The sequence below is a fragment of the Ptychodera flava genome, chromosome 1 (assembly GCF_041260155.1).
Source record: "Ptychodera flava strain L36383 chromosome 1, AS_Pfla_20210202, whole genome shotgun sequence".
Lineage (NCBI taxonomy): Eukaryota > Metazoa > Hemichordata > Enteropneusta > Ptychoderidae > Ptychodera > Ptychodera flava.
In genome coordinates, this window is record NC_091928.1 from 17,963,040 (window position 1) to 18,075,840 (window position 112,801).

General features: G+C 36.2%; 5 protein-coding genes across 7 annotated transcripts; 1 reads left to right on the forward strand and 4 right to left on the reverse strand.

Moving 5' to 3' along the window:
• Nucleotides 1-1,964: 1,964 nt before the first annotated feature.
• On the forward strand, nucleotides 1,965-11,933 carry LOC139131861 (transmembrane protein 41B-like). Its single transcript, XM_070698156.1, has 7 exons — nucleotides 1,965-2,161; nucleotides 2,601-2,733; nucleotides 5,045-5,173; nucleotides 5,789-5,882; nucleotides 6,394-6,498; nucleotides 7,345-7,483; nucleotides 9,199-11,933. The coding sequence occupies exons 1-7, from the start codon at nucleotides 1,981-1,983 to the stop codon at nucleotides 9,366-9,368; spliced, it is 951 nt and encodes a 316-aa protein (XP_070554257.1). The 5' UTR covers nucleotides 1,965-1,980; the 3' UTR covers nucleotides 9,369-11,933.
• Nucleotides 11,934-15,408: 3,475 nt separating this feature from the next.
• LOC139131841 (1-aminocyclopropane-1-carboxylate synthase-like protein 1) lies at nucleotides 15,409-35,495 on the reverse strand. 3 transcript variants are annotated; one of them, XM_070698138.1, is made up of 13 exons: nucleotides 35,254-35,495; nucleotides 32,602-32,753; nucleotides 27,395-27,454; nucleotides 26,384-26,527; nucleotides 25,862-25,928; nucleotides 24,567-24,664; nucleotides 23,744-23,821; nucleotides 23,073-23,173; nucleotides 22,538-22,673; nucleotides 21,938-22,079; nucleotides 21,190-21,336; nucleotides 17,629-17,778; nucleotides 15,409-16,374 (listed from the first exon to the last, which is right to left on the reverse strand). In XM_070698138.1, exons 2-13 carry the CDS (start codon nucleotides 32,704-32,706, stop codon nucleotides 16,283-16,285), a joined length of 1,320 nt encoding a protein of 439 aa, XP_070554239.1. In that variant the 5' UTR covers nucleotides 32,707-32,753; nucleotides 35,254-35,495; the 3' UTR covers nucleotides 15,409-16,282. The 3 variants fall into 3 exon arrangements, with proteins under 3 accessions (XP_070554239.1, XP_070554246.1, XP_070554232.1); XM_070698131.1 differs by having other exon boundaries at nucleotides 16,217-16,374; nucleotides 17,629-17,818; nucleotides 21,194-21,336; nucleotides 35,254-35,446; XM_070698145.1 differs by lacking the exon at nucleotides 26,384-26,527 and having other exon boundaries at nucleotides 16,214-16,374; nucleotides 17,629-17,818; nucleotides 21,194-21,336; nucleotides 35,254-35,472.
• Nucleotides 35,496-37,011: 1,516 nt separating this feature from the next.
• LOC139131870 (1-aminocyclopropane-1-carboxylate synthase-like protein 1) lies at nucleotides 37,012-55,657 on the reverse strand. Its single transcript, XM_070698167.1, has 13 exons — nucleotides 55,575-55,657; nucleotides 53,137-53,272; nucleotides 52,183-52,242; nucleotides 49,342-49,485; nucleotides 48,411-48,477; nucleotides 47,241-47,338; nucleotides 45,255-45,332; nucleotides 44,451-44,551; nucleotides 43,419-43,554; nucleotides 42,772-42,913; nucleotides 41,618-41,760; nucleotides 39,475-39,628; nucleotides 37,012-37,553 (listed from the first exon to the last, which is right to left on the reverse strand). Exons 2-13 carry the CDS (start codon nucleotides 53,230-53,232, stop codon nucleotides 37,507-37,509), a joined length of 1,266 nt encoding a protein of 421 aa, XP_070554268.1. The 5' UTR covers nucleotides 53,233-53,272; nucleotides 55,575-55,657; the 3' UTR covers nucleotides 37,012-37,506.
• A 2,349-nt stretch (nucleotides 55,658-58,006) lies between these two features.
• On the reverse strand, nucleotides 58,007-76,265 carry LOC139131889 (probable inactive 1-aminocyclopropane-1-carboxylate synthase-like protein 2). Its single transcript, XM_070698195.1, has 12 exons — nucleotides 76,118-76,265; nucleotides 73,828-73,887; nucleotides 72,244-72,387; nucleotides 69,282-69,348; nucleotides 67,606-67,703; nucleotides 67,059-67,136; nucleotides 65,996-66,096; nucleotides 65,222-65,357; nucleotides 62,844-62,985; nucleotides 61,705-61,847; nucleotides 60,680-60,833; nucleotides 58,007-58,317 (listed from the first exon to the last, which is right to left on the reverse strand). The coding sequence occupies exons 1-12, from the start codon at nucleotides 76,214-76,216 to the stop codon at nucleotides 58,271-58,273; spliced, it is 1,269 nt and encodes a 422-aa protein (XP_070554296.1). The 5' UTR covers nucleotides 76,217-76,265; the 3' UTR covers nucleotides 58,007-58,270.
• A 14,599-nt stretch (nucleotides 76,266-90,864) lies between these two features.
• LOC139131896 (1-aminocyclopropane-1-carboxylate synthase-like protein 1) lies at nucleotides 90,865-111,444 on the reverse strand. The gene is made up of 12 exons (XM_070698208.1): nucleotides 111,368-111,444; nucleotides 110,704-110,755; nucleotides 108,090-108,228; nucleotides 107,408-107,467; nucleotides 106,245-106,388; nucleotides 103,714-103,780; nucleotides 102,143-102,240; nucleotides 101,493-101,570; nucleotides 100,668-100,768; nucleotides 99,905-100,039; nucleotides 92,250-92,391; nucleotides 90,865-91,001 (listed from the first exon to the last, which is right to left on the reverse strand). The coding sequence occupies exons 3-10, from the start codon at nucleotides 108,186-108,188 to the stop codon at nucleotides 99,961-99,963; spliced, it is 726 nt and encodes a 241-aa protein (XP_070554309.1). The 5' UTR covers nucleotides 108,189-108,228; nucleotides 110,704-110,755; nucleotides 111,368-111,444; the 3' UTR covers nucleotides 90,865-91,001; nucleotides 92,250-92,391; nucleotides 99,905-99,960.
• Nucleotides 111,445-112,801: the final 1,357 nt, after the last annotated feature.

The following is a 112,801-nucleotide window of genomic DNA, read 5'->3' on the forward strand; positions in this document are numbered from 1 at the left end:
ACAGAACATATACTTGGTATATTCGCTCTGGAGTACTCCAGCTCCAGTACCAATAAGTGATGCCCCATTTCAAGTACAAACTGTACGGTAGAAACCCATGTCATACGTCTATGGTCATCTTGTGGAACTTAATGTTGCTTGGGTGAAACTTTGCCCTAGGTCGTCAAGGCGTAGCCTTAATAACGCAATACATGTAAGTGCGCCATGTGATTAAATCAAACACGCACGGTTGTTCTGTGAAAATCATTACGGCTAGTGGATGTATTTGGAATTTTGATAGATAGCTTGAAGACGTTCGCTCGACATGTTTACTGTTTTTTAGATTTGTCTTATTTGCCACTTGTAAGAAATTTATATTTTTCAAAAGAAAGCAAGGAAGAACTGTGACTACAGTAGATAGTTCTTCGGGGACGACATTGTTACTTTGATGACAATAATATTGCCCTTCTACCTAAATGATGTTACTTCATTCTGTAAAGTAAATTAAACTTTAGTTTTTTCAGTTAAATTCACTTTCGAGTGCATAATATCATCCATTACAATTTTTTTACCTCAGGTGACTTTACTAGTATATTTCCGTCTGCTACCGTAAAGTTACTACATGTGGTTTTAATGTATACGATGAACTAGATGTGGGACTTGGCAAGGGGCGGTTTGATCTACAGTCATTTGGCCCAAATTGTCCAAAATGTCTCGACAATGGGATATTTCAATTAAAAACACGACACAGTGTGTGTGCGTTTTTGGTGCTACAGTACTTATCAAAACTTGAGTTCAAACAAAGGCGAACCTTGGGCGTTGACAGACCGGGCGAACCCGAAAATGTTTGATTCTTTCGTACCAAAGTTAAATGAGTTCGTAGATGTGGCTAAAATCAGTCCAACCACAGTGTAGATGCAACAACTCGAAGGAGACATGGACTTGAAGTAATTAGAGAGTTTGAAGAAAAGAGCAAGTCGCTCTGTCTACGGTTAAAAACTTTATTTTACCGTTTCGACCATACACAGGTCTTCTTAAGGGTCTAAAATGTGAAAACGAGATGATAAAAACACAGTGTAAATTGATGTAAAAACTAGAAACAATGTGTAAAAAACGAAGAGGACTTTGTAAATCTAATTGGCGTAAGATAAAATGCCTGGTTAAAATGAAAAAAAAAAAACAACAACAAAAAGCAAAAACAAAAAACAAACAAACAACAAACCTAAATGGAATAATGCTGGATACAGTGCGTAAAAATAAGGGGACAAAATGTAAATCTATTAAAGTTGAGTGAAAACGTATAAGATAAGACGGATGCTCTGTAACACTGATAAAAATAAAAGGAACATTGCCAAAAAACTTGCTTAAAATCAAGTAAAATAATATAACATGAGGAGGAACAGAATAAAACTTACAAAAATTGACGGGTCACTGAGAAGAAGTATTTTCGATGTGGGTCCAGAGAGCGCGAAGTGACAATAAAACCGAGGACTCCCAAGGTGAGTCGGAATTTTCCCCAAAAAACTTTCCAAGCTCCTCCCCGGATAACAAATGATCCATCACTGAGAAGCTGTACCACAGCACGTAATATTCAAAACGGAAAATGCATGGTGCTGAAATTACATGAAAAACATTATAAGTTTTTTCCCCCGTTTGAATGAAATGATAAAAAGTGGATTAACGAATTTTGTTACGCCCCTTATTATGATGCCAATAGCTGAATAGAAAACAGCAACAGCAGCAATGAGTGTCGTTTTAAATACAGTCTGTGTAGTCGTCCGACACTGATGCGGCCCTTCTGATACACTTAATACCCTGAATTATAACGAGGCACAGTTTTAATTTTCAAACATGTTTTAGAATAACTTTGATCTTTTCATGGTATTTACTACCGTAGCATGCAGTAGAGTATTAGTACAAAAGCACCGAAATGCGGAAGCAGGGTTTTACGAATAAACAGCTATGAATAAAGTAATACACCGGCTAGTGCGACACCTTTCAATGGCTATTGTGACCGCTGAACTCAAATACACGTCAGTAGATAGTAGTCACTGTAATTTTGTTTCAAGATCGAGTATACACCATTTGAAACGGCCACCATTACCTTCCTGGCAACGACGAATGGCGGACACCGATAATGTGTTACGGGAGCGAATCGGACGTAGTGACCAGCAAATCCGTGGTAAGTCGAGGTGGAATCCAATCGTACGATCGAACAGTGTCATCACCGCGTCAATGTACATCCGCCGCCGGCAGCTGCATTATGTACGGTCGTACCGAAGGATTTGTATTCTGTCGTCCTTTGAAAGAGACAAGCCAGATGGTAGTTGCCATCAGTGGAATTCCCAGTAAATATGACGCGACCGAAATCCAATGCTGAGTTTGGAAAGACCATGGAACACGAGTAGAAGTTCAATGACCAGTACACTATGTACTTGTGCGGGTTAGATCGTAGGAAGCGGCAAATGGCGATGATGGACATGGTTTACGGATTTACAGTGTAGATAGTCTTGTATTTACAAATCCACAGTCCCTCCCTTGACTGTGATGAATCCAACTTTCTTCATTTCACACTCAGGTTTACATGAAGTATATTGACAGTCGCTCTTTTTTTCCTTCAGAAGGACAAACTGCATCCAAGGATGACGACACAGACGAAGGGTCCACAAGGTCATTTATTATACTGGCACTGATATTTATATCATCTTTATTGGTGATGGGTGGCGTGTATTGGACATTTCCCAAGTTAGAGCCGTGAGTACATATGATGTCATAAAATAAAGTGGCATCTCTTTTCAAATTGTCCATTGTAGTTGATAATTACAAGGATATTTCCATGATATTGCTAAAAATAGATATATGTGGCATGTTATTAACAATATGGACATGTTATTTATAGTCTTTACATTCGTGACGAACCAGTTGTTTCCTCCCTTACCACCTGTAAAAGCTAACAGTTCAGTGCTTAATATGAAAACGGTACGGCTTACCTTTTGGGTGGCAAATATACTTAATGTTACATTACAAATGTTAATTGTCATGCCCCAAAATTTGACCCCATGGCTGTTCCTTGTACACCAGCAATGAGATTATTCGAGTTCAACCAGGTTGAATCAAAATGTATTTAAATGTTTATATTTAGACACCATAGCATCAGATAGTACGGTAATATAATCTAGTAATATAGAAGTTCAAATTACCTCTTTTGACCTTTTTGACCTGGCAAATTCGTAGTGGGATTTGTCATCTGTGTAGAAGTTTGATTTTTTTTTGCTTTGTGTGTCAATTGCAAGTTCTTGCTTTACTCCCAACTTTGTTGAAACGCCTATTATTTGTGTAAGTTGTCAACACAGTACAAGGTAAATTGCATTTTTATGGTTTTCGTTTGAAATTCTTTTCCTGACCGCAATTCACCTGTCAACAATATCACTGCAGTAGTACATGTGTAAATAGGCTGAATTGGCAAGCTGAATACTGTGCATCTCAACATGGCTAGTGGAGTAGAGCAAGAAACTCTAGTTAATGTTGAAACAAACAGTGAAAAAAAATCATCAGAAGTCACAGCTACTGGCTGAGTAACGATCAAGTTATCAGGTCTTCAGTGTCATAGAAGAAAGATGTTTAGTTGTAGCTATATTTCATACTTCCAGATCCATGATTTACACATGTTGTCATGACAATATGAAATATTGCAATGTTTCTGTGTCAGTATTAATCTGAATCTCTTACTCAGTCTGAGATATAATAATGAGCGCACAGTATTCACTGCACAGAAACAAGACCCACTTTTGTATCATATGACCTTTGATCCTTGAACTCTGGACAAAGGGCTTGCAGAGAGCCAGAGAATGCATCATGCAAAATTGTAATGATATCGTCTTTGATAAACTTTGACACTGATGATAGAGTGATGGAAAGCTGTCATCCCAATTTCCCTGTTTGATGGTTTACATGCAACCCTGCTGAAACGAGGGGATGGGGATACATGTAGCTACTTATTCATATTGTTACAAGCTTGTAACTAGACAATACAAATGTTTGTTTTATTGGAATAGATTTTTATTATTTGTTTATGTTAGTTTTTGTCATATAATTCATCATCTGTTTTCTTTTTGCCAGTAACATGACTTGGTGTTAAATTGAAAGACTCAGACTTCATGATAAAAGATAGATTTTGGATTGAGAATGATCTCTCCTTTACTAACATACTTAACCATCAATGAACTGTACCATTACAAAAGTCCACATGCATGATATTTAACTAAAGGATTAACAACCCCTTTAGAGCTGTGATTAATCCCATCAAAATTTTAGTGCAACATTTTTCTAATTTTATTAATTTTTCTGTAATTTTTTAAGAGGATTTGAGACTAAATAATCACAGCTTTTTATTTGGTAGAGTTTTTGATTAAAATATTTTGGGAAAATCTGAAAAAATTGTCTGGATCTAAAAAAAAATTTGTGCATTATATTTTGTAAAGGTGACAAAAATGACTTTGGCAGTCAAAGGGTTCACTGTACTTTTTTATGCATTTTTTGGTGTTACCATTGCCTGTGTAAACTCAATTTCTTGTTCTACTTTCGAAATCATTGTTTAACCCAGTTTGTATGTACAATGTCAGAAGTGTTTAATATCATTGTTTTCTGACAATTTCAGTCCAGACTTTACATATCATACCGTACACAGTGCTTTGCGTACTCAATCCCTCAAGCACTGTAATTTTTCTGGCCAAAATTTTAGTGCAACATTTTACAAATTTTTGTAAATTTTTTGGTAATTTTTTTGGATAATATTCAACCAAATGGACATAACATTTCAGTGACTACATTTTTAAAATCAAAATTTAGCAAAGATCTGAAAAATTGCCGTGGTTATATTTTATAAAGGTGGCAAAAATTGACTTTGGCGTTCAAAGGGTTAAGGCTATCATTTTTGTACTTAAAAAATAACTAGGGAAATATATGAAAATGAAATTGATTTGTAGAACAAAAAGTGAAAATGCTATCAAAAATTACAGCCATGGTACCTTTTTAACATCTTTCTTTAATGACTTTTTTCTTTCAGTGAAGAAGCAGAAATGATAAAACTTCCCAAAAATATAGACGATGCAAAGGACCTTGGGAAAGTTTTGTCACGGTATAAAGATATGTACTACTTTACAGTGTTGGGTGGCTATTTTATAACCTATATATTGTATCCTTTATGCTAAAATCTCATCTATGCAAACATTCTCAGTGATTTTTGCTGAGCACTTTATCAGTGGAAATATAATATTTCTTCGTCGAGAGTTCTTACCAAACATTGATGTAGTTCATCTGAAGTATAGGGTGCCAGTAGTCACAACCCACAAGATAATATTCGTTTTCAACGAGTTGAATTGTTTGGAAAGTCAGTTTTCTGCCATTGCATCTTGAAATATCAACTCAACAAACAATGTATGCATGATTTTTCCAAAAAAATCATCCATGTTTATTAGCATGACCAATCATATTGTCAGCTGTGTAAGATTGCTGGACATGCAAGGTCATTGCCATTATAACTTGCTTACTATACTTACTCTCCGAAGAATTCGACCTTGGAGAAGTGAACTGTAAAACCTAAGAAAAATTTTCTATCACTGGTAACTATTTCTGACCAAATGAATATTGAGAAGTATATAACTTGGATACAAGAAACAACAAATTTGGTCTCTTATAATAATGATTATTTGACAATTGGTATTTGATATTTGTCAGCCCAGGAATAATGCAGATGTTGACATTGTATTTTGTACCATTTAAGTGATTTTTACCTTAACTTCACAATCAGCTTACAAACATTTGCAATACCTGGTTCAATATTTCTGAGTATATTATCAGGTTTCCTCTTTCCCTTTCCATTAGCTTTGTTTCTAGTCTGTTTGGTAAGTACCGATGTCACTCAGATACTTTAATGCCAAATATTTTGATGCATTTCATATTGTCGGAGGAATAGATAAGAAATTCAAATGTGCTGTTATCAAATACATAAGATGTGATTCAAATATTGTATTTCATCTCTCTGTCTCTATCACTCTCTCGGTAATATGATACGAATAACCTGCTCTTTGAAGACCAAGATATAATACATCTACTGTATTGATGTACAGTAGTAACAGTCACACCAATCTTTGGTTGAACATTTCTTTAATGTCAAGAAAGGTTTTGAATTGAGGGAATGGAACCACGTAAAAGAATAGTACCTCCGGCAGTCAGGAACTGTATGAAAGTAATAATTCATTACTACAGCATAATATTGTTTTTGGAATTACTGCATAATATATCTTTTTGGAATTACTAACAATCAGGCTTTCAGTCTTTCAGATTGAATCAGTTTTCTTCACAGAAAATATGAGAAAAACTGGCATGTTAAATATTTATATAATTTTATTACAGTGTTCAGGAATAGGTGCAACTAACTGCTATCTACTGTCATACCTGGTTGGCAGAAGACTAGTGCAAAAATACATCCCAGACAGAGTAGCTGAATGGGCAGCAACAGTGAGTTTGTCTTTGTTTATTTGCTTGTTTTACTTTGTTGCTTTCAGTAATAAGAAGTGTCAGAATATGATTGCTACCAAATGATATATAATGTTGACCTTAAGAGGTAAATACAATAGGACACACATTCACACACACACACACACATACATACATACATACATACATACATACATACATATATACATATATATATATATATATATATATATATATATATATATAGATATATATACATATACACACATACATACATACATGCATACATACTGTATATATATGTATATATATATGTATGTATATATGTATATATATATATATATATATATATATATATATATATAATATATGTATGTATATATATATATATATATATATATACAACATAAATTACTTTATGTGCAAAATATATCTGTTTCATACATCTAGCAATATTCTGACTGAAGATTGCCCAGGTACATTTATAATTACTTTTTACTTGAAGTAATTCATTTTATTATTTATAATGCTCTTCTTTTAGCATCAAGCACTGTGTAACTTTTCACAAGGTCATCTGAATACTTTGAAAGAGAGAGAGAGACACACACATCTCTCTGTCTCTGTCTCTCTCTCCTCTGCCTCCCTCTCTCTCTCTCTCTCTCTCTCTCAGAGTTCAAACCATGTAAATGAGAGTGTAGAACTAAGGATATTTTCAGTTCTGACTGTCTGTCTGAAGATTGCAGAATGCATGAAACTTAAGTAACAGATGCAGAATGCATGAAACTTAAGTAACAGATATTACTTTGTAGCTGATATATTTGGAAAATGTTCTTCACATTGAAATAAGTGTCTTTCTTTGTCTTGCAGGTAAACAGACACCGGGAACATTTGTTAAATTACATTTTGTTTTTAAGAATTACACCGTTTCTGCCAAATTGGTTCATTAATATAGCTTCACCTGTCATTGATGTGCCACTAACTCCATTTTTCGTGGGAACATTTTTTGGTAAGTGGTGGAGTTTCGTTGTCAGGCTTTTCTGTTGTTGCAATGTCACTGTGGCAGAGAAGAAAGCAGCTAACTATTATACTGTAATAGAGAACTTGAAATTCTCTGATTTAACTTGCACATGGTGAATTCTTAGTCACACTTTCATATACTGCCACTTTAACAAAATGATAGTATTCAAGCAACTTTCTCTAAGTGCATATTGAACAAGAAAAAGCATGGAAGAGGGTATTTGCAGCTGTGTGTTTGATTGTAAAGATAAATTCTGTAGAATATCATACCAGTATATTGATGGTGCAAATACAGCAATCTGGTTGGTTGTAAAGTGAAAAGAAGCATGGTATATTTGCGATATACCACAGCTGGCATACATGCTAGCTTTTGGCAGTTTCAATATACTGTTATGATATAATAGCAATAAATCACACCCAGTGACGGTATACCACTCAGTTTTGACCACTTCACATCATATATGCACTCGCTAATACTCTTGCATATGTCGTGAACTAGTCAAAATCTCATGCTGTACCGTCGCTGGGTGTGCTTTATTACTTAAATATTTCATCGTTTATGCTGGCTTATCAAAGTCAGGTACGACTCACATAACTTGAACAATTTGCTATACATTCAATTGTGAAGGGAAGCTTAATGGTTTGTTATCTCAGGTATACTAAAATGTCATTGAATCCGAGGGACATCAGATGTCAAAATGTATCAGAAATGGTGAGATACTTTGAATCTAAGGATTACAACCATGAGCTTTTATGATAAAATAGCATATTATCATATACCTTGTGCAATATTCCCATGTAATGGTATGGGGTAAAAGCATCCTCAGTTTGTGCAGTAAGTTGCTGTATCATGATTCAACACACTTTATCCGAATGTGAATCCAAACCATGTCTCACTGTTCTGGCTTCATATCAGCAGCATGTCGCCACTGTTCACATACATTGCTGTATTTGACATAATTTTTACCGGTATATCAATCTGTGACAAGATGCATCAATTCTGTCAACAACCAAAGCAAATGGCAATAAAATTTTGATATTGTGAATATTTTTACGTTCAAAACTCTGCATAATTTTATTTTTATAACCTTAACAAACTAAACTTTATGGTCCCTGATACAGATTTATTGACCTCATTCTTGTGACATATGACCCTCCTCAGACTGGGTCCGTGTGTCCGTAAAACCTTGGTCTTCAAAATCCAGATCAGGGATGAAAAGGTCATTTTCTGTAACGATGATCTATCCAAATCTGTCTTCATATTGTAACCTTTGACCTCTGCCAGCCAGCTGACAGTATAGCAACTCTGTGTTTTTGACTGTGTGTGAGATGTAATCCTTTCCCCATGAGTTGCTGTCTTGATTTAATGGTATTTTGGATTTTATACCCCATGCTGAGAGTCAGAATCTCCATTTGGAACCCTCCTAAAGTTATAAATAAACTTAATGGACACCATTTGTTTGTTTATATATTGACCCTTAGAAAATTATGCTATAGAAATCTGATAGGTCGAGGGCCCCTTTGATGTCTCCTAGATTTTTGTGTTAGTTCTGAACATTGTCCATTGGGCTGTCATGTAGAAATTCCATGGGCATTGTTTGTGACAGGTTTTAGGCCCGTGATGAACCCATTGAATTTGTACGATACAATGTTGTGAAAAGTGTAGATATCACGTGTTACTTTTCCTGTGTTCTGTCTCCCCAGGTGTAGCACCATTGTCTTTCATTGCAATCCAGGCTGGAACAACTCTATACCAGTTGATGAATGCAAGCGATGCTGTCTCCATGAGATCCATCATTGTCTTGGGAGTCCTCGCCGTCCTTTCGTTGCTGCCGGTATTCTTCAAGCAAAAACTCAAGAAAAAATTTGAGTAATCTGTTGTTTGCCTGTTTCTTTTTATACTTTTCACGTTTTTATCACTAAGTTTATTGCTATCACTTTCTTATACCCACTACATAATTCCTAAGTTTTAGCATACTGTGAACTCTATTTTGGCTGTGTAGGAAAGATTTATTTCTGTTTGAAAAGTTAAAATTTCTTCATGAAATGAAACCTTGATTGTTGCTATCTCTGCCACCAGTACGACAATTCATGGCAATATAACTGTAATATAGTGTTCATCAAAGTAGCCTGTAGAGCGCCCTCAGTGGTTGTGATTGCCACAAGGGGGAAAGTACTCTTTCAACCATCTGCAGTGACTACACTCACGAAAATCTGTGAGGTGAAAGTAAGGAAATTCTCAGTCTTGTGTTGACTCAATCTTTTGAAAGATGGGTATGTATGCAGTTACAGAACGTTTTTCACAATATTCAACACAAAATCAATGTGCCTTTATTTGGCAGTTTTCTAACACAAGCACGTTCCCTGTAACTATACATGTATGCTTCTATTGGTTACTGTTTCACATCACCACTCTGTAATATGACTGTTCTGAGGAAGAGTTTTGTCGCAAGTTAAATATCATGGCTTAGTTTTGTGACAGAATATTGCCAAGGATGGAAAATTCTGCAAGAAAGGTTTTCGGCTTTTTTCCCCCAGTTGATACAAAACCAAGAATTTCTAACTTTGGCCGTATTTGCCGAATTTCCTCTTGCTGAATTACAACTTAGAAACTTACCAAAGCTTATGGATGATTTCCATTCTAAATCTTCATTCAAGCATGTTGCTTATCCTTTTAATTTTTCGCATGCCAATTAACTTCATTTGCATATCTGCCTTTTCGAACTTCAAGCTACCCTGGTAAAAGTCCAAGTTTGCACCACCACATGTTTTTTTCACATGGACAAGATGCACAGCAGAGCTACCTCATTTAATATTGCATCAACTGGAATCACAACAGTCATCCGCTGGGACACAGATAACAAACATAATTTAATCGATATATTTATTGTCCACGCTCGGGTATATCCACAGAAATGTGACTCAACTCAATTCTACTAGTACTTTCTGATCGAAACATCAACATTGTAAAAGTTAAGTTCAAAGGAATGGTAGCTTTAAATTTGGGTATTTTGTTGGAACATTTGTGACGTGTAGTGACCTAAATACATCATTTTGTCAAGCTTGATAAACCATCAAAATAAATCTTTTGTTAGGATTTGCATTCATTCTCTATGATAACGTTGACCATAATGTATAAATGTTTCGTTTACAAGTTTGACTTCACTAATGTGTTTACGAGCTTTATAAATTAATAAACTGTCATGATTAAAAGTCACTGTAATACTACACAAATAACTCTGTTTAAAATTTTATAATAAACAGAGTTCTCCGTTCACAAGTTTATACTGAGCACACTATGCTGTTTACAAGATGATAATGAACACCTTACTCAGTTTTTACAAGGTTAAGTCCACCACAGTGTTACAAGCTTATACACTGAAGATCACTAGGATAAGAAATCAAAGAGTGAAGCTACTGTTCCTTGAAGAACTAGACCAGTGTGGATGTGAAACATCCGTGTTTCATATAGCCTTCATGACTCTGTATTTACTGCTAAAAAACTCAGGTCTTTCATGATGAAGTTTTTGCTATGCCAAGGTCAAGTGTAATAGCATTGCCAATTTGAACAATTTGAACGTGTTATACTGTAGTGGTGTAACCACATTGTTTTTATCCAGTTGAAATTGAAAGGGTAGACCTAGGTCAAAAAGGTCAATGACCTGACCTGATCAGGGTATTGAACTCTACACAATGCCACACTGATAAGTGGTGGGACTTGATTGTTGTGTTGTAAATGTTGTGAACCCTGCAAATTATGTTGGATTCACCATTAGAATAGTGTTAGGTGTTGACGAAATTTAACATACAGAGAAATGGACAGGACATTGTGTGATACACATTTTACCCATGTTTTCATTGTTTTGAGCAAGCATTGAGATAAGTGAATCCATAATAAAGTGTTCGCTGAGTGCCACTAATTAAAGGTGTTAATTTCAGGAGTAGGTCTGCAACTCTGAAATTGACAGACATATTCATAACAGTTTATGGGTTCTAGCTGGTCCACCATTTGCACTTTTTGTTGTCTCTCATTCTTTTTAACTGACTTTATGAAATTGTTGTAAAGATGTGATTTTATTGGCTGATATACTCATGTACATTTACATATTAATTAATGTTTTAATGTGAAAATTTGAATAATTTATGTGAACAGTAGTAGTGTATGCTTGCCTTCCTTCGTGACCAGGCTGATGCATTGAACAGGAAGGTGTACAAGCTGCAGTATCTATGTCATAAAATATATAAATCCAATTTCAGAATGTATATCATAAATCCTGTAAATTAAATTGGCACCAGGATTCTTGTATGTTCTAACATGTATGTTCTGACAGTATGTGAATTCTGTCATAAATAAAAGATACACACATGTATAAGTGGTTAGAGAATATTAAGATTATTTCATTCTGTGGCATTTTATTGATTTTACCATTCCTGTCACTGTATAAAAATGTCTGGATATTTCTTGTTTTGAATGTTTTGATAGTTTGGAGTCGGCACTTTTTACCTTGTGATTTATTTTGATCATGACAGATTTTATTAATATTTTGAGTTTGAATGACCATTGCAGAGTAACAGTTGAAGTAAATGCAAATTCAGTGCTTTAAACTTTCCAATCTTTGGCACATGCAGTAAGATTTGTCCGCGAGGCTTGAAATACAGCACCATCACAAAAGAATTAGCCATTGAGAAACTTGATAGTCACTGTGGGCAACCGTTTCCAGGCATTTTGTCACATTCATGGCAGTCTCCCTGTAACCCTTTAAAGGTAACAAATACCCACTAAAAATAGGTTGAACTTGTTTGGTGGATTTTGTAATCAACATTTGACAATATTTTTGAATAGTGGAATTGTTGAATTTTTCAAGTAGTGATTACCGCTGCCTCCAGCAATTTATAGCAGTAACCATTACATTATAATAGCATTGGCTGTGAGTTCAAACTTGTGTCAGATACAAGTTATGAGGATGTTCAGGGTTCTAAGATTAAACACTATTTTGAAGTCTATTTTGAAAGCAATCTCATACTGTATGGTACTTGTCTTGACTTAAAATTCAAAGCTTAGAGGTTCATAAGCTGTAACATTTCATGTATTGTCCAGTATTTTTATTGTGCAATACAATTTCTTCCTCTACTTCCTAGATGATGTCAAAATGCTGAGTGCTTCACATGTTGATACAGCCTCTGTGCAGGTGTTGTTCATTGCTGTCATTGACATGTGATTTTCAGTCCGGAGTAGAATTAATTTGTCATAAATGACATTTCATGTTGTGTATCATGCATTGTGTTGGCAATGCTTTATAAACACACTTTGGAAGAAGAAGAAAATGTATGTTTTTTCTTGCAGAATAGAAACAATGAAAATGCTTTCAAAAGTTCCAGCTTAGTGTCCCTGTCATAGATGCAACATTGAAACTCTCCAAGCCTTCACTATTCTGCCATTTTTTGTCTTCCATAATGCAAGATGTATTGACACTAGGACAGCACTTTACAGGCATGGTAGAATCTATTTACACTCATTATCCCCTTAAGGTTACATACACTTCAAGACAGACTGGTGATGTGCAGCATCTCAAAAGCTTGTAGAACATTGGTTGGTTTAAAATCATTGTTACTATTGAATACTTTCCAAACAGCCAACCAGTTTCTCATAGCTATAGTTTAAGAACCTAAATTGCTGTGAATTATTGTAACCTACTTGTATTGATCAACTGCAACATTCTGAGCTGGTGCACATTTGTCCAATAACACAGACAGAATTTAATCTGCTGCAACTGGCTCGGAAGGTTATAGCTGATTGGTCAATTGTCACTATTCACAGCAACTTAGGGAGTCTTTTGTGTATTATTCAATACTAATGGTAAGATTCAGCCAACCAATTGGATAACAGCTTCGGAGATGCTGCACATTAGCCCAATTTAATCAGCCAGACTGGTAATCAGTGGACAAGCTGCAATATATTCATTTTGATGTGTATTTATACTGTCTGCAATGTACTCTCCTTGAACTCAAGTGTTCAAGAAGAATTCAACTCAGCCCGTAATTCTCCACCATGTCACTTTAAAATATACTTTTATTGTGAATATTTAAATTCTGGTAACTTAAACCAGGAGGTTGTGAGACTTTATTGAACACCAACTTTCTATTTTCTCTTTCACAAATAAAGGGCAGATACTCTGAGGTAAAAGAATTGCTGTAAACATAACATGTATGCATGATGTTTTCATAAACTCATGAAACATGACTAGAATAGTATTTTTTTTGGAATTATTTGGTTATGAAGTCTACATGAAACAACATACAAGCAATGATGTTAACTAGATTTCTAAAAAGACTGACATTTTCATAGAGGCAAAAAACAATGGTGAGTGATGGGACACTTTCGTGTACATGTTGGTGTCTATGTAACGAACACAACAGAGTAAGAAGCTTTGAAGACGTTATTATCGGTCTCCTAGAGTCATTTGAAGAAGGGCATTACTGTAGTCTATGAAGAACCTGATTGCTGCTTTGGTCTTGTAACTTTACGTAGGTGCTGTGGGTAATTTAAAAAAATTGCCGAACAAAACCTAATGCAATTTAATACATCTCATAATGTATTTTTATTATTTTGCACAAATTCACAGCAACTTTGTGCCATGGTTACTCCATGAGAACTGTATTCAAATGCAACAGTCAATCACTGCCCAGATTCTGTTGTGAAATGTTTCTTATTAAAGAACCTGCTTTAGCAAATTATTGTGTCTGTGGAAAGTTTAAATACAGGTTTGTCCTCAAATTTGACACTTCATTTGGTGGGGCGGAGGGTAGAAGGTCAATGCAATGATTTCCACCTTCATGCATATGATTTATTTTTCCCCTGTCCCTTAGTAGTAGTCGGAGTGGTATTCAGAGCCAGTGCGACATTCAACATACAGGCATCAGAGAATCCACCAATCAAAATCACCGTACAATAATGCCACACTACTGGTTACAAACAAATAAAAGAGGGGAAGGGACTGTAGACAGCACAGCAATACAGTGAATACCAGCAGATTAGCTGAAACAAACTCTCTGAAACCCTGATAAAAAACGTCATTTACTCAAAATCCTGTCACCATGGCATCTACGCTATTAGCTACACACGTATTGTATTGTGCCTGCTTCACTGTATTTTTTTGAAGTATGCCAATAGTTCTTGGAAGGCATCATTAACATAATTTATATGTAGATTTTAGATATCAACTTTGACTGACGAAGCAGCTGATATGTAATAATTAAACCTCTTGGCATGGATCATTCTGATGTGTATGTGTATTGTATTGTATAGTTCTACATAGAGCAAATAAAAAATGGAAATCAGATTTTTTTCGTTGGTATATTCAGTCTTTCCTGAAGATTTGATGTCAGATTAATTTGGCAAGTGTCAGAATTTATGATTCGGTACACTATCATGTAACTCAGAAGTGAAATTGAAAACAAAACGAGAGTTGTTGTCGGATCACAGACTTTTCAAGGGTACTTTTTTAGAGTGACTGTGTTTTAACCAAAGCAAAGTAGAAATAAAAAATTGAAACATCTGGAAAATGTAGGAAACTGGCAATGATACATCAGAACTGGATGTGTATTCTGATGAAGAGGACAAGAAATGTGAGGATATTGTCATCCAGGAAATTAGCAGTACGGGTGAAAATGAAGAGGAGCTTGAGCTTTCCTCATTGATTACCATACTGTGTTAACAAGATCTAGAAGAGTAGCAGGTACTAAGAACCAAGCACTTTTCAGCCGATGACTGAAATGACCTGGATGAAGGGAGGGAGGGGGGGGGGGGATTCATCGATTTTTTCCATCTCTGCAAGGAGAGAGTCGTCAATTTTTTTTGACATCATAGGGGTTCATCAATTTTAATAGAGACATAATAGAAATCCCCCCCCACCATAATAACTGAACACTCCCTTAGATCAGTAGAATGACAACTCTTGCCAATGACAATGTGAATGAGATAAAATGTCCAAAGGAGTGTTAAATAACTATGTTTTTCTCCTAGCATATTAGCCTGTTGTGTGGTACAATAATACTGTACATTGACTTTTGAACACTAAACACTGAATCAACCAGGGATGTGATGAATGTCTGTAGAACAATAAAGCAAAATCCGTTAACTAGCAACCATTGGTATGTCTTTATTGTTTTAATTAGGAAACATGGACTCATATCAAGGAAAACTTGCTAAAATGGTCATGTGTGTCTTACCACATGCATAAATGTGCTATTAATTGCTGCATTATATACTGTTTTCCTAGAAATACAAATAATAATAATTTTATTACACATAGTTGGATGTCCTCTTCACATTTATCGATGCTTATTTTTAAAATAAGACACTTTTGTATGATAAATATCCCATATGTGTAGATACAGGGACACAAAAAGTTTGTAAATTACATGAGAAGTCTAAATCATTGACTCTTTTACACAGTCTCATGTGTAATGTTTTTTTTACCTAGTTTGGAATATTTATTGACAGTTATATAATTCCTGTTATTTTCTCATCGTATGCAGTATGTGGAGATGCATGCTGCACTTTGATCATAACGATTGCAGTGATCGCAGGTAAGTGATTAGTTCTTGACATATCAATTAAACATTAAAATCATAAAAATAAATCTTTCATGAAATTTGTTAAATTGAAATAGCAAATAGCTTTCAATATGTTAAAATAGTTTGAAAGGAATTCCCTAGTATTGAATATTTTTTATCTGTATAATTTTACCACAATATTTGTTTTCTTCGTTCACATTTCTTGAACAGATCATTTTGTCAGCAATGAGTTGCACATGATTTCTTTGGGCTTCATTGATTTCTTTCTTTTCATTTCAATCACTGTACCAATTCTGTGAAGAACTGTTCAGAAAAAAAGATACCATGGTTACAATAGAAATACATGGAAAGGAACCGCATTTCAAAAATTAATGTTAAAGAAAAAAAAAGGCTATATTATTAGAGATTATTATATACAAGTTGCGACAGGCAGAGTTGAGAAAGTCATATGAAACATTGCGTACATCATTGGTTTTGAATATAATGATTGTTGCACAGTGAAACCACGGCTGTTTATTTTATAAAACGCTTAATTCATATATCAATAAGTTAGCAAAGATGCCAGCATGTAATAACTCGTGCAGCGAGCCGCCGCTGATACGCATGCGTCAGTACACCTCAATAAGCTTTAAATTCTCAGCAGTATCACAGCACAACTCAGATGTACATTCATCATTGAATTGTAATATTATTATGATTAAGGGTAATAAAGATTATTATTATTATTATTATTATTAGTTGTCAGCAACGCTCGCGGCAGGTCTCTTTGTCTCGCGAACTGCCTTTATTCTTCGCTCAGTGAGCTTGCCTCGCGCTGGCTACCAGGCTATCAATAATACCCGTGATGAAGAGGAGTATCTAAAAATATCTTTATCCAAAACAACTCCTACGAACGGTCACTTTATTGAAATTACATAGGCTCAACCGTAGTGTGATATTATCATGGGGTCATAGGGTCATCATCCCAAATAGCTTCAGTGAGTCAAATGACAAAAGCATCGCATTGCTAAAGTATATCTAAGACAAGACCATTTCAAAAACTGTAAGTCTGTAGCTATATACATATTAATATGGGAACAATCAAGTCCTCATATTTTTTAATAATCTGTACAAACCTAAGTGAAAACATATCTAGGAATGTGCAAAACATGGAAAATGCCCGGCACATTGGTGGATAATGAAAGAAAGTTTCAGACACTCAAAAAATCCATGAGTTTTTAAATAACATAAAAAAGCAAGATTAGAGCATATTCTCTGAAATCTATTCATCAAAATGCCAATAAAGGTAAGTTGATAAGAGTTGTAAGAATTATCGATGGCGGAAAGTGATTTTCATCATAGGATGATGGCCTACGGTGATTGCAAGTTTCTTATATTAAATGTGCTGTACATATTTGTCATATTTTAGCATGACTGTGTTCAGGCCTGTGGTTGTCTCATAGAGTTTTTTTTTCTTTGTTGTTTCTTTGTTATTATGTCCATGTAACTGTTTCCTTGCCGGTAACACGGCTAAAAGCTCAAGGTTAGGGAATGTCAGAGATGAAAAGGGTCACTAACCTTGATCTTGTACGTCTCTTGGAAGAGCGAAGACAATCCTGAACCAGCCTGGTTCCTTGCAGTAGAACCCTTGCCCTGGTGTAATGTAGACACCAGCATCGATGAGCTCATAAAACATCTCCATCTCCGCTTCATATACACCCGTGGCCACTTTAGTGTTGATTAAGCCTGTCTGCAGCAAGCAGAAATTCTGTTTGTATAAACGAAACAAAGTGGTGGTCGGTGTAATAAATGTAAGGTTCACTATCGGCACCCCACTGTTAGGATTGAGATAACGTTCTACTAAAATGTCACGCCTGCCCAATTCAACTCGATCACAACACTGCACTGTAGACACGCTGTAAGTCTGCACTCCGACAATGAACATCAATAACAACGGTCGCGAATATCATACGGGAAAATCCTTCAGTAAGGACGTTGGCAGCTTGATTGTTCAAAATATAAGACAATGTGGTGGCAATTTGGCATCTAGCGAGGTACCACGAGGAGCTACAAAAAAAACAAGCAAGCGACCGTTTTAAGATAAGCGTGGAGGGAGCCAGAAAAGTTTGGAAGAGATATACATGTATCAGGACAGGTTCCCTTCAACCGGGATGAGAAAAATGTCGTTCATGGTTACACACATGTGAATACATGTACATGTAAAACGCTACCCCGACTGTACTTTACTCTTACCTTTCCGTACCAAGTGAAATTGGAGTAAGTTTATTCACGGTTTGTAGGAAAGAAACATGGCTTAGTGCAAGTGAATGTTTATTTCGAAAGTTTTGCAGTCAAGACGGGCGATGTCTGTAATTTAATTGCTAACATTTTCAAAGTGGCATTTTCTCAATTCCCGCGTCTGAACAAAGTCTGAACACGACACTTACGATACACGCTATAGTGTCGTTGGTATTCATTCACTGCAATATTGAAATCGGCACAAAATGTGTGATGTTCTGTAACACTGACTGCATTTGAAACACATTAGTTTTACCTAAAACTAAATACTGATAGGGCAAATGCTGTGGTCAACATCATTTGTATACAGTGTATTTTATAATCACTCCGTAATTTCAGGCTAATCGGCGTGTCCACGGGGTACCGATAGTAGGATCGTTATCACCACTGACACAGGGTAAAGTAACCGTTTTATCACCCTTCTGCAGACAGAATTTCTGCTTGCACCAGACAGGCTTGATCAACACTAAAGTGGCCACGGGTGTATCAGTGAAGACATAACCTGACAAAGGAATGTGTCCACTTGTCAATGAACTTGATACTGCTTGCCTTTATAATGCATCATGTGAAGGACAATTGGCAGTGACAGTATACGAACATTCTGATAAAAACATCAGGAATTTGCTGAATGTTACATCTTAGGGTTGCTGTAGTGCGGTCTGCGTCTGTTCTAAATACACTGCTTATGATGTCATTATTTAAAAAAAAACATTAACAGACCACTTGCTCTCTTCCTTGTAGATTGATCAGAGAAGATGTGGGTCAGAATTTAATAGGCTGTGGGCTAGAAAAGGGGGGGGGGGGTCTACGTGCACCCCTGCAGAATAACAAACCTATCTTTTTCAGAAGCCTTTGGATCCCCAGAATACAAAGTGTAATTTTAACAGAAAAAATATAACGACTCAATAGCTGTTACGGACATGTTTTGAAGGGAACTGCAAAATCACGATTTTGCGACTCAGATGCATTTTTGTCAAACCCCTCTTCTTGTAAGTCATCTGCTGAGCTTAATTTTAAACATAACCTGGTTTGTTGGATATCATTATAAAAGCAATGTATTTCTCTTTAAAATGATATATTGTAGTATGCAATATCTTCCATAGTTTTCATGACATAAGACCAAAACTTACTCAATACCCCAAAGTTTATGTCGCAAATTACAGCTAATCTCAAATTCTACCAGTTGTTTGCCTAGACATAATACAAAGGCAATATTTTGTATCAACTTATTTTATTTGCTACAGGGACATGTCAGAAATATGAAATAGACATTTAACAGAAAAAATATTGAGTCACTGTAGCTGTAACCGTCACATTTTGAAGGGTACCGCAAAATCACAGTATTGCCGACTCGCTAGAATTGTTGATATACCAGTCTTCTTAAGCGCCAGTCGGCAATATTGTGATTTTGCTGTACCCTTCAAAATATGACCGTTACAGCTATAGCATCCCAATATTTTTTCTGTTAAAAGTATATTTTATATTTCTCACATGTCCCTATAGAAAATAAAATAGATTCACACAAAGTTTTGCCTTTTGTATTAAGTCTAGGGTATTATATAGGGTTTTGTATTAAGTAGGTAAACAAATGCATATGGTAGAATTTGAGATTATATTTACAGTAATTTGCGATATAAACTTTGGGGTATGGGGAAAGCTTCCACCCTTTCTCATAAAAACTAAAGAAGATATTGCATGTTTGAACATGTCATCTTAAAGAAAAATATATTGCTTTTCAATTGATACCCTATAAGCCAGGTTATATTAAAAAAAATAAGTTCAGAATAAAACTTACAAGATGACACATTTAACAAAAACACATGCGATTCAGCAATACTGTGATTTTTTTGTGATACCTTTCAAATTATGACAGTAACAGCCATTCCACCTCAATAATTTTTCTGTTAAAAGTCTATTTCATATTTCTGACATGTCGCTGTAGCGAATAAAACAAACTAAATACAAAGTATTGCCTTTTGTATTAATGATGTCAAGGTGAAAATAGACAGAATTTGAAATTAGACAGAAATTTGCGAAATAAACTTTGGAGTATGAGGTAAGCTTTGGTCCTATTTCATGAAAACTGTAGAAGATATTACATATTACAATATGTAACTTTAAAGAGGAATCAATTGCCATTGTAATGATACCCCACAAACTAGATTATGTTAAAATATAAGCTCAGTCACGTGGCTCAGCAGATTACTTACTAGAAGATAGGTTTGACAAAAATGCATGTGGGTCGTAAAATCATGATTTTGCGGTACCCTTCAAAACATGACCGTAAAAGCTGATGAGTCCCCACATTGTTTTTGATAAAATTCCATTTTGTATTCTAGGGATCCCAAGGCTTCTGAAAAATATAGGTTTGTTATCCTGGGAGGAGGGGGGGGGTAGACCCAAATCTCCATACAGAGATTGGCGGTGTGGCAGCAGTGCGGCGTAGATAATTCTAACAAAGCTAGAGGGTGACTACTGCTGAGAATTCCTAGGTAGATTATAATTATCCACGCCGCGCACAATTCTGTACGGAGATTGCGTTGACCCCTCTAGCCCACGGCCTATAACCTGCTGTTATGATTTTGCGTGCAAGTTCATATATTTCTTTCATTAATGCCATTCCCAGATTGCCCTACAATGTGTAAGCCGAATTAGAATTTAACACTGTTTTCATCTTCTCTTTTTAACCTTCAATGAGATAATGGTTTATCTCATACATTCTTTAGGAATTTTTTATTATAAACAATGAAGATTGCTCTGATCTAGAGAGATTAAAAATCGATAGTATGACAATATGGCAAACATAAATGTTCAAACTTAATTATGACAGCTAACAGAAACTCACCTTTCTAAAGTCTGCCCAGATGTAGAGACCTGCTGATCTTGCAAGGTGTGGTATCCCTAGCCTTGTCAATCCTTTAGACATTATTTCATGAGCATTCCTAAGTCTCTTACGATTTGTTGGTAAATACGTTTGCGCTACCCATTCTGCAAAAATCAAAGTTCATGTCGCCTCACATACCGGTATACTACATGTGAAGTGACATAATAGTTGCATTTTACTTTGCATTGACACGACGAAAGTGAAGATTAAACCCCTTTCATCTCGATAATTGTCATTTCTCTTTTTCTATATGTAATTATTAAATACTTTATGTGTGAAATTATCAATTGATTGCTCAGTGATTGACAGCATATAGAGCAAGAATGCTATCTTACATGAAAGCTACATCATATATTTTGTAACCATAAATGAGTCAACTGTTTAGCTTTTTTATGATATATGATGAATATGTAGTAAAGTAAGCCTTAAGGTCTATTTAGAAAAACACATTTATTGCACTACATTCAGGTGCAGTGCCAATATAAATTTCAACAACATAGCCAAACGTAAGCTGAACGGTGTTGATTTGTTTACTAAAATAAGATGTTCTTATAACAGAATGATTGGCAACAAACTAGCCTCAAACTAAGCCCCAGGCTGATTTCACGTCCACTGAACTCAACAGCGCATGCTTATAGTAGCAGACTATACTTAGATGCAGCAAATACTTTTTTGTGCCTAAAATATGGTACTGGGAAGATTAACCTTCGTCACAAAGCATGCTGTTGAGTGTAACTTGCACGACAGTTGGTAAAGCAAACCAGTAAGCCACTCCTGCAACAGCCGATAAAATCTCTTTATTCCAGCTGTAAATTACACCGCAGCGTAGACCAGATATGGAGAAATCCTGCAAGAGAAACTTCACGTTATGGTCGGAACAATACTCGTATACGTGAGGTATATGCTTGAATCCCACTGCTGCCACCAATGTAATGGCGTAAGTTGACCCTTGCTGCAGGTATGTATTTAGTGATGAAATCATATATATCACTTCATGCTGTTACAACAGCAATATGCTTGTATCTACAACAAACATTGTAGAAAGAATTTCGAACAGATTAACAAGGGTATGGTGGCCATTTTGAAATTTATTTATCAGTAAATTGAAGGTAATGTATTTCTCTGATGCAACACTTGGTAACCTTGCTTGTGATTTTTATCCTTGATTTTTAGCAGATGGTCGAAAGTTTCCATTTGGTTATTTTGAGTGAACACACAAAACCTGTTTCTAGGCAACTGCTACCTTAATTGTAGTCTTGTTTAGAATCAATACATTTCAGGAATACGACATTGCGCTGTCCCTACCTTCGAAAATGACCAAGTGAAGTGAGTTCTGTCAGGATCTGGCAAATCTTCCAGACTTAGCACACTGGTGAACTCTGCTTCTTCATCAAACACAGAAAGCATGTAGATCTCATCCACTATGACATGTAGTCCATGTCTGTAGTTATGGGAACAAACAAACAAACAAACACAATAAATAAATCTTTTTATTTCTACAAAGTGGATACATATATATGGACAGACTAGTACCGGACACTCTAACAAATAATTTGGACTAGAAGGCACAAATGTCTATACAAATTGTATAAACATCACATGAATAAATGATAAATGTTATTTTAAGTATTATAAATGATGGGCAAAAGTGTCAGCCTTGAATAACATCATATCATGAGGTGATTATGAATATTATTGATTAACTTTTTCACCATCATGGTTGTTACTGGTGAGAGCAGACCTACTTACGGGGAGCTTGGGTTTAACGGTTGAGTTCAGTGAAGTATGCATGAACTGACATTAGGACTAATTTGTTTTTGGGTGTCCTTTATAGACTCACCTTTTAGCAAAATGCAAACAATCCATCAAGAGTTGCTTGGAATAGATATCACCCAGTGGGTTGTGTGGATTTATAAGAAATAAGCCTCGAATATTAATGTCCTGTGACAAAACAAATCTTAGTAGTCGTTGAGTTGTAAAGCTTATGAAATTATAAACTTCTGAAAACTATAATCTTCCTTAATAAAATCAAATCATTTACATGATAAAAATATTAACGTCAAAGTATCTGGTCAAGCGGTCTTAGTTCGTAACACTCTAGCTTTAGACTTTGGTCAAAAAGTGGTTCCTTTGCATCCCTTTTCTACTCCAGGAGGTTTACTTGGATCGATTTTGTCGAACCTTCGATATCCCGAAATTATCCCTCTAAGCCATCGAAGAAACTCTATTGCTTAAAAAAGAACCCCTTTACAGTCATTCACATTAATATGAAATATTAGAATGACACACCAGGACTGAATGGTATTTATTAAAAAAACAACCTGGAAAGATTACGCGGGAGCACATCACATTAGACTTCTCTCGAATTTGATTGCCATACTGATCATGAATTACACTATGCAACTTGGCTGCATGCAGTTTTCAAAAAGTAAGGTCTGGCACAATCTTATAGCAGTATTTCTCAAAGTCTTTTTCCTTTGGGTTCAACAGATAGGTCTAAGTGAAATATACCTTTTGTGTCGCTTGTCCAAGTGCATCTTCCAACATATCAACTGTCAGTTGGAATGGTTTTCCATTCTCCCCAGATGTCTGTCAAATTATGCGACAGTTAGAGTTTATCGGATGATTTGGAATAAGCTCCTGTATTAGTAATTAATGTATAAATGTAGCTCGGTGCTTGCTGATGCAATGACTCCTCCATATATTAAACCGGCAAATTACTTCTCATTCAACTGACAGCGAAAAAAGCGCACGCATGTCTCCAATGTTCCTCACAATAAACAAGATGAATGAAATCTGGCGGCGTGAAATAAATGAGTAGTAAAAGCTCTGTTACGGTAGAATGCGCCTCGGGGACATATATTTAGACCCTCAAAATTTTTCAAATCTTCTCTGGCCTATCACTTATGATGGTTCATTTTAAAGCTCTTGGTGTAAGATAACTTTTCTCTCTTAGTTTTTGCAAAATCGAAAATTTTATTTTTCTCTATACAGTTAACACAGCGATGGCAGCCATTTTGAATTTCAAACATCGGTAAATCATGAATTTGCAGGACAAAAATTTTAACCGTGACCCTCTATTTTATTAATTCTTGATTTTAAAAGAGAATTGTTTGAAGATCCCTTGAGGAAAGTGTGAGCAAAAGTTTAAGTCTTTCACTTTCGAGGCGCATACTACCTCAAAGTATTATTATTCTGGAACTCATTATTTCTGTTTCGGACTTAAAGTTTATGCAAACTGTCAATGCTGTGCGTAAACCAGCTTTCGAGGAAACGAAGGAAGGCTTACAGCTAGCTAAACCCTTTCAGAACAATACAATAGGAAGTACTAAACCTGACTGCAAAGGTCACCATAAAATATATCTGTCAGAGGTATTCCTTCAACGCTTTCCTTGACAACAGGGGAATATGGAGTCATCGTCAACCATTCATCTACAATAAAATAGTATGCATAATTTTTTCCTTAAAAAGAGCGACCGACTTTGCTTTAATACTCGATATATTTAGAGTCCACCAATGCACCAGTGTCTCTTCACTAGTGTCTCTATATACATGCCGATATACCACAAACGTTGTCAGTAAGAACTAATGAAGTTGTTTTCTTGAACGATCTCCCACAATTGCAAAATAATTACTAGCAACGTCTTTGCCCCTTCAATATTGACATAGGGGTCATATTCATAAACAGATTCACCTCTCTCTCTCTCTCTCTCTCTCCTCTCTCTCTCTCTCTCTCTCCTCTCTCTCTCTCTCTCTCTCTCCTCTCGCTCTGAATAATTGACCGCCAACAAAGAAATGGCAGGAGAACCGCTTTATCTCGTATAGATGTAAATTTGTAATGCGTGAATTACAGCTTTAGTCACAAATGGTCAGTCGAAAACTGCAGGTGTGGCATCCTGACTGCCGTTCAATGAAAATTAATGATATATTTTCCGACTATCCGACACAGTTTTCAGTGTGTGTGTGTGTGTGTGTGGGGGGGGGGAGGGGGTGTCTGTAGCTTTAAACTTATAACAACAAATCAACATACCATATACTGGCCATGGTAACCGTTACATTTCATTTGATGGACATTACGTTTAAGGTACCCCGAAACACAATCAACAGTATAAATAAAGTATTAAATCAGAGGAAGAATTTCAAGCTTTATCAGATCCCAATTATGTCTTAATCTGTGTTGTAAATTTGGTGGTTTGTGAACAGTGCAAGCTTGAGAATGAACATGAAACAGAACGAGCTATCCGAACGTTGTATGAAAATTTAGGATGTAAGGTCACAGATTTCATAAACAAGAATATTAACCTAACTAACAATCGTTTCATCCCATTATACAGTGCTTCAATGCCCACTACCGTCTTATATGGCCACCCGTTAAAGGTATACTGTCACCTGTTCCAATTTTGCCACAGTTACCATGGAAAGAGAAAATCTAACCAAAAACAGATTTTAAGCGGGTGGCCGCTTTTTAAAAACAGCGCCCTCATATGGGCATTTCGAATACCAAGGAACACCCCTTTGACCATATATGGGCATATTTAGATTACAGGTGACTGTATACCTTTAATGCCACGATCTTTCAACGCCAACATAATTCCTACAGGGTGAATCCATAACTCCATGACTACTCACCTCCTGGGTCACTGAGTACCAGTGACAATGCAGCGAGGCATGAACCACACCCATTCAGAACAACAAGCTGAAATAGAAATAAAGCATATATAACATGGTAGTTTTGGGGTGTGTTATATCCACTCCCAAGACGTAAAACTTCCGAGTTTAGCTTTAATAGCATGTACGAACATCAATTGGCTATGGTTAGATGAGAGGATGCACACACTCCTCTCTCTCTCTCTCTCTCTCTCTCTCTCTCTCTCTCTCTCTCTCAAAACACGCACACATACACAAAATATACATATATGTATGTATGAATGTATGTATGTATGTATGTATGTATGTATGTATGTATGTATGTATGTATGTATGTATGTATGTATGTATGTATGTATGTATGTATGTATCTATGTATGTATCTATGTATGTATCTATGTATTCTACTACTATATTTAACCATGTTTTATGGAAATGCAATGGCACAACTACTTTTGTTTTCAATTATATAACTACACAAGAGAGAGCCAAACGAAATCTTACGTTATTTTGATCAAGCTGTTTATGTGCTTTGGCGTGCTTAGTCAGGAAAGTGCACAACGTATTCTTAAACGACGTCAGTCCAGTGTAATCATGGTATCTCAATATGTCAACGTCTTTATTAAAGAGTGGCTCCACTTGGGACAGCTAAACAAAAAAGCAACGGAATAGGTAATGAATTAATGTACCGACCTGTTCAGTAGCTGTAAAATAATTTTAAAGGAATCACTTTGTTTTCGCAGTGACTAAGTCACCCGATTGTGCAAATAACCTGGTAGGTAGGACTCGGGTCAAAGTTTTAGCCATGAATTACTCAGATAAAACTACCTTTGCGATGCTCTACACAAAGAACCCGTAGCTATAGTTGACATCGGGGTTTTTCTCTCGGGACAGAGCTGACATGCGTGTGTTGTCGGAGAGTTTACCGTTTTCAGCTCGTCTTTCAAAATCAGCATAAAAACAAAAGAATCAGGACACCTGAATCGGAGCAATCCACTGTAACCAAGGGTAAACATCGGGTGGTACTGAGCATAGTAACTCGTGCAAGATACTGCAAAGACAGATCTATTGTTCATACGAAGGAAAGTATTTTGAATTATGTCATTCCAGTATTGATGACGCCAATACAGCGATCTGATTGGTCGAGACATGAAAATGACCGTAATATTGGCGATATACCACGGCTGGCACATGCGCGAGTTCTCGGCAGCACCAAAAATCCCCTGTTTTACGTCCCATGACATAATTTCAACATACTGTTATGTATGTTAAACTTATAGCAATAAACCACACACAGCGACGGCAACCATGAGATTTTGACCAGTTCACATGCATCATATATGCACGAACTATCGCTCGCTTAAATGTGTCATAAAAATGTACGTAAAATCGCGAGGCGAAGTAAAATTTAGGGTTCAAACTTCTGTGGCAGTTGTTAATAGCTAGGATACGGCATACGTTCATTTAAATTGATTCCAGTCCCTCAGTGGTAACTTCATTAGATACCTCACCTACCTTTTCAGCGACTATGTCACAAGAAATAGTGTTTTCAGACGTTCCAGCATTGATGATGCCCTGCAAAGAGATACATAGCCATCAGCATCGAATCCTCAATGTGCCCTTTGGCTAGTCCATAAACATGCTGGTGGTTGGGCGAACGGTACGTTATAACATTTCACCCGGCAGGGAGGTTTCATAAAGCGTCATGCTGGCGGTATTGAACGTGTGCATGGTTAAATAAAGAAGCACATTTAAATTCTTGGAGAAGCTACGCAAAATTTGGTAATGTTACGAGAGAAACGACTACTCTAAGGAGTTCGATATTTCTGCAATAGGAGCCAGTATGAACCTAGTATTGGATATGTATCTCGGAGTTATCACGATTACTCTGCCGCCCCCCTATCGGTGAGGATGGACTCGTACCCTGTAAACATACTGCGCATGAAGCGGATAGCAGAGAGTTGTGGTCATACGTCAATAACATAATAACGCTGCAGTCAAAATAGGGTTAGACCCACCACAAATTGCAACAGAATTTTTTCTTCAGAATGCATTTCAGAGAGGTACCCAGAACAACATATTAAAAGTTTACTCGAATCCACCTTGGGGAAATATGTCTAATTTGCATAAATCAAATATGGCGGCCAACCATCCAACAAAATAACATAATTTGCTATATATCACATGTTAAACAAGCTATTTCAGTGATTTCAAAGTCTGACACTAGTAATTTGGCCCAGGGAATCATTTTGGAGGTATAACGTTCCTTATAGGTACTCCATTAATTTGCATAATTCCAATATGGCGGCCAACATTCCTACAAAAGACATTTTCGGCCGTATACCAAGTATTAAACAAACTATTTCAGTGATTTTAAAGTTAAAAGTACATTTCTTTTGCATGGAAAAACGATTTTTAAAATGCTATGATTTGCATAGGTAATTTGTTAATTTGCATAAATTCAATATGGTGGCCAACATTCCTACAAAGGACATTGTCGGTCATATACCACGCATTAAACAAGCTATTTCTTTGATTTTAAAGTTTTAATATTTTTCTTGGGTATGAAGAAACACTTTTAGTGGCTCAATTTTTACAAAGGCCCTTTGATAATTTGCATAAATTAAATATGGCTGCCATATTAATGCGTCATGGCTTAATAGCTTCTAATATATATAACGGTTTTGGTATAGTTTTTAGCACTAGGAAACTATCAAGAAGAAACTGTTAAGTCCTTGGACATTCATTTTTTAATTTTTTTTATTTTTCTGTATATGACGACTGTTAATGAATGTTAGTCTTCTGAATGATATATTCTCTTTCTAAATATAACATTGAATTCATCTGTGCGCGGCATTTTCGTAATTTGTAAGGGTGTTTAACATTCTACAGTGACAAAGCATGTAATCTGTAATGTTTACTGTTAAAAAAGACGTGTTCAAAATCTTTAGTTTTTAATTTAGACTGAACCCCCTTCTTATGGATGGGTGCATCTTTATAAGATCCCTTAAATGATAGGCAAGAAGTCATCATACATAACAGCAAAATACAATAAACACAACAAAGCTAAAAAAACAGAAAAAATGATATGACCGAGCTGTTACTTTTATTGAACATTTAAATTTACTGTTTTTATTTGTCACTTTTTTCTTTGTTTTTTAATGTAAAGCGCATTGAGATATTTAAATATGTAATGCGCTATATAAGAAATAAAGATTATGATTATGATTATAAAAAATGTCGTAATACACACAAATTGAAACTTAGCACTATTGCAAACAATGTCAGATTCATAACAACTTTATGGACACACAAACTCAAAAAAATCTGAAAACTGCATGCTTTAGCAAAGACTTACAATTAATCCAAACACAGAATCCAACTATTACACAATGCAAAGAAGTACATCTTGAGTCATTTTTCCAAGTGTCATTTTTCAAATGTACATGTTTGTATCGTGTAACAGTTGGATTCTGTTGGGCTAATGAGTTGTTTGAATTAATTTTAAGTCTTTGCTAAGCATGCAATTTTCAATTTTTGTGAGTTTGTGTGTTGATCAACTTTTTAAGAGTGTGACATTGTTTGCATCAGCGCTAAGTTTTAATTTGTCTTTATTGTGGCATGTGTTATTTTTGGTCACATTATTTTATTTTTTGCATTTTTATTAGCTTTGTTGTGTTTATTGTATTTTTGCTGTTATATGTGATGACTTCTTGCCTATCGTCTAGGGGAATGTACCAAAGATGCACTCGTCCATAAGGAAGGGTTTCAGTCTAAATTAGAAACTAAAGATTTTGTCCACGACTTTTTTAAAACAGTAAACATTAAAGATTACATGTTTTAACACTGTAGAGTATAAAGCACCTATAAAATCACAAATAATGCCAGACACAGATGAATCCAATGTTATATTCAGAAAGAGATTATTATTAGATGACTAACAATCATTAACGATTGTCATATTTAGAAAAATCACAATTAATTAAAATTGCATGACTTTCTTACATCTCATTAATAAACGCACATCAACATATACATATTTTAATCCTTTAGGAAGTCATATATGTAAGTCTACCAAATTTGCTTTAACATTCTTTTCAAAATACAATATATTTATAGGGTATTTTAACGAATTCAGGTATCACAGACACCTATTAAAATAAACATTTATTCGTCAATGGATCGTTATTGTAAGTAAATTTATTGTACAGTTTCCACATTTTAAAAAATAAATGTTCAAGGACTTAATGTGGAGCTGCATGTTGCCAACACAGTTTTTTTTCGAAGGAATATTTCTCATCTAAGATGACAAGGAAACCCGTACAAACTATTTTGTGAAATGTAATATTTCATTTGAAACAAGAGTATATCCTCATTCTAAAATCTTGAAATTCGGATAAAAGGGAAGCAGGAATTCGGGTGATTTGCATACATTTGCATACATTGACCCTTCTATATCATGCAACTTACGACTGCTTGCCAAGCTAAAAGGTGAACCTAACCAATTTTTAATCTTGGGCTAACAAATTAATAAAAATTGGAAGAATATTTGCAAAATATATGTTGAGCAAAATACAGTGCGTTGGGTGCAGTGCCCTCTTTACAGTTTTTTCTTGATATTCCTATTCCTAAAAACTCTACCATAATCTTATCTATATTAGAAGCTATTTGGGAATTAATTTGGCAGCCATATTTAATTTCTGAAAATCATCAAAGTGTCTTTTAAAAGCATTGAACCACAAAAGGTTTTTCTTCATGCTCAAGAAATATAATTAAATTTCAACATGGCTGAAATAGATTGTTCAATACATTTTATGACAGAAAATTTCTTTTATATTGGATTTATGCAAATTAACGAAGTGCCAAGGCAAATCATTGCACCTCAAAAATCATTTGTCCATGCCAAAGAAATATACTTTTAACTTTGAAATCACAGAAATAGCTTGTTCAACCCTTTGACTGCTGTAATTTTTTACACAAAAATTTTAATGCAATATTTTACCAATTTCTGTGAACTTTTCTGTACGGTTTTTTCATAATTTTGGACCAAATGGATATCGTATTTCAGCAGTTTAATCAAAATGTTGGCGAAAAGCAGAAAAATTGACTATGGTACATATTATAAAGTTGACAAAATAGACTTTGGCGCCCAAAGGGTTAATACATGGTATATGACAGAAAATGTCTTTTGTAGGTGTGTTGGCAACCCTATTGGATTTATGCAAATTAACGAAGTACCTATGCAAATCATGGCATCTTGAAAATTGTTTGTCCATGCCAAAGATATACACTTTTAACTTTGAAATCACAGAAATGGATTGTTTACCCTTTGACTGCTGTAATTTTTTACACCAAAATTTTAATGCAATATTTTACCAATTTCTGTGAACTTTTCTGTACGGTTTTTTCATAATTTTGGACCAAATGGATACATTTTTCAGCAGCTACATATGTTTATCAAAATTTTGGCAAAAGCAGAAAATTGACTGTGGTACATATTATAAGTTGACAAAAATAGACTTTGGCGCCCAAAGGGTTAATACGTGGTATATAACAGAAAATGTCTTTTGTGGGTATGTTGGCCACCATATTGGAATTATGCAAATTACAAATTACCTATGCAAATCATAGCATCTCGAAATCGTTTGTCCATGCCTAAAATATACTTTTAACTTTAAAATCACTGAAATAGCGTGTTTAATACGTGGTATATGACCGAAAATGTCCTTTGTAGGAATGTTGGCCGCCATATTGGAATTATGCAAATTAATGGAGTACCTATATGAAACATTATACCTACAAAATGATTCCCTGAGCCAAATAACTAGTGTCAGACTTTGAAATCACTGAAATAGCTTGTTTAACATGTGATATATAGCCAATTATGTTATTTTGTTGGATGGTTGGCCGCCATATTTGATTTATGCAAATTAGACATATTTCCCCAAGGCGGATTCGAGTAAACTTTTAAAATGTTGTTTTGGGTACTCATTAAAATGCATTCTGAAGAAAAAAATTCTGTTGCAATTTGTGGTGGGTTAGGTGCCAAAATCTCGTAGATTGACTGGACAATAACGCTGAACGCAAATGATGCACAAATAATTTGTCCGCATTTTCAGCATCAACTATACGAACATTTAACCTGCTAGTGTTACAATTGCTACTAGAGTCACACTTATTCAAATGAATTTATGGCTCAGACTACAAACTACAACAACAGTCGTGCATACAACAAATTTGTCCGAATTTTAGGCACCGTTGTCCGAAGTCGCGAGCATGCAGCTATATTTAGTAACAAACCTGAAATCGCGATCAACTCTGTTGAGTAATCCAATTTTATACAATAGCTACCCCTTACAGCCGCAGTGCCATCAATTTAGAATAAGGGGAGTGAACCGAACAACATCTCATTTTGAATATCACAAATGCTAGTTTACACTGGGCAAGAAATGTGATGTGCTTTGTGTCTGTTTATCGCCCAGTGGGTCCTACTGAACATGGAACTGTTATCAAGAACTATCACTGAAGCTGGTCGAAGAAAACAACAAACAAACTCGATAATATACATTTCCTGGCACACATCATGCCTTTACAGTGTTATTACTTCAAAAATTACATTTTGAGAAACATACGCTTATGTTACTTCAAGGCAATTTGTAATCTAAAATATTATGTAAAGTTAACACTGAACAGATAGAGATGCAGCCGATATGTGAACGTACATTTGGATTGGACTCTGCATTATAGGGATCTGCTAAGCACTTTGCAAACCCTATATCAGTGACTTTCGTTGCATTCTGTATATCAACTCCTCTCTTAGACAACATTTTATGGTCTTCACAATGCAGGTCACACTTTCCACAAATATATTACCCTGAGAACAGAAGAGGAGAAAAAATATTATGTGATGTGAAGCGCTGCACCTAAAACAATGTATTTTGATCCACAATCACATTTCTGCAAATATTCATTCAATTTTAATTAATTTGTTGACCCTAGATTAAAATATTTGTTGGGAGTATCTTTTAGCTTGTGAAGCAGTCGTAAGTTACAGGATAAAGAAGTGTTAATTTATGCAAATGTAAACAAATCACCGATTTTTCAGCTTCTCTTTTCTCTCAAATGCAATATTTTCAAAGAAATTAACTTCACTGTGGCTTGGTCAAATACTAGTATTCTGAAATTTTCACATTATCTTCTTGAAATGCTATATAACAAAAAGATTACTTTGTTTGGTAACAAAGTTTTTACCTTTCGAATAAGAGGCATTTTAATTTTGCTAACAATGTTTTAATCACTTTTTGAGTATCAGTCTTTCAACCTATGCCATTTTAGAATGAGGACGGATAATGCGAAATAAAGTAGTCGGTTTTTGTATATATACTTTTCTTTCAAGTGAACTATTACATTTAAGAATGTAGTGTCAAGTTTTTGACTTAAAATTGATTTTTATCATTAATACCAAAATCGAGGTTTTTACCCCAAATATACACCCACTTCATCATTGGAGTAAACTAATGCTACTATATTAAACTGTAGATTCTCTGCTTTTTGAAAATATATAGTATGAGGGGGTTTTCTTGTCATCTAAGATGAGAAATATTCCTTTGAAAAAAACTGTGTTGGCAACGTGCAGCTCCACCTTGAGACACCATAAGTTTCCTAATATTCTCAATCTCACGGAAGTTTATGTTACGCATTAAATTGAAACAGTTAAACTTTTTCACATACTTGCTTATGGAGACTACAACCTTTTGCCTTTAACATCGAGAGTAAAAATTATGGATTAACACGTGCATATTTGAATTAGGAAAAGTCCATTGAAGTTATCGAATTTGAAAATTTGAAACGGCGACAAGAATAACCATAAACCATAAATTAATTTATCTTAATTTACTTCCAGTTTTCTGTCACCGTCCGTTGAACAAAACCAAGATGCAATCTGTCACATAATACGGAATACAAACGACCAAACTAGAGAAATTGTTGAAGTAGAGCGAAAATCATCTGGCAATTTGAAAGAAAATCAAAAATTAAGAAACCAATCAAAGTCGGCATTTTAAATGAAATAAACCAACACTCCCCTAAGCAAACTGACTGATTTGAAAGGCCGTCAGAATACAGAAACAGTAGAAAGGTTAAAAAAGAAGAAATGAAAACGTTTTTATTTCTCGAAACAACTTTTCAAAACATATTTTTCAAACACTGGAAAGCATTCACTAGTATTGACCCGAAACTATCTCAAGGCAAAAAAAAAAGAAAAGAAAAAGCATCTTGCAGGGTCAAAAGGTTAAACCCGGAATTCTAATGTACCAATGTACAAAAAACCCAAACCCCAAAACACACAAAAAAAACAAACAAAAAGAACTTGCACACAGGCGCAAAGAAATACGTGTATTTTCATACGCGTTCGCTTATGTAGGTTTGTTTGTACCGTCAGCCACGTGATCTTTAGGGCGTATTGAGCTGTAGAACTTGAACACGCCGTGTCCCTTTTATTCCGGGGTACGACACGTCACCACACACAGGATCGCGCACATATAGAGTCAGTTAATAGTGATTGAACTGTTCAAATAACAAATCTGACTTCTCACCGTTAGAGGGAAGATGACTGTCATCATGGAACCAAAAGTTCTGGTAATTGACCCGACTGCAATCACTGACAGATGTCAGATTAGTACAGCCTTTACTGTTAACACACGAACCAGCGAAAGTTTAAAAACAAAGAAAAAATAAACAGAATATTTCCTGAAATAGCTGTAGCGCACAAACATGTCTGCGACTACTGTGCTGTAGGTATACGATGATATTCCGTAATGAGTTCTCTCTAACATAAGACGAAGCAAATGTCGATCATTGTCTCACGTTGTTTATTCGAATATAAACATACATTCCAGATTGAGAATAACTAGTTCTCAGAGAGCGATTAACTGAAAAAATCAAGGACTGATACAGGAATAAGTAACTAAACTGTATTAAAATTCTAACGCAAGGGTCAGTAGATCAACTTGTATGACGTATCTAATAAACGTCCTCTAGTGACATCGTCTCAACATTTACTTTGCCTATATCTCATTTTACATAACCATGAGTTTCTGAGTGTTGGAAAGTAACTGCCTGAAAGATTTACCAACTTATCCAAAATTCCACAAAATATAAATACTGAAACAACTAATTCAACTAATCTAAAATCAAACGTAATGAATACAATCAGTGTCCATTCGAGGTCAGACAGTTCTTGACAATGTCCGGTGATATCTTTCCTTCAAGTGCACAATATCAGTGCAATGCAGAGATAGGGTAGGACCAGCGAAGGTCCATTGAGAACTCATTCAGCAGTGTTCAGCTTATCATACAAGAAAATATTAACTCACCGGATACTATATGAATTTTTAGACAACTATGGCACCTGACATGTCTACTCCTGCTCCTCATGAAAGGTCGTTACAAGCAATTCTGTCGCGAAAACCATCCGCCTTTCTTCTTGACTTGGTATGGCTTTCAAGGTAGGGTCGTGCGTAAAGTTTGAATACAGTGCCACGCCTGCCCAATTGACCCCATCACAATGAAATGCAGCGGTAGTCTCTAGAGCCAAGATCACTTCGCGCCTCGACATGTCTGTTCCTACCGCCAACGGCGCACTTTACATAGAGACGGTTTATTTTGCGTCAAGGTGTATGAAGATAATACATGAGGTGTAATAATGAAGTAAAGGCACATAATAGTTTGTGACCATTTCGCAATGAAATCACCATGTATTTGAAGCTAAGCGACCACAGGCGCTTGAATTACTGCTGCCCACGGTTCGAATGCATTTATACTCAATTTAGACTCAATTTATACTGTAACTTGCTAATTGCAAGGTTTAAGGGGTTAAAACAGATGATTCTAAACCTACACAAAAATGTATGAATCCTGTGTACTCCTGACTCTTGATTACTGTTCCGGTGTTTAGGGTTTCCAAAAGTTTGATTCATGTGAGGCGGTTTAAAAGAGACCGCTGAGGTTCTTTCTGGAAACTCACAGATTTTCACCACATCCTGCAGTTACGGGTGATACAGGATGGCACTCGTGCATTACAAGAAGATGGATCAACATGTTAAAACTATGGAAACACTTATCCAGTCTTGACGGAAACAAATCACAAAGAGGGTATTTTTGTGGGATAATTCCTTGATTTGTAATAATTGGTCTTAAAATATTTATCGTATCCTGCAAAAGGTTGACTAGGATGAACAGATCCTTTTTGATCTGGATTTAGAACTATTTAAAGAGAAGACTTTGTTACATAACAAGGCAGGATGGTTAGAAAATATGCAACATAAACCTAACTTACGCACTTATATGAAAATTAAATCATTGTATAAAGTTGAAAAATATGTAAATTTTAAGTCAAGGGTCTCTGCTAGCTTAAATTCGTATGGGTATTTTATCCCTTCGTATTGAGACAGGGGGTTTAAAAATGAGCCAGTGATTGCAAGATCGTATCTGCAGATTTTGTGATAAAAATGTTGTGGAGGATGAATGCCACTTTTTATTTGAATGTCAAAATATCATAGGCAAAGACGTATGTACATTTTAACAATTCTGGTAAAGTGTTTGGGATAAACCTATCACCGATAACCTAAAATACCTGTTTTCTGAGCCTGTTAGGCAGTTTGCAAAATTTATTGAAAAAGCATTTTATAAACGAAAAGATTTTTTGTATATGCCTTTGCTTTGATCTTGTGCTCGCTCACTCGTTTGTATATTTTTATGCTTCTTTGACACCTTCAATTGTTTGTACTGTATAAAAGTTAATTGAATGGTGACTTATAAGTCCATTTGGCTAGGCAACTTATAGAGTTGCTAATCACCAGAATGCAAAGTTACTACTACTACTACTACTACTACTACTACTACTACTACTACTACTACTACTACTACTACTACTACTACTACTACTACTACTACTACTACTACTACTACTACTACTACTACTACTACTACTACTACTACTACTACTACTACTACTACTACTACCGTACTACATACTTAAATTACAGTGGTCGGTTTACGATATTAAATAAAGGAATGAAAGCTCGGCAAAGAGGTAGTAATAACGCAAAAACAGAGTAGAGACTCTCAGCCTTCAAAGTTAACACCGTCCGATTTATTTCATAGGTCTAGAAGTTACATATCGTCAAAGAGTGAGCGAGCGAACTTTCTTCTCCTGCCACTTAGGGATAGAGGTAGCGTAACTTTGACCAACTCTCCTCTAACATTGTAGAAATCTGGTTTAGAAGGCGTGGTTTCGATCACACTATGGATATAAATTGTAACATTTTTACTTCGTAGATAATGTTTTTTCGCATTCGACTTTTCTTGTTCTAATCTTCACACAATTCTGGTTACTGTAGATTAACAATTATAGCAGGTATACAAATCAATAATTTGTAAGTTCTTCGTTAAATATCACAAAATATTATTACAATCTCCAACATTTGATGGTTGAATGATTTGGAAAATGTACGGCCTTATATGAATTATTATTTTTCTTTATAAGTATACCAAAAATGATTTTTTTCAATCACATTTGTTCAAGTTTTCGTTGGTCGTTAGTGGAACACTGGTTCTTCTAGCATCTTCTATCTTTTTCTTTTCATTTCGAAGAATGTACCGATCCTGTGAAGAACTGTACATATAAAAATGCATTATTACTATTGGAAGGTATGGTGAACACAACATTGGCAAATCGACATTTGAATAAAAGACAGTTACAGCTTCCTTCGAATCCAGCGAATATAAGTTACGACATGCACAGTGTAAAATGTTACCAAACATTGTAACGCGATCATATTTTATGCTGAGTAAGCTTAGTGGTTGCAAAGTACATTGAACTATTCAGGTGATAAACACAGAGCAAAACGTAGCGGGTGATCTATTTTAGTTCTCCGCTATACCTGCGCTATACGTTTTATAACCTTTTATAATGATCGATGAAGTTAGTTCACCAACTCAGAAGACCATGACCATGGCAACAGAGACTTTAACACGAAACTGGTTACGCTCTTTTTATATATGAATGATTTTTCATAGGGATATTTGGCTATATAAGGGGATGGGGCGAGGAAATCTGGGCGCGAGTCAAATCATACACGGGAGACTGTCGAAGTCAGAACGTCGGGGACCGCTGGAGGAGCTAGTTCGCCGGAGACCGTCACGGTCTCTGAGCTTAGGCAGTGCGCGGTACACAACTGCTTGGTTTGAAGTTGGAGACCATGGAAAAATTTGACTTGGCAGCAATTATTGATAATAACTGGCAAGTCTGTGAGCCGCTAACCTCACTGCGAACACTCAACCGCTCTTTTCCTGCTCTATTGACTGGGAAAAAACTCACGGAAAAAGGTAGTTTCTGAACTGGATCTGTCATCCTTTTTGTGGGCCCTTACTTCCTTTATCTTGGTTGCCGTTTCTCTACTGTCTATGGTTGCAGAAGGGCAATTTCTTTTTTTCGATGCAAATGTATTTCATCTCAGATCATTATTCGTAAATCAATAAGGCCAGCAGAGACGTCTGCATTTAAAGTTCGAGGGTCCTTTTAAAACCAAACTAATAACCTTAATGAGTTGAATGACATAACAGCACATATCATATCTGACACGAGCCCGCTATACAAAAGTGCAAGTCTGTACCTGCATGCACACATTTTCAATTAGAAAATGATCACACTGGAAATTTGAAAAAAACAAGCAAACAAAAAAGCAAAACTTAGTTTATAGTATTTCATTAGTGATGAAGATGTCAAGATGATTTGGCCAAAACAACCAAAATATTCTTGTCCAAGCACTAGTCTAGCTAGAGAGCAATGTGGACAGTGAGCAGTACGCGTGTTTGCAGTAGCGTGAACGGTTCGTGACAACTTGTGGAAGATGAGGCCCTTGCAAAAATGACTCTCCCTATCCCCTGTCAGATTATGCGGTTACAAACAATATGTTAGGGTATTTGATAGTAGATATAAGATCTGCAAAGGGAATATATTTGGTGGTAACATCCTTGTCGATTCTTCTCAGAAAGGGTCTTACATCGTCTAGCAAATACAATACATGCCGTTTATAAATCTATTGAATGACTGATATTAACATTTTGAATTTACAGTTAAAAGTGTGGCATGTCAACTGCGTAAATAACAGCATGCCAAAAACCGGTGGGAAGCGCCTGGGCTAGGGGAACCTCTTTACAGCCATACGTACTGGATATGTCTTTGTTCAAAGATAAACAATCAAGCACAATGAGGTCTCATCTTATCAGAACTCGTACACAGTCGGCGCAAATTTGAATACACAATCGGTCAATGCTCTGACATGGTAAACATTGAGATATACTTCCTTAGGCTACGTTTGGCTTTCAATTAATGGTGTTTGCAAAATCCAAAATTACTCCGCTACACATATTTGTCATACTTTTGATGCGGCTGTATTCCGATTGTTGTTTCACGGAATATGTTTACTTTGCCATTAGAATTGTCCAACCCATATACTGAACTGTTTTATAGCTCAGTAAAGTCATTAAAAGCTCAAGATTAAGGAATGTCTGAGACGAAAAGTATCGCTAACCTTGATCTTGTATATCTCTGGGAAGAGCAAAGACAATCCTGAACCATCCTGGTTCCTTGCAGTAGTACGCTTGTCCCGGCGCGATGTAGACGCCAGCATCGATGAGCTCGTAAAACACCTCAAGCTCCGCTTCAAATGTCAATGGAGATACAAGCTGTATAGAAAATATGTCTACATGTTAATGAATTTGCTTGCAGTTAGGGAGCGTTCAGTTATAACGACCTGGGTTGGGTCGGCAAAGTCTAGGGGGAAGTCACCTTGAATTTGAAAACTGCAAAGGGGGAGGGGTCATGTATTTTTCAGACAGCACAGAATGGGGGGGGGGGGGTCACTTGACTTTCATAAGTATACATCCGGTCAAAAAGCACTTTCAGTCTTCAAAATATTATGGGATATAAATATGATTCGCTGCATGATTTCATTCTCTGAAATCATTTAACTGTAAATGTGATTCAAAATACACTTATCTGTCACATGCACATCTTGTCTTGGCAACACAGGCTTGTCTTCTCGTAAATCGAAAAATGAGCAATTCCCATTACTTACATATAAGAGATATGGCAAAGTTTGTCAAGAAAAATATCTAATAGTTTACCTGTAGACTAGCATGAGAAGTGAAATAATACTATTAGGTGAAATTACAATATCATAATCGTTGTTGACATCTTAACTTTCAAGCACCCTATTTGAATCAAAGATATTTGTATCATTGTCAAAAACTAATAAAAGTACAGACTTAGTTTAGTATTGTAAAAAAAATATTTATAGTTTTCTCATAGACTCAAAGTATATTGAATCAACATTTTTGGTGAAAATCCAAAGTCAATTTTCTTTTAAATATATGCACTTGTAACCACCCTATTCTAATCAAGTACAATTATGTCAATTATCCAACGTCTATATATGCAAAAGTAAAGCAAGTTTTGCACTGAAAACACTATTTACAGTTTTGTCGCAGATTCCAATGTATAGTGGATGAACATTTTCAGTGAAATTCCAAAATTAAATTTCTTGTACACATATGAGATGTAACCACCCTATTCTGATCAAGTACATTTATGTTAATAATCAAACGTCTATAAATGCACAGATACTGCTAGTTTTATATTGAAAAATACCATTCATAGTTTCTCATAGACTACCATTTATAGTGAGAATCAACATTGCCAATGAAATCCAAAAATCATTTTTGTATACTCGTGCACTTTTTACATGCTTCTTCAAGTACAGTACATTTACATGAATTATCAAACATATTTAAATGTACAGATATGGCTTGTTTCATGGGAAAAATCTAAATAGTTTGCCCGAAAGAATTCCACGTTTTATGATTTGATATATATTTTTGGACGAAGCACTAGATTGCGGTGACCCTCCCCAAAAGGCATGCATGGAATTTCATGACCCTTCAAAAACGCTTGTGCAAAGTCCGACCCACCTGTAATTTCTTACCAGTTTCCTTGAGGGGGATTTCAAATTTGTTATGCTATGTGGCATTTGAAAAAATCTGAGAACTTTCTTTGGATTCTATCGTCCCCATCCAGCGGTGTTTGTGTATGCAGCTTTAATCAGGAGGAGGGCATGATATTTTTGTCATTTTAAGCGGGTCATCAATCTTTTGGGTAGGGGGCTCACTTATTATTAATGATGCACAGAAAGAATTTGCCGGTCCACCCCGGCCATAATAACTTAACTTTCCTTATGTTGCATCACATGAAGAAGAACAGGCAGTGTTGATAAATTTGAACATTCTGTCAAACAAAAGCATTCAGCAATAGCCTACTGCTACTTTTCGTACGCTTCTAGATAAGTGTGGGGTGTTTATGTACTAACACAGGGAAGGTTATTATTTGCAAATAAATTGTCACATCTTTTTGTCTATTATTTCTGTACGACAGTCGACTTGCAATACATATGTCCAGTTATGATATCAAGCTATTTATATAGCATCTTGTAAACCTTCAATATACGGTAATGTTGGAAATATTTTTGGTGAGCATGTAAGTGTTTCTCTGTCATTCCAGTCTGCAGGATATTTTTCAAAAAGTTATGATTTCGTGATCAAAGAAGATTATGAATTCAATAATATGACATTACAACAAACATAGATGTTCAAAGTGTATAACAGTCGACAGAAACTCACCTTTCTAAAGTCTGCCCAGATATACAGACCTGCTGACCTTGCAAGGTGTGGTATCCCTATCTTTGCTAACCCTTTCGACATGACTTCATGAGCATCCCTAAGTCTCTTACGATTTGTTGGTAAATATGTTTGCGCTACCCACTCTGTAACGGTCAAAGTTCATTTCTTGTCTCAAGTCTACAAGTTTCCATAGCAATTGCGAGTTACTTTGCATTGATATGATGTACCAGAAAATCCAAGGCCACTAGACTGATTAATTGTTATTTCTGTCTTTCGAGATATAATTTTATACTACTTTGCATTGATTTATTGCTTAGTGATCGACAGCATGGGGCCAATTTTTAACTAACATCTGATATGATTTCGTATCTGAAAATTCATATCTCTAATACACTGGTATAAGAATGCATCCGTATGAACAAACATAATCTCTTTTATGACATCACGAGTAAAGGGTCAAAGTCCCTTTATTGTGAGTTTTTTTTCATGAATTTTCTCTGATATGAAAAGTAGTTTGTATTGTTTGACTTATCCATACAAGCCGGAATATTGGTTAACTGTGCACAACCTCAACTCTGCTTGGAGCCAGACAAGATTAAATATTCAGAGAAACATTTTACGGTCTGTTCCAAAAGATCAAGTTCTGCGTACAATGCTTGCCATGCATGGCTGAACTTAAATTGTTACATAATGTCTAGACCTCATGCAGTCTTTGGTAACGAAATACTAATTGCCGATGCCTGTCATATAGACAGGGATAATAGCTTTACTTCACATTGTAGGCATGTTTATTTGTAATTGGCAAGCGAGTTGGAATAGCAAAAAATCCATTTGTCTTGAGGTCACAAACGAAATCATCTTTTTGCATTCAGCAATGGGGTAATTTTTTAAAGTTAAAGCAAGTATCCAACGCTTTCTTGGTATCACAAAAAAGTAAAAAAATTGCGGCTTTATCCCTTAAACCGGAGTGATAAGATAATCATGATAACAAATTATAAACAAATTTGACCACTTTTTAGTGAGCCAAAGAAGGAAAGTCAAAAGCAGATACTTAAAACATACGACAATCGAAACATGTGCAAGAAAAATAAATTAATGATAAAGGACTTCCGTGAACAAGTTTGTCTCTTTCATTTTGCTGCCAGAATATTTACCTTCGTCACAAAGCATGCTGTTGAGTGTGACTTGCATGACAGTGGGTACACTAAACCAGAAAGCAATCCCAGCAAGAGCCGATACAACATCTTTATTCCAGGAGTAAATTACACCACAGCGTACACCAGACATGCAGAAATCCTGGAAGAGAAACTTCACATTATGATCGAAACGATGCCCATGTAGTATAGAATCAGCATTTGTGGCGATGCAATCCCAAATGTATATCACTCCACGTTGTTACAAAAGAAACAGGCTTGTCATTATTTTTGTATATATTTGTTTGTTTATACTGGCATCAAACAAGCGAAACGAAATGACTGGGTGCAGTAAATAAAAAATGTACATAAAATAAACATGTAATATAAAAGAAACATGCTGCAGAGATGTATTGATAGTTTAACAATTATTGCGGCCATTATGAATTCAAATTGATATTTTGAATTTTAGCGGTCACATTGATTTCTCTGCTCTAAATCCTGGCACAGGTACCTAGATTTTTATTTTTTTTATTATGAGAGAGAACAGTTTAACATTTACCCAAGGAAATTTTGTGTAAATATATTCAAGCTTCTGTTTCCAAGCAAGTATTAATACCTTAACTCCACTTTAGGAATACTATATTGAACAGTTATTTGACTCTTGCCTTCGAAAATGACCAAGTGAAGTGAGTTCTGTCAGGATCTGGCAAATCTTCCAGACTTAGCACACTTGTGAACTCTGCTTCTTCATTAAACACAGAAAACATGTAGATCTCATCCGCTATGACATGAAGTTCATGTCTGTAGTAATGACCATAAAGAAACTTTTATTAATGTGGTTGTTGTAAATGGATTACATATACTTAAATGGATGTGTACTGGACATATTTCGAATTAGTGTTTGAGAAAATGAAAAAACTGTCGTTCAAATACATTACAAAAGTACTGCTACATGGACACACTGATTTTCATTCATTCATTCATTCATTCATTCATTCATTCATTCATTCATTCATTCATTCATTCATTCATTCATTCATTCATTCATTCATTCATTCATTCAGTTTTCAGTTTTCGCCCTGTCGTTCAAATACATTACAAAAGTACTGCTACATGGACACACTGATTTTCATGTATCCATTCATTGATTCATTGTTATCCATTCATTCATTCTTCAGTTTTCGCCCTGTCCAGACCTTCACCATTGCAAACCTAGCTAAATTTCCGTCCGGTTTTGCCCGAGCGTGGGACTTAAGTCTAGCCCCACTTTCACTAATCCTTCCTGACCGATGGAATCACTTCAATTCAAGGCCGTCCGTCACAGCTGCTAAGATTGACCATCGGCTTACCCTTTTCCCATAACGTTATCAATGTACCTATAAGCATTTTATAAAGAATTTTCTTTGCAAATGCATAAGTAAAGTTTTGTAAGCTCATCTGCTCTGAGATTTTTTCGTGTCTGTAAATGTTAGTTAAAGTACGAAATTATATGAATTAAGTAAATTTGAACTTAACAATGAAATGCTTCATATCAAGTAATGATCATGGGAATTATTGTAAAGACTGGCATAATCTGGTCTATTCACTACTGTCTTAAGTGAGTAGTATAACCTTGTTTAGAGGGACTTTGGGTAGAACAGTCACAGTGTTCATTGAATTGAGGATTTTAATTCTGTCTTTATCTTTTATAGACTCACCTCTTAGCAAAATGCAAACAATCCATCAAGAGTTGCTTGGAATAGATATCACCCAGTGGGTTGTGTGGATTTATCAAAATCAAGCCACGAACATTAATGCCCTGAGAAAAAGCCCAAAATTAGAAGTTAATCTCTTGCAAATACTTTGAAAGGCTACACTTCTGAACATTTCAATAATACATATAATAATATTGATATTAATACTATCTATTGGAGTGGCTTTGCCAGCAGCAACAACAGTTTTAAATTCCAGCTATTTCCTACTTCAGCAATTTTACTTAGAGCGCTAATCGCCCGGAAAGCGAGACCAAATCATTAATTTTGAAGAAACCCACTGTCTACAAATATAACTATTTGAAAGATTGTTATACATGGGCAACAAAATGACACACCATGACTTGTAAATTCTTATAAGACTAAGGAGTAAGCTGGTCATAGACTTTTGCCGAGTTTTGTTGTTATATTAGTGAAAGTCAGATATGTACCAGTTATCGTTTAAAAAGTTGACTGCTTGAAGTATTGGAAACTAAGTTTGGAATGATCTTGTCAAAACATTTCCAACTTTTGCAAAAGGAGTTTCTGATAACGAGGAACACAATCTTTATGGATATCGTGCAGTATATCGGAAGCTTTAAGCCAATTGGTTGGTTGAAACATTGTTTTTATCCAAACAGCCAATCAGGCAGAGAATAGTCTTAGCTTGCTGTAAATAATGATAGTTAGCCAATGAGATAAAACTATATCCGAATCGCTGCAAATATTCTTTTTGATCAAACACCTCACCACAATGACATATGTCGATACCTTTCCCGTTGCTTGTTCAAGAGCATCTTCTAACTTATTCACTGTAAGTTGAAATGGTTTTCCGTTCTCTCCAGATGTCTGTCAAATCACGTAATAAATACAGATTATTGTGTGAATTCGAAAATAAGTCATAGAAGAACAGTGACAAAATGGACGCGCGTCTCAGACCATGCTATAGCGTGAGTCACCTGACTAATACTATATGTTCAGAAGCATAATTGTGACACTTAAACGTTACAAATTTTGTACATATTTGCATACTGAATTAACTTGTTCCAAACACTGAACAATAAAGGGATATGGATAAAGGGGAGTTAACAGGCATGGTTTTGATAGATCTTCAGAAAGCCTTTGATACGGTTGACCATGCAATACTGTTGGAAAAGCTTGATGCATGTGGCATGAATAAAGAGTCAGTACGGTGGTTCAAGTCATATCTGTCTGGTAGAACTCAGGCCGTGACGTGAACGGTTACTCTTTCTAATAATAACTCAGTTGATTGTGGAGTACCGCAAGGCTCTATACTGGGGCCTTTACTTTTTTCAATGTATGTAAACGATATGCAATCAGCAGTGTCATGCAAACTGCTCTTATATGCTGATGATTCAGCTCTTCTTGTGTCTGGCAGAGATGTTGAACATATTCAAACAAAACTTAGTAAGGAATTGGGTTATCTCAATGAATGGCTAATTGATAATAAATTGTCTCTTCATGTCGGTAAAACAGAATCTATCCTGTTTGGTTCTAGTCGAAAATTAAAACAGTGTTCGGAAATGCAGGTTCTGTGTGGGGATGTCAACATCGCTGCAAAACAGTGTGTGCAATATCTTGGTACTGACTTGGATCAATCCTTGTCTGGTGAAACAGTAGCATCTAAGGTTATTAAAAGACATGCTCTCGTCTCAAGTTTTTATATCGTAATAAGAAGTTTTTAGATTTTCATACGAGAAAACTGTTGGCTAACTGTTTAATACAATGCCATTTTGATATGCAAGCTCTTACTGGTATAGTGCCTTGACTTTAAAAAGCAAACAAAAACTTCAAACTTCCCAAAATAAAGTTATACGGTTTTTGCCCTTGGTATGTCAGCAAGAGCACACCTTGAGTCGGTTCACTTCAAACAAATGGGATGGCTACCTGTTAGCCATAGAGTCGTATATATAAAACTCAATCATGTTCATAGAGTTACATTAGGATTAGCACCAAAATATCTCTGATAATTTTGTTTTTAACAGTCATGTCCATAGAACGAGATCCGGACCCTATTCTATTTTTATTCAAGGTGGGGCTCGGTTTTATCAGAATAGTTTTGTATATACAGCTAGTGTTGAATGGAACAAAGTTCCAAGAAATATACAGAGTATTACTTCAAATTCTCTGTTTAAAAGAAAGTTAAAGAAGTATTTTTATGAAGCAATGACTCAACGTGAGCAAAATGATTTTGTTTTTTATTAATTGTTGTCGTGCCGATTTGCTTGTGATTTTATTTTTCGTGGGACCACAGTGGAAATAAGTTTTTAACTTTTCTGTGTTATCCCAGCACTTCTGTCTTTGTCTTTTTTCTTGTTTGTACTGTATGGTTATTTTTTAAGTGCTAAATAAATCAAATCAAAAATCAAATCAAATAACTTATAGATACGCTACTGATACTGAAAACACGTTTTCCCCTGTCGGTATTATTTTTAACAAATGTGAGAAATGGTATACCACCTTTCACAAATGGACCACTGTGTACATGAGCCATTAATCACTCAGAATACAATGCCCACATTATTAGAACGAGCAGTTCCTTTATTATGAAATAATCATACGCAATAATATCTATAAAAACAGGTCCGTTTGTGCCTGAAAGTCGGTAACAAACACGTAAGTACTTCAAGTCATACATGGCATAAATTTCTCCAATACGCTAACATTAAGAATGTTCGGTAAAGTACATGATGTGGTAAAATATGTAACTCATTGAAAGACCAGAATGTACTTAACCTGACTGCAAAGGTCAACAGAAACTGTCTCCGCCAGAGGTAGTCTTCCAATATCTTCTTTAATAGTAGAGTAATATGGTGTCGCCACCAACCACGCGTCTATGATGTAAATATTATGCATCAACGTGTTTTTGTAGAAATCAAAATCTCTGTATTTCGAAAGATGGAAATTGATCTTTGATATAAATAAAAAGATCATCAAATGTCTTCCAAAATTTTACAATGCCCTGAATGAGTTTGATGCTTGATGTTATGACTATAAATTTTGAAATACTTTTACAGTAATATCTAAAAATGGTAATGTATGTACAGTCAACCAGAGAAACGTAACCGTTATCAAATTTCTCAAATTTTTGTCGATACCAGAACTTTTTGCAGTGACCGTTTCTAAAATTATTTTCTGAGTAATCTATTATTACAAAGTCATTTGAGGATCCTGAACAAAATAAATGATATCTAAAATTACCAGACTGTTTACTTACAACGTCTTCGTCTCTTAAACGATGGTCATATTCGCCAACAAATATAATGGTCCACGGTATGTAAAAGTTTTGATACTCTTGTAACTTTAAAAATGTGCATGATAATGTAACAGCCCATAGTGTCGATCCAACAGATCTCTCTGTCTGTCTCACCCTGTATGTCTGCCTGTGTCTATTAATCTGTCTGTCTGTCTGTCTGTCTGTCTGTCTGTCTGTCTGTCTGTCTGTCTCGCTGACTCGTGTATAGCTTCGTCATACGTTGATATGTCAGAGGGAGATTTGGGAGGGCAGTTTAGGTATTCTGGATGTACATTATATCTGCAGAATGGCTAGTTGTCGAACTATATCACATGGACTGCCAGTGATGAGCATTAAAAGGAGACAATCATCAAAAGGTAAGGAAAGCGGACAGCAAGCACACCACGTGAATAAAACAATACACATGTGAAAAAAAATGAACGTTTGCCGAATAGAGGTGCCTGATAGTATGAAGAGAGTGCATGTAGACCTATAACTGTTCTGCGACGTTTAAAAACAAAACGACAAATGGCAAATAAAATATCTCTCGAAGACTGGTGTGGCTAACCCGCGTGCAATTGCACACTGAATAGATGGGTGGGCAGCATTCTTGTGAGAAGAATAGGCGAATAGTCATTCTCTGCAGGATGTGTAGCTCTTTTTGTACTCACCTCCCGGGTCACCCAGTACAAAAGACAATGCGGCAAGGCACGGTCCACAGCCGTTGAGAACAATAAGCTGAAAAGCAAATAAACAGTGCACAAAACAGTAATGTCTAGAAGGTAAGACACATGGTGGAAATTGCATAAAGAACATAAATGGCATGCATGCTACAAAAATGGTCTCATCACCAGGCACTCCTCTAGTCGTTTAAATGATTTAAGTAAAAAGAGGAGTTTGGAGTTGAGTGTTTTTTAATCATTTAAAACGCATGATTATTTGGTCTTATCGTTCAGTGATATAATAAAGTTTACTTCTCCTTTGCCTGTAGTCTGTGTCCCTGACATTTATGTATATCCAACATCTTTATTTTCATTGCTTTCTCATCTCTAAGTAGCTGCTGTTTCGCGCTGAAATATATATATATATATATAATATATATATATATATATATATATATATAATATATATATATATATATATATATATAATATATATATATATATATGGTGCGATCATACAGTGATAACTTATGACGCCTGTAGCTTGTGTACAATAGTAAGGCCAGTTTGGCTCGACCATGAGAATAGGCAATCATGCTGTGTTACATTTCTTGGTAAGTGATTTATGCAAGCTGATAATATGATAATGTAACAAGTTGATGATTCCCTTTACCCATACAAACACTAATCGGCTTTAGTTGGCTAAGGAAATTAAGTAAACGCTCGATCGCATTCGAATTCGCAACGTACGTCATCGTGTCACCGAGCCAGATATCGCAGTCAAAACCACTTAGCTGGAGACGTCTAAGTGACCGCAACCTCTCCACTCTGACACACTTGCATTAATGATGACCAATATATCTATCTGTGGTTTGATAAGTGGAAAATATTGTCATAATTGGGCGTAATACATCCGTACAGAAAGCAGAAACAAACCTACCTTATCTGGGTCAAGTTGATCATGTGCTTTGGCGTGCTTTGTCAGAAAAGAACACAGCGTATTCTTAAATGATGATAGTCCCGAAAAGTCGTGGTATTTCAATACATCAATGTCCCTTTTAGAAGGTGGCTCCACAGTGGACATCTAAACACAAAATAAAAACAAAGATGAAATGATCACTCCGGATTCAACTGAAATTTTAATGTAAGGGAGCCTTCAGTAATTACACGGGGGTGGGCCGGGGGAATTGGGGGGAGGGTTACTCTTTAGAAAACAGTTCAAGGGGGAGGGTCACTTTTTATAAACCAATCTTGGGGGAGGGTCACTTTTGAGAGAAGCTGATTTTATGGCCAAAACTTTGATGTCCATGTGATATTTCCTGAATAGGAAATCACCAAAAAATACAGCGCTGCATAGTTAACTGACATTTCGATGAAATTCCAAAATCAAATTTCTTACACAACCATGGATTTGTAACCACTCTTGTCTAATCAAGAACAATCTAAATAATCAAGCATACATAAATGCACAGATTTATCTAATTTTGTACTAGAATAAAATTATTTATAGTTTCATCATAGACCGCCATGCATAGTGAATCAACATTTCGGTGAAATTCCAAAATCAATTTTGTTGCACAACTCTAATCTAATCAAGAACAATGATATGAACAATCAAGCATACATAAGTGCACAGATTTATCTAATTTTGTACTAAAAAAATTATTCATAGTTTCATCATAGACCGCTATGCATATTGAATCAACATTTCAGTGAAATTCCAAAATGAAATTTCTTGCTTTTGAGTTAGACACAGCCTATTAGCTCAAAAGTTAGTGAGGCAAGGGTTCTCAGAAAGTAGATCAGTGAAATAATTTAAGAAGTTCTACGGTAGATACGGAGATGTTGTATCAAAATATGACCTGTCTGTCACTCAAATGATGAGTGACAGCATACCAAATTTTGACTCACAAAAGTAATTTGGTGAATTCACCAAATAACAATGGATTTGTCGCTTTGGGTCAATCTTGACGGGTGCGGCTAGCTGGCAGGGTACGCTTACCCATTCCGGACACCTGGTACCACCACTATTTTGTGGTTCAAGATGACCCCATTGCCTTTGTCATTTTTAATATGTTCCTTGGACCTGGTAACTTTCTTAGTTACCTTGAATGATAACGATTATTGGACCTGATTTGATGTCTATTGCACAATCATGGACTTGTAACCACTCTTGTCTAATCAAGAACAATAATCTAAATAATCAAGCATACATAAATGCACAGATTTATCTAATTTTGTTCTGAAAAAATTATATATAGTTTCATCATAGACCGCCATGCATAGTGAATCAACATTTCAGTGAAATTCCAAAATGAAATTTCTTGCACAATCATGGACTTGTAACCACTCTAGTCTAATCAAGAACAATAATGTGAATAGTCAAGCATACATAAATGCACAGATTTATCTAATTTTGTACAGAAAAACATTATTCATAGATTCATCATAGACCACTATGCTTAGTGAACCAACATTTCAGTGAAATTCCAAAATCAAATTTCTTACACAACAATAGACTTGTAACCACTCTAGTCTAATCAAGAACATTAATATCAATAATCAAGAGTACACAAATGCAAAGATTTACCTATTGTTGTATTGGAAACTATTCATAATTTCATCATAGACACCATGGATAGTGAACCAACTTTTTAGATGAAATTCAGAAATAAATTTCTTGTACACAAATGCACATTTTATTACCCTATTCAAGCAAAGAACATTTAAATACATTATCAAACATATATAATATACAGATATAGCATGTTTTGTAGGGGTAAATTGTCAATAATTTGCCTGATAGACTCCATGTATTATGATTTGATATTTTTGGATGAAGCACTAAATCAGCCACATCTTGCTTTCTTATAGTTGCACTAAATATGGTGAGCCTCCCTCAAATGTATGAAATACCATATTTCTTCAAAAATTATTGCGTGATAAATTGCGACTGTCCCTCTAAAACACCAGCCCTCCCCTCTGTAATTTGTCCCTAACATAACAATTGAACCAATTGTTATGTAAATTAGCTGATACTGTTTTAGTTATTCCTGGAGAGAATACCGCAGTGGTGGGGGAGGGCCAAGTTCCAGAATGTCGGACAACGGGGAGGGTCACATTTTAGACAGGAGGATAGGGGAGGGTAACATTTTATGGTACAGGTGTAGGCGAAATTCCCCCGGCCCACCCTCTGTAATTACTGAAGGCTCCCTAAGGGTCGTTAAGAATCGCTTGATATTTCGAGCTGTGAGTCAAGTACCGAGTAATGGAGAGTGTCAAAATATCAGCCATAACGTACTGGGGTAAGATTACCCTGACAAAGCTATACACAAAGTACCTGAAGGTTACTAAATCTGGCATCACGGTCCCTCTCCGTGGAGAGTTTTTAAATATATTCAATTTGTATATGTTGCACATGATTTTAAACTGTCCTATCGGAGGAAACACAAAAAATACAGCTATTGGAGATTAAGACGATTTTATCGGCACAGAGCTCAGCAGCGTAAAAGATCAAGCCATTTACATTCACAACGTATCTGAGAAAAAAATCTTATCAAGATCCGGTCGATGTAGAGATGGATCGGTCTTTTATCGACCTACCAAGCTCTAAATTGGATTTTAATCAGATTGAGCAAAACGCATTGGCTGAAATCATACATGTCGCAGCGTCTTAACATTACCAAAATAGACTTAAAGTAGGACATAGGACATACCTTTGTTTACATTGATTAAAGTCATCGATTGAATCAATTACAGTGTAGTTAGATAGACCACCTACCTTCTCAGCGACTATGTCATGAGAAATTGTATTCTCGGCTGTGCCAGCATTGATAATGCCCTACGAAAAGGATATAGCCATCAATAACAACTCAGTTTGACACGTCAATGTCGCTACAGGGCAATCTTTCATCAAACAATTCATATATGTCATACTAGTGGCATAATGAAATGGGTTTGAACAGAAAAATGTCAATAAAAAGTATAAAATTTCGTTGCATTTATTTTGATCTTTGAACTGAAATGTTATTGTAGGAAAATAACAAAAGTTTGTTTTCACTATATTGTAGTCAGTCTGTTCTTGAACTGAAGTTCATTGGAGAAACAGTTATTCTGGCAGGTTCGATATTTCTGTGATTGAAGCTAGTAAAATTTGACAACTATATGGTAGGGTACCCCCTGTGAACATGTCGGATAATGTACTTCACAGCAAACAAGTGCCTGGTAAAAAAATTCAGTTTTCTGATCTTACTATCACAAATGCAAAGTCTGGCCAAGAAGTGCAGTGTGTACGTTGTCCGTTTCTCTTGTTTTCTTGTAGGAATATAAACAACGTTGAAGGCGGTAGTTACAGATTAACGCCTTTATCGACAACTGTGAATTGCTAACCCAAGCAATGAACGTTTCAAATGTTATGTTATACTCAGAACGCTATTAGGCCAAAGAAAACGTATGTGTGCTTTCTGTAAGCCGTCCTAGCCTATTTGAAACCCGCCGACCCTAAACTACTTGTCAAATTTGTAAAGATTACCCACCTAAAATACAATATGGCAAAAAATCTAACCGACATACCCCTATTTTCTGAAGGCTTGTCCGACATACTCTATTATCTGAAGGCTTGTCAACGGAAACAAACATGATTAGTCTTCTTTGAAAATATATTATTATATTAAATATGGGAGATGGTTTGGGACTAATTGTAGACAGTATTGTGTTGGTAAACATTGCTACTTACGTTTGGGTTGGACTCTGCGTTATAAGGATTTTCTAAGCACTTGATAAACCCTATTGTAGCCTCACTATCCTTTTCTACGCTTCTTTTAGACAGCATTTTATTGGTCACAACTTCAGCGACAGTACAGTATGCTAATCTGCAAATAAAAAGGACAAAATTCCAATGTTAATAATTTACATTAGGCCAAATTAAAATAAATGTTTCCACAGTAATGTGCTTCCCAAAATCAGGGTAGGTAGGGGGGATTTTATTTTTTTGGCTGAGACCAAGAATATACAGCATCCCCCGTAAAATTCAGCTAATTTTTTTGAATCGTTTTGAAAAACGAAAAAAATCCGGTCAGTTTTTCTAGAGTCGGTTGAAGCACAGTTCTCTTTATTTGGCCTCATCAGAAATTGTAATAATTGATCAAAATGTTAATTGTATGTTGAAGAAGCAAATTTCAATATTTTGTTTACTCTTCGTTGGTGGAACATTTTAACGCTTTCCCTATATAACATAAAGAGTAATTTAAAATGACTGGTCTACATGGACATTTTAGTTCGAAAAAAATAAATTTCGTCAAAATTTATATTTTGTGAAATTCAAAGCAGCAACAGAAAGCCATGATATGTTGAAATTATCAATTCGTATTTAAAACCTGTCCTCCTAGGTTTGGGACATGGAAAAAAATGTAAGGGTTGAGCCTAGCAGCTGCAGTCATCAATAAGAAATGCCCGTCTAGTAAGGCGTCCTGCCTAGTAAGTCTAGTAAGTCCGTCTAGTAATAAAAAATGTGTGTTTCCGGTGTCTCGACTCACCCTAGAAGAATCCGTCGAGCTTAGTTTTTTTTTCGCATTTTCCAAACAATTTGAGTAAATTCTCTAAATCTTATCGTATTTTATGGGTCTCAGCTACCAAATATAGAGATAAAAACTCTTCCTACCTACTTACCCTAATTTTCAGAGGCATGTTACTGGAAACACTAAATTTCTTTTATATGGCCTAATCAGTCTGAATGTCGATAAATATATATATTAATGTCGTCAGAGTTAAAGGCCAGGGGCGGGTATAAATAGCTAGCTGCCCCCCCCCCCCCAATTGGAGTTAGTTCATGCAAAGCGTGGCTTTGCATGAACTAACTCCAATTGCCCCCCCCCCCCCCCAATTGGAGTTAGTTCATGCAAAGCGTGGCTTGGGTGGCGTCACACTCGATCGCTCCGTAAAAACCACGCCAAAAAGGTCACAGGCGAAGAAATTGAGGCGTCCATGCACCTATACCTAACTATGAATGTCTAGTGATTGAATGTATCGGTAAAATTTTGTGATTTGGGCATAATTTACAAAGACATAAACATTCGATCCCGCCCGTGAATGTCAAAGTTGAACGGGATTAACTTGATCCCGGGTATCAAGTCCCTGGCCTTTAAGAATCATCTTACAAAAAACATGCATTCAAAATTGCAATGAGCGGTCGTATTTTAAATTTGAAAAGGGGTCAGCATAACGTATCCAAGCGTTCATGAAAGCTTATTTCAATTTCAATCAACAATGTGACGTACAAAAGTGCAGAACTAGGCCAGGTAAGGTTCAAGAGTTCACGAAGCGGACAAAGCGTGCCACTTCAAAATACTGCAGTGTCACTAACAGTGACGGCGTAGGGACTGGAGTATGCAGGTGTGTTAACCTTCATGTGCCTGACGTTTGTCGGCTGCCATTACGTCCATCTCTAGTATCACATCACACATACATACGCAACCGAATGTATTTTAGTGTATCGAAAAAAATGATAAGAGCAACAGTAAAACCGCTGTGGTGCAATACCAAAATCGAAGTGGTTAACAGTTTTTAATTACATTTTACGAGGAGAGGCTGTATCAGTTGAAACTTGTGTAGCAGGAGGTCAGACGAAGTCAAAACACCATCACCCGATCCACAAACACTGACACCGGCCTCTGACCTCCTGCTTGACAATGTTTCAACAATTGCAGAAGAAGTTGATTCCTCTATTACCGCTAGCTGATAATTGCGCCTGACAGTCATGTGACACAGTTTTTCCTCATCAAATGTAATTAAAATTTTTTGACTACATCGATTTTAGTGTTTGTGCCACATCGATTTTACTGTTGCTCCTATCAGTTTTTCGATACACTAAAATTCATTTGGTTGTAACAGACGTTGCTTTACATTGACATCATAAGTACTGCTTTTGCAGCCTCTTGTCGATCGCAAAGTCCAACCTATGCACACACATTGCCAGCCAAAGCGTGACACTCGCCATACTCTTAGGGCTATTGAACCACATGATTAGCGGGGTACCCGTTAACACGTATGCCTACGCAGATTGGTGTACACAGCCTCACAGGGATGCAGAGTTACGCGATGTCAGCATGTACTTAATCTCCGAAGTCGTTATAGAACTTTAGTAAGATAGTAGATAGAAAAACGAAGGTAACTTACGTATCAAAATGATGTTGACCGGGACAGTGTGAATGTTGGCAACTGGGTTAGATGATCAGCTGATAGCGCCACAGAGCGTGAGCGACCTCTATTCATGCAGCAAGGTAGAGGTCACACGCGTGTCACGAACGTGCAATTGTATTAACCTATGTGTTATGTAGCTAGGCAAGACTCAGAGGACTAATTATAATTGACGAATCGCAAAACGGCGAAATAACAAAATGAAGGAGTAAAGAAACTGAAAAATAGAGACATTTAATACATTTTTAGCGAAGCAAAACAGGCGGTCGATTCAATGTATTGCTCGCGCTAAACTCTCTTTTCCCGTTACCCTTATTACAGCGTCCCATGTAGCTAAGGAACTGGACAGAAATTATTTGGGGGTGTGGTGTTTTTTAACATGACACTGAACGAATAATAGTAACCCCCAAAGGTGTTTGTAAGGAAAAAGTGACCCACCCAAATTTTCATGCACAAAAATTTAGTGACCCTCCCCCTGCATGCATGTCACAGTGAACATTAATAACATTTTATTTGACATAAACTTTGAACTTTGAACTTTCAAAGAATACGTCTTAACCTTTACAAATAATCACCAAGCAACTCAATGAAAAAGAGATTAAACATCATTATAATACGCTCAGCTCGAATGTGGCCATCAGATTGGCTGGGGTCAGGGTTTGTATTCTTAGCAATAAGATGTGTGCAACAATGGCCATATCTTGCTTTCTTACAGTTATGCAAAAAATGGTGACCCTTCCCCAAAGATATGCATGGCATTTCATGACACGAGTAAAATTTCAGTACATATGGTCTGTTGGTTGTAGAGTTTAAGATTTTTAAAGATTAACTTGGATCTTTTGGATAATCCAATATTGTGTCCAAGGTCAGGAGACATTTGACAGAACAGAGAACATGATTGCTACACATCAAATTTCAAATCGACCTGACCCCTAGGTCAGTAGTAGAAGCCACTTTTAGGTTATGGGGAAAATGAAATATGGCTGCCAGATCACCGAATAATTAAAAATTCATGGGTCAGGTGCACCGCCTGTCATTGACCTCAATCAATTGAGAAGTGTACATGCAGCACTTTTCCAGATCTAGGCCGGCAAAGAATTGACAGCAGCAGAAGAAGAAAAAACGCAAAAAAGTCCCAACAAAACCGATGAGACCCGCCAATAGGCTTGGGCCCTTAATTTATACACTTTCAGTGATTTTAACAAGTATTGCCTAGCAGAAAAGAAGCTCAAGCCTGATGCAATACCGACACTGTATTATTGAAGACATTGCAATTCAATATTGTATAATTAGCATAAATCGTTGCAATAGCTGTAATACCAGTGTTATGTCAGTTATGTTCTGATTTGCCCCTTAAATGCATTCTGATTGATGCTATATATACTGTGCTCTAAAATGATATAATAGACAAATGTATGTTATTTTGTCTTCTGACATGACTTGTCATATACCGAGCAGCTCTCTCTCTTGTTTTATAAGTACCTTGCGAATAAAGAAATATCACTCATATGTATATTAGATTTATATAATTGGAAGAATTCCCATATTCCTACCTTAGTGAATGAAACGTGACAAAATGAGTTACACCATGTTTGCCAATAACTGTAATGTGCATGTATTAATTGCTTTACAGTATTTAGGTTGCTGGCAAAGTATGGTTTTCATAATTTAGTAGTAGATTTTAGAACTCGAATTCGGCTGACGAAACATTTGATTAACATTCAATCCCATCATTGTTAATTCGTAATATGTATTGGCTAGTTTTGTCGGTGACACAAAGTAATTAAGAAGAAACCATCCAAACAGGTTTTTGTGTTTCCCAATGTATAAACCTGTTATATGGTACGCTGGCTTTGAAACACTAAATCAACCAGGGATGTAATGAAAGATCATCAGCTGGCAAGCATGCCCTTTCCCTTACAGTCTTTGTTCTGTGCCCTTGTTTGAATAAGACGCATTGTCTTCAAAAACGCACAAGTCATTTTGACAAATGTATTTTTCTGCATGGATTGTGACATTAATTTGGCACTGCATACTTTTATGTCTGAGAGTATTACTTTCCAACACACGATTTAACAAAGCATACATGATTTGGTAATATTTTATTACTAAAAATGTAGAAGAATTTTAACATACATATGTGTAATGTCGATCTACAGAAACATATTCTTATTTAACATGTAATTGAACAGTCACAATGAATTTTGTTTATGCTCCGTTAGCAACCACCTTTTATGACTTTCTTTGTTTTTCAGATTCATTGCAATTATGGCCAGAAATATCTCCTTTTTCACTATTTTAGTAAATTTGGTCAAGTGTCTGAAAAAATATCGACTGTAGTATTTTCAGATTCTGAAAAAAATAAAAACATTCCCTAGGTTACCATCCGGATTTGTATCATAGCTAATAGTGCGTTTTAGATGAAAATGTTCACATTATAGTTGGTATACAAATCAGTAATTGTACGTAATTCAGCAAAGTATCATAAACATAAAATAGTCATTACATTCTCAAACGTTTGGCGGGTTGGGGAATGATTTGGAAAATGTAAGCCCTTTTATTAATCATGTTTATGTTCATAATTTTACCAAAGTGCATCAACTTTTCTTCTGTCACATTTCTTGAACAGAAGTTTTTGTCGACAGTTAGTCGAACAACGATTCTCCTTGTATCCTTTATCTCTTTCTTCTCATTTCAAAGTATGTACCAATCCGGTGAAGAACTGTGCGAAAAAGAAAAAATGCATGCTTACTATTGAAATGTATGGAAAACACAACGTTGCACAATTCGACACTTGAATAAAAAGACAGTTACAGCTTGGTTTGAATTCTACAGATAAAAGTTGTGACAGGCACAGTTTAAAATGGTATCGAGCATTGCAAAACAATTCCATATTTTGCAGAGTAGTGGTTGCACAGTGAAAAAAGTCACCGTTGATGACACAGTCTCCACTTGGTAATGGATACTTTGATTACGAGTCCTTGGAGAGGATAGAGTCCTGCTCATTATTTTGGCCTGTTATTAGGAATGAGTTCCATCGTGGTGAAAACGTAAAACCAATGCTGGCTTCCACCCTTACTACAGGGACATTAAGTAGGTCAATTAGTAATTAATCAACAGAATGTTGCCAAACATTTTTGTATTCTGTTATAACACTAACAGATTGTACCACATTTCATAAACAATTCCGCTGAGTGTCAATAAAATGTCTTACAGCACTGGGAGATGAACATCTGTACCAACTTTCATCAAATTTGATGAAGTATTTCTGGACATATCACTCAGATTAAGACAAGTTCGTTAAAATTTGTAAATTAAAAAGTGTCTTTACCCAATGTCAAAGCAATGTGAACTCAACATCTGTACCAAGATTTATGAAATTTGATGAACTAATTGCGAACCCTAATTGCGAAAAATCCATTAAATATGCAAATCAGCATTTAACTGACATGACACTACATCATATGTTTGCACACAATAACACTACGGGATGATCAGCATCTGTACCAAGTTTCATCATATTTGATTCCGCATTCTAGACATATCACACTACTCATGAAAGTTCATCAAATATACAAATAAGCAATTAATTGACAAGATATTGCTTAATGTCTTCACACAGTATTACAGTACTGAGAGATTTATATCTGTACCATGTTTCATCAAATTTGATGCCGTTTTCTGGAGATAGACCACTTATCAGGAAAGTTCATTTAATATACGCATTAGCAATTAATTCGCATGACACTGCTGAGTGTCTTTGTGCACTATTATGAGACTCTGTGCTAATGATCTGTACCAAGTGTCACCAAATTTGGTGCAGTATTTCAAGACATATCAATCTGATAACAAAATTTCATCAAATATGTAAATAAGCAATTAATTGATGCAATACTGACATATCTCATTGTGTACTACCAGAGCTCAATGTGATGAACATTTTTTCGAAAAATGTCAAGTGCAGTCGCTCTAGAAACACAGCTACTTTTCTATGTCATGTCAATGACATAGTCCCCGCTTTTTAAATAAAATGGCTGTCACACTGCAATATTGAACTGGATCACAAGTAGCCTTAGTGAGTTGAATGAGAGCACAGTACATCATATCAAACACGAATAAATTTCACGAAAGTGCCGGTCTGTAGCTACATCGCACACACATGTAGTTAGAAAATGACCATATAGTGCTCATGTATTATGAAAATTAAATATAACCCTGGGTTTATAGTGCTAATTGTTTATAAAAAATTGGAAATACAATCCTGTGTGACAAATGTATCTTGGAACATACAACATAAGTTTATATTAAGTGATAAATCAAGCAGGATGATCTGGCTAAGACAACCTAAATATTCTTCTAAAAACACTGATCTTGGTAGAGGGCAACGTGCTCAGTGAGAAGTGAAAGTGTTCGTTGCTGCGTGAACGGTTCATAAGTTACTGAAAAGTTGTAGAATAGTAGGCCCCTGAACGTAATCGTCCCATACTATGTCAGATAATAAGCGGTTACAAACAGCTAAGGTGTTTGTCAGAAGATATAACATCTGTATATTTAGTACCATTCTCCTAGAGATCACAAATAACAAGTCATGCCGTTTACAACATTTAATAAATGAGTGATATTAACACCTTTAAGGTTTCGGTTTAAAGTGTAGTGTGTTCATTGCGTACACAACAACATTCCTTAAGCAAGAGGAAAGCGTCGGGGCTAGGAGAACCCATTTACATCCATATATATGTATTCTGATTGTTGTGAGTCAGGCTTGGTATGTCTTGTTAATACATACATAAAATATTAATCAGAATACGGTCTCATTTAATCAGAATTTGAGCTCTGTTGGAATATAAAATCAGTTAATGCGGCCTATGACATGGTAAACAGGCATAAAGAATACTCTGTGTTTGTAAAATAGTCAATTACACATGATTATAATACTTTCGATGTGGCTGTATTCAGGTCGTTGTTTTATCATGTTTACCTTGTGGTTTGAAAAGTGTCCAACCTTATTACTCAACTGTTTCTAGCCAAATAAAGCCATTGAATACTCAAGGTTAAGGAATGTCTGAGACGAAAGTATCGCTAACCTTGATCTTGTATGTCTCTCGGAAGAGCAAAGATAATCCTAAACCAGCCTGGTTCCTTGCAGTAGAACCCTTGCCCTGGAGCGATTAAGACACCAGCATCGATGAGCTCAAAAAACACCTCTGTCTCTGCTTCAAATGTCATTGGAGATACAAGCTGTATAGAAAATATGTCTAAATGATGAACTTTGATTGCATTTATGTAGCATAAGGTGAAGGACAACAGGCAGTGTTGATAAATGTGAACATTCTGTAAAATAAAAACATTCAGACATTGACAACTGCTCCTTTTACGACACTGCAAGACAAGTGTGGTGTGTGTATTTACCAAATACGAGAAGGGTATTATTTTGAAATAAAATAAGCCCGATTTTCTCTCAAGTATAATGCGCCTCAAAGGCAGATATTATAACCCAGAAATTTATAACCCTCAAACCCTGTCAGGGCCCATTTTAAAGGGCTTAGAGTAAGCAAAATTCTCACTATCTAAGTTTCTTCGAAAATCCAAAATTTTGATTTTCCCCATCGAATTACACAGGGATGGTGGTCATTGTAGATTTCATATAAGTAAATGTTAGGACATTTGTTTCTCTTGTACCCGACGATGGCCCTTGATTTTTATTCCTGATTTGGTAAGAGAATGGTTGACAGTTTCAGTCAGGAAAATTTGGCGAAGACTTCACGGCGCGTACTACCTTAAAGATAGACGAACAGTTGACAGGGCATGTATGTTGTTCAGAATGTATCCACCTATCAAAATGCTTAACATGGTTATCTGTCGTCCATTAATTCTGTACGACAGACAACTCGCAATATTTTACAGTTATAATATCAAGCTGTTTATATTCAATATCGGAAAAGTTGGAAATATTTTGGATTAGCAAGTACCTGTTTCTTTCACGTCCAAGTCTACAGGAAAGTTTTCATAAATAGTTAGGATTTCCTGATCAAGAAAGAGTATGAAACCAGTAATATGACTCTACAGCAAACACAATGTTCCAGCTGAATTACAGTCGACAGAAACTCACCTTTCTAAAGTCTGCCCAGATATAGAGACCTGCTGACCTTACAAGGTGTGGTATCCCTAGCTTCTTTAATCCTTTGGACATGACTTCATGAGCCTCCCTAAGTCTCTTGCGATTTGTTGGTAAATATGTTTGCACTACCCATTCTGTAATAATTCAAGTTGATTTCTTGTAACAAGACTAATGAGTTTCCGTAGCAATTTGATGTTGCTTTGGATTGATATATGTAGGAGAAAATCCAATGCCACAAAACTGATTACTTGTCATTTGTGTCTTTTGATGTATACTTTTTAAATACCCTGTATTTCAAAAGATTGATTGATTTCTTAGTGATCGACAGCATAGGGGTAAATTATTATCTAACATCTGATATTAATTCGTTATCCAACAATATGATATCTGTTATACACAAGTATAAATAATGCATTTTATAACTATCGGTATCAGCAAACATATAATAATCCGTTTTATGAAATAACGCTTCCGATTACAGTGGACATCCTTTTATTTTCATAAATTTTGTCTGATATTAAAAAGGATTTGTCTTGTCTGACTTCTTGAAGCAAGGCGAAATACTAGTTAGCTGTGCACAAACTTCACTCTGCTTGAAGCCAGACAAGATTAAACATTCAGAGGATCATTTTAGTTTGTACAAAAACAAATCAACTTGAGTGCACAACCCTCGCCATACATGGCTGACCATACACTGCAAGCTTTGGCAACGGAATACTAAATTGCCCGTGCCTGTCATACATATAAAGCTAGGAGCTTTACATTGTGGGCATGTTTATTTGTCATACGTAAGCGAGTCAGATAGGAAAAACATTATCCGGAGGCCAAAAACGAAATAACCTGTGTGCTTCAGCAAAGGTGTAAATGTTAAAACTTCATGCAAGTATTCATTGCTTTCTTGATATGATAAAAATGTCAAAAATAAACGAGTTATAAGATACTCATGATAAAAAATTATTAACATAAACAATTTTGACGCTGTTTAATGTTCGAAAGTAGGAAAGTCTAAAGCAGATACTTAAGACATACGACAATTGAAACATGTGCAAGAAAAATAAATTAATAATAAAAGGACTTCCGTGAACAAGTTGGTCTACTGCTTTGTTTAACTTTGCTGCCAGAATATTTACCTTCATCACAAAGCATGCTGTTGATTGTAACTTGCATGACAGTGGGTACACTAAACCAGTAAGCCACCTCAGCTAGAGCCGATACAACATCTTTATTCCAGGAGTAAATTACACCACAGCGTAAACCAGACATGCAGAAATCCTGGAAGAGAATAGGGCTAGAAACTTTAAATTACCATCGACACGATAACAGTATTTGTGGCGATGCAAACCAAATGTATATCACTTCACATTGTTACAAGAGGAACGTGCGTATCATATATTTACTTTATTTATTTATTTTTACTGACATCCTACAGGCAAAACACAATGACTTGATGCAGTCCATAAATTTTTACACAAAACATGTCATTGACAATGAAATAGTCCCCGCTAGTAATTTGAAATTAGTCAGTGGAAGGAACTAAATTGAAGGTAATATGATCCACATGAAAAATGACCAAGGACCTATCTGTGACTGATGCCCATATTGGATTGTACTGTCAATAAATAGACATAGTATAAATGGCATAGGGTTATGCCCTTTTAACAGGTTTGACAGAATTAGGTATGTCATGTATTGGCTCTTGAAATGTTAAAGTTCAACTAATCTGCAACAAACTAGTCAAAGCATGCTAGAACGCCAGGTATAAACTAAATATACCCCTAGTTCATCACAGAGCAGATCTGGTATAATTAGTTATTGATACTGCAAAATGCCTTTTTTGACTTTTTAATCGTTGTAGGGTCAACATCTACAGAAAGTTTCATCAGATTTAGTGCAGTAATTAAGGATATAGATCATGAATTCAAAAAATCCTTTCCCTGTTTAGAGACCCAACTTTACTACAGAAAACAATGGCGTTGGTCCATACCATGATGATGAAAATATAAAGCCAATCTTGAATGCCACCCTTATGAAAAATCATTAAATATGTCAATTAGTAATTAATCCCAAATGTCGTAAATTTCATTGCATTCTATTACAATACTGTGACATCAACACGTTACAAAGTTTCATCAAATTTGCTGCGGTATTTCTGGACACATCACTCTAATTACAAAAGTATATTAATAGGCAAATTACCAACTACCTGCCATGATACTGCTTTATGTTTTTGCACGCTATTACAGCACTGACGGCTCAAGAACGGTACCATGTTTTATTCAATTTGATGCAGTGTTTCAGGAGATATCACATTCATTATGAAAGTTCATTATATATGCACATTAGCATTTCCTTGACATGGTACTTCAAAACATGTCTGCATACTTTTACAGTACTGGAGTTCAATATTTGTACCAGATCTCATTAAATTTGATGCAATTGCGAAAGTTAAGTATATAATGCAAATTTGCATTTAATTTATATGAGACAGTTGAATGTCTTTGTTCACTATTACAGCACTGCACGTGTGGTCAAAATTTGTTCAAGTTTTCATTGAATTTGCTGCAATATTTTCACACAAATCACCGTAATTTTGAAAGCATAAAATATACAAACCAGCAATTGATTGACATGGTACTATTAAATGTCTCTGAATTGTTACAACACTGTGGGATTAAGATCTGTACCTAGTTTCATCAAATTTACTGCAGTTTTTCCAGACATCACTAATTTGAAAAGGTTATCAAATATGCAAATTAGCAATTAATTGACATGATACTGATTAATATCTTTTTACACTGTTACAGTATTGAGAGTTCAATATCTGTAAAATGTTTTATTAAATTTTATACAGTGTTTATGGACAAAGTACGCTAATTAGGAAAGTTCATCAAATGTGCAAATCAGCAATTATTTGACATGATATCTCTAAATATGGTTAACTGCACAATATTACAGCTCTGGCATATCAACATCTGTACCGTGTTTCATTAAGTTTGAGTGAGTATTTCTTGAAATATCAAGAATGATTTGATTATTTCTACACATTCACGTATAGACGATCCAAAAGGAATTTTTGATTCAGATTCAGATAAAACAAGTCTAAATTCTAGAAACCAGGCATAATTTTAGATTTAAATACATAGGTTGTAGCTCGGAATATCCAACAAAATGAATCTATGTTGGCCCAATTTAATTCTTTTGTTAACGCAAGTGCCGCGAATCATAAGACCATAGGGTACTATACTTAACTCTTTGCACACTATACTAAGAGGGGCCGTTTTGAATTCGAAATAGCACAATATTTTTGCCATTTTTTAAATACCAGTAAATTTTAGAGGTCACGTGCGTTTCACACCCAACGACGGTATGCCACTCGATATTTGATCAGTTCACTTCATATATGCACTCGCTATCGCTTGTGCATATATGTCGTGAACTAGTCACAATCTCGTGGTATACCGTCGCTGGGCGTTTTTTATTGCTTATATTGAACACTTATCTTACTTACCTTCGAAAATGACCAAGTGAAGTGAGTTCTGTCAGGATCTGGCAAATCTTCCAGACTTAGCACACTGGTGAACTCTGCATCGTCATCAAACACAGAAAACATGTAGATCTCATCCGCTATGACATGAAGTTCATGTCTGTAGTCATGGTCATAAAAAAAACCTTTTATTAATGTGGTTGTTGCAAATGTATTACATATACTTGAACGTGTACTGGACATATTTGGAATTAGTTCTTGAGAAATGACAAAACTGTCGTTCAGATGCAATACAAAAGAACTGATACTTAAACATATTCATCAATTCATTCATTCTTTCACCAGTTTTCGTCCTGTTGACACCTTCACCCTTGCATCCAACCTGGCTGACTTTGAGTCCCCTTTTGCTTGAGCATGGGATTTAAGTCTAGCCCTATTCCACTTATCCCTTTTTGACCGATGGAATTACTTCTATTCAAGCCCTCAGTCACAGCGGCAAGCTAGACCATAATCTTGCCCTTTTCCTAATTAAGTTGTCGAAATGCCTTAGCACATTATATAGGATTTATTCTTCATATGCACTAATAATAAGTTCTTGTAAATTCGTCGGCTCTGATGTGTTTTTCGTGTTTTTAAATGTTATTTAAGTATGAATTCAATAAATTTCGAAATTCGCGTTTTCATATTAAATGATGATCATGAGCAGTTTTGTTACCATCACCATGACTTGGCCAGCTATAAATTTGAGTAGTACGGACCTGTTTACAACGGGTTTGGTTAGAAATGTCACAGTCTCACCTCTTTGCAAAATGCAAACAATCCATCAAGAGTTCCTTGGAATAGATATCACCCAGTGGGTTGTGTGGATTTACTAAAATCAAGCCACGAATATTAATGCCCTGTGACCAAAAAAAAACCAAACAAACTAAGAAGCTACTTACTTGTAAAGACCATGAACACAGTTGGAACTAATTTTGGATAATTAGATCTTTATATTTTTCAAATTTCTCAAAAGTGTTAGGTACCCTATTGCTGAATGTTGCAATATAACAAATTACTCATAAAAACAAGTGTGTAGCTTAAAAAGAAAAGCAGATGAGCTTACATTTGCAGATTAAATCGACATTTCTTCACCATCCAATTATCTCAAATTAGTTCCAATGATGTTCATGACATTCGAAACTTCTGAACATTTCTACTATACATATTATATTGATTGTACTATCATCTGGTGAAGCGGCCTTTCCTGCAAAACACATCAGCTTAGGCTCTAGTGGTTTCCTATATGAGTCTTTTTGATTCAGCAATTTCAATCAGAGAGCCGGAAAGACCGGACTAAATCATTAATTTTGAAGAAACTCACCTGTCTACAAATATTACTATTTGAGAGTGTTATACATGGGCAACAAAATGACGCACCATGACTGGTAAATTCTTATAAGGCTAAGGAGTAAGCTGATCACAGACTTGTGTCGAGTTTGTTGTCTGTGCTGTGGCTGAAAGTCAGCCATATACCAGCAACCATTTAAAGAGTGAACTGCTTGAAGTATTGGAACTAAGTTTGGGATGATCTCATCAAAACATTTCCAACTTTTACAAAAGGGGCTTCTGATAACGAGGAACACTATCTACAGGGATACCGTGCAGTATATCGGAATTTTTTAGCCGATTGGTTGCCTGAAACGTATTGTTTTTATCCAAACAGCCAATCAGGCTGAGAATAGTCCTAGTGTCAGAAACCTTATATTGCTGTAAATACTGACAATAATCTAATTAGATAAAACTGTCCGAGCCAATGCAAATTGTCAGAATCTTTATTCTGTTCGATCAAAAAGCCAATCAAAATGAAACCTGTCAATACCTTTCGAGTTGCTTGTTCAAGAGCGTCTTCTAACTTATCCACTGTCAGTTGGAATGGTTTTCCGTTCTCTTCGGGCGCCTGTTAAAATACGTGACACATTAAGGTTATCTGGTTAATTTAACAATTACTCGTTGAATAAAATCGCATAACGGGCACGTGTCTCACAGCACGTAATAGCTAGTCCCGTGACTAACACTATATGTTTAGACGCAAATTTGCGACACTAAAACGTTACAAATATCATTTATATACTTAACTAACTTAGTTCCGCACACTAAATAAACAAAACTTATTGGTTTTCCCCTGTCGGTGTTATTTTTAACAAATGTAAGAAATGGATTACGAATTTTCACTAATGGACCGCTGCATAGGTACACGGGCCATTAATCACCTAGAATACAATATCGAAATTATTAGAACAAGCAATAATTCCCTTATTGTGAAATAATCATAGACAATAAAGTAAGAGATCTATAAAAAACAGAGCGCTTGGTAAAGTACATACGGTAAAATATGTAACTCATTGAAAGAACAGAATGTACTTAACCTGACTGCAAAGGTCAACAGAAACTATCTCCGCCAGAGGTAGTCTTCCAACATCGTTTTTCATAGAAGAGTAATATGGTGTCGTCATCAACCACGCGTCTATGATGTAAATATTATGCATCAACATGTCCATAAAAATTACTTAATTTTTTGTAGAAACAAAATCTCTGTATTACGAGCGACGCAAGTTGTTTTTTAATACAGATAAAGATACCATCAAATGTCTTCCAAAATTTTACAGTGTACTGAATGAGTTTTGATGTTTGATGTTATGACAATCGAAATTGAAATAACTTTACAATCATATCTGAAAATTGTAGTGTACAGTCCACCAGAACAGCCGTCCTTCAATTTCTTTTATTCTCTGTAGATACCAGAACCTTTTTCAGTGAGCATTACTGAAATTAGTTTTCTTGACTAATCTATTATTATTATTAAGACACATTGAGATTCTAAACAATATAAATGATCTTCAAAATTTGCAAACTGTTCACTAACAACGACTTCATCCCTTAAACGATAGTCATATTCACAATCAAATCAAATTCTCGACGGTATGTAAAAGTTTCGACACATTTGTAACTTTGAAAAAGTGCATGATTATTTAAAAGCCTATTGTGTCAATCCCACGGATATCTCTGTCTGTCTGTCTGTCTGTCTATCTCACTGTTTGTCTGTTGTTTGTCTATATATCTGTGTTTCTCTTTCTGACTCGTGTATAGTTTCGTCATAAGTTACATCAATCACATAATATGTCAGATATTTAAAGTCCACATTCGACCTGCAGAATGGCTAGTTGTCGAACTATATCCCATGGACTGCCAGTCATTTGCATTAAAATGAGACAATAATAAAAAAGGTAAGGAGAGCAGTCAACACAACGTGAATGAAACAATACACATACGAAATAAAATGAAACGTTGTCAATAAGAATACGCAAGATGAGAGTGTATGTGGACCTATAACTGTTTTGCTACATGCTCAATTTAAAGAAAACGCCAAATATGCCAAATCATATATATCTCTAGAAGACTGGCGTGGCCAGCCCGTGAGCATTCTCACACACTAAATACCTGGTAGTCAACGTATTCTTGACTGCACCTGGGCGCTCTCATCAGGTCTCCCCGACAAATATCCGTGGAATACAATTCAAATATCTCCGAACAAAGATAGCGCAATATGGACAAAATTGTGGAAATATAATCTAAATAAAGGTATGCACTAGTGGTTTCTGAAGTTCTGAGTTTGAACTTTGACTTTCTGTCAAGGATCAGTTGCATTGTACTTGTTAATATAACGCCGTCTTGACTCAAAGGTTTTTGAATGGGATTCCCAATACTTGGGTCAGTAAAAAGATAGTTCCGAATTCAAAATGCAATATAGATAGCCGATGCGAATTTCAACGTGTATTCCAAATATAATCGTTGAAAATCCCTTTATCGCTTTAAGAGTATAAATTTAGGTAACAGCATAGGCAATTTGAATTTGAAATTGCAGTTGCACATCACAAAACTATGAACACAAATCTATTATACAATGCTTTCACAAGCAATGCGTCGCAAAAATATTCAATCAATGTATGATATCTGTCATTGCAACATTGTAATGTCACCATCGTGATGTTACAACCGACAGTGATTCCCTGCCGGTTGAACAGGTAACTCTGCTTGTACTCACCTCCTGGGTCACTCAGCACAATTGACAATGCTACAATGCATGATGCACAGCCATTGAGAACAACAAGCTGGAAAATAAATAAATAGTGCAGGAAACAAGAATGTCAAGAAGGTAAGGCATATGGGGGAAATTGCAGAAAGGACTTGAATGGCGTGCATGCTACAAAAATTGTTTCACAAATGGCAAGTACTCTTCTGATCATTCAAATGATTATAGTGAAACGAGGAGTTTGGAGTCGGGTTTTTTAGCCTTTTAAAAAGCAGGATTATTTGTTTTTATCCTTCTGCAATGTAATAAGGTTTTACTTCTCCTTTGTTTATAGTTTGTGTCCCTGTGGTTAATGTTTGTTCTATATCTTTATTTTTATTATTTTCTCATCTTTAGGTAGCTTCTGTTTCACGCTGTTTATCTGTAAATAACACTGTACATGGCGCAGCTCATACACTGATAATTCACGTCTGTAGCCTACGTATAAATATATGCCCTGTCTGGCTTGACCATGAGAAGAGACAATCATGATGTGTTACAGTTTGGGTAAGGGAGCCGTCATTATTTAAAGCCGGGGGGTCAGAGGAATTTCATCGGAAACATCGAAATTTAGAGTACCCCCCTTGCCAACCATGATGAATTTGAGTACCCCATTGTATAACTGAGAAATGTTGACTGACCCTCCCACATAGAAGAGTTAAATATCAATACATGTATTTGTAAAATTTACAAAAATACAGCAATAGTAAATTCCTTTCAAATCCTGATGTACCCTGTTAGATTATCATTGCTTATCTCATGATGGTTGAAAAAGGTGAAACCAACAAAATGAAATTCAAAGTGACAACAAAATACAGATATAAAAGCTCACGCTATAACCAGTATCTGACCATCTGATATTGTTTAATTTGGATGGGTATCATGACAGGGTTTTCACTAGGACACCTGACTGGACAGAATTTGAAAGTACATTTGGAGAACACACGAGAGGCTGAGGGGAAGTGTCAGAGGAATGTCCCCTATCTTACATGGAAAATTTTCAGAAATTGATATGTGCAATGCTGCAGTCTGGCCGCAATCTAAAAGGTGTTTTTAATGTGCTTTTTTACTAAGTAAAGCAGTTAGAACACCCCAGGGGAAGAGCACGAGAGGGGGTATGTCCCCCCTCTCGCATCGAAAATTTTCAGAAATTGATGTGTGTAATAGTGCAATTTGTGAGGTGTTTCAATTTATTTTGCCCGGTCAAATTGTTTCAAAATGACATTGAACACTGTGTTTTTAGGACATTTTACATGATCAGTGTTTCTTCACAATATTCAGAAACCAAACAATGACAATACATTTTGCAAAAAACACTTCTCAGTTTGCTAGAGATTAAGACCAAAGAATATGCACGAATGGAAAATCTACGACCTTCTGGTGTCATTTCTTTAGCTGCCAGTTTCCAATGAATAGCCTGAAGTCAATTTAAACACGTTTTTCTGTGATAATAAATGATAAATTCACAACAGTTCAGTTTTTGTCATAGATCCTTTGAAAAAATTGAGTAATTGAAGTGTGCAATGGTGCAGTCTGGTGCAATCTGAGAGGTGTTTTTCGATTTGTTTTTTACAAGTAAAACTGTTAGAACACCAAGAGGGGAGCACGAGAGTGGGGTTCCCCCTCTCGCATCGAAAATTTTAAGAAATTGATGTGTGCTAACAGTGCTATGGTTCAATTTGAGAGGTATTTCAATTTATTTGGGACCAAAAATTTAGTAACCCCCTTATTCCTCTCCACATTTTGAGTAACCTCCCCTTGAAGTTTTCAATTTTTTGAGTGATCCACTCACACACCTCCAACCCCAGGTCGTAAATAATGACGGCTCCCTAAGTGGTGTACGTAAGTTGAAAATATGAAAAAGTTGATGATTCCCTTTAAAGGGAATACATTCGTCGACGCAGCGCTCGAAGGTTGTATGTGACCGATACGACCAATGCAAACACTGTATCCAAGGTACGATAGTGATTGCTGTTAAAACATCATGTTTATCATAATCTACATCGTATGATTTAAATGTTGCAGCTATGGTGATGAGGTGCGTCTAGATATCGTGCACGAAATATACATCGTTTGTAAACAAGAAACTCGCACAGGCGCAGTTCAGACGACTGTTTCCATTTAACCATACAAACTGTGGGGAACATTTAGAGTAGATATATTGGCCGCCGATCATTCCCAGAGCAACAGAAGAACGTTACAGTTCTTGATCAACGCAAACATTGGTTTATTACGATTTACTCATGGTATAGAGCAGCACGACGTATCCATGTGCGTTGCCGTTAATGGTGAGTGATAAAAGCATTATAGGAAATGTAACAGTAATGAGAATTTAACCTTCAGAATCCCAACACAGTTAAACGAATTAATTCAACTATGAGGCAAACTGTTGCTCAAAACTTTGTAACAAACACGTCCATTTTAACACAGTCCGCGCAAATAAATGTAGACATGCACAGTGATGAGCGTACTGAAAATGTGTAGTTTCCGAAAAAGTTTGGCGGTCACCTGCACACAGATTCTCACAGCTGTGTCCAAACACTGGAAAAGTCTGAGATGAGCAAGTTTGTACGTCATGCGCAGTATAAGTGTTTGATGATTGTGTTTATCATATTTCGCCAAATTTTCACCATGATAACAAGATAAACAATCAACAAATACTCCTATATATGTCAGGAGGTTTAAAAAAGCACAAATCGGCTATGGTTAGCTGAGGAAATTCAATAAATGCTTGATCGGAATCGATTCGCAACATACGGCACTAGTCACCTAGCCAAGATATCACAGTCAAAGCCGCTCAGTTGAGTGGTCCAACCCCTCCACACTGATATACCGGCATTAATTATAAGCGATATGTTTATCTGTGTTTGATATGAGGAAAATATTGTCATGATTGGGCGTAATACATCCACATGGAAAGCAGAAACAAACCTACCTTATCTGGGTCAAGTTGATCATGTGCTTTGGCGTTCTTTGTCAGAAAAGAACACAAGGTATTCTTAAATGATGATAGTCCAGTGTAATCATGGTATTTCAATATATCAATGTCTCTTTTAGAAGGTGGCTCTATAGTGGACAGCTAAACACAAAATGAAAGCAAAGATAAAATAATAACTCCGGATCCGACTGAAATTTTAATGCAACGATCGTTTTACTAGAACCGCTTGATCTTTCTTGCTGTGAGTCAAGCACCAAGTAATGCAAATGATTTACGCGATTAAAGAACTGAGGTAAAAATTACCTGGACAAAGCTAAACGCAAACTACCTGAAGCCTAGTAAATCTGGCATCAACGTCCCTCTCAGGGGAGAGCGTTGAAATGTAGTGTAAGAAATCAAGTCATTAAAACTCACAACGTGTATAAGCAAACCCAAATCTTATTAGAATCCGATGTTGAGATCAATCGGTCTTTTACCGACCTAACCATCTCCACATTGGACTTTACTCATTTTGAGCAAAACCAATGGGCTAAACTCATACATGTCGCAGCGTGTTAACATTACCAAAATAGTTTAAAGTAAAATAACTTGTGTTGGGCTTGTTATGCTTTATGAACTTAACCAGATATGAACTGAAAATTGATTTGACACTACTAATTGCTAACAACACAGTCAGATATATATCTGTTTGATCAGTATCTACAGCAGGTTTCATCAAATTTGGTGCAGTTGTTTCAGAGTAATGACTAATTATGAAACTTCATTAAATATGAAAATGAGCTTCATTAACTTGACACTGCTCAATACTTCTCAGTATAATGAGATATCTATCAGATGGATATATGTAGCAGGTATCATCAAATTTGGTGTTTGAGTTGCAGATCACTAATTACAAAAAATTATTAAATAAGCAAATGAGTAGATACTTGACATAACACTAACAGTATCATCATAATGTTCTGATTTTGTCGTCAGTCAAGAGGTTAATGAAATTTTGTGCAGTATTTCTTGATATATGTTGACATCTTCATAATTGTCTCAATAGCAAACCATTATATGAAAGAAAATGATATTTCATAACTTCATTAATGTAGAAACCAAACTAACAAAAATCTGATCATTTTTGCAATTAATATGGTACCAGTTTACCAAATCTGACTTGAATCCGTTCAGATGTTTTTGAGTTATATTGTAAACAGACAGACAAACAGACACACTCATATACACAGAGGTAGACAGCGAGACATCCTGTGTCATTAGCTCACGTGTGTGAACACATGAGCTAAAATCAACTTGACCGAGCATCGGCAGAAATTGATGGCAAAAAGTTTATCATCGATTGGCACAGACTAAACAAAATAGAAAGTGCAAGGTACTGGAGATCTGGTATTATATTTCATAAATTGCAAACATTCTGACATATTGTTGACATATATTCTTGAACATTTATACTAGAATGCAATTTTGATTCCAACAAAGTGACTTCTTTCTCAGTTGTTGTCACTTACTAGGACACACCTTCGTTTGCATCGATTAAATCATCGAGTCGATTAAATATAATGTCGTTAATAGACCACCCACCTTCTCAGCGACTATGTCATGAGAAATTGTATTCTCAGCTCTGCCAGCATCGATAATGCCCTGCGAAAAAGGACATGACCATCAATAAAAACCTCATTTAACCATGTCAATTATGCTACTACACGTCCATGTTTTATCCAAAATTTCTCACATGTCATACTGGTGGCATAATGAAATAGATTTTAACAGGCAAATGTCATTAACAAGGACAACAGTTCGGTGCAGTTATTTTGATTCCTAAGCTGAGATGTAGCTGTAGGAAATGACATGCAAGACTTTAGTTTTTTACAATATTGTAGTCGGTGAGATGTGGAACTGAAGTTCATTGGAGAAACAGTTATTCTGGCAGGTTCAATACTTCTTTGATGGAAGCTGGTGAAACGTGACTGATACATTATAGGGTCCCCTTTCTAGTGAACATACTGGATAATGTACTTCACAACAGAAACGTTCACGGCTAAAAAATCAGTTTTATCCAATTCTGGACGAATACATAATCTTACTACCACAAATGCAAAGTCTGGCCAAGGAATTCAATGTGCATGTCGTCCATTTCTGTTGTTGTCTAGTGGGCATACATACAACGTTGGGGACGGTATAGTCACAGATTAGGCCATGTACAGAAAATTCTGTTTGCCGTCCTTGGATTTTGAAAAACCTACCAGCCAGCCAATAAAATAAACAAACACAGAAAAAAACATAGATCGATCGCATAAACTTTCCAAATTAAATCATATGGTACGTTTACAATGCAGTGTTTCCTGTGCTCTTCAATTCATTAAATACGTTGAAAGCAATGCTTGGAAACACAAGTTATACAAATAATTCATGACTCCCCATCGCCCCACACACATATTGCTTAAGTAAAGCTGCACACAAACACATCTAGACGGGCTCAATAGAATCCCACAAAAATATTGTCAGATTTTTTTTCAATTGACCCTCTTTACAAACACACAAGGTGTTAATGTTCAAATTTCCCCTTCTGGCTTGCTATAATTTTGAAATTACCCCTCAAAGGGATTGGATAGAAATTACAGGTGGATAGCAATATTTTTGCGCAAGCGTGTGTGTACAAAATTTTGATATTTTGATTTAACTGATAATCAGCTGTTGATAATGTTGATTCACTCATAGAGAGTCGAGAAACGTTTCTCGACTGCCTATGATTCACTATACATGTAGTCTATGAGAAAACGTTATCTATGCATTTATAGATATTTGATAATTGACATAAAAGTACTTAATTGGAATAGGATTGTTACAACTGGTATGTGGACAAAAAATTTGACTTTAGAATTTCACCAAATAATATTCATCTACTATACATTGGAGTCTATGTGAAAATATGAATATTTTTTCCCAAAGGTAAACTAAATGAATTTGTGCTCTTATAGATGTTTGGTAATTGATACAATTGTACTTGATTCAAATAGGGTATGTGAACGTTCAGATGTTGACAACAATTATGAAATTGGAATTTCACCTAAAAGTAATATTTCACTTTTCATGGTAATAGTATTCTACAGGTAACTGTTAATAATTTCCCCGACAAAATTGCTATATCTCTAATATGTAAGTAATAGGGATTGTTCATTGCCCTCAGGGAGCTCGATTTACAAAAAGACAAGCCTCGGAGTCGCCAAAGCAAGATGTTCATGTGACAGATAATTAGACTGATGTTCAGATTTACAGTTAAATGACTTCAGAGAATGAAATCATGCTTCGAATCATTTTTGTCTCCCAGAATATTTCTTAACACTGAAACTGCTTTTTGACGGGACGGATACTTATGAAAATTAAGTGACCCCCCCCTCTGAGCTGTTTGAAAAGACTGACCCCCCCATGCAGTTTTCAAATTTAAGGTGACCTCCCTGGATTTTGCCGGCCCATCCCGGCCGTAATAACTGAACGCTCCCTTAGGCCAAAGAAAGTATATATGTGTTTCCGTCAAGCGGTCCTAGCCTATTTGAAAGCAACCGACCCTAAACTACCTGTCAAATTTGTAAAGATTACGCATGTGTTTGCAAAAATTTGCTATTGACGAACCGAAACCCACCTGAAATATAATATGGCAAAACGTTTAACTGACTGACCGTATTTTCTGAAGGCTTGATGACGGAAACAAAATGATATCAAACGTTTAACTGACTGACCGTATTTTCTGAAGGCTTGATGACGGAAACAAACATGACTAATCAACTTGAAAAACATATCATTATATCAAAAACTGGCAGATGGTTTGGGATAAATTATGACCAGTACTGTGTTGGTAAACATTGCTACGTACGTTTGGATTGGACTCTGCGTTATAAGGATTTTTCAAGAACTTGCCAAACCCTATTCCGACCACGCTATTCTTTGTAGACGTGATTCTTTTAGACAACATTATATACTCTGCACAGCGTGGGTACAGCTTAGGCGACAGTACAATATGACTTAATCTGCAAGGAAAAAATGTTTTTCAATATTAACAACTTACATTCGACCAAATTAAATATAAAATGCCTGTACCACAGTAACGTGCTTTCGAAAATCAGGGTTGGTAGGGCGGAGGATTTTCTTTTCTTTTTGTTCCGGACGCATAAAATATGGTAAAATTTAGAGAATTCTGAAAAAGCACAAAACATTCAGTTTTCTTGGGTCGGTTGAGTCATCGGAAACACATTTCTTTTTATTTGACCTTTTTTATCAGAGTTGTTATACTTTTTGTAATATGTTAACTGTACTTGGAAGAAGCACATTTCAACATTTCGATTACTCTCTGTTGATGGAATGTTTTAACTTTTCCCTATAACGTACAGAGTAAATTTAAATTACTGGTCTACATTTGACATTTTAAATTCGAAAAAAACTAAATTTCGCCAAATTTTCTAATCTTGATGAAATTCAAAACGGCTACAACAAGCCGTGACATGTTGATGTTGCCAATTTTTATTAAAACCTTCCTGCTAAGAAAATGAAGAATGTAAGCGTTTGAGCCTTGCAGTTGCTGCCCATCAATAATAAATGCCAGTCTAGTAAGGCCGAATAAATAAAATGTGTTTCCGGTGTGTCCCGACCCTAGTCTTTTTTAATTTAAATTTTCTAAATCTTATCGTATTTTAGGGATCTCAGCCAACAAAAATAGAGATGAAAATTCCTCCGACCTACTTACCCTAATTTTCTGAGGCATGTTACCGGAAACACTAAATTTCTTTTACATGGCCTAATCAGTCTGAGTGTCGATAAATATGATTATTAGTGTCGTCAGAGTTAAAAATCATCCTACAAAAACATGCTAAAAATTGCAACGGGCGGTCGAAAGGGGTCAGCATAAGGCATACAAGCGTCCCAAGTGTAGCTATGTAGCTAGGTCAGACTCAAAAGTCTTATTATAATTGACGAATCGCAAAACGGCGAAATAACAAAATGAAGGAGTACAGAAACTGAAAAATAGAGACATTCATACATTTATAGAGAAATAAAGAAACTGAAACACAAGTGATGTGACACAGTTTTTCCTCATAAAATGTAATTAAAATTATTTGACTACATCGATTTTTGTGTTTGTGCCAAATCGATTTTACTGTTGCTCCTATCAGTTTTTCGATACACTAAAATGCATTTGGTTGTAACAGACGTTGCTTTACATTGACATCATAAGTACTGCTTTTGTAGCCTCTTGTCGATCGCAAAGTTCAACCTATGCACACACAATGTTAGCCACAGCGGGACACTCGCCATACTTGTAGGGCGATTGAACCACATGATTAGATGAACCACATGGATGCAGAGTTAAGCGATGTCCAAAGTCATAGAACTTTAGTAAGACATTAGACAGAAAAACTAAGATAACTTACACGTCAAAATGATGTGCACCCGGACAGTTTGAATGTTGGCAACTGAGTAACATTATCGGCTGATAGCCCATAAAACATGAGTAGTGACCTGTATTCATTCAGCAGGCTAGAGGTCACAAGCTCGTCACGAGCGTGCGATTCTATTAACCTACGTGCTATGTAGCTAGGTCAGACTAAAAGGTCTTCTTATAATTGAAGAATCATAAAACGGCGAAATAACAAAATGAAGGAGTAAAGAAACTGAAAAATAGAGACATTCATACATTTTTAGAGAAATAAAGAAACTGAAACACAAAAAATAAATCCGATAAACCGCAAAAGAGGCGGTCGATTTGCAACATCAATAATACTTTATTTGACATTGACATTGACATTTGAACATTGGACTTTCAAAGAATACGTCTTAACCTTTATAAATAATCATCTTATGCAAAATTTTAAGTAATTCGAAGAAAAAGACATCAAATGTCATTATAATACGCTTAGCTCGAATGTGGCCATCTGATTGGCTGGGGCCAGTGTTTCTATTCTCAGCAATAAGACGTGTGTAACAGTGGCCGCATCTTGCTTTCTTACAGTTGTGCAAAAAATGGTGCCCCATCCCCAAAGACATGCATGACATTTCCTGACACAATTTCAGTACATATGGTCTGTTGGTTCGACAGTTTAAGGTTTTTAATGATTAAATTGGATCTTTTGGAAAATCCAATATTGTGGCCAAGGTCTGGTGACCGCTCGTGATTCATTGAAACATTTGAAAGAACAGAGAACATGATTGCTACTCATCAAATTTCAAAAGGACCTGATGCTAGGTCAGTAGTAGAAGCCAATTTAAGGTTGTAAGGAAAATGCAATGTGGCCGCCAGATCACTGACTTGTTAAAACATTCATGGGTCAGGTGCACCACCTGTCATTGGCCTCAATCACTGCGCCACGTTTGAGAAGTGTACATGTAGCACTTTTCCAGATCTCGGCTGGCCAAGAATTGGCAGCAGCAGAAGAAGAAAGAAGAAGCAAAAAGCCCCAACTCAACCAAAGGGGGTCCGCCAATAGGTTTGGACCCCTAATTAATACACTTTCAGTGATTTTAACAAGTATTGCCTAGCGGAAAAGAAGCTCAAGCCTGATGTAATACAGAAACTGTACTATTGAAGACATTGATATTCAATATTGTATTATCAGCATACACCGTTGCAATAGCTGTAATACCAGTGTTATGTCAGTTAGGTTCTGATTTGCCCATTTTAAATGCATTCAGATTGGTGCTTCACACACTGTGCTCTAAAATGATATCTATACAAATGTATGTTATTTTGTCTTCTGACACAATCTATGACTGGTCATTTACCGAGCAGTTCTCTCTTTTCCTATAAGTACCTTGCGAATAAAGAAATACCACCTAAATGTATATTAGATTTATATCATCGGGAAAATTCCCACATTCCTACCTTAGTGAATGAAACATAACAAAATGAGTTACACCATGTTTGCCAGTAACTGTGCATGTATTAATTGCTTTACAGTATTTAGTTTGCTGGCCAAGTATGGTTTTCATAATTTAGTAGTTGATTTTAGAACTCGAATTCGACTGACGAAACATTTGATTTAAACATTCAATCCCATCATTGTTAATTCGTAATATGTATTGGCTAGTTTTGTCGGTGACACAAAGTAATTAAGAAGAAACCATCCAAACAGGTTTTTGTGTTTCCAAATGTATAAGCCTGTTATATGGTACCCCGGCTTGAAAAACTAAATCAGCTAGGGATGTTATGAAAGGTCATCAGCTGGCAAGCATGCACTTTTAGAGAATTCTGAAAATGCACAAAAAAATTTAGTCGGTATTTCTGAGATCGATTGAGTCACCGGAACACATTTCTTTTTATTTGGCCTTATCAGAGCTGTTATATTTTTTTTAATATTGTTACTGTACTTTGAAGAAGCAAATTTCAATATTTCGATTACTCTCTGTTGACGGAATGTTTTAACTTTTTCCCTATAACGTAGAGAGTAAATTCAAATTACTGGTCTATATTGACATTTTAAATTCGAAAAAAACCCTAAATTTCGCCAGATTTTCTAATTTTGAAATTCAAAACGGCTACAACAAGCCGTGACATGATGAAGTTGCCAATTTGCTAAAAAAATGAAGAATGTAAGGGTTTGAGCCTTGCAGTTGCTGCCCATCAATAATAAATGCCAGTCTAGTAAGGCCGAATAAATAAAATGTGTTTCCGGTGTCCCTACGTACCTTAGAAAACCCCACCGCCCCTAGTCTTTTTGTTTGGCATTTTTCAAAACATTTTGATTAAATTTTCTAAATCTTATTGTATTTTATGGGTCTCAGCTACCAAATATAGAGATAAAAACTCTTCCTACCTACTTACCCTAATTTTCAGAGGCATGTTACTGGAAACACTAAATTTCTTTTATATGGCCTAATCAGTCTGAATGTCGATAAATATGAGTATTAATGTCGTCAGAGTTAAGAATCACCTTCAAAATTGCGAAAGGTCACAGGCGAAGAATTGAGGCGTCCAAGCACCTATACCTAACTATGAATGTCTAGTGATTGAATGTATCGGTAAAATTTGTGATTTGAGCATAATTTACAAAAACATAAACATTCGATCCCGCCCGTGAATGTCCAAGGTGAACGGGATTAACTTGATCCCGGGTATCAAGTCCCTGGCCCTTAAGAATCATCTTACAAAAAACATGCATTCAAAATTGCAATGAGCGGTCGTATTTTAAATTTGAAAAGGGGTCAGCATAACGTATCCAAGCGTTCATGAAAGCTTATTTCAATTTCAATCAACAATGTGACGTACAAAAGTGCAGAACTAGGCCAGGTAAGGTTCAAGAGTTCACAAAGCGGACAAAGCGTACCACTTCAAAATACTGCAGTGTCACTTACAGTGCGGCGTAGGGACTGGATTATGCAGTTGTGTTAACCTTCGTGTGATTGATGTTTGTCGGCTGCAATTACATCCATCTCTAGTATCACATCACACATACATACACAACCAAATATATTTTAGTGTATCGAAAAACTGATAAGTTACAGTAAAACCGCTGTGGTACAACACCAAAATCGAAGTGGTTAACAGTATTTAATTACATTTTACAAGGAGAGGCTGTATCTGTTGAAACTTGTCTATTAAGAGGTCGGACGAAATCAAAACAACACCACCTGATCCACCCCATCCTCAAACACAGATACACGTCTGACCTCCTGCTTGACAATGTTTCAAAAAATGCCGACGAAGGTGATTCCTCTATTACCGCTGGCTGATAATTGTGCCTGACAGTCATGTGACACAGTTTTCCCCATAAAATGTAATTAAAAAATTGTTGACATCATCGATTTTAGTGTTTATACCACTCGATTTTACTGCTGCCCCTATCAGTTTCTCGATACACTAAAATGCATTTAGAGGTAACCAACATTGCTTTACATTGACATCGTAACTACTGCCTTTGTAGCACTTTGTCGATCGCAGAGTTCAACCTATGCACACACAATGCCAGCCAAAGCGTGACACTCGCCATACTCGTAGGGCTATTGAACCACATAATTAGCGCGGTACCCGTTAACACGTATGCCTACGCAGATTGGTGTACACAGCCTCACAGGGATGCAGAGTTACGCGATGTCAGCATGTACTTAATCTCCGAAGTCGTTATAGAACTTTAGTAAGATAGTAGATAGAAAAACGAAGGTAACTTACGTGTCAAAAATATGTACACCGTGACAGTTTGAATGTTGGCAACTGAGTAAGATGATCGGCTGATAGCCCATAAAACATGAGTAGTGACCTCTATTCATTCAGCAGGCCAGAGGTCACAAGCGCGTCACGAGCGTGCGATTCTATTAACCTACGTGCTATGTAGCTAGGTCAGACTAAAAGGTCTTCTTATAATTGACGAATCGCAAAACGGCGAAATAACAAAATGAAGGAGTAAAGAAACTGAAAAATAGAGACATTCATACATTTTTAGAGAAATAAAGAAACTGAAACACAAAAAATAAATCAGACAAACCGCAAAAGAGGCGGTCGATTTGCAACATCAATAATACTTTATTTGACAGTGACATTTACATTTGAACATTGAACTTTCAAAGAATTCGACTTACCCTTTATAAATAATCACCTAATGCAAAGTTTTAAGTAATTCAAAGAAAAAGCGATCAAATCTCATCGTAATAAGCTTAGCTCGAATGTGGCCATCTGATTGGCTGGGGCCAGTGTTTCTATTCTCAGCAAAATAACAATGGCCGCATCTTGCTTTCTTACAGTTGTGCAAAAAATGGTGACCCATCCCCAAAGACATGCATGACATTTCCTGACACAATTTCAGTACATATGGAATGTTGGCTCGAGAGTTTAAGGTTTTTAATGATTTAATGGGATCTTTCGGAAAGTCCAATATTGTGGCCAAGGTCTGGTGACCGCTCGTGATTCATTGAAACATTTGAAAGAACAGAGAACATGATTGCTACATATCAAATTTCAAAAGGACCTGACCCCTAGGTCAGTAGTAGAAGCCAATTTTTTGCTCACGTGTTTACACACGTGGGCATATGTCGCAGCGATGTCTGTCTGTCTGTCTGTCTGTGTGTGTCTGTCTGTCTGTCTGTCTGTCTGTCTGTCTGTTGGTCCGATATCTCAAAAACGGCTTATCAGATCAGAATCAAATCTGGTACATATATTCAGTTAGCAAATGGCAAGAACTGATTAGTTTTTGGTGGGTGTGGCTTGCATACTTTTTGCTCAGTTGCATAATTAATGATTTTAGAAAAAACGGATATATATTAAAACGACTACACACAATTTGATGAGATTTGCTACAAATGTTGATCACACCAAGATATATCAGCTGTTGGAAGCATTAAGGGGTGACATGAAAGATAGTTGCTAATTTGCATATTTTAATGAACTTTCCTAATTAGGGATATGTCTGATTTGACTCGATCAAACTTGACCAAACTTGGTATGTATATTAAAGATACCATGATTTAACATTATTGAAAGTCATTAAGCGTTTTAACTTTAGCCAATTCCTAATTTGCATATTTAATGAACTTTCCTAATTAGGGATATACGGTATGTCTGATTTGACTCGATCAAACTTGACCAAACTTGGTATGTATATTAAAGATACTATTATTTAACATTATTGAAAGTCATTAACCGTTTTAACTTTAGCCAATTCCTAATTTGCATATTTAATGAACTTTGCTAATTAGGGATATATATTTGAATTGACTGGACCGACGTTGATGAAACTTGCTACATGTATTTGGAGCTACTATGATACAACATTTTTGAAAGTCTTTAAGCATTTTTACTTCAGCCAATTCCGAATTTGCATATTTAATGAACTTTCCCATTTAGGGATATACTGGTATATCTGAATTAACTTGATTGTAGTTGTTGAAACTTGCTATATACATCAAAGATACTGTGATATAACATTATTGAAAGTCAAAAGACATTTTTAATTCAACCAATTCCTAATTTGCATATTAAATGAATTTTCATAATTAGGGATATTTATCTGAATTGACTTGATCAAAATTGATGAAACTTGCTATGTACATTAAAGACACTATAATACAATATTATTGAAAGTCATTAAGCATTCCTCTTCAGCCAATTGACTGGCTTTGACTTACAGTGATTCATATACTGTATCACTTCATACAATATTTAGACAATTTTGGGACCAATCCTGACGGGTGTAGCATGCTAGCAGGGTACGCTTACCCATTCCGGACACCTGGTACCACCATTAACTATCAGTGGTTCAGGATGGTCCTACTTAAATTTGTAAATCTCAAATGTCCCATGGACCTAGCAATGTATTACCTTGAATGAAAATGATTATTGGACCAGTTTAATGTCATATTGTTCATTATGTTGATCATAATACTTTCAATGAAGTTGCAAACATGTGGCAAAGGTTCAAATTTACACATAACTGCAATACATAATGAAACACGTGAGCATTTACAGTTCATATCTGGTAGGTTATAGGGAAAATGCAACTGGCCGCCAGATCACTGACTTGTTAAAATATTCATGGTTCAGGTGCACCACCTGTCATTGGCTTCAATCACTGCGCCACGTTCAGGAAGTGTACATGCAGCACTTTTCCAGATCTAGGCTGGCCAAGAATTGGCAGCAGCAGAAGAAGAAAGAAGAAGCAAAAAGCCGCAGCAAAACCATACTGTGCTCTTAAATGATATCTATACAAATGTATGTTACTTTGTCTTCTGACACAATTTATGGTAGTACTTGTCTCTTATAAGTACCTTGCGAATAAAGGAATACCACCTATATCATGTATATCAGATTTATATAATTGGGAGATTCCCATATTTCTACCTTAGTGAATGAAAAGCGACAAAATTAGTTACACCATGTTTGCCAATAACTGTGCGTGTATTAATTGCTTAACAGTATTTATGTTGCTGGCAATTCAAAATATGGTTTTCATAATTTAGTAATAGATTTTAGAACCCGAATTCGAGTGACGAAACATTTGATTTAAAAATTCAATCCCATCATTGTTAATTCGTACATGTATTGGCTAGTTTTGTCGATGACACAAAGAAATTTAGACGAAACCATCAAAACAGGTTTTTGTTTCCCAACGTATAAACCTGTTATATGGTACACTGGCTTTGAAACACTAAATAAACCAGGGATGTCATGAAAGGTCATCAGCTGGCAAGCATGCCCTTTCCCTTAATAAGACGCATTGGTCTAAAAAATAGCAAAATACTTGTAAGTCATTTTGACAAATGTATTTTTCTGCATGGATTGTGACATTAATTGGGCACTGCACACTTTTATGTCTGAGAATTACTTTCCAACACATGATATAACAAAGTATACATGATTTCGTAATATTTTATTTGAAAAACTGTAGGAGAATTTTAACATACATATCTCTGATCTCGATTTATAGAAACATATTCATATTTAACATGTAATTGAACAGCCACAACAAATTTTGTTTATGCTCCGTTAGAAACCAATTTTTATGACTTTTTTCAGATTTATTGCAATTATGGCCAGAGACGTTTCCTTTTACCATATCTGAATAAATTTGGTCAAGTGTCTGAAAAAATCTCTGACTGTAGTATTTTCAGATTCTGAAACAAATAAAAACATTACCTAGGTTACCACCCGAATTTGTATCAAAATGCGTTGAAACATAGTATTTATATTTTAACACATAACATACGTACTCTTGACTCTTTGAATCTTTTCTTTAGACAACTTATTAATAACTCTAATTTGAAATATTTTAACTTTGTAGGTAATGTTTGTGACCAATTTGACTTTTCTAGTGCGGTAAATAGTGCGTTTTAGATGAAAATGTTCACATTATAGTAGGTATACAAATCAGTAAATGTACGTAATTCAGCAAAATATCATAAACATAAAATACTTTTTACATTCTCAAACGTTTTGCGGGTTGGGGAATGATTTGGAAAATGTATGCCCTCTTATTAATCATGTTTATGTTCATAATTTTACCAAAGTGCATCAACTTTTCTTCTGTCACATTTCTTGAACAGAAGTTTTTGTCGACAGTTAGCCGAACAACGATTCTTCGTATGTCCTTTATCTCTTTCTTCTCATTTCAAAGTATGTACCAATCCGGTGAAGAACTGTGCGAAAAAAGAAAAAATGCATGCTTACTATTGAAATGTATGGAAAACACAACGTTGCACAATTCGACACTTGAATAAAAAGACAGTTACAGCTTGGTTTGAATTCTACAGATAAAAGTTGTGACAGGCACAGTTTAAAATGGTATCGAGCATTGCAAAACAATTCTATATTATGTAGAGTGGTGGTTGCAAAGTGAAACAAGTCACCGTTGATGACACAGTCTCCACTTGGTAATGGATACTTTGATTACGAGTCCTTGGAGAGGATAGAGTCCTGCTCATTATAATGGCCGGTTATTAAGAATGAGTTCCATGGTGGTGTAAACGTAAAACCAATGCTGGCTGCCACCCTTACTACAGGGACATTAAGTAAGTCAATTAGTAATTAATACACAGAATCAGTGTTTGATCTAGGACTTCAAAAATAGGGGCCATCGTGGGCCCACTCCCTTGAAAAAAAGGGGCCATTGGCAAAAAAAGGGGGCCATGCTGGGCCCCTTGCAATTTTTAAAGAGGGCCCTTGTTGATCCCAACCAGCGGATAAAAAGTGGTCCCCCAGAATTATTAATCAAATTAAAATTGCAATTAATTGTTTTAAAAGGCTTATAATGGACAGATTGGGTTGCCAGGCAACATTTGCAAAGACAGATTCCACTGTGCTAAAGGAATTGACAAAAAGGTGCAGTAGCTGTAACTGTTGATATTTTTCTTTCTGTGTGTCATCCAACAACGGCAGTTTTCTATTGAGCTTGAAGTCATTTCACTAGCATTCAGTTTATCAACTACGTTTTAGTTATTCACGTTTTAGTTGTAAAGTAAACCCTTATTGTTCACAACTTAATTTAGATTCAATTGTCAACAATATCACTGCTAGAAATAGAGTGGATATACAGACTTTGTTGACAAACTTGATTTTTTAAGAATTACAAAAACCATTTTGATACTCAGAATAAAAACACTGAAAGCAGCCTATTAAAAGTGACAGCTACTGTCCCTTTAATCAAATAATATGAAGTTACTGCAGTGACTGGCAGTTCACCCGCAAGAAGGATCTCTACAAAAAGACAGACGTACAGGTGAGTCAACATTTAATAACACACTTTTATTCGTTTTTTTTTTTCAAATTTTGACCATTTTCTCAACTCAATACTGATGATTATGCATTTGTTTTATTGCAGACATGTACCATCAGCTACCATTCATGTGTCCATAGTACAGCCAGTGCCATTGTGACAGCCACTTCACCTGAGAGAAGAAATTATGATTTTTTTTATTGAGCTGTAAACACTGAAATGCCAAATCTGATTTTAATAAAATATTCACCCTAACATGTACCATTTCTGAATTAATTTTAAGTAAAGAGTAAAGGAATAAATAAAAAGAGGGGGTAAATAAATTAAAAAAATAAACTATTAAAACTGTTTAATACTAGATTTTGGTATCCGGAGAAATAATAGATTTGAGAGTGTGTCCTTTATCTTATATTTCTTCAAAATTTCAAGTTTAGAGTAAAGGACTAAAATAAAATTTGGGGGTTCACGTAAATAAGTTGAAAAAAATAAATTATCAAACCTGTAAAATGCTAGATTTACGCATACTAGAGAAAAATTAAACTGAGACAAAAACACACTCACTCTCTTCTCTATTTGTTTGATGACAGAAATATGAAATATCTAAACCGTTTTTGTACGACTGGAAACCCCACGTGGCTACCACGCTGGTATGCGAATCACTGCCAAACGAATAAATAAACAAGTGACTTGTCCTCGGAAACTCGCAGCCAGTTTACAAACATAACCATTCCCTACCACTCGGATATTTTGATCACCCCAAGAAATGTCAGAAATTAGCGTCCACGACACCATGCACTGAATACCAGTCCCGGCCACTCCATCATGTAAAATAGTTATACCGTATAAGCATTGCTTGCTATTTGATCATAACGTACTACAGTCTAAGCTTACATATGGTAGCCTTACATATCGAAGTCAACGGTAAAATTCCCAAAATTGTATTCACCTGCGGGGTGCGGTTGTGTTGCGAACCGGTAGCATCGGTCTGCGTGCCAGTTTCTGACACTTCCATCGTTGTACCTCCTTCATCGTCGGGCGTGGGTGCACGGTGAGGAGACAACCCGACGGCTTTACAGATAAGCCACGGCATAGTAACCATCGTACCGCTGGGCATAGCTAGCTAGCTACGCATGGCCTTCTGCCACGTCCCGTCAAAGACGTCATCCCAACTTACGTCATTGTCGCAAAATGTCGTGATTGAATATATACCACGTTACGGTAAATCCTCGTGTTGTCGTAGAGCATGGGCGTAAAACATAGTGGCCTGGCAGAAACAAACTACCAGGCGCCGGTCTTGGAATATTGCGCCCGAAATGGCGCCATGGCCTGTGAAAATAGCGCCATAGCTGATTTTTTTTGCGCAAAATGCGCAATGGCGCACTCTAGATCAAACACTGCAGAAATGTTGCCAAACATTTTTGTATTCTGTTATAACACTTACAGATTGTACCACATTTCATAAACAATTCCGCTGAGTGTCAATAAAATGTCTTACAGCACTGGGAGATGAACATCTGTACCAACTTTCATCAAATTTGATGAAGTATTTCTGGACATATCACTCAGATTAGGCAAGTTCGTTAAAATATGTAAATTAAAAAGTGTCTTTACTCAATGTCAAAGCAATGTGAACTCAACATCTGAACCAAGTTTCATGAAATTTGATGAACTAATTGCGAACCCTTATTGCGAAAATTCATTAAATATTCATATCAGCATTTAATTGACATTACACCACTTCATATGTTTGCACATCATAACACTACGGGATGATCAGCATCTGTACCAAGTTTCATCATATTTGATTCCGCATTCCAGACATATCACACTACTTATGAAAGTTCATCAAATATGCAAATAAGCAATTAATTGACAAGATATTGCTTAATGTCTACACACAGTATTACAGTACTGAGAGATTTACATCTCTACCATGTTTTATCAAATTTGATGTAGTTTTCTGGAGATAGCCCACTTATCAGGAAAGTTCACTAAATATGCACCATTAGCAATTAATTCGCATGACACTGCTTAGTGTCTTTGTGCACTATCATGAGACTCTGTGCTGATGATAATTCATCAAATATGCAAATAAGCAATTAATCGATGCAATCCTGACATATCTCATTGTGTGCTATTAGATCTCAGTGTGATGAACATCTTTTCCAAAGTTTCAAGTGCAGTCGCTCTAGAAACACAGCTATTTTTCTAAGTAATGTCAACGACATAGTCCCCGCTTTTTAAATAAAATGGCTGTCACACGGCCATATTGAACTGGATCACAAGTAGCCTTAGTGAGTTGAATGACAACACAGTACATCATATCAAACACGAATCCATTTCACAAAAGTGCCAGTCTGTAGCTACATCGCACACACATGTAGTAAGAAAATGATCATATAGTGCTCATGTATTATGAAAATTAAATAAAACCCTGAGTTTGTAGTGCTAATTGTTTACAAAAATTTGGAAATACAATCCTGTGTGACAAATGTATCTTGGAACATACAGCATAAGTTTACATTAAGTGATAAATCAAGCAGGATGATCTGGCTAAAACAACCTAAATATTCATCTGAAAGCACTGATCTTGTTAGAAGGCAACGTGCTCAGTGAGAAGTGTAAGTGTTCGTTGCTGCATGAACGGTTCATAAGTTACTAAGGTGGTTCATAAGGTGTTTGTCAGTAGATATAAGATCTGTATATTTAGTACCATTCTTCCCAGTGATCACAAATACCATGCCGTTTACAACATCTAATAAATGAATGATATTAACACCTTTAAGGATTCAAAATTGTGATGTGTTCATTGCGTACACGACAACATTCCTAAAGCAAGAGGAAAGAATCGGAGCTAGGAGAACCCATTTACACCCATATATATATATAATATATATATATATATACATATATATATATATATATAAATATATATATATATATACTCTATATATATTATATATATAATATATTATATATATTCTAATATATAATATGTATGTATCTGATTGGTGTGAGTCAGGCTTGATATGTCTTGTTAACACATAAACAAATCAATAACAAAAGGTCTCATTTTATCAGAACTCGTGTTCGGTTGGCGAACACTTGGTGTACAAAATCAGTAAATGCAGACTCTGACATGGTAAACATGCATAAAGAATACTCCCGCTGGTTTGGTTATTATTTTAAATGTGTTTGCAAAATTAGTCAATTCATATACATATCATTATGATGTCCTGTATTGAGTGTGGCTGTATTCAGATTATGCTTACTTTGTCGTTTGAAAAGTGTCCAACCTGTATTACTCAACCTTTTCTAATCCATTAAAGTCATTAAAAACTCAAGGGTAAGGAATGTTTGAAACAAAAGTATCGCTAACTTGATCTTGTATGTCTCTGGGAAGAGCAAAGATAAGCCTGAACCATCCTGGTTCCTTGCAGTAGAACCCTTGCCCGGGTGCGATTAAGACACCAGCATCGATGAGCTCAAAAAAACCTCTGTCTCCGCTTCAAATGTCATTGGAGATACAATCTGTATAGAAATTTAATGTCTAAGTAATGAACTTTGATTGCATTTATGTAGCATAAGGTGAAGGACAACAGGCAGTGTTGATAAATTTGAACATTCTGTAAAATCATTCAGACATTTACAACTGCTCCTTTAACGACACTGCAAGACAAGTTTAAGTGTGGTGTGTGTATGTGTATGTACTAAATACGAGAAGGGTATTATTTAAGAATTAAATAAGCCAGATTACTGTTCTTTTCTCAAGGTACAATAAGCTCCAAAGACACATATTGTAACTCTCAAATTTTCATAATTCGTGTACCACCTGTGAGAGCCCATTTTAAAGGGTTTAGAGTAAGCAAAATTTTAACCTTGTAAGTTTCTGCGAAAATCAAAAAATTAATTTTCCTCATCGATTTACACAGGGATGGTAGCCATTGTGGATTTCACATCGGTAAATGGTAGAACATTTGCTACTCTAGTACCCAAAAATGGCCCCTGATATTTATTCTTGATTTGCTAAGAGCATGGAGTTTCAGTCAGGAAAATTTTAGCGAAAGTGAAGTCTTTAACTTCGAGGCGCATACTACCGTTAAGACAGACGAACAGTTGAGATAATATGTTGTTCTGAATGTATCCACTTATCAAATGCTTAACATGGTTATCTGTCGTCCATTAATTTTGTAAGACAGACAACTCGCAATATTGTACAGTTATGATATTCAGCTGCTTATATTCAATATCGGAAATGTTAGAAATAATTTGGATTAGCAAGTAACTGTTTCTTTTACGTCACAGTCTACAGAAGGTTTTTCATAAATAGTTACGATTTCCTGATCAAGAAAGAGTATGAAATCAGTAATATGACATTGCAACAAACATAGATGTTCAAACTGAATGATAGTCGACAGAAACTCACCTTTCTAAAGTCTGCCCAGATATAGAGTCCTGCTGACCTTACAAGGTGTGGTATCCCTAGCTTCGTTAATCCTTTCGACATGACTTCATGAGCATCCCTAAGTCTCTTGCGATTTGTTGGTAAATATGTTTGCACCACCCATTCTGTAATCATTCAAGTTCATATCTTGTAACAAGTCTTATGAGTTTCCATAGCAATTGATGTTTCTTTGAATTGATATGATAAATCCAATGCCACAAAACTGATTACTTATTATTTCTGTCATTGGATGTATACTTTTTAAATACTCTGTATGTCAATTGATTGATTTTTTTTATTTCTTAGTGATCGACAGCATAGGGGAAATTGTTATCTATTATCTGATATAAAATTTAATGTGTTACCTGACAATATGATATCTTTTATACACAAGTATAAAAATGCATTTTTATAAATATCGGTATCAGCAAACATATAATAATCCGTTTGATGAAATCACGCTTCCGATTACAGTGGACGAATTCACTCTTTCTTGAGTTTTTTAAATAATTTTTACTCATATTGAAAATGGTTTGTGTTGCTTGACTTCTTGAAAAAGGCCAAAATAGGCCTACTAGTTAGCTGTGCATAACCTTAACTCTGCTTTCATCCAGACAAGGTTAAATATTCAGTGGAACATTGTACGGTTTGCACAAAAACAAATCAACTTCAGCGCACAACGCTCGCCATGCATAGCAGACCCTGTACACTGTTACGATATGTCTAGACCGCATGCAAGCTTGGTAACGAAAAACTAAAATGCCTGTGCCTATCAAACATATTAGGATAGTAGCTTTATATTGTGCCCATAACACGATTGGAACTAATTTGGGATAATTGGATTTTCATATTTTGCAAATTTCTCAAAAGTGTTAGGTGCCATATAACTGAATGTTGCAAAATCGCAAATTACTTATAAAAAAAAAGTTTGTAATATAGAAAGAAAAGCAGATGAGATTATATCCAATTATCCCAAATTAATGTCAATCGTGTTGCATGTTTATGTGGCATAGGCAAGTGAGTCAGAATAAGAAAAAATTGTCCAGACGTCACTTATGAAATCATTTCTTTGCATTCAGCAAAGGTATTATTTTTTTAAAATTCATGCGAGTACTCAATGCTTTCTTGATATCCGAAAAATGTCAAAAATTGCGGCTTTATTCCTCAAACGGGAGTTATAAGATAATCTTGATAAGAAATTATAAACATAAACAATTTTGAGACTGTTTAATGATCAAAAGTAGGAAAGTCTAAAGCAGATACTTAAGATATAAGACAATCGAAGCATGTGCAATAAAAATTAATTTATGGTAAAAGGATTCGGTGAACAAGTTGGTATACTTCTTTTTTGAGTTTGCTACAAGAATATTTACCTTCATCACAAAGCATGCTGTTGAGCGTAACTTGCACGACAGTGGGTACGCAAAACCAGTAAGCCACCTCAGCTAGAGCCGATACAATATCTTTATTCCAGGAGTAAATTACACCACAGCGTAAACCAGACATGGAGAAATCCTGGAAAAGAATACGGCAAATTCACATTCGTATCGAAACAATGTATTTATTTTATTTGTTTATCTTCACTGACATCCAACAGGCGAAACCCCCAATGACTTGATGCAGTCCATAAAAATTTACATAAAACAAGTCATTCACAATGACATAGTCCCCGCTAATAACTTGGAATTAGTCAGCGGTAGGAACTAAATTGATGGTAATGTGAATCCACATGAAAACGAAATGAGGAAAGTTCATTAATATGCAAATTAGCAATCATTGACACGGTACTTCTACTATTACAGTACTGGAGTTAAATATTTGTACCAGATGTCATTAAATTTACTGCAGTTTTTCTAGACATATCATACTAATTTGAAACGGTTATCAAATATGCAAATTAGCAATTAATTAACATGATACCGATAAATGTCTTTGTACACTGTTACAGTACTGAGAGTTCAACATCTGAACAGAATTTCATTAAATTTAATACAGTATTTACGGAAAAAGTACACTATATTAAACTAGGAAAGTTTATAAATGTGCAAATCAAATTATTTGACATGACATCTCTTAATATCGTTAACTGCAGAATATTACGTCTCAGGTATATCAACATCTGTACCAAGTTTCATCAAATTTGAGTCATATTAGCGAACTTGCTAAATGCATGACGAAACGAAACGAAAAGAAGGATACACGCCCTATGATTGGCCAGACGCTGCAATGTTCGTTCTTTTCGTATGCAATCCTTTGTTCTGATTGGCTGAACGAAAACAAAGAAAGAATTTTCGTTCCTTTCGTTCACATTCTTTTTCTTGATTGGGTTAACGAAAGTGACAAAATATTTGCATAACCCATTTTACTGATTGTCTGGAAAGAACGAGCTATTGTCGTTCCTCAAAATGTTGGCGCCTCGCTCTTATTATATATTCACCATGTAATAACTCCCGTCTTTGAAATACAAGGAATAACAGTGAACGCAGATTGAACAGAGTTCATTCACCGTGACCTCCATTCAACTCGTGTCATGAAAGTACAGTGGACCCTCGCTAAGTCGCGCCTCAATAAGTCGCGGTTTCGGCTAAGTCGCGGTTTACGTATGGCTCCCATTTTTTTCTTTGCATAATTTACGAACTTCAACGTGTTGCAGTGTGTAAAAGCATGAAAGTGGTCTCACAAATCCGCACGTCAATCATACAAATTGTCACTATCTACACCATAATATGGTGTCGCGGCCCCCTTTCAAGCATTGTGTAATTCGTGTAGCGCGTCAAACGAAGTGTCAACGTGTTTCGGTTAGTCTCAGTGGTCTCATGAACCCGTGGTCAGTTTTATTCCTTGTATTTCAAAGACGGCGGAATTACATCATGGTGAATATATAATGAGAGCGAGGCGCCAGCATTTTGATTAACAACAGCCCTAGTCTGGTTCCCGGACCCATTTCCCCGGTAGAGGGCGTGGGGGAAATATAGGGTCAGGTACCGGGTAGCCATCTTGAACAGAATTTTGTTCAAGATGGCGGAGGTTAGTCACCTGACAGAACATGCTACAACAAATATGGCTGCTACTATGAAAACGCCGGTCAAAATTCGACTGGATCAGAATTATGTTCGAACACTGGTATCCGAACCAAAAATATTGGCACACAAGACGGGAAACATAAACTGAAAGGATTAATCCAGAAGTACGGGGAAATAGAGGTGATTGAAGGCTGGCTGTGATATCACAGCAGTACTTGTTGCGTGTATCGAACGCGCTAGGGTCATTGAGGTCATCGCGGATTGTGGCGTGACCCCAATGACCCGAGCACGTTCGATACACGCCACTAGTACTGCTGCGATATCACAGCTGATTGAAAGCAAACTTTGTTGGAACTGTGAACGACGATTGATTTCGATGGATAGAATGGTGTCCGAATTTCGTGAAAAATGCCAGGCATCATGTCGACGTCCTAAAAGTATTAAGAGGTGTGCTAAGTCACAGTATATGGTGTCCAATCCATGCCAAAATTACTACTTTGATTTTGCAACACAACATGCCATTCCGAATTCTATTTTACAATTCAACATGCTATTTCACAACTCAACATGCTATTTGACAACACATCATGGACTTCCAAATCCTATTTTACAACTCAACATGCTCTTCCCAATTTCATTTGACAATTCAACATGCTATTTCACAACTCAACATGCTATTTGACAACACATCATGGACTTCCAAATCCTATTTACAACTCAACATGCTTTTCCCAATTTCATTTGACAACACATCATGGACTTCCAAATCCTATTTACAACTCAACATGCTCTTCATTTGACAATTCAACATGCTATTTCACAACTCAACATGCTATTTGACAACACATCATGGACTTCCAAATCCTATTTTACAATTCAACATCCCATTCTAAAGCTAGCTCTGCGGAGCAGGGCAGTGTTACTGGCTATCGAACAAGATTCAAAATGGCGGACGCGAAATGGTCCCCTCGCACAGAGAGAGAAATGCGAACTTTGCACAAGTCTAAAAACGCAGCTTAGTACATTGTGTATCTAAACAAAATGAGCGTGCTCGAAAACTAGGATCGATCACGATTATAAATTAAAAATTGCCTGTTTTTGGAAAAGAAACTGCGCGCTGCAATCAGCAGTTTTGTCTATTGTGCACCGTGCGTGGGAGGCTTGTCGTGAAAGACCGAGATTTACTATATGCGCATCTGATATGGTCCCATCGCATAGAGAGATGAAAATAGGCTTTGTCTAAGTTCAAAAGCACAGCTTAGCTCATCGTGCATCTAGACAAGTTGAGCGTGCTCAAAATAGGAGATCGATCACGATTTTGGGTGAAAAAAACGATTGTTTTCGGTGGAGAAACTGCGTGTTGCAACCAGTGGTTGGTTTGCCTATGGCGGTCAGCAGGGCTGTGGTGGGAGGCCTTTAGCCGGCAAGGGGTGGACCATTGGGGAGTGGAAAATTTTCGGAAAAAAAATTCCCCACAAATTTCAATAAAAATAATCAGCCAAAGAAACTTGAGAAAAACAGATGACGCACTTAGGTAAAAGGAAAAAAAATCCGTCAAAATTCTGAAACATTTTTATTTTAGTCTGCATCAGATATACTATGATTCTTTGGCCAAGAAAGGGGGGGGAAGGGGAGATCTGAAGGGTATAATCGTGGCCAGTAAATGAAGTAACTTTTTTATTTTATAACTTTTTGTTTTGTTCATCATATGTTTTTCTTTCACTGAAGTTTGGCATCGTAAAGTAATTCGAGATATAAGATAATATAAAAATCATATCTGTGATATCGATTGTTAACAACTGTATTGTGGGTCTTTACACTATGATTAATTAACAAGAATTCAACAATTCAGGCAGCTTGTATCCGTACATAAAATGGGAAATATTCACCAACCATATGACAAACAATCACTTTCTTTGTATTTCACTATTCAACGAAACTGATTTCCATTGTAATGTTTAAACTTTATTTTACAATTAAACATTACAAATCCGTATTTTCTTTTCAAATTTCATTTGTACACTTGTCTTGACGGTTGAATACCGTGCGTGTGAAATGCAATAGTGCAGAAGAATACGGATAGCGACATTACAGCGACCTCTATCGGTTGTTATCCACAAGTCTTTCTCGCGAAGTCCGTTCCAACAGAGCTTTGACCCTTGTCTGGCCCCATATTCGTATTTTACATCTCCGCTTGCTGAGGCTTAGTTGTCAGTTGTCATGGCTGCTCGCTACTTATGATAATCATTGAAATGAATCGTTCACGTAACACAGCCTTCATCAGGCAGACCATCACAGAGAAAATACAGCTATTGGAAAGAGAGTTAGAAAGTACCGATCATGAGTATGATGGGCTACACCGAAGAATGGTAACACTGCTCCGGCTTGTTGTTGTTCTGAACGGCACTGGTCATGGTATCATAAATGATGATGTAGTGACCAATCTCCAGCAAGCTGAGTATGAAATATCTCAATTGCAAGCCTGTGTATATGACGAGGGATATTATGTGGAATTAGAAAGAAAAGCGAAACCGTCAAGACAAGTGTACAAATGAAATTTTGAAAAGAAAAATACGGATTTGTAATGTTTAATTGTAAAATAAAGTTTAAACATTACAATGGAAATCAGTTTCGTTGAATAGTGAAATACAAAGAAAGTGATTGTTTGTCATATGGTTGGTGAATATTTCCCATTTTATGTACCGATGCAAGCTGCCTGAATTGTTGAATTCTTGTTAATTAATCATAGTGTAAAGACCCACAATACAGTTGTTAACAATCGATATCACAGATATGATTTTTATATTATCTTATATCTCGAATTACTTTACGATGCCAAACTTCAGTGAAAGAAAAACATATGATGAACAAAACAAAAAGTTATAAAATAAAAAAGTTACTTCATTTACTGGCCACGATTATACCCTTCAGATCTCCCCTTCCCCCCCTTTCTTGGCCAAAGAATCATAGATATGATTTTTATATTATCTTATATCTCGAATTACTTTACGATGCCAAACTTCAGTGAAAGAAAAACATATGATGAACAAACAAAAAGTTATAAAATAAAAAAGTTACTTCATTTACTGGCCACGATTATACCCTTCAGATCTCCCCTCCCCCCCTTTCTTGGCCAAAGAATCATAGTATATCTGATGCAGACTAAAATAAAAATGTTTCAGAATTTTGACGGATTTTTTTTCCTTTTACCTAAGTGCGTCATCTGTTTTTCTCAAGTTTCTTTGGCTGATTATTTTTATTGAAATTTGTGGGGAATTTTTTTTTCGAAAATTTTCCACTCCCCAATGGTCCACCCCTTGCCGGCTAAAGGCCTCCCACCACAGCCCTGCTGACCGCCATAGGCAAAACCAACCACTGGTTGCAACACGCAGTTCTCCACCGAAAACAATCGTTTTTTCACCCAAAATCGTGATCGATTTCCTATTTTGAGCACGCTCAACTTGTCTAGATGCACGATGAGCTAAGCTGTGCTTTTGAACTTAGACAAAGCCTATTTTCATCTCTCTATGCGATGGGACCATATCAGATGCGCCATATAGTAAATCTCGGTCTTTCACGATAAGCCTCCCACGCACGGTGCACAATAGACAAAACTGCTGATTGCAGTGCGCAGTTTCTTTTCCAAAAACAGGCAATTTTTAATTTATAATCGTGATCGATCCTAGTTTTCGAGCACGCTCATTTTGTTTAGATACACAATGTACTAAGCTGCGTTTTTAGACTTGTGCAAAGTTCGCATTTCTCTCTCTGTGCGAGGGGACCATTTCGCGTCCGCCATTTTGAATCTTGTTCGATAGCCAGTAACACTGCCTGCTCCGCAGAGCTAGCTTTAGAATGGGATGTTGAGTTGTAAAATAGGATTTGGAAGTCCATGATGTGTTGTCAAATAGCATGTTGAGTTGTGAAATAGCATGTTGAATTGTCAAATGAAGAGCATGTTGAGTTGTAAAATAGGATGATGATGTGTTGTCAAATGAAATTGGAAAGAGCATGTTGAGTTGTAAAATAGGATTTGGAAGTCCATGATGTGTTGTCAAATAGCATGTTGAGTTGTGAAATAGCATGTTGAATTGTCAAATGAAGAGCATGTTGAGTTGTAAAATAGGATTTGGAAGTCCATGATGTGTTGTCAAATGAAATTGGGAAAGAGCATGTTGAGTTGTAAAATAGGATTTGGAAGTCCATGATGTGTTGTCAAATAGCATGTTGAGTTGTGAAATAGCATGTTGAAGTGTCAAAAATTGAAGAGCATGTTGAGTTGTAAAATAGGATTTGGAAGTCCATGATGTGTTGTCAAATGAAATTGGGAAAAGCATGTTGAGTTGTAAAATAGGCTTTGGAAGTCCATGATGTGTTGTCAAATAGCATGTTGAGTTGTGAAATAGCATGTTGAATTGTCAAATGAAATTGGGAAGAGCATGTTGAGTTGTAAAATAGGATTTGGAAGTCCATGATGTGTTGTCAAATAGCATGTTGAGTTGTGAAATAGCATGTTGAATTGTAAAATAGAATTCGGAATGGCATGTTGTGTTGCAAAATCAAAGTAGTAATTTTGGCATGGATTGGACACCATACACTATATTCTTGTGGCCAGTGGCTAAATCATGGAGGTAGAAAGTCTTTCTTTCTACCTCAACGGCTTTGTGGTACAAACAAGAAGTTGGTGTCAAGTGAGCCTGAAAGTGCGAAACCCAAGAAAGATGAGAAAAAGTTACAGGTGTCACTTTCATCTAATCACAGCTTGTTTTATTTTAACCCAATAGCGTCCATGTTTACATTAGCCGGTACCTGACCCTATATTTCCCCACGCCCTCTACCTGGGAAATGGGTCAGGGAACCAGACTACAACAGCCCGCCCTTCCATGCAGACAAAATGAATATGCAAATCTTTCGTCACGTTCGTTCAGCCAATCAAGAAAAAGGATGTGAACGAAAGGAGCGAAAACGCTTTCGTCGTTTTCGTTCATCCAATCAGAACAAAGGATTGCATACGAAAAGAATGAACGTTGCAGCGTCTAGCCAATCACATGGCGTGTATCGTTCCTTTCATTTCGTTTCGTCCATGCATTTATCAAGTTCGCTATTTACACATTCACGTTAAAACGATTCAAATGTAATTTCTGATTCAGACAAAACAAGTCTAAATACTAGACACCATGGGTAATTTTGGATTTAAATTCAGAGAATTTAGCTTGGAATATCCAACAAAATGAATCTTTGGTGGCCAAATTTAATTGTTTTTTGAAAGTAAGTGCGTGAATCATCAGACCATAGGGTACTATAGTTAACGTCTTTGCACACTATACTGAGAGCGGCCATTTTGAATTCCAAATAGCAAAAGAAATTTGCCATATACCAGTAAGTTTCAGAGGTCACATGAGTTTCTCTGATCCAAACTTGGCAAAGGTATCTTTGGAGTTTATTCTTTATATTGGAGAGAACGGTTTGAATTTTCTAATATTCATTCTTCTGTTTCCTAGCAAGTATTACCTTAACTGCACTTCGAGAGCTATTGAAAATTCTTTTCAGGAATGCTTTATTACATCCCTCGACGTAGAGTACAAATCAATGCATTGATTTCAATAGGATCATCCGGGGAGTTAGCAGGCCAGTGAACGATGTACGGACCGTTAAATACTTCCCGGTCCGCTTAAACCCGTCGAGTCAAAGTTGACGTTTAACGCCATAGATGTAAAATATCTATGCGCCCACTGTGATTTTGACTTTCATTAAATCTGCTAAATGTTGGTCGATAATGGTAATATTGTTTGAGAATGACCAAGCAAGTAACTTGATGTCAGATAGAGTTAATTATGAAGAGGCACACAATGAAAATATTATTGCCTGAATACATGGGTTTATGTGCCCTCGCATCAGGAGATAATTTGCCTTCTCGGTGTCGGGCAAATTGTCACCTGTTATAGGGCTCATAAACTCATGTATTCAGGTAATAATATATAATATCGAACAGTTATCTGACTTACCTTCGAAAATGACCAAGTGAAATGAGTTCTGTTAGGATCTGGCAAATCTTCCAGACTTAGCACATGGTGAACTCTGCTTCTTCATCAAACACAGAAAACATGTAGATCTCATCCGCTATGACATGAAGTTCATGTCTGTAGCATGGCACAAAGAAAAGTTTATTAATGTGGTTCTGTCAAATTCATTACATATACTTGAATGTGCACTGGACATATTTGGAATAAGAAAATGACAAACACGTCGTTCAGATACAACATGAAATTACTGATACTGGAACATATTCCTTGTCATTCATTCATTCTTTCATCAGTTTTCGTCCTGTCGACACCTTCACCCTTGCATCCAATCTGGCTGACTTTCAGTTCGCTCCTGCGCGAGCATGGGACTTAAGTCTAGTCCCTATTCCTCTTATCCTTCTTGACCGATGTAATAACTTACAGCCCTAAGTAACAGCTGCAAGCCAGAACATAATCTTGCCCTTTTCCTAATTAAGTTGTCAAAGTGCCTTAGCACATTATATAGGATTTATTCTGCATATGCATCAATAAGCTCTTGCAAGTTCGTCGGCTCTTATGTGTTTTTCGTGTTTGTAAATGCTATTTAAAATATGAATTCAATAAATTTCGACTTTCGCAATCAAAGTCTACATAATAAATGACGATCATGGGCAGTTTTGTTAACATCACCATGACTTGGCCTCTGTAAATTTGAGTAGTACGGACCTGTTTACAGGGAGCTTGGTTAGAAAAAACAGAGACTCACCTCTTTGCAAATTGCAAACAATCCATCAAGAGTTCCTTGGAATAGATATCACCCAGTGGGTTGTGTGGATTTATTAAAATCAAGCCACGAACATTAATGCCCTGTGAAAAAAAAAGAAGCTACTTACTTGTAAAGACCATGACATTAGACACTTCTGAACATTTCCAGAATACATATTATATTGATTGTAATATCATCTGGTGGAGCGGCTTTTCCTGCAAAACACACCAGCTTAGAACTCTAGTGGTTTCCTATAAGAGTCTTTCTGATTCAGTAACTTTAATTAGAGAGCCTGTCTCCCGGAAAGACCGGACTAAATAATTGATTTTGAAGAAACCCATCTGTCTACAAATATTACTATTTGACAGTTTGTTATACATGAGAAACAAAATGATACACCTTGGATGGTAAATTCTAATATAAGACTAAAAAGAATAAGCTGATTAGAGACTTGTATCGAGTTTTGTTGTCATATTGCTGAAAGTCAGCTATGCATTGGCAACCATTTAAAGAGTTAAATGCTAAAAGTATTGGAAACTAAGTTTGGGATGATCTCATCAAAACATTTCAAACTTTTACAAAAGGGGCTTCTGATAACGAGGAACACTATCTCCGGGGATATCGTGCAGTATATCGGAAGCTTTTAGCCAATTGGTTCTTATCCAAACAGCCAATCAGGCAGAGAATAGTCATAGTTTCAGATGCCTTAGGTTGCTGTAAATAATGATCGTTATCACATAGATAAAACTACCCGAGCCACTGCAAATCGTCAGAATCTTTATTCTGTTTGAACAAATAGCTAATCAAAATGAAACATGTCAATACCTTTTGAGTTGCTTGTTCAAGAGCATCTTCTAACTTATCTACTGTCAGTTGGAATGGTTTTCCTTTTTCTCCAGATGTCTGTCAAATTTATTGGGTGAATTCGAAAATAACTCACGGAAATACGTGAATTCGAAAATAACTCACGGAATAACAGTGCGAACATGGACACGCGTCTCAGACAATGTGAAAGCTTGAGTCCCCTGACTAATACTACATGGCTATCATATACTTTTATTAACCGAACTAACTTGTTTCACACACTAAAACCAAACATTGATATGCTACTTATACCGATAACATGTTTTGCCCTGTCGGTATTATTTTTAACAAATAAAAGAAATGGAATACGAATTTACACTAATGGACCATGCATATGTACACGGGCCATTAATCACCCAGAATACAATGTCCAAACTATTAGTACCCGTAATAATTCCCTTATTATGAAATAATCATAGGCAATAGAGTAAAGAATCTATAAAAAGATCCATTTAAGTTGGTGACAAACAAGTGAGTACTTCTTGAGTCATGGCATAAATTTCTCTCACACTCAAACATACGGACTCTGTAGTATCGGTACCCAGAGTGTTTGGTAAAGTACATAATGTAGTAAAATATGTAACTCATTGATAGACCAGAATGTACTTAACCTGACTGCAAAGGTCAACAGAAACTATCTTCGCCAGAGGTAGTCTTTCAACATCTTTTTTCATAGAAGAGTAATATGGTGTCGTCATCAACCATGCGTCTATGATGTAAATATTATGCATCAATATGTCTATAAAACGTATTTAATTTTTTGTAGAAACAAAATTTGCATTACGAAAGACGGAAGTTGTTTTTTCATACAGATAAAGATGCCATCAAATGTCGTCCAAGATTTTACAATGCACTGAATTAGTAAGCATTACTGAAATTATTTTTCTTGACAAATCTATTATTATCATTAAGACACTTTGGAATCCTAAACAATATAAATGATCTCTTAAGTTAGCAAACTGTTTACTTACAACGTCTTCATCCCTTAAACTATAGTCATGTTCACAACCAAATCAAATGCTCGACGGTATGTAAAAGTTTCGACACTCTTGTAACTTTCAAAATGTGCATGATTATGAAACAACTCATTGTGTCAATCGAACGGATATATCTGTCTGTCTGTTGTTTGTCTGTGTGTCTCTGTTTCTCTTTCTGACTCGTGTATAGTTTCGTCATAGGTTGCATCAATCACATAATATATCAGGTATTCATAGTGTACATTCTATCTGCAGAATGGCTAGTTGTCGAACTATATCCCATGGACTGCCAGTCATTTGCATTAAAATGAGACAATAATCAACAAAGTAAGGAGAGCAGACAACACGACGTGAATAAAACAAACATGAAAGAAAATAACACGTTCCCGATAAGAGATGACAGGTGAGAGTGCATGTGGACCATAGCTGTTTTGCTACATGCTCAATTTTAACAAAACGCTAATGAGCCAAATAATACATCTCTAGAAGACTGGCGTGGCCAACCGGTGAATACCCGGTGGGCAGCATTCTTGTGAGACGAACAGGCGGAGTCGGAGCTCTAATGATGGGAAAGAAGGGCCGGCAACTCATTCTTGACATGTACGTTGAGAAAAAAAGATGTCTCGGTTACCCAGACTGCACCTGGGGGCTCTCATCAGGCCTCCCCGACACTATCTGTGGAAAACCATTCAAACATCTCCGAACAGAGATAGCGCCCCATACGGACAAAGTGGAAATATAAGGTTACGTAGTGGTTTCGGAAGTCCTGAGTGGGAACTTTGACTTTTCTGTCTTGGATCAGTTGCATTGTACTTGTTAATATAACGCCATCTTGGTTCAAAGGTTTCTGAATAGGATTCCCCAGACTGTTAGGGGTCGGTCGAAAAGAGCTCCAAAATGCAATATAGATAGCCAAGGCTATTTTTCAATGTGCAAGCCTAACATGAATAGTTGAAAAACCACTTATTGCTTTACGAGTGTAAATTTGAGGTATAGCATGGGCAATTTGAATTTGAAATTGCATTTGCAAATCACAAAATTACGAATACCAATCTATTAAACAATGCTTTCACACGCAATGCGTCACATATAATATTTAACCAATGCATAATATCTTTCATGGGAACATTGTTATGCCACCACCGTGATGTTACAACCGGCAGTGATTCCCTGCTGGGTGAACAGGTGACTCATTTTGTACTCACCTCCTGGGTCACTCAGTACGATTGTCAATGCTGTAATGCATGGTCCACAGCCATTGAGAACAACAAGCTGAAAAGAAATAAATAGTCCAGAAACAAGAACGTCTTGAAGGTAATTATAATTCACATGTTGGAAATTGCATAAAGAACTTAAATGGCGTGCATGCTACAAAACATTATTTTGCCAGGTGCCCTTCTGGTTGTTTAAATGATTGTATTGAAAGGAGGAGTTTGGATTCGGGTGTTTTTTTAGCCTTTTAAAAAGCAGGATTATTTGTTTTTATCCTTCTGCAATGTAATAAGGTTTTACTTCTCCTTTGTTTATAGTTTGTGTCCCTGTGATATGTTTGTCTTATATCTTTATTTTTATTATTTTCTCATCTTTAAGTAGATGCTGTTTCACGCTGTGGATCTGTAAATAGATATGTAAGCTTATATGGCGCAGTTCATAAACTGATAATTCATGACGTCTGTACAAATATCAATCCTGTTTGGGTATACCATGAGAATAGACAATCGTGATGTGTTACAGTTCCGGGTAAGTGTTGTACGAAGGCTGAAAATGTAAAAAGTTGATTCCCTTTAAAGGGAATACAGTCGCCGCAGAAGCGCTCGATGGTCTTATTGGACCAATACGACCAATGCAACACTGTATCCAAAGTATGATGATTATTGATGTTAACACATGACGTCTGTCATAATCTACATCGTATAATTTAAATGTTGCAGCTATGGTGATGAGGTACATGTACATATCGTGCACGAAATATACATTGTTTGTGAACAAGAAACTCGCACAGGCGCTGTTCTGACGACTGTTTACCTTTAACCATACCAACTGTGGGAAGTATTTAGAGAAGATATATTGGCCGCCGATCATTCCCAGTAACACTGAAGAAACTCACAGTTCTTGATCAACACAAACATTGGTTTTTTACGTTTCAACTCTCGGTACAGCACATTACCCCGTATGCGCTATGCATGTGCGTGGCCGTTGCAGGTGATGTGTATAAAAGCATGATAGGAAATGTAACAGTAATCAGAATTTAACTTCAGAATCCCAAGACAGTTAAACGAATAAATTCAACTATGAGGCAAACTGTTGTTCAAAACTTTGTAACAAACATGTCCATGTTAACACAGTCCGCTCAAATAAACCGTAGTACATGCACAGTGATGAGCGTACTGAAAATGTGTAGTTTCGGAGATAAGTTTGGCGGTCACCTGCACACAGATTCTCACAGCTGTGTCCAAACACTGGAAAAGTCTGAGACGAGCAAAGTTTGTACGTCATGCGCAGTATAAGTGTTTGATGATTGTGTTTATTATATTTCGCCAAATTTCCGGAACCATGATAAACAAGATTAACAACAACAAATATTCCCATATATGTCAGGAGGTTTCAAAAAGCACAAATCATCTATGGTTAGCTGAGGAAATTCCAATAAGTGTTCGCGGTGACTTTTTTTCTCACTCGCGTACGGCATACGCCATTAGTCTGCTAAAATTGCGTAATGGTGGATTTGATGCGTAATTTCACTTCCGCACTCGATTGATGAAAACACTGACTGCAAAATACAATGTGCCGTTGAATACACCTTCACTACATATTCGGATTGTACGATGTACATTATTTTAATGAAAAAAGTTTAACGAAAAACTTGAACAATGTTGAAATGTAACAGCGAAGGGTATACATGCGACCGTCAAAACACATCGGGCAACCCAAAAGTTAGAGTTATGGCAGCTTATCCAGACACTTCTGCAGTGTTCAAAATTTATCGGGATTCCGACGAGCTCTACCGATGAATGATTTTTTTCACGGACTCGTAGAGCAAAGTTGAAAGAAAACAGATTTGTCTGCTTCGACGCCATGCTGCATGTGTGCTTGATCAAAATTTGGGAACAGCGAGACGCGATGATCGTGCACGGTTGGCATTTATATAATTTGTCGCAACATTTCTGTCAATCACTCACTTTGTGTCATAAGTTTCAGAAACTATCGCTTGCCTGAAAATTAGCAACGTAATTCATAGGCACAGCTGACATGATAACGTGCCTAACGTGATAACGTGTGAACTACGATGCCGATTTTTCAGACAACGCCCAGAGAATCCGAAACTTTCCACACAAAATGAGTGATTGACAGAAATGTGTTGCAACAAATTTCGTCTGGTTATCGCCTAAGCTCAGTCGTGGGGAGTGCTTTCGGTATATCCTTTGCGTATAGAAAACGCATACCAATGAAAAAAATGCGTACAGCGTCAATTTCAATGCGTAAATACGCACGATTTTTTCGTAAAGGCGAACTCTGCAATAGATGCTCGATCGGATTCGAATTCGCAACATACGGCACCTATAGTCACCTAGCCAAGATACCACTATCAAAGCCACTCAGCTTGAGTGGTCCAACCCCTTCACACTTATATACCGGCATTAATTATAACCAATATGTTTATCTGTGTTTTGATATGAGGAAAATATTGTCATGATTGGGCGTAATGCATCCACATGAAAAGCAGAAACAAACGTACCTTATCTGGATCAAGTTGATCATGTGCTTTGGCGTACTTTGTCAGAAAAGAGCACAAGGTATTCTTTAATGGTGATAGTCCCGTGTAATCGTGATATTTCAGTACATCAATGTCTCTTTTAGAAGGTGGCTCTATAGTGGACAGCTAAACACAGAATGAAAGCAAAGATAAAAGAATCACTCCGGATCCGACTGAAATTTTAATGCAACGATCATTTTATTTGAACTGCTTGATTTGTCTTGCTGTGCGTCAAGCACCAAGAAATGCCAATGATTTGAGCCATTAAAGCTAGCCTTGACAAAGCTAAACGCAAACTACGTGAGGCTTAAATTTGGCATCAAGGTCCCTCGCAGGGGAGTGTTGAAATGTATTCAATTTGTATATAAGTTGCACATGATTTCAAACCGTCCTATCGTGAAAAAATGCAAAAAAGATGCAGCAATTCGGGATTTAAGACGATGTCTTCGTCAAAGGCCTATGTAGAATAATAGATCAAGTCATTAAATGTGTCTGAGCAAAAGTAGATTTTACGAGCATCCGATGTAGAGACGGATCGGTCTTTTACCGACCTACCCATTTCTACATTTGATTTAAGGTTCAGATTGAGCAAACACTGAAATCATACATGTCGCAGCCTCTTAATATTACCAAAATAGTTTATAGTTAAATAACTTGTATTGGACATGTTATCCTTTATTATGAGCAACCTGACCTACTATCGGCAGAATCTGATTGGAGAAAGTTTATCATCGATTGGCACAGATTAAATGTATACAGTCACCTGTAATCTAAATAACCCCCTATATTGTCAAAGGGGAATTCTTGGCATTCAAAATGCCCATGTGAGGGCACTGTTTTTAAAGAGCGGCCACCCGCTGAAAATCTGTAATTGGTGAGATTTTTTCTTTCCATGGAAACTGTGGCAAAATCGGAACTGGTGACAGTGTACCTTTAATGGGTAAGGTACTGGAAATCTGATTTATATTCCAGAAATTGGCACTCATTCTGACATATTGACATATACTTTTGAACTAAAATGCAACTTTTGATTCCCACAAAGTGACTTCTTTTTTAGCAGTTGTCACTCTCTACGACAAATCTTCGTTTGCATTGATTAAAACATCGAGTCCATTAAATACAGTGTCATTAGATAGACCACCCACCTTCTCAGCGACTAAGTCATGAGAAATTGTATTTTCGGCTGTGCCAGCATTGATAATGCCCTGCGAAAAAGGACATAGCCATCAGTAACAACTCAATTTGCCATGTCAATGTCACTGGACTAATACTTAATCTTATTATCAAAAATGCAAAGTCTGGTCGAGAAATGCAGTGTGTACGTCGTCCGTTTCTCTTGTTGTCTTGTAGGGATATAAACAACGTTGAAGGCGGTAGTTACAGATTATCGAGTTTATCGATCGCCTTGTAACACCCATTTAAAGGTAGTTACATCGGAATAAAACATGTTGACGACTGATAATTGTTAACCCAAGCAATAAACTAAAATGTTATAGTATACTTAGAACGCTATTAGGCCAAAGAAAATATATGTATGTTTCTTGTAAGCCGTCCTAACCTATTTGAAACCCGCTGACACTACACTGCTTGTCAAATTTATAAAGATTACGCACGTGTTTTAAATAATTGCCATAGATTAACCAAAACCAAACTAAAATATAATATGGCAAAGATTTAACCGACTGACCGTATTTTTTGAAGGCTTAACTTGTTGACGGAAACAAACATGATTAATCTTCTTGGAAAATATATTATTATATCAAAAAATGGCAGATGATTTTGGACAAATTATGACCAGTTATTGTGTTGGTAAACATTGCCACGTACGTTTGGATTGGACTCTGCATTATAAGGATTTTTTAAGCACTTAGCAAGCCCTATTCCAGTCACGGTACTCTGTATAGACGTGATTCTTTTAGACAACATTCTACTCTTCACAGTGTGGTAACAGCTAAAATGTTCTAATCTGCAACGAAAAAAAAATGTTTTTCAATGTTAACAACTTACATTATGCCAAATTAAAAATAAAGTGCCTTTTTCCATAGTAACGTGCTTCCCAAAATCAGGGTAGGCATAAATAGGCAGGAAGATTTTCTTTCCTTTTTGTTGGATGAGACGCATAAAATATTGTAAAATTGGAGAATTCTGAAAATGCACAACAAATTCGGTCGGTTTTTATAGGGTAGGTTGAGTTACCGGATACCTTCCTGCTAAGTACATGAAGAATATAAGGGTTTGAGCCTTGCAGTTTCTGCCCATCAATAATGAATGCCAGTCTAGTAAGGCCGAATAAATAAAATGTCCGGTGTCCCGACTTACATTAGAAAACCCAACTGACCCTAGTCATTTTTTTCGCATTTTCAACATATTTTGAGTAAATTTTCTAATCTTATCGTATTTTATGGGTCTCAGCCAGCAAAAATGATTTCCTCCGGCCTGCTTACCCAAATTTTCAGAGGCATGTTTTCGGACACACTAAATTTCTTTTATATGACCTAATCAGTCTGAATATCAGAATATGAGTAACAATGTCGTCAGAGATAACCAGATATAATCTGAACACGTGTTTCATTATTATTGCAGTTGTGTGTAAATTTGAAACTTTGGCACATGTTTGCAACTTCATTGAAAGAATTATGATCAACATAATGAACAATATTCACAGCCGATTAACTCTAAAAGATCATGAAGTATACAAATACGTAATTAGCGAGAATAAAAATACCTTCTTTGACTGCTGTCATTGTACCACCACTTTATATAGCATGTGTAATTACCTTTAGCCAAGTCTTTCAAGCCATATATGCCAAACTGTGAAAGCTCATTAGATATGCAAATTATAAATTAGCTGACATGAAAATGTTAAATGACTTTTACTATTGTTTTAACCTGGTATAATCATCAATGAACAGAGCATGTTTTGTCAACTTTCATCAAGTAAATCCCAGTATATATCCCTAATTAGAAAAGATCATTGAAAATGCAAATTAGGAATTTGCTGAAGTAAAAATGCTTAATTATTTTCAATAATGTTGTATCATAGTATCTCCAATACATGTAGCAAGTTTTGTCAACTTTGGTCAAGTCAATTCGGATATATATCCCTAATTAGGAAAGTTCATTAAATATGCAAATTAGGAATTGTCTGAAGAGAAAATGCTTCATGACTTTCAATAATATTGTATTATAGTGTCTTGAATGTACATAGCACGTTTCATCAATTTTGATCGAGTCAATTCAGATATATATCCCTAATAATGAAAATTCATTTAATATGCAAAAGTAAAAATGTCTTTTGACTTCAATAATGTTATATCATAGTATCTTTGAACTATACAGCAAGTTTCAGCCACTACAATCAATTATATATATATCCCTAATTAGGAAAGTTCATTAAATATGCAAATTCGAAATTGGCTGACGTAAAACTGCTAAATGACTTTCAATAATGTTGTGTCATAATATCTTTACTGTATATAGCAAGTTTCATCAATTTTGGTCCAGTAAATTCAGATATATCCCCCTAATTAGCAAAGTTCATTAAATATGTAAATTAGGAATTGGCTGAAGTAAAAATGCTTAATGATTTTCAATAATATTGTATCATAATATCTCCAATACATGTAGCAAGTTTTGTCAACTTTGGTCAAATCAATTCAGATATATATCCCTAATTAGGAAAGTTCATTATATATGCAAATTAGGAATTGCCTGACGAGAAAATGCTAAATGACTTTCAATAATATTGTATCATAGTATCTTCAATACATGTTGCAAGTTTGGTCAATTTTGATCGTGTCAAATCAGATATATATCCCTAATTAGGAAAGTTCATTAAATATGCAAATTTGCACTTATCTTTCATGTCACCCCTTAATGGTTCCCACTGCTGATATATCTTGGTGTGATTAACATTTGTAGCAAATCTCATCAAATTGTGTGCAGTTGTTTTTAATGTATATCCGTTTTTTCTAAAATCATTAATTATGCAAATGAGCAAAAAGTATGCAAGCCACACCCACCAAAAACTAATCAGTTCTTGCCATTTGCTAATTCAATCTATGTATCAGATTTGATTCTGATCTGATCAGTCGTTTTTGAGATATCGGACCAACAGATAGATAGACAGACAGACAGACAAACAGACAGACATCGCTGCGACATATGCTCACGTATGTGAACACGTGAGCAAAAAATCATCCTACACAAAACATGCATTAAAAATTGCAATGCGCGGTCGTATTTTAAGTTTTGAAAGGGGTCAGCAGAGGTATACATCAAACGTCCCGAAAGTCTGAAAGTTTATTTAAATGGGACGTATAAAAGTGCAGAATTAAGATAGGTTCAAGAGTTCACAAAGTTGATAAATGGCTTGCGTGTCACTTCGAAATATTTCAGTGTCACTGACAGTGGGGGCGGAGGGACTGAGTATACACAACACCATATTGTAGGGCCTACTGTTTTCGCAGCCCTTGTCGATCGCAATGTCCGACCTGTACACACAAAAATAGTATCTTAAATTATAATATTCTAATTATCGATCCATACATGACATTAGTTCTCAAATCGCAATGCCACAGCGGTGATTGTCAACGATTTTGCGCTGTCGGTAGTCAAGCTATAGCAAGAGACAGCCCTTGGCGTTTTTAAAATCGCGCTCAATCAAATGATTGTGCACACTAGGGAGCGTATCATTGGTTTGTGTAATAACTGCATTGCTGTTCCTCCATGGTGTACTATGTCACATGTCAAGTAACTGACACAACATAACCTCTCCATCACTGACGATCAACTGTTTGCTGATCTGGCGACTTATCACACACAGGACACCAATGCGAATCGGCTGGCTCACCTCGTGGTTGAAAATCAGTGTACTAATTCCGGCTTTGCGTGCAGCTAACAAATGTGTGTTGTTTACCAATAGGCCTACCAAAGGTTTAACCACATGATTACCCGGGCACTCGTAAACAATTATAACTACGCAGATTGGTATATACTATAGGCCTACACAGCCTTACAGGGATGCAGAGTTAAGCGACATGTCTCAGCATATACTTATCTCGAAAGTCATGACACATTACATAGAAAACCGACAGATAACTTACGTATCAAAACGATGCGATGTTGGCCGGAACTGTTTGAATGTTGGCAACTGCGTTAGCTGATCAGCTGATCGCGCCACAGACTACGAGTGAATGACCTCAATTCATTCGGTCAGCTGGAAGCCACACGTGCGTCACGAGATGCGATACTATAAATAGCGTGGCAAAAATATAGTTAAAATGTTGCGGTTTAAGTTAACGTCTCGCACGCATGCTGAAAGTGAAATGTTATCTTCTTGAATTTTTAAAAGCCGTATTTTCACAAAATGTTCGACGAATTCAGAATAAAAGTAGATATTTCGAAAGGCAATCAAAATGTCTAATTGTTTGACTTGAAAATAGGGGAAAAACGATCGCGAGAGTGCATTTTTCAAGTCCGAAAATGCTACTTCGATCTAGCCGGTCGGGCACCCGCTGATCGTGGCACCCACTTCGTGGTCCTGCCTAAACCTATTAGGGACCGTTCAGTTTTTACGGCCGGGGGGCCCCGGCAAAATCCAAGGGGGGGGGGGTCCTCGTAATTTTGGAATCCACGAAGGGGGGGGGTCATCGCTTTTTCACTGGTAGGAAAGGGGGGTCACCACATTTTCAAAAAACATAATACCTACAATAAAGTTCAATTTATGCCAAGGCCATGGTCGACCTTCTTTACTGGCGGGCCGACCTCGGCAGCCCACTACGATAAATTGACTTTATGGAATGGCCCATGACCCTCTTAGCGGGCAGATGCCTTTGGCGGCCCACTCTTACTTCATGCAATGGCCATGATCGATCCTCTTCCCCGGCGGGACGCCTTTGGCGGTCCACTACAATAAATTGACTTTATATAATGGCCCATAACCCTCTTAACAGGCGCATGCCTTTGGCGGCCCACTCCAATAAAGTTTACATTACGTAATGGCCCATGACACTCTTTACAAGCTAGAATAAAGTTGACTTTACGTAATGGCCCATGTCATTCTTAACCGGAGGGCTGCCTTTGGCGAACCACTCCAATAAAGTTCACTTTATACAATGTCCAGTTTAAAATTGCCTTACACTTGTCCTAACTAAGAGACGTTTGCATTGATGTGACTGGGAAGTTTGTGCTCTGGCATCTCTGCTACACGAATAAAGTGCGCCGCGAACCGGAGTTCAAATCCACTTGAAACCGTGCGGGTAAATTTGACATATGGGTTGTGGTTATTTTTCAGCCGGGGGGGGTCATCAATTTTTTTCGTGTTACAAAGGGGGGGTGTCATCTTTTTTTCACGAAAAATGCAGGGGGGGTCTATATTTTTTGAACACGGGCGACAAGATTTTGCCGGCCACCAGGCCGTAAAAAACTGAACGGTCTCTTAGGTAATTGAATTTCTGTCGCCGTTTAACGTGTTACGTATTGCAATGACCTTCGTTTTGGTCGACAGAGGCGCTACCCACATAAGTTGATTAAGCGAT

Bases quoted from the DNA above. Each gene is read 5' to 3' on its own strand.
- LOC139131861 (XM_070698156.1), top strand. From the start codon at position 1,981: ATGGCTATTGTGACCGCTGAACTCAAATACACGTCAGTAGATAGTAGT. The intron at 2,734-5,044 runs GTGAGTACATAT...TTTTTCTTTCAG, and splicing joins ACATTTCCCAAGTTAGAGCC to TGAAGAAGCAGAAATGATAA. The intron at 6,499-7,344 runs GTGAGTTTGTCT...TTTGTCTTGCAG, and splicing joins TAGCTGAATGGGCAGCAACA to GTAAACAGACACCGGGAACA.
- LOC139131870 (XM_070698167.1), bottom strand. From the start codon at position 53,232: ATGCTGTCTAAAAGAAGCGTAGAAAAGGATAGTGAGGCTACAATAGGG. The intron at 41,761-42,771 runs GTAAATATTCTG...TGACCGTTACAG, and splicing joins CAGCATGCTTTGTGACGAAG to AGTGGGTAGCGCAAACATAT. The intron at 39,629-41,617 runs GTGAGTTTCTGT...TTTTCTATACAG, and splicing joins TCTGGGCAGACTTTAGAAAG to CTTGTATCTCCATTGACATT.
- LOC139131896 (XM_070698208.1), bottom strand. From the start codon at position 108,188: ATGTTGTCTAAAAGAATCACGTCTATACAGAGTACCGTGACTGGAATA. The intron at 107,468-108,089 runs GTACGTGGCAAT...CCTTTTTCGCAG, and splicing joins ATGCAGAGTCCAATCCAAAC to GGCATTATCAATGCTGGCAC. The intron at 103,781-106,244 runs GTACGTTTGTTT...ATTTCTTTTCAG, and splicing joins ATCAACTTGATCCAGATAAG to CTTGTTGTTCTCAATGGCTG.
- LOC139131889 (XM_070698195.1), bottom strand. From the start codon at position 76,216: ATGTTGTCTAAAAGAATCACGTCTACAAAGAATAGCGTGGTCGGAATA. The intron at 67,137-67,605 runs GTTAAGTACATT...GTATTTTAACAG, and splicing joins CTGTTGACCTTTGCAGTCAG to GCGCCCGAAGAGAACGGAAA. The intron at 65,358-65,995 runs GTGAGACTGTGA...CCATGACTACAG, and splicing joins TGTTTGCATTTTGCAAAGAG to ACATGAACTTCATGTCATAG.
- LOC139131841 (XM_070698131.1), bottom strand. From the start codon at position 32,706: ATGTTGTCTAAGAGAGGAGTTGATATACAGAATGCAACGAAAGTCACT. The intron at 23,174-23,743 runs GTATATTTCACT...GTTTTGTCACAG, and splicing joins TTGGACAAGCGACACAAAAG to GACATTAATATTCGAGGCTT. The intron at 16,375-17,628 runs GTTAGTGACCCT...TTTTCTGAACAG, and splicing joins AAGAGACGTACAAGATCAAG to TTCTTCACAGAATTGGTACA.